Source organism: Heterodontus francisci, chromosome 5, assembly GCF_036365525.1.
Source record: "Heterodontus francisci isolate sHetFra1 chromosome 5, sHetFra1.hap1, whole genome shotgun sequence".
Classification (NCBI taxonomy): Eukaryota; Metazoa; Chordata; class Chondrichthyes; order Heterodontiformes; family Heterodontidae; genus Heterodontus; species Heterodontus francisci.
In genome coordinates this window covers 176,811,348-176,955,526 of record NC_090375.1, presented here as the reverse complement: position 1 = coordinate 176,955,526, position 144,179 = coordinate 176,811,348, and the positions used below count along the sequence as shown (strand labels likewise).

Here is a 144,179-nt window from a genome sequence, read left to right as displayed (position 1 = left end):
ACCAGTAAGCTCTGGCAAATTGAAGTCAATGGGGATCAAAGGGAAAATCCTCCAGTGGCTGCAGTCATGCCTGGCACAAAGCAAGATGGCTATGGTTCTTGAAGGTCAACCCCAGGATATCACTGCAGAAGTTCTTCAGGGCAACAGCACCTTGTGGCCTCTATCAGAGCAGAATGAAAGGAGTAATGTCATGGAAAAACCCTCACCTCTGAGCCCCCCTCCAAATTACACACCGCCCTGATTAAGACGCATAACGTCATTAGGTCAGAACCTTTAATTCCCAACTTATCACAGTTGTGGGGGTACCAGCACCACAAGAGTTGTAATAGTTCACCAAGAAAGCCTATCACTGCCTTCTCAGGGCAACTAGTGACAAGCAATATACATAGGCATATCAGTGTTCCTCACAACAGTGTTTTTAAAAAATCCCATTGTCAACATTCCCAAAGTTTTGAACTAAAGATATTCCAGCCAGCATTATTTTTTATTTCTGTCACAGTTTGTCCCATTATTTAGGATGACTAATACAGTTACAATGGTGGAAGGCATTCAAGAGAACAATTATTAAGTTAACAGGAAAGTAACAAACAGAAAATATAACACAAAGGCAACTTTTCTGTAACCAAAACTCCTAGTATTGTACATCATCACAGCTGATCCATGAAATGGTTAAGAAGGTTAATTATTAATTCTGACTCATATTCTCAAGTTCCCTGTTGCTACAAATAAAGTAAAAGCAGTTGTGTTTTCAGCAATTTTAAGGAAATCCTTGTATGTGGTTTTGCAAGTCCTGTTCCACAAATTCGCATTGCATTAAGTTTGCACACACATGGTTGTTATGTTACCCAGCAGAGATAGCTGGGTCAGCTTCAGGTGGCAGAAAAGATGCAAATACAAACAGGAGGAAATTTATCCAAATGCCCTGTAAAGGTCTCAGTGCTGGAACAGACATATCATACAAAAATGAGCAGGATGAATATTCATAAGAACACTGAAGGAAATATCGCAAGGTAACAATAGTGTGCTGATGGTGACCATGAATAAAGCTTAATCTATCAAGCTAAAAACAATAGGATGGTTCCCATGCCAGTACAGTATTTGATTCCATACAAATTTAATCAGCCCAGAATTTGCTTTAAGAATAACGCTGAGGCTAACAGTATTCACTGAAATTAAAGAATAAATTGGGCTGCAACCTCCAGAGTCCGCACGTGCAGTTAAACGTGGAAATCCAGAAGTTGCTTCGCTATACCGGTACCTCATCAAGAGACTTGGCATTGAAACTATATAAGGGTGTGAAGTTGCTATTCTTGCCCACTAGTTACCCACCAAACATGGCGGAAAAAGTTAAGGTTAGTGCATTCAGGTGTAAGTGAATTTTAATGGTATGCTAAGTCTTAATTGCAGCCAAAAAAGCTCTCTGGTACTGGAAATCTAATCTTATAAGTGTGCAGTCTTCAATCTGATTGGCCGTTGCTTGCCCTGCTCTTACATGCCGCAGATGCCCTGTAGAAGGTGCCCCACTAGATCAGATGCCTAATAACAGCAAGTTGCTGCTCAAAAGCCCGCAAAAGGTCTGTGAGCAGCTGTAAACACAATGAACGGCGAGTGCTGTCCCATTGCCATTGACCACAAAATCCAGACATAATTTGCATTAAAAAGTGACTTTTTTTATTGCTGCAGATGTCTCACAGAATGTGAAATCTTAAAACTCAATGAAAAAAATGAGTGGAAGGGTTTGCAAAAAATGTATCCAATTGACAGCTGCAGCATTCTATCTCTCAACACCATCTTTGTTAAATACATGAGAGATGTTAGACTTGGATCATTTCTCTTTCTTTTTGCACACCTGCTGCGTATGCGCTCTGGGAAATATTCCAGGAAAAAGAAACCTTGGTCCAGTTATAGAGGTTGCTTTTATCCTTCATCTGGGGATTCTTTACTGATATATAATAAATGACCTGAAAAGATTTAGGGATAACGCTTTCCTGTTTATCAAAGTATCACCATCTCCAATGGTTTTAAGCATTACGCAACCTCTTCTGAGGCTGAATGTAAGGTGTATTCTTGAAGAGTGGAGTATAGGCGTGTGATAGAAAGAATTCCTGTCCATGAGCAACACCTAGCACCAAGCTGTTTGGCAGATACATGAGAAAAGGGGAAACAGTTCCAGGGAGTGGGATTTCCAGCCTATCATCTGGTACATTACAAGTTGTTCTTTGTAAGTATGCCCCCCCCCCCCCCCACCTATCACAGTGATGCCAAATATCCACCAAGAAGCTGAGGACAACATTCTGAGGCTTGGGATCACAGCTGATGAAGTAGACTGAAGATCCAGGTGTGTGAACAGATGTGCATCCATCTAGCACTCAATGCCTACCATGTTTGGGTAACAGAGCTGCTATTGAAGTTCTGCATTTACAACTGGTGGAACCACCATACAGTGGGATATCATATATGTCCATGCTATGGTTCAAAAAGGTAGTAATAATTCATTCATATATTTTACAGTGAATTACACTGTTCAGGGGGTGTTCCTGGTACCTGTGATGTACTCACATGGGTCAGTTGTCTAATGGTCAATCTGTGACTGTCTTCTATGGCAGACATGAAGTTGGATGAATGAGTTAAACTCTTGTAGGTCCAACAGGGGACCTATTGGGATTTAGTATTCATAGAATCATAGAAAGTTTAAGGCACAGAAAGAGGCCACTTGGCCCATCATGTCTGTGTCGGCCGAAAAACAATCCATCTATTCTTATCCCACCTTCCATCATTTGGTCCGCAGCCCTGCAGATTACGGCACTTGAGGTGCATATCCAGACTCCTTTTGAATGAGTTGAGGGTCTCTGCCACAACTATCCTTTCAGCCAGTGAGTTACAGACTCCCACCACCCTCTGGGTGAAAAGGTTTTTCCCCTCTAATTTTTCTACCAATCACTTTAAATCCTCGTCACTGACCTCTCTGCTAAGGTGAATAGACCCTTCACCTCCACTCTATCCAGGCCCGTCACAATTTTGTACATTTTAATCAGATCTCCCCTCAGCCTTCTCTGTTCCAAGGAGAACAACCCCAGCATATCCAATCTTTCCTCATAGCTGCATTTTTCCAGTCCTGGCAACAGCCTCGTAAATCTCCTCTGTACCCTCTCGAATGCAATTACATCCTTTCTGTAATGAGGTGAACAGAACTGCACACAGTACTCAAGTTGTGGTCTAACCAATGAGTTATACAGTTCCAGCATAACCTCCCTGCTCTTATATTCTATACCTTGGCTAATAAAGGAAAGGATTCCATATGCCTTCTTAACCACCTTATCAACCTACCTTCAGGGATCTGTGGACATTCACTCCAAGGTCCCTTACGTCCTCTACACTTCTCAGTATTTTCCCATTTATCATGCATTCCTTTACTTAGTTTGACATCCCCAAATGCATCACCTCACACTTCCCCAGGTTAAATTCCATTTACCACTTTTCTGTCCATCTGACCAGATCATCAATATCATCCTGCAGTCTACAGCTATCCTCCTCGCTATCTACCACACGGCCAATCTTTGTGTCGTCTGCAAACTTCTTGATCATGCCCCCTACATTTACATCCAAATCATTAATATATACCACAAAAAGCAGGGGACCCAGTACTGAGACCTGCAGAACGCCACTGGAAACAGCCTTCCAGTCGCTAAAACACCCGTCAACAATCACCCTTTGTTTCCTGCCACTGAGCCAATTTTGTATCCACCTTGCTGCTTTTCTCTGGATCCCATGGAATTTTGTTTTTTTAACCAGTCTGCCATGTAGGACCTTGTCAAAAGCCTTGCTAAAATTCATGTCGATCACATCAATCTACCCTAATCTATCTTCCTTGTTATTTCTTCAAAGAATTCGATCAAGTTGGTCAAACAATCCATGCTGACTATCCTTGACTAACCTGTGCCTTTCTAAGTGACAGTTTATCCTGTCTTTCAGAATAGATTCCAATAATTTGCCCACTACTGAGGTTATACTGACTGGCCTGTAATTATTCAGCCTATCCCTTGCTCCCTTTTTAAACAGAGGTACGACGTTAGCAATTCTCCTGGATCCAGTGAGGACTGGAAAATGATGGTCAGACCTTCTGCTATTTCCTTTCTTGCTTCTTTTGACAGCCTAGGGTACATCTCATCTGGCCCTGGTGATTTATTCTTCCCAGTCACCTCTATAAAGCCTGGCAAGCCAATACCCCAACAGGTACAGTAGTCGCAGCTACACAAACAACAGAAAGTGAATTAGAGCAGTCTTCTGCAATTTTACCCAATTAAATTCACCTGTACAAAATCGGAGTTAATTAGCCTTGGCTCTTGCCAATGTGTGCCTAAATTCAGTTGCTTTAAGTAAGTGGATATATCACTGTGGAACATTTACTTGAACATCATATCAAGGCAAACAGAAATTCTGGGCTGAATTTTATCAGCCCCTTCGGGAGGAGAATGTAGGTGAGGGCCCAGAAAATTGCGTGGGAAGGAGTGCCCATCATGGAGTGCCCATCACTTTCCCCACCCCCAGAGGCCAATTGAGGCACTTAATTGGCCAATTAATGGCCTCTTAAGGGCCACTTCCCACCCCACTGGTATTTTACCATCAGCAGGGTGGGGGGTTACGTCGCCCAGTAAAACAAAGCAGCCTCCCTATAGACTACGGGGGGGGGGCGAAAGTCCTCCTTCGTGGCCAATCTGTGGCCCATGGTGGCAAAGGGCGCCCCTCCACAAACAAATTCCCTACCCTCAACGACCACCCTCTTCTCACTTACCAGGCCTGCCAAACTGGCCCCAGCAAGTCTGGAACCCTTACCTGGGGTCTTGGGCTCCAGTGATGGTCCTGGTCCCGGGCCTCCTGTATTATCGGCAGTGGCCACCACTCCCAGTGGTGCTACCGGCACTACTGAGCTGCCGGCCCTCTGATTGGCTGGCAGCTCTTGGAGGTGGGATCCCCATCCTTAAAGGGACCGGGACCAAGACAGCAGGCAGTTAATTGGCTGCCTACTGTGCAATTCGGCCAAGGGTTCAAATGCAGCACCAAAATTGGTAAATAGACTTTGTGACAAAATCATGTTGTTAATTCACTCTGACTTGTTCTATCCAACAACATTGAGACACCCAATATGGTCAATCTTTTTTGATTCTTTTGACTTTTCCTTAACAACTCATTGGTGTGGAGAGTGAACCACAGATGCTCTTAGAAACCACTCTATTATTTCTGACCCTACAGATTAACCAGGATTCAATCGTGCATGTGATAGTTGAGCATTTTTCAACTGCTTTTGAACTGGACAGGGACAGTGCACCTCAAATCTTCATCTATAGGGGGGCTCGTGTGTGATAAAAAATATCCTTGTTGACAAATATAAACTAACTAAACTACCTGATGTCCTATGCACTTGGCTTGCTGATGATGACAACGCTCTAAGACTTTTCGGACTTGTCAGCAATATAAAATTATTAAAATGTACCAACACCGATTACATTATGTTATATGGTCTTCTAAAGAACATTGCTCTCCATACAACAGTTTCATACGAACATATGAACATACAAATTAGGAGCAGGAGTAGGCCACTCGGCCCCTCGAGCCTGCTCCACCATTCAATAAGTTCATGGCTGAACTGATTACTCCACATTTCCACCTACCCCTGATAACCTTTCACCCCCTTGCTTATCAAGAATCTATCTACCTCTGCCTTAAAAATATTCAAAGACTCTGCTTCCACCGCCTTTTGAGGAAGAGAATTCCAAAGACACACGACCCTCTGAAATGTCTGCCATAAACCAATCTTTCTGAGCATTAAAACAAATTTGCCTTTTAACTTTCATTATAAATTGAAACATGATATTTTGTATTACGTGCAATGTGCTGCCAAACATTGTCAATTAGTATCAAATGCCTTTAAACATTTTTAACCTTGTTCTTGGATTGTCTGCATCAAACTTCTGCCTTCTTCAGTGTTGTGTCTCCTGAACTGCTGCTTCAAATCTCTGCCTGCCTTTGCAATTTGTTAAGCAGTTTTCTAAAAACTTTTATTTTAGTTTAGAGATACAGCACTGAAACAGGCCCTTCGGCCCACCGAGTCTGTGCCGACCTTCAACCACCCATTTATACTAATCCTACTAATTCCATATTCCTACCACATCCCCACCTGTCCCTATATTTCCCTACCACCTACCTATACTAGGGGCAATTTATAATGGCCAATTTACCTACCAACCTGCAAGTCTTTGGCATGTGGGAGGAAACCAGAGCACCCGGAGGAAACCCACGCAGACACAGGGAGAACTTGCAAACTCCACACAGGCAGTACCCAGAATTGAACCCGGGTCGCTGGAGCTGTGAGGCTACGGTGCTAACCACTGCGCCACTGTGCCACTTATTGTGATTCCTCTGGTAAAAAGTCTCGGTCACTCTTGTCTGTGTGGGAAGTAGTTTTAATCTCTTAAATTACTCTGCTGAATGCCAATTCACGTATTGCCACTTTTTCAGCTCTGTTGACATTGCTGTTCTCTGCAAGAGTATTTTTGTGATATGCAAGGAACACAATCTGTCAACATTAAAAATTCTATTGAAGATTTTTATTGATCAGTTTTAAAATTATTTGCAGTGTATTGCAATAGTAAGAATATTTTCTTTCTGGGAATGTTTTCTCTCTCTTTTCCTGAAGGCATGGCTGGAATTTTATTGGCCTAGGAGGCGGGGGGAGGGGGGTGGGGGTGGGTGTTGGGGGGGTGGGGGGGTGCTGGTAAAATGCCATGGAGCCACATGGGGATGGCACCCTGATGCAACTCCACCACTGGAATGGCAGCAGCTCGGCTGCCTGCTGACTGGAGGTGGGCAGTCAATTTAAATGATTAAAGGCCCAATTAAGGACCATTTCCCCAGGCTGCTGTCAAAATGCAAGTGGCAAAGCGGCCCCCTGCTAGCTGGGGATCCAGCAGCTGCTGCAAGGAGGCAGCCTTCCTGTTGCTCCCAGAGAGGGAGTCAGAAGATCCATGGCCCAAAGAGGGAATCACTACTGCAGCCGCAATGCTGTGCTGGAAGGGTTTCACTCTGATCACCAGATCCTGCCTGCTTGGCCCCGACAAAAAACAATTTTCTGCCTAAATGGAGGCACCCTCGTGTATCCCTTGCTGCCTCAGCAGTGGTCCACCTCTTTCGATCGTGCTGCCGAGGCTGCAGAGCTGCCAGCCCTCTGATTGAGCCAGCATTGTGAAAGGCCTGCCCGCCTTTCTTAATTGGCTGCCTCTCCCGTCTGCCGCTCATGATTGCCATCTCCTGGCAGTATCGCTGGGGGATGTCCCGCTTTCCCACCCCAGCCTGCTGGCCACCCGAGAAACACCAAATTCGGCTCGTCCCCCTTCTGAGAAGATTCCGCCCATTGACTCCTCATTGGGTTGTGGTTCTGTGAACCTTGGGTACTGTTCAGTACCTCCCCGAGTGCCCAGTATTTATCTACACTCTAGATAGGGTATCGGACAGCATAACCAAGCCCAATTCTTTACTCACCTAGCATTCATGCATGTTTAGCAGGGATTGGTGGATAGCAATCAGGAGTGGAAACTCGGGCCTATTTTTCTCTGCCCTGAGTGCTGAGGTCAAATGCAGAACTTACGCTGCTGATCTAACAGTCATCAGTTAACTCAGCACAGTAAAGGGGTCAAATCCCAGATCTTCCTGATCTGAAAGTATCAGCTGTTCAGTCTTTACAAGCTGTGCCTGAGAAGCCTGCTTGTATATCACTAATCTGTCTGCCAGTAATTCCAAAATCTTTAATACCCAACAAAATACAAAAGTATGGAGCATGGGTTAAAGAACCTCATTAATATAACTTAAAAATGCTGAAACAAGGAAAAAAAACCTGACCTGTACGCGATATAACAATGAATAAACTTTAATGATTGGCTTGATGCTACTTACTGTCTCACACATTGTTGCTCTGAACCTATCAATGAAAGAATCCCCTCGCGATTACCTTTCATAAGCAATTCTGTTTTTGCCACAGGTTTTTAGAACTTCTATGAAGCAAGAGATCCGCCATCACTTTCTGTATTCAGAGCAACTTCGGTGGCCCCAACACAGGCCTCCGATGTTGGCACTTGTCAAAATGCTTTCTGTGGATAATTTTAGTTTGGAGATTTAATTGAAAGACATTATTAGCCATGTAGCAAGTAAATAAATCAAAAGGATGTAAATTATGAGCTATATTTATAACCTAACTTCATGTCTTTCCATGTTGTTTCTGGTTCAGTATCAGTTTATGGAGCCTTCTACAAGGGGTGAAAGGGGTTAAATTTATAAGTTGAATCTATGTTGGGGTGGGATGGGGAGGGAGGGCAGGGAGCAGTAATAACAACGCTACAACATTTGTTGATATGTTCCAGATGTGTTTGCACTGCAACAGTTACCAGGGAAACTCATCACATTCACAGGGTTCTGGAGCAATGTGCATTGTTTTTGACTTAGTTACAAAATTTCAGGATTTCGTTTTCCAGGAAGCTGAACTTTCAAACTAATAAAAGTTGGCAAGATAAAATATGAATATAAACAGCGATAGCTGACATTGTCAACCAGACTCTCATTTTGAGTGCATTATTAAAATAAAACTTTACTATAAGTGTAAAATTTGGAAAGGTAATAGATGCCTCATTAAAATCCACTGCCGACAGGTTCAAAATCCTGCAACCTTAAATGTTCTTGACAAATTATGTTTTCTCCTGTATTTTTTGAACCAGTTGCACCGAATGGCATTGTGAGCTTAACTGATACATTAAGAGCAAGACTGAGATAGGTAAGGGGTTGTTCATTTAAGACTGGGGTATGAAATTACTTCACTCATAGCGTTGTGACTCTTTGGAATTCTCTACCCCAGAGGGTTGTGGATATTCCATCATTGAATACATTCAAGGCTGAGAAAGACAGATGTTTTTTGTCTCTCAAAGAATCAAGGGAAATGGGGAGTCATTGGGAAAGTGGAGTTGAGGCAGTAGAGCAGCCATGCTAGTATTGAATGACGGAGCAGGCTCAACAGGTTGTATGGTCTACTCCTGCTCCTATTTCTTATGCTCATGATTTGTGCTGCCACCTGGATAACTAATCAACTGGATCATAGGCCGGAATTTAAAGGTGAGGTGGTGTTCCACCCCATTGGCTGATGAGCCAGGGGCAGGTCTGCCCCGGCCAGGCCAGGAAACCACACCGCTATGTTACCTGGTCCAAGCTGTTAACTGGCTTCACTTGGGACTTCCGCCCCTCTGAGACAAGAGTTTCCAGCCAATCAAAGGGCTGGCAGCTCTTCAATCCCAGCAGCACCACTGGGAGCGGTGGTCACTGCTGGGACTGCACCCAGCAAGAAAAGGGCAATGGACACCGACCTCCAAAAAGATAAGTTGGGGTCGGGCCTCACTGGGGACAATTGACTAGGCCCAGGTGGGTGGTGGGGGCTGGTCGGAGTCTAGGGCAGGAGGGGTTGTTTTAGGGGGGCGGCCCATGCTGCTGGGGGGCCCCTCCATGGGATGGCACCCCCCCCCCCAGCCCACAAGGAGGCCGCCAGGTATTACCAGGCAGCCTCCTCAAGTGCTGAAGTCCCTGTCTGCCACTGGTAAAATTCCAGCGCCACCAGCAAGAAGCCCTTAAGTGACAATTAATTGGCCACTTACCCCGCCGCTGGTAAAATAGCAGTGGGGACGGGTATGCGATAGGTAGAGCACACCCCACCTCCCACACAATTTTATGTGCCACCGCCACAACCCCCGCCTCCTAGCCCACTCCCAGTGGTTAGGGGGTGGGAACTGGTGTTAAATTCTGGCCATATTTAATTATGTTAAGTCTCCTTCCCATTATTCAAATCAAAAGTTTCCAAAGAAACTTAAGTATAATTTGGAAACAGAGATATTCAAATTGGCCAGCCTGACTATCAAATAGTGCACTGTTCTTTGTACGTTCATCCAAGTTTAACACAACTGGAATGGGAAACCACAGGGTTTGCCAATTTAAAGGTACATTGATACTTCATTGTTGGAACTTGAATTAGATCGCTGCTGAATTTGTTTTAGGTTTAGAGGCTTAATTGAGGGAATTCGTTTGGTTATGATGATGTGATGTCATGATACACCTGCACCAAACCAATCGGTTCATTGTTTTTTTGTTAGGTTTCAAATGATTACATTATCCCCAGAAGTGAGGAAGAATTTGGGATTCTTTGAGCTGAATTTTACCAGCCCTATAGAGATGGGCTGGGAGGTGGAAGGACTGGTAAAATGACGGCGTAAGGTGTTGGGAGGGGAGCCCAACATCCCGCTGCCATGGCATATTACCAGCGAAGAGAACCTCAGCAGCACGGGCGCCCATTGGGTGGCCAATTCTGGAAATTAAATGCCCAATTACAGGCCACCTCCCACCTCCTCCAGCATTTTACCAGTGTTGGGAGGGGCTGCCACCACATGGGGAGACCTGTTTAAATTTAAATCCTGGCGGCCCCCAAGTGGGTTTCTGATAGGGTAATGGGGCCCTTCTTTATGGCCACTCCATGGACCACAGAGGGGCTCCCCAGTGGTAATGGCCACCCCATGGCTACACTGCTGACAATGGGCAGTCCACCATCCCCCACCCATCACTGGGGTCTGCCTGCTTGCTCCCTTGGTCTGCAGCCTCAGCAGTGGCCACCTCTAACAAGTGGCACTGCCAAGACTGCGAGCTGCCAGTCCTCTGATTAGGCCGGCAGCTCTGGGAGGCGGGCCACCAACCTCAATCAGATGGCAGTCCTGGTGGTAGCCTCTTAATTGACCACCCCGCCCCCCCCCCCCCAGTAAAATGACACCCCAGGGCCCTATCGCCTGCCAGCTTGGGGTCAGGTCCCGCTTTCGGTCCTGGCGGCAAGACCTCTTACCTTCTGACAAAATATAGCCCTATCCAGCTGTTATATTTTTGATTTGTTCCTGTAATCTTTGGCCTTTGGGATGTTAAGTGTGGGAGCATATGTTTAGACTGACATCTGCAGTTCAAGGCTGAAACTAGCAGGTGCTTGGGATAGAAAGGGTGGTCTGCAGATTGATTTTAACTGCTATTGTGAAATGCCTACTGCTTTGCAGCAATGCTAAAATTGGTGTATGAGATTAAAGAAGAACAGTAGATTAGCACGCTGTCCTTTTCACCTTGGTGAATTAGGTTTAAGTTCTTTGGTCATGATGGCTTTAACTGAGATAAGTTTGAGCAGTTTCCTATTCTTGGTTTGCCTGAGCCATGACATAATACTTCAGTACTAATTGGAACTAATTTAGCATTCTGAGTCAGTGGGGCTACAAGGATAGCTGCTGCAGTAAATGAAAATGATGCAACATTTTGCAAATGCATGATACAGGCAAGTGCTGCAAATTCTAATTTCACTTACGCAGTCACATAAGAAGTTTTTTATGCACTTGTTTTTCCATAGACCTGAATGAAGAAATTTCTCCTCATCTCAGCCATAAATAATCGATCCCTTATCTTCAGACTGTTCTAGATTTCCCAGCCAGCGGAAAAGTGGTTGGCTGTCTCTGGATTCAAGGATGATGTCTACTCAAGGTCACGGGTTTCTGCCATGAGCCTTCATGAGACTGAGCAGGCCGATTCTCAACCTGAAAATCTTTGGGCACTTGGGTAGGATGTCCCATGAGGTGGTGGGATCCAGAGTGCAGGATTTGCTTCCTTTTTTTTCCTTCTCTGCCGCCGCTCTGCCTCATCATTAAGGTGTTTGGACTCAAAGCATGATGCAGCTTGATGGACAAGTTGTCGCCATTTTGAACAATTGGTAGTTAGCTCCTCCCAGTCATCAATCTTAATGCTGCCGTGCTTCAAAGAGAGCTTCATAGTGTCTTTGAACCATTTTATTTGTCCTCCCCTGGAACGCTCGCCATTTGATAGTTGAGAAAACAGTATCCAGCAGGGGAGATGGTTTTCGGCCATCCAGACACAATATCCAGTCCATTGAAGTTGGTTTTGCAGGAGTGTTCCCTGAATGCTTGTGGAACTGGCTTCAGGAAGGACACTAGCATTTGTTCGACGGTCAACCCATTGAATCTGGAGGATGTGGCAGAGGCATTGCTGATGGAATTTCTCTAGCACTCTTATGTGTCGCTGATACACAGTCCAGGTCTCACTGCAGTACAGGAGTGTGGTGACAACAACTGCTCTGTACATGAGGACATTTGTTGACTTGTGGAGGTCTTTGTTGTCAAACACTCACTGCTGTAGTTTGTAGAAGGCTGAGTTGGCACAGCTGATCCGGTGTTGGATCTCCTTGTCAATGGTGACCTTTTGAGAGAGGCAGCTGAGAAGGAAAGCCCAGAATGACTAAAAGATTGATAAGGAGGGGAAAATTAGAGTACGAGAGAAAGCTAGCTTGAAATATAAGAAGATACTAAGAGTTTCTATAGATACTTAAAAGAGGAAAGTTAACAAAGTGAGCGTTGGTCCTATAGAAGGTGAGTCTGGGGAATTAATAATGGAAAATAAGGAGATGGCAGATGAATTGAACAGGTATTTTGCATCGGTCTTCACTATAGAAGATAGAAGTAACATCCCAGAAATAGATGTAAATCAGGAAATGGAAGGGAGGGAGAAACTCAAGAAAATTACAATCACCAGGGAAGTTGTACTGAACAAACTGTTGGAGCTGCGGGCTGACAAGTCCCGGGGTCCTGATGGACTTCATCCTAGGGTCCTAAAAGAAGTGGCTAGTGAGATAGTTTATGCAATGGTTTTAATTTTCCAAAATTCCCTAGCTTCGGGGAAGGTTCTATTAGATTGGAATATAGTGAATGTAACTCCTTTATTCAAAAAGGAAGGGAGACAGAAAGCAGGAAACTACAGGCCAGTTAGTTTAACATCTGTCTTGGGGAAAATGTTAGAAGCTATTATTGAAGACATTATAGCGGGGCATTTAGAAAATCAGGCAGAGTCAACATGGTTTTGTGAAAGGGAAATCATGTTTAACCAATTTATTGGAGTTCTTTGAAGAAGTAACATGCGCTGTGGATAAAGGGGAACCAGTGGATATACTGTATTTAGATTTTCAGAAGGCATTTGATGAGCTGCCACATCAAAGGTTATTGTGGAAAATAAAACCTCAGTGTAGGGGGTAACGTATTGGCATGGATAGAAGATTGACTAGCTAACAGAGAGTAGGCATAAATGGGTCATTTTCTGGTTGGCAAGATGTAACGAGTGGTGTGCAACAGGGATCAGTGCTGGGGCATCAACTTTTTACAATTTATATAAATGACTTAAATGAAGGGACCGAAGGTATGGTTGCTAACTTTGCTGATGACACAAAGATAGGTAGGAAAATAAGTTGTGAAGAGGACATAAGGAGGCTACAAAGGAATATAGGTAGGTTAAGTGAGTAGGCAAAGATCTGGCAAATGGAGTAAAATGTGGGAAAATGTGAAATTGTCAATTTTGGCAGGAAGAATAAAAAAGAAGCATATTATCTAAATGTTGAGAGATTGCAGAGCTCTGAGAGACAGAGGGATCTGGGTGTCCTAGTGCATGAATTGCAAAAGATTAGTATGCAGGTTCAGCAAGTAATTAGGAAAGCTAATAGAATGTTATCATTTATTGCAAGGAAAATTGAATACAAAAGTAGACAGGTTATGCTTCAGTTATACAGGGCATTGGCAAGACCACATCTGGAGTACTGTGTACAATATTGGTCTCCTTATTTAAGGAAGGATGTAAATGCACTGGAAACAGTTCAGACAAGGTTGACTAGATTAATCCCTGGAATGGGCATCTTGTCTTATGAGGAAAGGTTGAACAGGCTAGGCTTGTATCTGCTAGAGTTTAGAAGAGTAAAAGGTGATTTAATTGAACCATAAAAGATCCTGAGGGGTCTTGACAGGGTGGATGTGGAAAGGATGTTTCCCCTTGTGGGAGAATCTAGAACTAGGGGTTATTATTTAAAAATCAGGGATCACCCATTTAAGACAAAGATGAGGAGAAATGTTTTCTCTCAGAGGGCCGTGAGTCTTTGGAACTCTTCCTCAAAAGGCGGTGGAAGCAGAGTCTTTGAATATTTTTAAGGTAGAGGTAGATAGGTTCTTAATAAGCAAGGGGGTGAAAGGTTATCGGGGGTAGGCGGGAATGTGGAGTTGAGGTTCCAATCATATCAGCCATGATCTAATTGAATAGTGGAGCAGGCTCGAGGGGCTAAGTGGCCTACTTCTGTTCCTAATTCGTATGTTTGTATGGTGGTTTTTATTTGGTATAAGTGATATTTAACACATTAAAGTATTTGAGCAGCAGTTTACAAAGTTTACAGTTAAGAATTCCGGAGTTCCGAAGAAGGGTCACTGACCCGAAATGTTAACTCTGCTTCTCTTTCCACAGATGCTGCCAGACCTGCTGAGTGACTCCAGCATTTCTTGTTTTTATTACAGTTAAGAATTATATTACCCTGGGTTCCTTAGGTAAAAGTTGTGACTCCTATTCCATAGCACCACTACAGTTCATCTTCACTCACCCTCCAGGTTGTCACGCCAACGTGCTTTGTTGAATGATAATTTTCTTTAATCCATTGACTGGAAATCTGAACTTTTTTTTAAAAGAAATTTAAAAAGTAACAGATAAAAGATGACTTTGCTAGCAGCTTAAGATGGCCACCTAATTTGCAACACTGTATCCTACATTGCAAGGCCTGTGAGGTGGAGACAAAATGTCTGCTCATCCCAGCAAGAACCAAGGACCAGGAAGTTTAAGGGAACTGCCTGTTCATTTTAGCAAGAAGAAATACACTACTAACTACCATGCTTGACTGACTGGGTGACTGTCATGCGACAAACATCTTCCCCCCCACCCCATCTGTGGTTTTAAGCTGGTATTTCTCTGCAGTAGCAAGGAGAAGCATCTGGACTCTGACACGTGCAGACCCAAGTGGAGGTCCTTCCTCTCTCTCTTTCTCTCCATTCCAGCTTGCAAGCTTCAAACCCTGCCTGCTGACTGACCACCTTAGAAAATTTTGTTTCCAATCAGAAACCCCTTTGGAGGAAATCATCTGCATTGCTGTCCCCAAGAGACCCATCGAATCAGCCATCTATCTGTTCAAACTAAAAGCCTCAGGACCACTGAATTCAGCTAGAAGCCAGCCAAACCATCGATCTCCATAGACTATATACTCCTTTTTTCTATGGACTCTAACTCGATCAATCTATCCTTCCCCAATCTGTAACCTATTTTTGTGTGTGTGTGAACCTCTAGTGTGTATATTTGTGTGTGTGAAAGTTGGCACATAGTTTATTATTTTACTTAGTTCGGTTTAAGCACAATAAAGTTAACCTCTTTCTTTGTTAAACTCAAGAAAACCTGTCCAATTTGTTCATGTTATGATCATAGCAAGTAAGTAATCAAACACCTACTGAATTGGCCAGTACATCCACTTTAAAAAAGAATTAAACCTGTTGTGGTCAAATAAGAGAGGGAAAAAAGGGAAGCTCCTCGACCCCTCCTCACACGACTGTAACAGAAATTTGGGGGCTCACATCTGGGATCAAAACCCAAAGGTAAACAAGAAATTGGAAGTGGGAAACTAAAGTGATCCCTAGCAAAAATTGAAAAACTTTAGTACTTGTTTTCTTGTGGTTTTCAGTGCTAGAGTACTAAAATGTCCACATTCGAAGCCAATACCTTCCTATAACAGAATGTAATAACTTGGGACAGTTTAAAAGCCCTATCTGAAGAGTTAAGGAATGTAGTTGGGTAATTAGAGATAAATATCCATCCAAAAGCTAGGAAACCCAAAATCCCCAAACTTGTGGCCAACTATTTTAAAATTGACACTGAAGAACCAGAGACAGGCTTAGTGTCAAAAACAGACAGGGTAACATTAGCTGAGACACATCTAGAATAGAGGAGACTAGAATTCGAATTCCTGAAGGAGAAGGAGGAGAGAGAATTCCAGGAAAGGGAAAAAGAAAGAAAATTCCAGGAATGTAAAGAAGAGAAGGAATTCATGTTAAGGCAGCTCGAACTGAAAAGGGAATGACCCAATGTACCCAGTGAAGGCTCTGTTAGTGAGGGAACTACACCTATCTCAGGACTGAGTGCTGAGCTCTCAAAGTTCTCCCAATTGATACCAAAGTTCAATGAGGAGGATGTGGAAGCATGTTTAATCTCATTTGAAAAGCTTGCAAAACAGTTGAAGTGGCCAGCAGAGAGCTGGGCCCTGCTACTGCAAAGTAAATTAATGGGAAAAGCCCATGAGGTTTATTCCCTATTGTCTGACAAGAGTTCATCAGACTATGATAAAATCAAAAATGCTATCATGAGCACATGTGAGCTGGTACCAGAGGCGTACTGCCAAAAATTCTGAACTCACCAAAAGTAGCCGGAACAAACGTATATTGAGTTCGAAAGGGTTAAGCAACTCGCTTTTGACCGATGGATATGGGCACTTAAGATACAATCCACCTAGGAAAACCTCAGAGAGTGATCCTCCTTGAGGAGTTTAAAAACTCACTTCCCCTTTCCATGAAAAAGCACATGGAGGAACAAAAGATTCCAAGAGCCAGGCAGGCAGCAATCCTGGCTGACATTGTACACTTGTTCATAAGCCCTTTCCCCAAGGCAAACCCTTCCTAGTCACCTCCAAAAACTTGAAAAGGATAGAAGATGGGAGAGTGATAGGAGGATGAACAGTCATGAGTGAGAAAGGAGAACTGGAAACACAGAGGGCCCTCCTCAGGCCAAAAAGGAAGGTGCTGGGTACAGGAGTGACACCTGAAAGCCTGTATGTTTCCATTGTAACAAGGCAGGTCATCTTCAAGCTGACTGCTGTAAGTTACAGGGAAAACACATAGGTTTAATCAGGGTACACCAGACCAGTGCAGGAAAAGTAATCGAAAGCACAGTAAAGCAGGCTTTGGCTTTAACTGCAGCAGTACAACCCAGTAATCATACCGCTGTGAGTGCGGAAGAACTTCACCAAATCCCTGAGAGGTACCAGGATTTTGTGTCCAGAGGAAAAGTGACCACATTCCCCTCAAGTGAGGCGAGTATGCCCATAGTCATACTTAGGGATACAGGGGCCAACCAATCCCTTCTGCTGGGAAAAGTCATGATCTTTCCCCCAGAGAGTGCATTGAATGCTAGAGTACTAATAAAAGGTATCGGGGGAAGGTACATGCCCATATGCACAGTGGCGCAGTGGTTAGCACCGCAGCCTCACAGCTCCAGCGACCCGGGTTCAATTCTGGGTACTGCCTGTGTGGAGTTTGCAAGTTCTCCCTGTGTCTGCGTGGGTTTCCTCCGGGTGCTCCGGTTTCCTCCCACATGCCAAAGACTTGCAGGTTTATAGGTTAATTGGCCATTATAAATTGCACCTAGTATAGGTAGGTGGTAGGGAAATATAGGGACAGGTGGGGATGTGGTAGGAATATGGGATTAGTGTAGGATTAGTATAAATGGGTGGTTGATGGTCGGCACTGACTCGGTGGGCCGAAGGGCCTGTTTCAGTGCTGTATCTCTAAACTAAACTAAACTGAACATACCTTTATATTGGGTGCACTTGGAGTGCAACCTTATTTTACGACTGGTAACCATGGGTAACCATCTGTAGTTTACCTGTGGGCAGGGTCGAGCTGCTCCTTGGTAATGACCTGGTGGGAGCGAAGTGGTTTTAGAGAGACCAAACGAGATCAGGGAGACAGAGCAGTTGCAGGAAAAGGTCCCTGGTATTTTCCCTGACTTTGGTGACCCAGTCCATGGCCAAACCAGCTCCGTCAGAGGAGACTGAACTGGCACTGCAGACAGATGACCCTGCTGTCTGGTTATCCAAAACCATTTTTGGGCAGTTAGAGGACCCGGTAGATGGGTTAAACGGGTCTTCCTTGGTCAAGACTCAGCAAGCTGACCCAGGGTTAAAAAAGTTAGCACAGACTGCCCAAACTGAAGCTGAAGCAGAGGGAGTTCCAGAGTACTACCATTTAAAGGATGTGATGATGAGGAAGTGGAGACCTACTCACAGACCTGCAAAGAGTGGACAGTGGTGCTGCCGAGGTACCATAGGGAAATATTGAGAATTGCTCATGAGATTCCAATGGCTGGACATGTTGGTATCAGAAAAACCCAAGCCTGCATCAGACAGCATTTTCACCGGCCACAACTCCACAAGGATGTGGTGGAGTTCTGTAAGACTTGCTACACGTGCCAGATTGTGGGGAAGCCTCAAACTGCAATAAAACCTGCACCCCTAATTCCCATACTGGCTTTTGGGGAACCATTCAGCAGAGTACTAGTGGATCGTATGTGGCCCCTGCTGAAAACAAAAGGGGGTTACTAGTATCTGCTCACCATTATGGATGTGGCCACCCGACTTCCAGAGGCTATCCCTCTAAGAACTATCTCTGCCAAGGTAGTGGTGAAGAGGCTATCCCAATTCTTCACCTGATATGGGCTGCCTGCTGAGATCCAGTTGGATCAGGGCACGAATTATATGGCCAGTATTTTTCAAAAGATCATGCGCAATCTGGGCATAACCCAGCTAAAGTCCTCAGACTGTACAGATAGAATAGGAAACGCCACCTACATAACCAAAACAGACCTGTTAAAAGGATACTGGCAGGTTCCCTTAACCACCTGAGCTAAAGAGATCACAGCTTTTGTCACCTCAGACAGCTTATTCCAGTGCTGGGTGTTGCCCTTTGGATTAAGAAATGCCTCAGATACCTTCCAAAGGCTGATGAACCAGGTAGTGGCTGGCTTACCCAACTGTGTACTATACCTGGATGATCTGTTAGTGTAGGTGACACCTGGGGGGACCATCTGGACCAGTTAGAAGCCCTCTTCCAAAGGTTACAGGCAGCTGACCTTATGGAAAATCATGCAAAGAGTGAGTTCGCTAAAGCTCAAGTAACCTACCTAGGGCATATTGTGGATCAAGGGCAAGTGCCACCCAGAGAAACAAAGGTACAGGTATAGATTTTCTCGTCCCCACGACCAAACGGGAAATAATGCGACTTTTGGGGATGTGTGAGTTTTACTGCAAGTTCGTCCCAAACTTCAGCACTATAGCCACCCCACTGACAGACTTATTCCAGAAAAAAGCAAAGGTAGTGTTGTCAGGGAAGTACCAAACAGCATTAGAGAGGCTGAAAGTCATCTTAACCAATGTACCGGTGCTGGCAGCTCCAAACTTTAACAAACCATTTAAAGTAGTAGTGGATGCTAGTGACCTAGGGCTAGGTGCCATCCTGCTCCAAGATGATGAGTCAGGCATTGAGAGACCAGTTGGGTATTTCTCCAAAAAATTAAACAAACATCAAAGAAGATACTCTACTGTGGAGAAGGAAGCCGTGGAACTGTTGTTGGCTCTCAAACACTTTGAGGTATATGTCCAAAATGGAAAGAGAGACACCGTAGCTTATACCGAACACAATCCTTTGACCTTTGTCGAGAAATTCAAAACACAGAATGCGGGGCTTTTTTGATGGAGCCTGCTTCTGCAACCTTACCGCCTAGATTATCCACATTGCAGGGAAAAACAATGTGATAAGCTAACGCTTTATCCAGAGTCTAACTCAGCACAGAATCATCCTGGATAAAAAAAAAACGAAACCAGAGCCTGGCTATGACAGTGTGAGACTGATAGAGGTGTTCAAAATCATGAGGGGTCTAGACAGAGAAGATAGGGAGAAATTATTCCCATTGGTGGAAGGGTCAAGAAACAGAGGATATAGATTTAAGGTGATTGGCAAAAGAACCAAGGTGACGTAAGGAAACGTTTTTTTACGCAGCGAGTGGTTATGATCTGGAAACCACTACCTGAGCGAGTGATGGAGGCAGTTTCAACTTTGGCCTTTAAAAGGGAATTGGATAAGTGCCTGAAGGGAAACAATTTGCAGGGCTATGGGGAAAGGACGGGGGAGTGGGGCTCGTTGGATTGCTCTTGTAGACAGCCGGCACTGACTCAATGGGCCAGTGCTGTAACCATTCTATGATTCTAAAACATTGTTTTCTTTACTAATTTAGTTAGAGGAATGAATGTAGTTGTCTAAGCAATTGATTATAGTCTACCAAGGCCCATTGCAAGCTAATCAAATGGTTGCAGATTGGACAAAGGGATTAACAGCAATCTTGTTAGACTGGAAAAGCATATCATTATCAACTGTAGCAATTTAAGGTGAATGCACTGTTTCAGGCAAGGCCACAATTTTTAATACTTTCCAACAGGTTTCCCGAATAGATTCTAAACCTGTAATTCCTTACACCACATTTGTCAAAGCTATATTCTAGCTGCTTATCCAGAGCATTGTAGAGCTGCAGACTAGCTTCTGGGGATTTGAACAAACTAATGAGCCGCCAAACCCCGGCATCATGTTTGTTTCATTTATTGCCACCTCACACTGTTTAGATATGATGAGTGATATGTCAACTAACACCTCTATGTCTCCCAGCTTGCCCTTGGTAATTTCTACCTATTCCTGAAGTTCCTGCACCCACTTATATCTTTAACATGCAGCACCTTATATTTCTCCACGTTGAACTTTATTTGACACTGTTTGGCACAGGTGCAACCCCCATGTAGTTCCTTTTGTAAGATCTTCCTTGCCTCCTTCAACTCCAGAGACCCCATCCTCTCCCCATCTTGTTATCTTCTGCAAATAATAACCTTGCAGTGATTGCGAATCCTGCTCATTGAAATATAATAGTAACAGCACTTTTCCCTACACAGAACTCTGCAACACACCAATCAATCCCTCTCCAAATCTCTTTGCAGCTACCCTCTGCTTCTTTTCCTTTAGTCTGTTACAATTCATATCCATGATGTCCATTATATGCCTGTCACTGATATGATGGTTGACAAGCAATGGCTAGCATTTAAAGGATTAATACATAATTTGCAACAAATATACATTCCTTTAAGGCACAAAAACCCTACAGAAAAACCCAACCTTGGCTTATAATGTTGCCAAAAAGAGCAGTAAGCCTGAAGATTGGGAGGATTTTAGAATTCAAGCAAAGGAGGACCAAGAAATTGATGAGGAAAGAGAAAAGAGAATATGAGAGCTAACTAACGAGTCATAAAAACAGATTGTAAATGTTTCAATAGGTAAGTAACTAGGAAGAGATTAATGAAAGTAAATGTAAGCCCATTAGAGGCAGACAGGTGAAATTATAATGTAAGGAAATGGCAGAGATAATAAACAAATACTTTGTATCTGTCTTCATGGTAGACGACACAAAAAACATTCCAGGAATAATGGGAAACCAAGGATCTAACAAGAATGAGAAACTTAAAGAAATCAGTATAAATAAAGAAACAGTACTGGAGAAATTAACAGGACTAAGTGGTGACAGATCCCCTGGACCGGACTATCTACATGTTAACACCTGCAGTACTGAGGGAGTGTTGCACTGTCGGAGGTGCCATCTACATTAGCTATCTTGCCTATGTTACAATAATGATGACATTTCAATAGGACTTCATTGGCTGTAAAGCACTTTGAGATTCATGAAAAGTGCTATATAAATGCAAGTTTTATTTTTGTTGTTTATTTATGACATGACAGGAAACATTATATCACTTGTTACAATTAGCAGTAGACTCTTCACATCAGTCATTCCCTGAATACAAAACAGTTGTCTAATTATTTCTTATGCCTTGGAAGAATTTTGGGGTACCTGGGGCTCCTCTCTAATATGAAATGCTCTGTCTAACTAACTTCTTGCCATTGATATGCAGTTTCCCCACCGTTCTGGGTTTTATGTTGATGCGAACAAGGCCACATTTATTGCCCTGAGAAATGGTTAAGGCAGCTGCTCTCTCTTCTAGCATTCAGCTGTTGTGTTGTGTGCATGTCTGAAACAAGGCTGTGAGGTGGCCCAGGACTGAGGGTTCTAGTGGAACCCAAACTGAGTATCAGTGAGTAAGTTATTGTTCAGTAGTTGTTACTTGCTTGCACAATTGATGAATCCTTCCATCACTTTACTTATGATTAAGAGGAGGCCAATGGGCTAATTTGCCAGGGTAGTTTGATTCTGTTTGTTATGGAAAAGACATTCCTGGGCAACCTTCCACATTGTCAGGTAGTGTTGTAGCTGTACTGATACAGCTGGTGTCAGGTCTTCAGCTCTGCCTTTGAACATCTTTACTTGCAAAACAAATTACTTGTATGACAGCTGCTAGTTGAAACCACAGCAACAACTCAATTATAGGGTTCCAACCTTTATAAGGTAAAATGCAATAACATTTGCAAACTGTGGGCATGTGTCACATGATCAGAAGTCCCAGTGATCAGACTTCTAGGTACATGTCCAACCAGAGCTACCAACCCTGGGAACATAGGAGCAGGAGTAGGTCACTCAGCCACTCAAGCCTGTTCCATTATTCAATCTCAACTCCTTTTATCCACCCTTGTTCTATATCCCTTAGTGCCCTTACCTAACAAAAATCTATCAATCTCAGTGTTGACATTTTCAATGGACCCCCAGCCGCAAACACCTTTTGGGGGAAGAGAGTTCCAGATTTCCACCATCTTTTGTGTGAGGAGGTGATTCCTGACATCACCCCTGAATGACCTAACTCTAATTTTAAGGTTCTGCCCCCTTGTTCTTGGGCTCCCCCACCAGTTTCTCACTATCTACCCTATCAAATCCTTTAACCATCTTAAACACAAAATATCAGATGGGCTGTGATTTTGGAAAGCAGACTATATAAGTAATTGATCGCTACAAAGGATGATCAGTAAATCTAATAACTAATTATAAAAACAACAGTTAGTGTATGATAAAGGGTAACTGGCCTTTTCTACAAACCAAGAGCACCCTCTGGTGGTAGAGTGTAGCCTGGTAGATATGTAGGTGCAGTAATGGAAGTTTTTTGGTACCCCAGCTGGTCAAGCTGAGCCCTTCATAGGCTATAAGTTGAAAAGCTGCAAATCTAAAATAAAACTGGAAATGTTGGAAGTACACAACAGATATGTTGTATCTGAAAGAGAAAACAGTATGGATTCTTCATCAGTGCTGACTGATCTGTTAAGTATTTCCAGCATGTTGTTTCAAAAGCCAAGGATTTGAATAATTGACATTCAGAATCAAAAATAACTGGCCCTCTTGCAGCCAACCTTGTATTTGAAATACATAGCTTGCTATCGCTCTCGAGCCTGTAACCTTGGAAACAAATGGAGGAACCTCAACATTAATATATTTAAATACATAACTTGATATTTTTTCAAGCCTGTAGCCATGACAACGGACGGATAAACCTCAATAGTTGAATTGATGTATGCACGTTTTTTAAATGCTATGCATTGTGACAGATTTAAACGGACTGCTACCAGATTAAAACAAGACAGAATTGTGCATCAGCCACGGCTCCATTGGTAACACTCTTGCCTCTGGTTGTGGGGTGAAGTCCCATTCAACAAAAATCAAGGCTTACATTCTGGTGCAGTATTGAGGGACAGCTGCACTGTCAGAGGTGCCATCTTTCGGATGAGACATTAAACCAAGGCCCCATATGCCCTCTCAGGCGGACGTAAAAGATCCCATGGCATTTTCTCGAAGAACAGCAGCGCAGTTATCCCCGGTGTCCTGGCCAATATTTATCCCTCACTCAACATCACAAAAAACAGATTATCTGGTCATATTCACATTGCTGTTTGTGGGAGCTTGCTATACACAAATTGGCGGCTGCATTTCCTACAACAGTGACTACGCTTCAAAAATACTTCCCTGGCTGTAAAGCACTTTGAGATGTCTGTGGTCGTGAAAGGCACAATATAAATGCAAGTATTTCCATTTGTTTCATTTTTGTCACAGAAGTCAAGGATTTTAATGGAAACATTGGATCCAGGATCGAGGATGACCTTTTAATCACAGGATTCAAAGACTAGGTGGCACAGCTTAAAGACAAAGGTATTTAAAGAATATGGGACATGTTTTTAGTGATGGAATTGTGGAACAGATTATCAGTGGACATGGTGGTGTAGAAAGCAGTGAGAGGTTTAAGAAAGGTTTGGATAATCTCCTGTTAGGAACGGGGTTGCAAGCCCTCTGGTTACAGGACCATGGTAAAGTAACTGCTGCTACTGAATCTCCAGATGCAATGGACTGCAACTGTGGCCCACCCATCGAGGAATCCTGCTTTCCCTACTTACACTCCTACACAAGGCTCAACTTTTCCTGGGATTCCCCAACTCTGCCATCTGGAACTAGGTAGGAGAGAGGGATAAACATATACCCTGATCTCAGTGAGAATTCAAGTCGGCCATGAAATAATTTGAAAAAATGCTGAGCAATGTCATTGGCTGGTTTTACCCCACTTGCCAGATTTCACTGGTACATTCTTTGCTGCTTAGTGGTTTCACTAGGTGTGTAGTTAAATTGCACTAAATTAGCATTGCTTGGTCAGTATTCAAACAATTAGGAAACCTTTGGCCAATGGACATGTTTCATGTATGACACTTTGCTAGTCTGATACAGTCTGACAATTTAAAGTGTGACAGACACCGTTATGCAAGTATGATACTTGAATGTGATGCACATTAAAGCTAAAATATTTAATTATATAGATTACAGTTACACATTTGAGGAGTTTTGTTTAAACAATTTTATAATGATCAGTAAGATCATGGTTGATCTTTTAGTGGCCTTAACTCCACTTTCCTGCCTGCCCCACATAACCCAATATATTACCCCCAAAACCATGAGCTCTTATCTCGTGTAGTAACCTTATTTAACTAAATATTGCAAACATATGTAAAATATAATCTAACCATTTAAAATAATTTTAGTAACTGATGGACAACATATATTTGTGAAAAATGTTAACAAAACCTTCAAAGCCTTAACAAAAGCTACTTGCCATCTGTTGAGCTGCACTGTCCCAGTTTCATAGCACTTCAATTGATCTATTATATATAATGTGTTATGACATGCACTTTCCATTGTGTAACACTAACCTTTGACAGGCACACTATTTCCATCACACGTTTGTCGCATTTTTCCAACTTATTTTGCATATTCCTCAAGTCCTGTAATATCTGGTCTCCATGGTAGGTGGCAGTGTTTCTTCCTTTTGAGACATCACAATATGCACTCAGAATGTGCTGCTTCAAACCCTTCAAGCCTACCATGCAAATTTCTTGGGGGGGAAAAGTTAAAGGTAAAATAATGTTCTAAAAATATTATATCCTCCCCTCGAACCACCATCATATGCCTCCCTCTGACCTGCTCACTCTTTGGCATGCTTGCCCAGCCTGCTTGCTACTGCCATAGCCTTGGCATCTCACTGACGACCTTATGCCTGCTCTGGATTACTCTACAGCTTGTTCCCTGCCACCTGGCAGCATTCAGGCCTCACCACTGCAGTTTTCACTTCACATACTCTTCACTGGTTTGCCAGCATTAATCTGGTGTTGGGGGGTGGTGGTGCGGGAGGACAAGATTGGATATTGGAAAAGTGAGCACTACCTTCATTCCTGGTGCCAGCCTCTGCCCTGGCCAGGTCCCCACCCAGGACAAAGAGCCAACCTACGGCCAAATTCTCCCACCGCCCATAGCACAAAAACCACACCACCTCAAACAAAGCTGAAGTTTTAGTGGATTCCACCCCTCATGTTGATTAGTGCCTGTTTGGATTACTCTCGACCTCATTGCACCTCATTCACCATTTGTGGCCCTCAGCAGCTCTCTTCCCCAACATACACCAACTGCTACCCAAAGGAAAGAAGGAAATGAGCAGAGCACAGAGAGTATGGGAGTGGAAAGAGAGTAGAAGAGGGCAGTAAGGAAAAGGAGTGGAATAGAGAAGCACAAAAAATGAGAAAGCAAGACAGAGAAACAGAAGAGGACAGAAAAGCAACAGCATGAAGATAGAGTACAGTCATTTACGGCATAGGAGACTCTCCATGGAGCTATCCAGTCAGTCCCACTCTCCTGCTCAATCCCCGTAGCCCTGCAAATTTATTTCCTTCAAGTGGCCATCCAATTTCCTTTTGAAGTCATTACCACCCGCTTATAATAATAATACCAAATAAAAGGCAAAAAAAATAAATTCTACGATTTCCTTGAACATCATAGGAGATCCAGTTACAAAAGTCTTGCATGTAACACAGTTCCTGCAAATGTAACTTAATTCCTATCTTGCTTCCTCTTGGGCATTCTTTATTGATTGGCTCAAAGTAACAAATTCAAACTGAAATGATAAACTAATCAAAAACGCAGGATAACAGATAGAAAATTAAGAAAGTACAAAGGACTTATGAAACTCCAACCAGTGGACTATAAAGGGTTTTATTCATTTTAAACTTAACTTAATGCCGAATGTGCATAGGCTCAAATGTTAGCCGTGATATTCACCCTATCCTGCCATCCTTGCACCCACACCATTTTAATAGCCGAGTTTTAAGCAGCTTCAGAGGCCCTCATCCCAGACCTCTCTAAAATGCAAAAGTTGGAGTCATTGGCCGAATTTTTACGTTGGGCGGGAGGTCCCGCCCACCAGCCAGAAGGTTGGGGGCGAGCCTGCCTCTGCCAGGCCTGGGAGCCACGCCAAGATTTTACGTGCCCCAGGCCCTTAAATGGTCTTGGGTGGGACTTCCACCCCTCTGAGGCAGGAAGTCAATCAGCGGGTCAGCAGCTCTCAGTCCCAGCAGTGTCACTGAGAGCGGTGGCCACTCTGGGACTGCACCCAGCCACCACAGCAAGAGGGACGCCAGCCACAGAGCAAAGGTAAGCACCTAGGGCTTTGCCGGGGACAATCGGCTGGGCCCCAGTGAGGCAAGAGGGAAAAACATACTTGACCTCGTCCTCACCAATCTGCCTGCCGCAGATGCTTCTGTCCATGACTGTATTGGTAGGAATGACCACCGCACAGTCCTTGTGGAGACGAAGTCCCGCCTTCACATCGAGGATACCGTCCATTGTGTTGTGTGGCGCTACCACCGTGCTAAATGGGATAGATTTCGAACAGCTCTAGCAATGCAAAACTGGGCCATCAGCAGCAGCAGAATTGTACTCAACCACAATCTGTAACCTCATGGCCCAGCATACCCCCCACTCTACCATTACCATCAAACCAGGAGACCAACCCTGGTTCAATGAAGAGTGCAGGAGGGCATGTCAGGAGCAGTACCAGGCATACCTCAAAATGAGATGTCAACCTGGTGAAGCTACAACACAGGACTATCTGCGTGCCAAACTGTGTAAGCAGCATGCGATAGACAGAGCTAAGTGATCCCATAGCCAACGGATCAGATCTAAGCTCTGCAGTCCTGCCACATCCAGTTGTGAATGGTGGTGGACAATTAAACAACTAACTGGAGGAGTTGGCTCCACAAATATCCCTATTCTCAATAATGGGGGAGCCCAGCACATCAGTGCGAAAGATAAGGCTGAAGCATTTGCAACAATCTTCAGCCAGAAGTGCCGAGTTGATGATCCATCTCGGCCTCTTTCTGAAGTCCCCAGCATCACGGATGCCAGACCTCAGCCAATTCGATTCACTCCGCGTGATATCAAGAAACGACTGAAAGCACTGGAGACAGCAAAAACTATGGGCCCTGACAATATTCCAGCAATAGTACTGAAGACCTGTGCTCCAGAACGTGCCGCGCCCCTAGCCAAGCTGTTCCAGTACAGCGACAACACTGGCATCTACCCTGCAACGTGGAAAATTGCCCAGGTATGTCCTGTACACAAAAAGCAGGACAAGTCCAACCCGGCCAGTTACCGCCCCATCAGCCTACTCTCAATCATCAGTAAAGTGATGAAATGTGTCATCAACAGTGCCATCAAGCGGTACTTGCTTAGATTAGATTAGATTAGAGATACAGCACTGAAACAGGCCCTTCGGCCCACCGAGTCTGTGCCGACCATCAACCACCCATTTATACTAATCCTACACTAATCCCATATTCCTACCAAACATCCCCACCTGTCCCTATATTTCCCTACCACCTACCTATACTAGTGACAATTTATAATGGCCAATTTACCTATCAACCTGCAAGTCTTTTGGCTTGTGGGAGGAAACCGGAGCACCCGGAGAAAACCCACGCAGACACAGGGAGAACTTGCAAACTCCACACAGGCAGTACCCAGAATCGAACCCGGGTCCCTGGAGCTGTGAGGCTGCAGTGCTAACCACTGCGTCACTGAGCCGCCCAGTTTGGGTTCCGCCAGGGCCACTCAGCTCCTAACCTCATTACAGCCTTGGTTCGAACATGGACAAAAGAGCTGAACTCAAGAGGTGAGGTGAGAGTGGCTGCCCTTGACATCAAGCAGCATTTGACCGAGTATGGCATCAAGCAGCCCTAGCAAAACTGAGATCAATGGGAATCGGGGAAAACCCTCCGCTGGCTGGAGTCATACCTAGCACAAAGGAAGATGGTTGTGGTTGTTGGAGGTCAATCATCTGAGCTCCAGGACATCACTGCAGGAGTTCCTCAGGGTAGTGTCCTAGGCCCAACCATCTTCAGCTACTTCATCTATGACCTACCTTCATTCATAAGATCAGAAGTGGGGATGTTCGCTGATGATTGCACAATGTTCAGCACCATTTGTGACTCCTCAGATACTGAAGCAGTCCGTGTAGAAATGCAGCAAGACCTGGACAATATCCAGGCTTGGACTGATAAGTGGCAAGTAACATTCGCGCCACACAAGTGCCAGGCAATAACCATCTCCAACAAGAGAGAATCTAATCATCTCCCCTTGACATTCAACAGCATTACCATCACTGAATCAACATCCTAGGGGCTACCATTGACCAGAAACTGAACTGGAGTAGCCATATAAATACCGTGGCTACAAGAGCAGGTCAGAGGCTAGGAATCCTGCGGCAAGTAACTCACCTCCTGACTCCCCAAAGCCTGTCCATCATCTACAAGACACAAGTCAGGAGTGTGATGGAATACTCTCCACTTGCCTGGATGGGTGCAGCTCCAGCAACACTCAAGAAGCTCGACACCATCCAGGACTCAGCAGCCCGCTTGATTGGCACCCCATCTACAAACATTCACTCCCTCCACCACCGATGCACAGTGGCAGCAGTGTGTACCATCTACAAGATGCACTGCAGCAATGCACCACGGCTCCTTAGACAGCACCTTCCAAACCTGCGACTTCTACCAACTAGAAGGACAATGGCAGCAAATGCATGGGAACATCACCACCTGCAACTTCCTCTCCAAGTCACACACCATCCTGACTTGGAACTACACTGTTGCTGGGTCAAAATCCGAGAACTCCCTTCCTAACAGCACTGTGGGTACACCTACCCCAAATGGACTGCAGTGGTTCAAGAAGGCAGCTCACCACCACCTTCTCAAAGACAATTAGGGATGGGCAATAAATGCTGACCTAGCCAGCGATGCCCACATCTCTGAATGAATTAAAAAAATGTCTGTTGGGGTGGGGGGGTGGAAGTGTAGTGTAGTGGGGGAGGTTGGACCACGCGGGGGCCCTCCATGGGGCACAGGGTGCCTGATCAGGAGGGCCTCTCACAGCCCGCAAGGTGGTCGCCAGAGAATGGAGATACTGGAACTATTTCCATGGCAGCAGAGATTTAATAATGTTATTGTTTTAATTTTGATAGACTGAATAGGGAAAGAACATTTCCTCTGGCTGGGGAGTCAGTGACCAAGTTATCAATTTAAATTTATCAAAGTGAGGAAAGAGATTAGAGGAAATTTCTTTGCGCAGGTTGTTGGACCATGGATTGGTTTACCGTATGGATTGATTGAGGCAGAGAGCATTTCATCTTTTGAGGTAAAATTAGATACCAGCGGCAGTGGGAGGAGGCCCTTAAGTGAATGTTGTGGGGCGGGGCATTTCTTGCCACCACCGCCCCCCCCCACCCTGCCCGTAGAATTGCAGCAGGGGTGGGAAGGCATCAGGAACAGAACCCCTGCCCCACTCAATTTTACCACCCACCCTGCCAACAGCCCGCACCTGCGGCAGGGCGTAAAATTCCGGCCATTAGGTCGTTTGAACCCTAATGCAACTTTAGTGCGTAGTCTCACATTTGCTGCTGGAACCTGGCAACACTGGAGCAAGTTCAGCTAAGGGCAGATGCCAGTAAATTACATTTGCTTTTATTGTTTCCTTGAGGGTCAGGGTTCAAAAAATGCGTATAGAATTCTGAGGGCCTAGATACTATGGATAGGAAGGACCTATTTCCCCTTAGCAGAGGAGTGAATAACCGGGAGGATTAGATTTAAAGTAATTGGTAGTAGGATTAGAAGGAGTCGGAGAGAATTTTTTTCACCCAAAGGGTTGTGGGGCAGTGGGGCGGGGGTTGTTGTCTGGAACACAGTGCCATGAAAGGGCAATAGAGGCTGAATACTTAGATATGCACTTGAAGTGCTGTAACCTACAGGGCTAAGGGCCAAGAGCTTGAAAGTGGGATTAGGCTGGATAACGTTTTCAGAACAATACAAGCAGGAGTAGATCATACAGCCTGTTTCATCATTCAATACAATCATGATTGATCTTCTGCCTTAACTCCACTTGCCTGCTCATTCCCCATATTCCCAGTTCCATGAGACACCAAAAATCTGTATTTCAGCCTTAAATATACTCAATGATGGAGCATCCACAACCTTTTGGGGTAGAGAATTCCAAAGCTTCACAACCCTGAGGGAAAAAATTTCTCATCTCAATCCTCAATGATCAAGCCCTTATCCACAGATATCCCCAACTGGCACAGACACGACAGGCTGAATGGCCTCCTTCTGTGCCATAAAGTTTCTATATTTCTATAAGGAAACCTTGGGCCACCCCAGCCAGATTTCCCAGACCCCTGCCCCGACAACACTTGCCTGCCAACCATTGCACTTACTGCCGGGGATAGTTTCCGTGGCAGCTGCCCACCCCAATTGCCACTTCCTACTCCCGATCAAATGCTTCCACATCATTCCTACAAGGTGTGGGTAAGAGGCCCAGAGGTTAAAAGTCCAGGCCCTCACATTGGCAAGTCAGAGAGCCCACCACTCCTAGACCAAAGTCTTAACGGGTTAGGGTAAATGGATGCTCGAACTATTGGAAGTAGCATGCTCACAAATTCAGTGCTGGGTCCACTGGGATTGTTGCAGTGTTCCAGCGAACATCAACGCAAGCTCGAGGAACAGCATCGCATTTATCAATTAAGCACGCCACAGCCTGCTGGACTGAACATTGAATTCAATAATGTTAGATCATGAAGCCCCCAACCCCCACCCTTTTTATGTTGTTATTTTTTATTAGGTTATTTTATTTTAGCTTTTTTAGTGTTTAGTTTGTTTCTACTGTGCATACACACTTTTTAAAAAAAAAAATTTAAATGTTTGTGCTTTAGTCAATTCACACCCTCTCTGTACGAATGCTTTGTCTTTCAACACACCATTAACATACTGTTTGCCTTTGTTCCATGACCTTCTGGTCAGTTATTCTCTGTGACCTTGTCCTATCAACACCCCTTTTGTTATCTCTTGCCCCACCCCCCACTTTACTTGCTTAAAATCTTTTACATTTCTAATATTTGTCAGTTCTGAAGAAGGGTCACTGACCTGAAACATTAACTCTGCTTCTCTCTCCACAGATGCTGCCAGACCTGCTGAGTATTTCCAGCGTTTCTTGTTTTTATACCTAGGTCCACTTCTGGTCTGTTAATATATAGATGATGTGGGTATGGGCAGAGAACACAATCTCCAGGTTTGCTGACAGCACAAATATAGGAGATTTGGAAAATAGTGAGTAATATTCTAACAGTCTTCAGGAAGACAGAAAGGTTAGCAGATTGGGAAAGTAAGTGTCATTTGTAATTCATCATAGATAAGTGAGGTAAAAACAGGGTGTGGATGTGGTTGAATAGCAAGACCTAGAGGTTCAAGTACACAATTCCATGAAAGCATAAGTGCAGGGAGATAAAGCCATAAAACGGCCAACAGAATTTAGGATTTTATTATTGGGGCATAAAGTATAAATGGATAGAATTTATATCAAATAGCAGTTAAATGTGAAAATCCAGAATTTGCTATCCACGATTCCCCCGCTCTACTGCAGCCTGCACGGAAGTCCTCGCAGATGGAGATCAATTAGAAATCACTGCAATGACATGAATTTCCTTTTTTTAAAACAAAAAAAAAAATCGCTCTATTCTTGCTGTAAAAACCCTTGAAAAAGTTTAACTGTACTATGTACAGTTTACGCATTCCATTACGAAAAGGGCAGAGCACAAAGAATGCCAAGAATAGGAAACTATAGCTGTGAAGAGAATGGAGGTACTGGAACTATTTCCATGGCAGCAGAGAAGGCCAAGAGATTGAAGAAAGATTCTTTTTTTAAATTTTGATAGAATAGGAAAGACCATTTCCTCTGGCTGGGGAGTCAGTGACCAAGTTATCAATTTAAATTTATCAGTGAGTTAAGAGTTGAGGAAATTTCTTCACACAGGTCGTTGGACCATGGATTGCTTTACCACATGGATTGGTTGAGGCAGCGATTACATCTTTTAAGGGAAAATTTGATATATATTTTAAGCAAAGGAAGGTACAAAGCTGAGAATGTAACAATGAGATTGTTTCAGATTGGTCTAGGAAACAGCTATCACTTGGAGAAAACACCTATCTGAAGTGCCTCAGATTGAGCCAAGGAGGAAGTGATTAGACAGAGTAGCCTTATGTTTTGCCAGAGATTGATTTTTTTTTTTTTGTTCATCACTACAAAAGATTGTGGGCTCGTCTGCAGATATAATAGTGAAAAATACTACTTGCAACCTAGCCCTTAAACGGTACAATAATACTATTTGGCCGCTTGCACTGCTCCAAATATAGTACTTTGTGTGACAGTCTAACATATGCAATGGAACAATGGCCTATATTTTGTGGTTGTAATGACGGAAAAACTGTCAGCAATTACCATTGTTACTCTGTGAAACTGACAACTTCTGGCATCCACATGTGCACAGTTAAATACCGAAATCCAGAAATTGCTCATTGATTCCCTGCTCCTACTGCTGTTGAAGTCCTCGCAGCTGGAAATCAATTAGGAATCACTGATTGTTAAATCATTCACTTTGTATATTCTCACTGTAAAAAGCTTTGAAAAAGTTAAGCCCTGTTGAATGAGGTGTAACTGGGTTTTTAAACAGCATACGAAATCATAATTACTGACCAACTTCTTTGGCCCTGAAAAACTATTTTGTGACATTGTGAAATGTCGAAGTTCTTCACTGCATAATAAAAAATTGAGAGTTTTAAAATAAAAATTTACTTTCTTTAATTTTATGATGTCAGCTTCCAACTAATCCCATGTGCACATCCCAATCTTAACTTTTTCTGCAAAATTATAAAAGTGAATGATAAAACCTGCTCACTACTTCCTGATTTGCTGCCTGAGAGAATTCTCAATGTGATTGGCTGCTTAGCATGCTTGATGACATCACTGTTGCTGGTCCCAGAGAATCCCTATAGTTGGTGCCAGAATGAAATTAACGTTAGGAAAGGTGAAATCCACCCCACTGAGCTTGCTAGATCTTTGTGGGCAGCTTTCTTCAAGCTCAGTGGCGAGCATGGTCACTTCGTTGCTGACCACAACATTTGGACCATCTTGCAGATCTAAAATTGTGTTATGATACAGTAATCATTTAGAGCATTTTTCAAGTGCACCCAAAGCTTAAATCACGCAAATTATAATTTTAGAATTGCAGTCTACACACTAATACAAATTTAAAACACAAGACTCCATTCTCGCAAATAAATGGACTGAATTTGGGTGTGTAATATATAGGCAGCCTTCCTGCTGGCTCAGATTTAGAGCAGGGATATCTATGAAGCAACAAGTTACAAATTCCTGACTTCAAATTTATTTTTGTATCAACTGATATCTACAATTTTTTTTTAAACAAAGAAAAAGACTTGCAGTTATATAGCACCATTCACAATCTCAGGACTTCCCAAAGCACTTTACACCCAATGAAGTACTTTTGAAGTGTAGTCACTGTTGTATTGCAGGAAATGCAAAAGCTAATTTGCACACAGCAAACTCCCACAAACTGTTGTGTTAATGACCAGCTAATCTGTTTTTGCGATGTTGATTGAGGGATAAATATTGGCCAGAACACCAGGGATAACTCCCTTGCTCTTCCTCGAAATAGTGCCATGGGATCTTTTACGCCCACCTGAGGGGGCAGACGCCTTGGTTTAAACATCTCAACCAAAAGACGGCACCTCTGACAGTGCAGCACTCCCTCAGGACCACACTGTTTCAGCCTTGATTACTATGCCCAAGTCTGCAGAGTGGGACATCAACCCACAAACTTATGTCACAGAGGCAAGAGTGCCACCAACTGAGCCAAGGCCAACAAATTTGAGTGAGGAATAATTTAACATTAAGAAATTACTTCCCCTCTCACCACTCGTATTTGTGGAGGTAGGACAAGTTAACATTAGTGTATACTATGATGTGGGGGATGTGGTTATTATTAATGCAGTGTATCTAAACAACTGCAGGGATGGGGAACACTCAAAACCAGAGTCGGCAAAACTAACTCACCTACCAATACATGAATCAAGAAAAGCCGGCCTACAGAATTACAAATGGCCTACAGCTTTGCAGGTGTAGTGCAAAAATAAAATTTGACCTCTTAAAAGACATGTGTAGAAATCTCATTATGCATGGTTCTTTCCTCTACCAAAGAGTTCTAATTGTTCAGCGTAAACATATTTAACGATAAAGTAGTAATATTCAAGATGTGTTTGCACTTGAGTCCTGCCACTTAAATCAATGATCATAAATAGTACAATATGCAATGCTAAAAACTTAGCTTATTTAAAACATTTCTGTAATCAGTCTTTTTTTGAAGTTATAAAATTACTGGATTTCAAAATTTCTGACAAACGTTCACTGAAAAAAGAACTTGGTTACCATGACTTTTACATTTATTCCATATTTTGTTGGCGTGATAAATCATGAATGTATACAGTTTTTGCACACTGGAGTTATGTTTAAAACATTAGTACAGACCCTGTACATCACATACACTTTTTCAATAACACGATTGGTTACGACCAGTGACTATTTAAAATTCGATGTATCAAACACAGGTAAATAGGTGAAATGATACAAACTCTTTTGCACTATTAATATACAGTTGTAAACAAGATCTTCCAGGAATATTGACAACCAATGCAGCTTACCGCACAGCACTTCACAAATGACTTTTTTTTGTTTTTAAATAATGAATTTGTTTCATAAATATAGATCCAAATTATTGCAGCACATAATTCAATACCTGATTGGTAAAAAAAGTACGTCAACACATGTTTTCAAAGGAAACAGCAGCAGACAGATCACAGGACTGTACCTAATTGCAGGACTGAGTAAGCAAACACCAGTTAACCCAGACTTAAAAGAAAATTAAGGGACGAGCAGGCATCTGTCCATTACTACTGTAACCCATACTCTAAAAGCCAAGGCTGCTGGAGAAAATTGTATTAGCGTCTATTTGAATTCAAGCAGGTTGCAGTCAATCTTGTAATACACATATGGGTAGTACTCCTGCTGGCTCAGACTTAGACCTGGTATGTCCATGGCAGCCTGCAAAAGGAGTTGAAAACAAATTAGCATTTGATTTAAGCTATTCGAGCAAATTACTCACCAATTTTTTTTAAATGCCTTTGTTCAATTTCAGATGTCATAGCTGCCAAAATATATAAAACTTTAGAATCTACGGTTCACAGAATATAAACTAATTTAAAGAGTCACCACATATTGCATTTTAATCTTTACTGATAAAACTTTATTGTATGCCCAAATTCTATTTAGTCACCCCAACCAGTAAGTAGATGTTCCATTATTACAAAGTATGCATCCGGACAATCTGCTGAGCTAGTTGAAGATAGTCTGTTTGAGTGTTGGTAGTCTTTGTGTTTTAAGCCGTTAGTTCTCACCGCTCCAGGGACCCGGGTTCAATTCTGGGTACTGCCTGTGCGGAGTTTGCAAGTTCTCCGTGACCGCGTGGGTTTTCGCCGGGTGCTCCGGTTTCCTCCCACTGCCAAAGACTTGCAAGTGATAGGTAAATTGGCCATTGTAAATTGCCCCTTGTGTAGGTAGGTGGTAGGGAATATGGGATTACTGTAGGGCTAGTATAAATGGGTGGTTCTTGGTCGGCACAGACTCGGTGGGCCGAAGGGCCTGTTTCAGTGCTGTATCTCTAAATAAAATAAATAAAAAATAAAATAAATATTGAATATTTTATTCCCAGTTTCAATTATCTACACAAAATACTGCTCCAACACCACCTTGCAATCAAAAACAATTCCTAGGTCAATTACTTAAATCTCTATTACAAAAATAATCTTCATACTTCAAGCAGACCTCCAGGAGAACATCTCCACTTTATGAAATTTTATGCAAGAGTTACAAGGAATCGTTCTATCAGGCGACTGTTCTGATGGCTATATGTCTATACTTGAGAAAACGTATGGAGGAAATTTCTAAAATATTCTGTACGATATGATAGGTTTGTGTAAAATATTTAAGAGGCATGGCAACATGAGTATTTTCAAAGTTATATGGGCCAATTAAAAAAGAAAAGAAAACCAAATTTATGGCATGGCCACTTCCCCACATCTGCTGTAAAGAGACAGGATAGGTAAGCAGCTACACAGCATAATGAGCCTCCTGAAGCCATATTACTGAGCAACACCACAAGTCATCTGCTTACAAAAGGACCTGTTTATTTTATTTTATTTAGAGATACAGCACTGAAACAGGCCCTTCGGCCCACCGAGTCTGTGCCGACCAAGAACTACCCATTTATACTAGCCCTACAGTAATCCCGTAATCCCTACCACCTACCTACACAAGGGGCAATTTACAATGACCAATTTACCTATCACTTGCAAGTCTTTGGCAGTGGGAGGAAACCGGAGCACCCGGCGAAAACCCACGCGGTCATAGAACATAGAACATAGAAAAATACAGCACAGAACAGGCCCTTCGGCCCACGACGTTGTGCCGATCCTTTGTCCTCTGTCAAGGACAATTTAATCTATACCCCATCATTCTCCTTTATCCATATACCTATCTAAAAGCCGTTTGAAAGTCCCTAAAGTTTCTGACTCAACAACTTCCCCAGGCAAGGCATTCCATGCCCCGACCACTCTCTGGGTAAAGAACCTTCCCCTGACATCCCCCTTATATCTCCCACCCTTCACCTTAAATTTATGACCCCTTGTAACGCTTTGCTCCACCCGGGGAAAAAGTTTCTGACTGTCTACCCTATCTATTCCCCTGATCATCTTATAAACCTCTATCATGTCACCCCTCATCCTTCTCCGTTCTAATGAGAAGAGGCCTAGAATGTTCAGCCTTTCCTCGTAAGACTTATTCTCCATTCCAGGCAACATCCTGGTAAATCTCCTCTGCACCCTCTCCAAGGCTTCCACATCCTTCCTAAAATGAGGCGACCAGAACTGCACACAGTACTCCAAATGAGGCCTTACCAAGGTCCTGTACAGCTGCATCATCACCTCACGGCTCTTAAATTCAATCCCTCTGCTAATGAACGCTAACACCCCATATGCCTTCTTCACAGCCCTATCCACTTGAGTTGCAACTTTCAACGATCTATGCACATAGACCCCAAGGTCTCTCTGCTCCTCCACATGCCCAAGAACCCTACCGTTAACCCAGTATTTTGCATTCGTGTTTGTCCTTCCAAAATGGACGACCTCACACTTTTCAGGGTTAAACTCCATCTGCCACTTTTCAGCCCAGCACTGCAACCTATCCAAGTCCCTTTGCAGACGACAATAGCCCTCCTCGGTATCCACAACTCCACCAACCTTTGTATCATCTGCAAATTTACTGACCCACCCTTCGACTTCCTCATCCAAGTCGTTAATAAAAATCACAAACAGGAGAGGACCCAGAACTGATCCCTGCGGCACGCCACTGGTAACTGGGCTCCAGGCTGAGTATTTACCATCTAAGACCACTCTCTGCCTTCTATCAGTTAGCCAATTCTTAATCCAACTGGCCACATTCCCCACTATCCCATGCCTCCTGACTTTCTCCATAAGTCTACCATGGGGGACCTTATCAAATGCCTTACTAAAATCCATGTACACCACATCCACTGGTTTACCCTCATCCACTTGCTTGGTCACCTGCTCAAAGAATTCAATCAGGCTTGTGAGGCAAGACCTACCCCTCACAAAACCGTGCTGACTGTCCCGAATCAAGCAGTGTCTTTCCAGATGCTCAGAAATCCTATCCCTCAGCACCTTTTCCATCAACTTGCCTACCACCGAAGTAAGACTAACTGGCCTGTAATTCCCAGGGTTGTTCCTATTCCCTTTCTTGAACAGGGGCACAACATTTGCCACCCTCCAATCACCTGGTACCACCCCCGTCAGCAGAGAAGATGAAAAGATCATTGCCAGCGGCTCTGCAATTTCATCCCTTGCTTCCCATAACATCCTTGGATATACCCCGTCAGGCCCGGGAGACTTGTCTATCTTCAAGTTGCAAACTCCGCACAGGCAGTACCCAGAATTGAACCCGGGTCGCTGGAGCGTGAGAACTAACGGCTTAAAACACAAAGACTACCAACACTCAAACAGACTATCTTCAACTAGCTCAGCAGGTTGTCCGGATGCATACTTTGTAATAATGGAACATCCCACTTACTGGTTGGGGTGACTAAATAAAACTTTATTGCATGCCCAAATTCTATCAGTAAAGATTAAAATGCATTCAACCAACACCATTCTCCCATGAAAGATAATGTGTATTTGTGGTGGTGGGGGGGGCGGGTGCCATGAGGTGCAGAAATAGAGACAGACAGAGAGAGAGATTAAAAGGAAACATATCTGCGTCTTTGAAAGGAACTTCCACAGAAATTTCTAAAACTTACATTACAATTGCATCTGCTCCTCATGCTGTTTTTCAGCTCAGTATTAGAGTCTAAACTTGGGGGATGGGGGTGTAGTACAAAGGGGTGGGGGAGGAGAAAAATCACACCATCACATTGAGATTTTTACCTATTTGGTCTATTAAGGTTTTTAAGATTGATTTATAGGGTGCTGTTCATTTCTTTGTGGTCTAAAACTAATCTACCTCATATTAAATACCGGGCTTAACTAGTAAACTAGTCAATAAAATTCCAATTGGGCTAAGTATAACAGTAAGGGAATTAGTATTAACACAGAGCACGTCTAGAGGCATTAATTAAAATTAATAGTTTATACAAGGTATTAACTAGACTCTAAAAGAGGGAAGAGAAATCTTTTCTTAGATCACGGATGGGCAGCTGAGACCTGTTGCTTGCAATACCAGCACTACGTGGGAATTTCAGGTCACTTCGTGTCTCTTGGGGGACCCCACGTGCAAGAAGTGTCTCCTGCTGCTCGAGCTCAGGATTTGAGAATTTGAGGGGCAGCTGGAGTCACTGCAGAGCATCAGGGAGGATCACAGTTTCCTGGATCATATGTTCCAGATGGTGGTCACGCGACACGCAGTGAGAGAGTTCAGGATAGTAGATGGGTGGCCATCAAGAGTAGGAAGAGGTAGGAGGTGCAGGAGTCTTTTAGGGTGCATGTCACTCTCAAACCAGGACTCAGTGTAGTCCTGAGGGAGAATTCTGGGAGTGATGACACCATGAAGGCGTGCAGTCCAAACCATGGCACTAATGGGCACAGGAGGGAACAGCAACGAGTAGAAATGCATTTGTTGTAACAGATTACATAGTTAGGAGGACAGACAGGCATTTCTGTAATCGTTATACTGAATTCAGCATGGTGTGTTGCCTCCTTGGTGCCAGGGTAAAGGACAGCACAGACAGGGTGCAGAATACTCTGCAGGAGGGAGTGAGCCAGAAGTTGTGGTTCACGTCGGTACCAATGACAGAGAATATAGGTATTGAGGTCCGACAGATTTTCAGGAGCTAGAAAGGAAGTTATAAAGTAGTATCTCGAAGGTAGTAATCTCTGGATTACTCCCAGTGCCACATGCTCGTAAGAGTAGAAATAGGAAGATAGGAAGGATCCTAAGCATGGTGCAGGAGGGAGGACTTCAGATTTTTGGGATATTGGGAGAGTTCTGGGGCAGGAGGCACCTATTCAAAAGGGTTGGGGACCAACATCCTCGTGGGGTGGTTCACTAGTGTGGTTGGGAGAGGAATAAGGTACATGAAGGAGTGAGGGTGTTGAATAGTACTAGAGAAGGAAGGAGCATCATATTACATAGGAGCAGACCAATAAAGACTACAAGAAACACAAAGACAGGTTTATAATGCATGTAAGTAAACACACAGTGTAGGGAATAAGGTTGGTGAGCTGCAAACACAAATAGCTTTGTGGTAATATGATGTAGTGGCAATAACAGGAAGTGGTTTAAAAATGTTAAGGACTTGGTGCTTAACATACAAGAATACAAAGTGTTCAGAAAAGATAGGAGAAAAGGTGGGGGGGGGGAAAGAGAATGTCCTGAGGGGGGCAAAGACAGAATTAATTTGGTTGGAGTTGAGAAGCAAAAAGGGGATGATCATGCCTCTGGGGGTATTCTATAGACCTCCAAATAGTGAATGTGAGAGAGGGGGAGAGGGAGAGGAAGATCTGCAGGGAAATCACATGCAAGAACTATAGAATGGTGATATTTGAGGTTATTCAAATATCAATTGGGATAATTTTAGAGTGAAGGGTAAAGAGGGGGAGGAATTTCTGAAATGCATTCAGGAGAACTTCCTTGACCACTATATTCTCAGTCCAACTTGGAGGGAGGCATTGCTGGATCTGGTGCTTGGGAATAAGGCGGGCCAAGTGTTTGTGGGGGAACACTTGAGTAAGAGCGATCACTGCATCATAAAGTTTAGATTAGTAATGGAGGAGAGCAGGAACATTCTAAAATATAACTTTTAAATTGGAAGGGGGCTAACTTCAATGTGATGAGATTGGATCTAGCCAGGATAAAATGGAACCAAAGACTAACAGAACAATGGTGATCTTTAAGGAGGAGATGTTTCACGTACAGGCTAAGTACATTCCAACAAGGATGAAAGGTAAGGGAACCAAAGCCAGGGCTCCTGGGATGATGAGGGAGATACAGAATATAATGAAACAAAGAGAAAGGGCATATGATGCATGTCAGGCGAATTCTTCAAATGAGAACCAGGCCAAATACAATAAATTGCAAGGAGAAGCGAAGAGGAAAATAAGACTGGCAAAGAGAATACGGCAGTTAACAAAAAACAAAAAAATCTTCTATCGGCATGTAAATAGTAAGCAGGTAGTAAGATGCGTGGTGAGGCCCATTAGGGACAAAAAAGGTGACATATGCTTAGAGGCACAGGGCAAGGTTCGAATACTTAATGAGTACTTCGTATCAGTGTTTATGAAGGATGAGGTTTCTGACAAAATATCAGTAGAAGGTAATGGGAAAGGTAATGGATGGGGTGAAAACTGACGGGATGTACTGAAAAGACTGGCTAGGCTTAGAGTGGATGAGTCGCTACGTCCGGATGGCTTGCATCCCAGGTTGCTAAAGGAAGTGGGACTGCTTGCCATAATCTTCCAATCTTCCCCAAGTATGGGACAAATGCCAGAAGATTCATGTGTGGCAAATGTGACATCCTTCTTCAAGAAAGGGTGTAAGAGAATTCCTAGCAACTACAGGCCAGTCAGTTTAACATCAGTGGTGAGTAGGGTTTTAAAAACAATAGTCAAGGAAAGAAAAAAATGTATCAACAGGCAAGTGTAGAGGTTTGAGTTAATTAGGGAGAGCCAGCACGGATTTGTAAAAGGCAGATTGTGCTTGACTAATCAAATTGAATTTTTTGAAGAAGTATCAGAGAAGGTTGATAAAGGAAAAGCAATGGATGTTGTCTATATGGATTTTAAGAAAGTATTTGATAAAGTACCACATAAAAGGCTTGTTATTTCCCGGCGGAGCAGCAGGAGAAGGTAGCGACTCTTCGTTGGGTGAGTGAAGGCATCAGGAGCTGTGTTTTAAAAGTAAGTACTTACTGTTTTACTTACTGTTTTCCTTGTCTTTGAGTTTCTTTTGGCGCCGGAGGAACCGGAAGCTGGTCGGCAGCGAGGACTCCTGGGTAGGTATTTTCCTTAAAGGTGCGGAGCTGAGTAAACCCGAGCCACTACACATGTAGTGTCTCCCACCCATCCTCCTCCTCCTCTAACCTAATAATAAGACCCTTTTTACCCTCCTCCTCTAACCAAAAAGGACTGAGCAGGTAAGCTATTTACTGTTTTTGTTAATATCTATAGTTGTACTTAACTAAGGGGTAATTGAATAAAAGAAATGGCAGCCAGTGTAGTGTATTGCTCCTCCTGCAGAATGTTCGAGGTGAGGGGAACCTCCGGTGACCCTGCCGACTTCACCTGCTGGAAGTGCATCCGTCTCCAGCTCCTATCAGACCGTGTTAGGGAATTGGAGCTGGAGCTGGATGAACTGAGGATCATTCGGGAAGCTGAGGGGTTGATAGATAGAAGCTACACGGAGGTCGTTACTCCACAAATCAAAGGCAGCTGGGTAACAGTTAGAGGTGGGAAGAGGTCAGTGCAGGGATCTCCTGTGGTCGTTCCCCTCAACAACAAGTATACAGTTTTAGATACTGTTGGGGGGGACGGCCTATCGGGGGCAGGCTGCAGTGACCGGGCCTCTGGCACGGGGTCCTGCACTGTGGCTCAGAAGGGAAGGAGGGAGAATGGGAGAGCACTAGTCATCGGGGACTCGATGGTGAGGAGTACGGACAGGCGGTTCTGTGGGCGCAGGCGAGACGCACGGATGGTTTGTTGCCTCCCTGGTGCCAGGGTCCGTGATGTTTGTGATCGCGTCTTCAGGATCCTTAAAGGGGAGGGGGAGCAGCCAGAGGTCGTGGTGCACATTGGCACCAACGACGTAGGAAGGAAGGGTGGCACAGATGTTAGAAGTGAGTTTAGGGAGTTAGGCTGGAAGCTGAAAGCTCGGACGGACAGAGTTGTTATCTCTGGTTTGTTGCCGGCGCCACGTGATAGTGAGGCTAGGAATAGGGAGAGAGCACAGCTGAACACGTGGCTGCAGGAATGGTGTAGGAGGGAGGGCTTCCAGTTCTTGGATAATTGGACTGCATTCTGGGGAAGATGGGACCTGTTCAAACAGGACGGGCTGCATCTGAACCAGAGGGGCACCAATATCCTGGGAGGGAGGTTTGCTAGTACTGTTCGGGAGGGTTTAAACTAGTTTGGGAGGGGGATGGGAACCGGACTTGTAATCCAGGGACCAGTGGGTCCACTCAGAAAGACAAAGAGTGTAGTGAGGTATTGGGGAAGGTAGCACTGTCACAGAGGACAGATGGGCACGGAGAAGGGTTAAAGTGCGTATACTTCAACGCAAGAAGCATCAGGAATAAGGTGAGTGAATTGAAGGCGTGGATGGGCACTTGGGACTACGATGTTGTGGCCATCACTGAAACGTGGATAGGTGAGGGGGAGGAATGGTTTTTGGAGGTACCTGGTTATAGATGTTTTCATAAGATTAGGAATGGTGGTAAAAGAGGTGGGGGGGTGGCATTGTTAGTTAGAAATAGTGTAACAACTGCTGAAAGAATTTTCGAGGAGGATCTGCCGACTGAGGCACTGTGGGTTGAGGTCAGGAACAGGAAAGGAGCAGTCACCTTGATGGGAGTTTTCTATAGGCCCCCCAATAGCAGCAGGGAGGTGGAAGAGCAGATTGGGAAACAGATTTTGGAAAGGAGCAGAAGTCACAGGGTAGTAATTATGGGGGATTTCAACTTCCCAAATATTGATTGGCAACTCTTTAGATCGAATAGTTTGGATGGGGTAGTGTTTGTGCAGCATGTCCAGGAAGCTTTTCTGACTCAGTATGTAGACTGCCCGACCAGAGGGGAGGCAATATTGGATTTGGTACTAGGTAATGAACCAGGGCAAGTGATAGAGCTGTTGGTGGGCGAGCACTTTGGAGATAGTGATCACAATTCTGTAGCATTCACTGTGGTAATGGACAGGGATAGGTATGTGCAACAGGGCAAGGTTTACAATTGGGGGAAGGGTAGATATGATGCTGTCAGGCAGGAACTGAGGAGCATAAGTTGGGAGCATATGCTGGCAGGGAAGGGCACGGTCGAAATGTGGAACTTTTTCAAGGAGCAGATAGTAGGGGCCATTGATAAGCATGTCCCTGTCAGACAGGGAAGGGATGGTCATGTGAGGGAACCGTGGTTGACAAGAGAGGTTGAGAGTCTTGTTAGGAAGAAGAAGGATGCGTATATAAAGTTGAGGAAAAAGGGCACAGGCATAGCTCTGGAGGGATACAAGAATGCCAGGAAGGATCTGAAGAAAGGGATTAGGAGAGCTAAGAGAGGGCATGAAAAATGCTTGGCGGGTAGGATAAAAGAAAACCCCAAGGCCTTTTACGCGTATGTCAGAAATATGAGGATGACCAGGGGGACCATAGGTCCGGTCAAGGACAATAGCGGGAGACTGTGTGTTGAGCCGGAAGAGATAAGTGAGGTTTTGAATGAGTACTTCTCTTCGGTATTTACGAATGAGAAGGGGTGTATTACTGAAGAGGACGGTGTGAAACAGACTGGTAAGCTCGAGGAAGTGCTCGTTAGGAGGGAAGATGTGTTGGGGTTTTTGAATAACTTGAAGATAGACAAGTCTCCCGGGCCTGACGGGGTATATCCAAGGATGTTATGGGAAGCAAGGGATGAAATTGCAGAGCCGCTGGCAATGATCTTTTCATCTTCTCTGCTGACGGGGGTGGTACCAGGTGATTGGAGGGTGGCAAATGTTGTGCCCCTGTTCAAGAAAGGGAATAGGAACAACCCTGGGAATTACAGGCCAGTTAGTCTTACTTCGGTGGTAGGCAAGTTGATGGAAAAGGTGCTGAGGGATAGGATTTCTGAGCATCTGGAAAGACACTGCTTGATTCGGGACAGTCAGCACGGTTTTGTGAGGGGTAGGTCTTGCCTCACAAGCCTGATTGAATTCTTTGAGCAGGTGACCAAGCAAGTGGATGAGGGTAAACCAGTGGATGTGGTGTACATGGATTTTAGTAAGGCATTTGATAAGGTCCCCCATGGTAGACTTATGGAGAAAGTCAGGAGGCATGGGATAGTGGGGAATGTGGCCAGTTGGATTAAGAATTGGCTAACTGATAGAAGGCAGAGAGTGGTCTTAGATGGTAAATACTCAGCCTGGAGCCCAGTTACCAGTGGCGTGCCGCAGGGATCAGTTCTGGGTCCTCTCCTGTTTGTGATTTTTATTAACGACTTGGATGAGGAAGTCGAAGGGTGGGTCAGTAAATTTGCAGATGATACAAAGGTTGGTGGAGTTGTGGATACCGAGGAGGGCTATTGTCGTCTGCAAAGGGACTTGGATAGGTTGCAGTGCTGGGCTGAAAAGTGGCAGATGGAGTTTAACCCTGAAAAGTGTGAGGTCGTCCATTTTGGAAGGACAAACATGAATGCAAAATACTGGGTTAACGGTAGGGTTCTTGGGCATGTGGAGGAGCAGAGAGACCTTGGGGTCTATGTGCATAGATCATTGAAAGTTGCAACTCAAGTGGATAGGGCTGTGAAGAAGGCATATGGGGTGTTAGCGTTCATTAGCAGAGGGATTGAATTTAAGAGCCGTGAGGTGATGATGCAGCTGTACAGGACCTTGGTAAGGCCTCATTTGGAGTACTGTGTGCAGTTCTGGTCGCCTCATTTTAGGAAGGATGTGGAAGCCTTGGAGAGGGTGCAGAGGAGATTTACCAGGATGTTGCCTGGAATGGAGAATAAGTCTTACGAGGAAAGGCTGAACATTCTAGGCCTCTTCTCATTAGAAAGGAGAAGGATGAGGGGTGACATGATAGAGGTTTATAAGATGATCAGGGGAATAGATAGGGTAGACAGTCAGAAACTTTTTCCCCGGGTGGAGCAAAGCGTTACAAGGGGTCATAAATTTAAGGTGAAGGGTGGGAGATATAAGGGGGATGTCAGGGGAAGGTTCTTTACCCAGAGAGTGGTCGGGGCATGGAATGCCTTGCCCGGGGAAGTTGTTGAGTCAGAAACTTTAGGGACTTTCAAAAGGCTTTTGGATAGGTATATGGATAAAGGAGAATGATGGGGTATAGATTAAATTGTCCTTGACAGAGGACAAAGGATCGGCACAACATTGTGGGCCGAAGGGCCTGTTCTGTGCTGTATGTTCTATGTTCTATGTTCTTAACAAAATTGAGGCTCATTGAATAGGGGAGTCAGTGTCAGCTTGGATTAAAAAAAATTGACAAGCACAGAAAACAGCAAGTTGTAATAAATGGTTGTTTTTCAAACTGGAAGATGACAGACAGTAATGTTCCTCAAGTCCCAGGACCACTGCTTTTTTGATGCATATAAATGACTTGGATATTGGAATAGAGTAATTTCAAAATTTGCCAATGATGCCAAACTTGCGCATGTGGCAGAAGTGAGGATGATACCAATTTACTGCAACAGGCTTGCAGAATGGGCAGACAAATGGCAGATGGAATTTAATACTGTGAAATGTGAGGTGATGCATTTTGGCAGAAGGGGAAGGAGAGGCAATATCGACTAAATGGTACAGTTCTAAAGAATGCACAGTGACAGAGGGACCTGGGGGTTCCTGTGCATAAATCTTTGCAGGTGGCATGACATAGTGAGAGAGTAGTCAACAAAGCAAATGGAATCACATGTTTCAGAAATAGAGGTATTGAGTACAAAATCAGGGAAATTATGCTGAATCTTCTCAAGGGCAATTAGGGATGGTCAACAAATGCTGGCCTTAACCACGACACCCACATCCCATGGAAGAATTTTTAAAAATAAAGCTCTAATTAGGCCACAGGCAGAGCATTGCATCCTGTCCAGTTCTGGTCACCCCACTTCAGGAAGGATGCGAGGATCCTCGACAGGGTGCAGAGATGATTTACCAGAATGATTCCAGGGACGAGGGATTCTAGCTACAAGGTTAGATTGGAGAACAAAAACAAAATACAGCAGATGCTGGAACTCAAATAGAAACAGAAAATGCTGGGAATACTCAGCAAGTTTAGCAGCATCTGTGGAGAGAAAAACAGAGCTCACATTTCAGGTCGATGACCTTTCATTAGAAATGTTGTTTATGTTAGGTTGGAGAAGCTGGGTTGTTCTCCTTACAGCAAAGGAAAGTGAGGGGAGATCTGATGGAGATGACAGGTTTAGATAAGGTAGACAAAGAAAAGCTATTCCAAAAGCTGATGGTACAAGGACTAGGGGACAAAGATTTAAGGTTTTGGGCAAGAGAAGCAGGGGAATGTGAGGAAGAACTGTTTTACACAATGACTTGTAACTCTCTGCCTGAGGGTGGTGGAAGCAGAGACGAATGATTTCAAAAGGAAACTGGATGGGCATTTGAGGGAAATAAACTTGTGGGATATGGGGATAGAGCAGGGGAACAGGACTGATCGGATTGCTCTGCATAGAGCCAGCATGGACTTGATGGGCCGAATGGCCTCCCTCTGTGCTGTAATGACTATGACTTCAGTCTATAGATCATTTTTCATTAGGTTGGACCAACAAAGTAGTTAACAGAAATGTATTTCTCATATCAGTTTGAGACAATGAGATTGGTTAGAAAATTCCAGAGAGGAACAGGATATAATGTTCAAATGGCTTTCATTTATTGAACGCAGCAAGAATCTTAGCTGGCCAATGTGTTGCCATGATCCCCACACCAAGCAAGGAGGGAACAGTGGAGCAAGATGATCGTACAATTGTTGGCTCAGTGAGCAAACCCTTGACAAGTTCCGGAAAGGCTGTGAGATGAAGCCATTGGTTTCTTCTCCCTCTGGAAAAAATACATTTCTCTTAAGACTGAATTTCAAAACCAGAGGGTCAGAGAACCTAGTTAATGCCAGACAGTTCAGCAAATACTGACTTGTAAAGTGAGGTACAGCCCATTATTATTTTTGACATTACAAGGAGAAAAACTGCATTCTGTTTGTCAAATATTTTGATTCTAAAATAAACCTGGTTTTACAAGTGACCTTGGCTCAATAGCATAATCAATGGCCCACGATCTAGGAGAAACACAAATATGAAATCGCAATCTAGCTCAGGAAAAAAACTGCATTTATATCGCGTTTTTCATGGCTCCCAGACGTCTCAAAATACTTTACAGCCAATGAAGTACTTTTTGAAGTGCAGTCACTGTTGTAATGTAGGAAATGCAGCAGCCAATTTTCACAAAGCAAGCTTTCATAGCCAATGGGATAATAACCATATAATCTATTTTTGCGATGTTAATTGAGGGATAAATATTTGCCAGCACACCAGGGACAATGCCTCTGCTCTTATTTTAAATAATGCCATGGGATCCTTTACGTCCACCTAAGGGATGCACCTGCCCTCGCTTTAATGTCCCATGTGAAAGACATCATCTCTGACTGTGTAGCAGTCCCTCAGTACTGAGTGTCAGCCTTGATTTTTGCGCTCAAATCCTGGAGTGGGAATTGAACCCAGAAGCTTGTGATGCAGAGATAAGAGAGCTGTCAACTGACTAACAGCTGACACATGGTCATAGTTGGGGCCTCCAGGTCATAACAGCACATGAACACTGTACGAGATCTTGGTTAGGCCTCATTGGGGGTGAACTACAGGCCTTTATGAAGGTTCAGAGGAGGGCCATTAAATTGAAACAGTTTAAAAGCCCTTGATTATCTTAATAGGCTTAGAGATGGGTTCTTTTACTCCAGAAAAGGATAGACTTAGATTGATTTTTTTTTAAACTAGTTTTTTTAAAATGACGATGTAGTGTCACTGGCCAGCCAGCATTTATTGCCCATCCCTAATTGCCATTGAGAAGGTGGTGGTGAGATGCCTTCTTGAAGTGCTGCAGTTCGTGCGGGGTAGGTACACCCACAGTGCTGTGAGGAAGAGAGTTCCAGGATTTTGACCCAATCACAGTGAAGTAACGGCGATATAGTTCCAGGTCAGGATGGTGTGTGGCTTGGAGGGGGACATGTAGGTGGTGGTTCCCTTGCATTTGCTGCCCTTGTCCTTCTAGGTGGTACAGGTCGCAGATTTGGAAGGTGCTGTCTAAGGAGCCGTGGTGCATTGCTGCAGTGTATCTTGTAGATGGTACACACTGCTGCCACTGTGCGTCGGTGGTGGAGGGAGTGAATGTTTGTTTATGGAGTGCTAATCAAGCGGGCTGCTTTGTCGTGGATGTTATTGATCTTCTTGAGCGTTGTTGGAGCTGCACTCATCCAGGCAAGCGGAGAGTATTCCATCACACTCCTGACTTGTGTCTTGCAGATGAACAGGCTTTGGGGAGTCAGGAGGTAAGTTACTCGCCGCAGGATTCTAGCCTCTGACCTGCTCTTGTAGCCACGGTATTTCTATGGCTACTCCAGTTCAGTTGCTGGTGAATGGTAACCCCCAGGATGTTGATAGTGGTGGAATTCAGCGATTGGAACGCCATTGAATGTCATGGGGAGATGGTTAGATCCCGGCTTGTTGGAGATGGTCATTGCTTGGCAGTTGTGTGGCATGAATGTTACTTGCCACTTATCAGCCCAAGTCTTGATAGGCATTAAAAATGGTGTAAGGACTAAAACACACCCATGTGGATAACCTATTTGAATTAGGCAGGTTATATAGAGCTGGGGCATATTCTTCTCAACATAGAACTAGGTTAAATATTGGGAAATTTTTCTTTTCACAGAGTGTCATCAACCTGGAGAAAAATTTGCCAGCTTGCGCAGTGAGTGCGAATTAACTTGAAGCACTCAAAAGGCGACATCACTGCATAAAATAAAGAGGAATAGTGGATGACAAGTCTCGTGGTCACTATAGTCTTCTGGAAATCTGATCGCCTTCAAGAGGAAGAAAGAAATCTCCCAGAATTCTTTCCCCCTTTTTGCATCTCTCCCTGGTGATTCGACGGATGCTTGCTGGATTTGGGGTGGGGGTGGTGGGCATGATGCTTAGTTACAATAAGGAACAGGCTCAATAGACCAGCTGATCTTTTTCTGTCCAGTGTTGCATGTTCGTATGATATTGGGCAGTAAAGGTAAACGCCTGATCACTAACAATTTGGGGCCCACTTACTTGAGGAAGTGGTGATGCTGAATCCAAAAGAACATCTAGAGCAGTCTTGAAATTTGCAGCATACATAAATCATGTCATGAGTAGCAGTTTGGCACGTGGACAATTGTGAATTTATCAAAATGTTCATCAAATTAAACAGTTCTGATAGCTTTAAAAACAGATTTGTATAACCATTTTAAATCAAACACAGGATTGGGACTTGAAACAAAACTATTGGAAGAGTTAATATTTGGATCAGTTGTTACACTGGGGAAATCCTCACTGTTCAATGATTACCAAAAGTACAGTTATTAGATTTGTGAATAGATGGAATTGCGGACAAATGTGGCATTCTGAAAAATTCTCCTTTACTTCTTCACCCAACCAAAATGTTAACATCTAGTATACAATCCTATTGGCAAGGTCGGATCTTGATATCACCGATATCCATACATATCCAATCTAACATGGGATCCTTGGATACTAGGCAGGCACTGGAAGCCTGGCCAACTCTTCACTCCTTAGCAAAGGGTACCTGAAGCTAACTGTGATATCCAACTGACGGCCTGGATTGATATCAGTTAAGTCAGTTAAGCCCAAGGATCAATCCAAAGACCTTCCCAATCAGTCTATCTCATTACTCACCTTTATAACCAGGCGAGCAACTGGAAAAGATAATTTTAATGTTTTATTGGTAGTAGCTGCTACAACAACAAGGAGATAATCAAATTTTGCTATGCAGATACCTACATCAATGATGGCAGCCGCGCTACTGTCCAGGTGTTTGTATAGATCATTAAGAATTTCTCTGAGCTTCTTCATCATCTTTTTGTTAGGTTGTAAAAGCATTGCCTGGAAGTTTACTGGCAAACCATATCTGGATAGAAGAGGCATGACAAAATTACAAAGTGACAAAGGTTGGAACAAAGATATTAGCAGCATTTCCATAGCATTTCATGGGCAAAGCACTATGCCACACACACATATAGAGATGCTGAATAACTTTTACATTAAACTAAATTTCAACCAATTTTTTTGAAGTTTCAAATACAATTCTTTTCAAAAATTTTAAATCAGTTGAAAAAATGAAGAAAGCTTAATTGAAGATGTGCATTTCAACAAAAGATTAGTTTCTCCCCAAAGAATTACTAAATTTTCCACGTAAAGCATAGCAGTCCACTCCGTATTTTAAAAAATCCTATGTAACACAGGAATTCTATATGTACAACCCATATAAAACTTCTACAACTGCATGCACTCACACTTTTAACTGCCAGTGTCATGATTTTGTCATAGCTTGGCATGTAGTAATAGCGATTTACATTTTATTTTTTACTGGGTATGATGCAGCACCCCCTCTACTATACTTACTTTCAGTCCTGCTATACTAGGTGACGCTGCTACCTTTCTTTCACACTATCTGTGTGCATTGCCCTGTGCCTGCCTGACCTTCATGCCTCACTCTAACAAAGTTAATGGTATATCACAACTAATAGCCTGTAAATAGTTCATGTTCATAAACATTGCGTTGCTCAAAATTAATTTTGTGTGTCTCATATTTAAGATTTTCCTGATATTGTTTGAATTCTATTGATAAATAAATGGCAACCTTTCAACTGCAATGGCCGGCTGTGTATAAAAATAGCAAGGAAGGACTCGAGCTTCAGATGAGACCATAGAGATTTTATCCTGTTTGCACTGCTGACATTTCCCTAAATTTTTCACATTACGAATAAACTGGCAGTTGCCACTGCAGCTGCTGGCCGCTTACAGTGCGCATCAAATGATATTGCGCAATAATTAAAATTCTGCCATTTGTTCAATTGTTCTGTGTGCACATCCTTTTAGAAGCAGGATCAGTTATCCACTGGGTTAAGGAGTGATTTCCTCATGTTCTTTTGTAATGGTGAAATCTGACTTATTCTAGAGGATGCAGCTGGCAGCAGATTTTCCTAAATGAGAAGCTTCAGATCAGGTATTCAGACCAATCTGAATTAACAGCCTCCATCACAAATCAATCAACCCATCACAAGCCACTGAGAGGTGCAGAGTTGATCCCAGACAGGGAAGCCATCAGGACAGCAGAGATGCAAGAAGACCTGGTGTACTAAGTCTCCATTAAGTTAATTAACATTTATAATAAATGTCAATTCATATTTTAAATGTGTACATGTTTTCAAATAGACAGTGGGAGGGAACATTTTAAACGAAAAATTTTCTGACTTAAGAACATACGATAACTGAGGTTTGATGGCTTTTCTACCTCTCCTGTACTTCTGCAGTATTTCAGTACATTGCTTTCACAAGCTCAATTGCGAATGAATGGTTGGAAATTGCTTGTATGGGAAGGCTAAGATTCAGAGCTAGCTTTTGTATTAATCACTTCTCACATATACTGTTGTTCACTACTTTGGATAAAAGTACATCCAATTTTGTAAAGTCAATTACACACTTAAAACTATTAGATAAATATACAGGATTATTCTGGCAAAGGATGCGTCTCTTTGTGGGTAGAAATGCTATAATTTGAGTCTGATGACCCTCTAAAACACTAAGCGGCTGTACCAACCTTATAACAGTATACACGTATAGTTTTTCCAAATTGAGGGTGTTGCTGAAGTAGATGTGTAGCTTTTTTCATGTTCATTAAATATAGTATAATCAAGCTGAAGAGACTTGAAGTCCCTTAAACTACAATTCCATACTTACTAATGTGTCAAATTAAATCAATATTGCTTTTTCCATACAGCTATTTCCATCACCTGCACTCCAAACCAGTAGAATATACCAGCAGTACTGTAGCATTACCATGCCAGCCTGAATCAAACTTAAATGTCTTTTGACTGATGGATACCCATCATTTTCAACTGAAGATAAAGGCTTTTTTTCCACCAAAAGTATATTATGCATCAATTGCTCATTTTGGGGAACAAACTGTAAAGATGCTTGTCTGTTTGACAGTTTTATACTTAAGTGCCCTTTTATGGAACTTTAAATGCTGCAGCTCTTTGCAACCACTGTAGTCGTTAATAGATTTCAGTAACTCAATGAAACCCTAAACATTTCATGGGACAGAAACAAATAGGTACTTTAAACAAAGATAAAAAGTTGGACTACCTAATCAATCACTCCAAGATGGGCCAAACACAGGTCTAGAAAAAGAAAGGGGAGGACATCTGATATGCAATCGTTTTTTTAAAAAAACAAAGTTATAATAAACATTCACCCCAAAATCATTTATTTGCTCATGGTCATCATCTGATTTTTGGGCCCAAATAATGCAAATTACTGCCAACTTGTAATTACATGTCAAGGTGACCCATATAGTTGCATTGCTTTAATGGATCAAACTTCAGTAAGTTGACCAAAAACCCCTGAATGTTGATAGCCTGATACAGGAGTGCTCCCAATTGTGTGGACTGGGTGATGTAACTTGGAAAAATTTTATTACTCAGGAAGTGCTGTGAATAGACATTACATAGGAGGGCCAATTCTTGGATCTGGGGACCAAAGTCCATATATATTTAATAAAAGCAAAATACTGCAGATGCTGGAAATCTGAAATAAAAACAAGAAATTATGGAAATATTCAGCAGGTCTGGCAGCATCTGTGGATAGAGAAGCAGAGTTAATGTTTCAGGTCAGTGACCCTTCTTCAGAATTTATTTAGCTGTGTCTGAACAGATTGGTCTACTGGGCCTCCAAATAACATAAGATGTGCAAAATGCCAAGGCAAGAAGTATCAAAAGTTGTGGAGCCTGCTTCAGTTGAGATACCTTGAAGAACTGAAATGACATAAAAGCAACAGAAAAATTCTTCTGTGCTATGAATATGGAGAACTTCCTTGACTAACTATCCTTGATTCTGCTCCTAACACTGGTGCAGAGTTTTGGTTAAAGATGACAGAATTTGGTGTAAGCTTAGCAGCTCAATGTACTCAACAAGATTTCTACTCAGATGAACGGCAATAATAATTGAAGCTCCTTGCCTAATACCTTCTTCTAAAAGGACTGCACAACTTTCATGTGAAATGGCACTGCAATTGAGGAGAGAAACCTACCCTGCATGGCTATCAAGAGTACACATAGATATTCCACTCAATGCAGGATTTAAACTCCACCATAAACAATCATAAATTTTAAAAATTGTGAAGGCACCAGGGGTGATGACTACCTTGTGAATTAGATATGGCTGGACAATGATGTACCTTATGTTCATATTTCTTTCATTCTTTAAAATCGTAACTCAAGTTATTGGAAAATTTTAGAATTGACATTTTGGTTAAACACATTTCCCACAATCTCTACAAGAAGGATGAACCATCTGTGGCTAACATACAATGCTGCAAAAATTAGTGGCAAGCCAGAACATTGGGAAAATTTTAGAAACCAGCAAAAAAATGACAAAGGGAGAAATTAGAATGTGAGTAAACTAGCAAAAAATATTTTAAAAGACAGCAAGAGCTTCTACAAGTATATAAAAAGGATGAGAGTAGCTAAGTAAACATTGGTCCCTTAGAGGATGAGACTGGGGAATTAATAATGGGAAATAAGGAAATTGCAGAGACTTTGAACAAGTATTTTGTATCGATCTTCACAGTAGAAGACACTAAAAGCATCCCAATAGAAAATCAAGGGGCAAAAGGGAAGAACTTGAAATAATCACCATCACTAGAGAAAACACACTAGGAAAACTAATGGGACTAAAGGCCGACAAGTTGCTGGACCTGCATCTTATGATCTTCAAAATAAGTAGCTGCAGAGATAGTGGATGCATTACTTGTAATCAAAATTCCCTAGATTCTGCAAAGGTACCAGTGGTTTGGAAAACTACAAATATAACGACTCTATTCAAGAAAGGAGGGAGACAGAACACAGGAAACTATAGGTCAGTTAGCCTAACATCTGTCTTTGGGGAAAATGCTGGAATCCATAATTAAGAAAGCAGAAGCAGGACATTTAGAGAATCATAATGCAATCAAGCAAAGTGAACATGATTTTATGAAAGGGAAATGATGTTTGACAAATTTATTGAGTTTTTTGAGGATATAACAAGCAAGGTGGAAAAGGGGGAATCAGATGTTGTGTATTTGGATTTCCAAAGGTGCCACGCAAAAGGTTACTGCACATAACAGATCATGGTGTTGGGGGGTAGCAGCATGGATAGAAACTTGGCTAACTAGCAGGAAACAGAAAGTCGGGATAAATGGGTCATTTTCAGGTTGGCAAATTGTAACTAATGGGGTGCAACAGGGATCAGTGCTGGGGTCTCAACTACTTACTGTATATATTAATGACTTGGATGAAGGGACAGAGTGTATTGTAGCCAAATTTGATGATAGAGATAAGTGGGAAAGCAAGTTGTGAGGAGACGACAAAGCGATATAGTGAGTGGACAAAAATTTGGCAGATGGAGTATAATGTGGAAAAATGAGATTACCCACTTTTGTAGGAAGAATAGAAAACTAGATTATTTAAATGGAGACACACTACAGAATCCTGCAGTATCGAGGGATCTGGGTGTCCTCGTACATGAATCACAAAGTTAGCACGCAGGTGCAGCACGTAATTAAGGAGGCAAATGGAATGCTGGTCTTTATTGCAAGGAGAATGGAGTATAAAAGTAGAGAAGTCTTGCTACAATTGTACAGGGCTATGGCGAGACCACAACTAGAGTACTGCATACAGTTTTGGTCTCATTTAAAGGAGGGATGTATTTGCATTGGAGGCAGTTCGGAGCAGGTTCGCTAGGTTAATTCCTGGTTGAACGGGTTGTCTTATGAGGAAAGGTCGAGCAGGTTGGGTTTATACACATTAGAAGAATGAGAGGTGATTTTATTGAAACAAAAGATTCTGAGGGACTTGACAGGGTAAATGCTGAGATGATGATTCCCCTCACGAGGGAAATAGTTTCAAAATAAGGGGTCTACCATGTAAGACAGAAATAAGGAGGAATTTCTTCTCTTAGAGGGTCATTAATCTTTGGAATTCTCTATCCGAGAGAGCAGTGGAGGCTGGGTCATTGGATATATTCAAGGCTGAGTTAGATTTTTGATCTACAAGGGTTATAGGGGGCAGACAAGAAAGTTCAGTTGAGGCCACCATCGATCAGCCATGAGCTTACTGAATGTCAGGGCAGGCTTGAGGGACCGAATGCCTACTTCTGCTCCTACATCTTATGCTCTTATGATTGCTTGAATCCTCAGTGTTTAGATTTGGGTGGAACTACACCATCGAACAAAAAGCGAAATAGCAGAATGCTGGAAAGTTAAAAAATGCTGGAGACACTTAGCAGGTCAGGCACTGTTAGTCAGAAAACATGAGTCATCTGATGTTTCACATTTGAGCCCTTCCTCAGAACTGAGTGAATTTTGCATATAGATCAATGTCCAATTACATTTTTATTCAGTACAGGATAATTTGTGGTTAAGTCCATCGTTACCTGTATTTCTGAATTACCAGCTTCAAACATTATTTATAAAAGGTACTAACTCTCCTTTTTCCATACTTAATTTTTTATTATAGAAGTGATTCATCGGTGTGACTGAGATAGTTAAAGAAATATAACTCAAGCCTAAGTGAAAAATCACAGTACATATTTTCAGCTATGAAGCAGCAAAAATAATCTAACTCAAATTTGAAGTGAAAAAAATAGAAAAACAAAAGCTGATCACTACCCAGAAATGACAAATAGTGCAAAACATAGATGATCAAAATTCCATCTGCGAAGTTGAATTTCAGACTGGAGAGGTGATTTGCCTCAAATGACATGACAAGTATGAGTGAAGAGGCTTCTGATCAATAGCAAAATAACCAACTTCAAACATTACACACTCATTTAGAAGGAAACTATTATACTTTATTTAATTTGTAATCATTTTAAGAGTTGAAATTATAAGAAAACTTATAAAGGAAATTGCGCGATAGCATCTGCATCTTGAAATTTCAAATTAATGAAGTTACTAATATACCATACCTTAGAACAGACTCTACAAAAACCCGTAAGGCTTTCACATGAATCCATGCAATGAAAGCTTCGCTGAAGTTAACTTTCAACCATCGCACCAAGGGACCCTGTAAACAAACAGTTTAGCACTTTCAGCAAAGACTAATTTATTGCAATGTTGTTTGCCTTCTGTCCCTTCTTCCACAACATCACTTGTTTAGCCTCAAGCTTTATGATCATTTACAAAACCGATCAGGTATTTATTTTTCAACTGGGATGTATAAAACAAAATCTGTGCACTTCGTTACCTGTACTTACTGTTCTTTTTATAAAAGTAATATTGCAAAATATGAAGGCACACTATTTTAACATTTATTCCAGTACTGCATTAATAGATTTACCATCCAAATTAGATCATTTGCTTTCATTTCATGTTAATTACTTGTACACTTTATAACCTTCTAGAGTACTAAGTGCTAATTGCAAGCAAACATTTTCCAGTCAAAAGCAAAATACAGATGCTGGAAATCTGAAATAAAAACAGAAAATGCTGGAAATACTCAACAGTCCAGCAGTATCTATGGAGAGAGAAAGAGTTAAGTTTCAGACCGATGACCTTTCATCAGAACTGGGTTCTGATGAAAGGCCACAGAACTGAAACATTGGCTGTTTTTTGCTCTCCTGACGCTGCTGGACCTGAATATTTCCAGCATTTTAAATTTTTTTGTCAAATGTCATCTGTGACAGCAGCTTTCGTATAAATATTTAAAATTGTAAGAAAGGAACTGCATCACAGCACATGGTGTAACAATACATAGTGCTAATGACAGCCAGGTTTCTTTTTATCACTTTCCCTCATCCAAAATTTAAGCACCCATTTAACTCAACATATCTATATTAAATTCTGTACATACACCATATACCCATTGTTTGTCAAAATTTCTGTCATACCTCTAGATGGCACCTCAATATTTGAATGTTAAATGTAATATTTTCTTCTAAAAAAAAATCTTGCCACTTTTCAGCTTCCTGCCTCCCTCAAATTTTAAATTTAATTGGATGCCTGCTTCTATTGGCTTCCTCGTCACCTGTATCTGGTGCCTCTAGGCTAACCTTTGTAAATGTGTTTTACTTCATATTTTTATATAAACATATACATTGAGTTCCAGAAACTCATTCGACTCTAAATGTGTATGTTCCCTAGCTCCAAAAATATAAATACTAGCAAGGCTCCCTTGTGTGGCCTTCATTTGCTTTCCAGTCTTCAGCTGATGAGATTATCACTGTCCATCTTTCCCATCCTCCAATGTCTGTCTGCCACAACTACTAACAGTCTGCACCAATCAGCAGCTCCTCACGTTGTGACTGTTTTCTCATGGATTTCCAAGCCAAAACACCCTCGTGGACCTGTTCGAACTTTTGCCCTTTTGATGGATTTCACATTTGCCTCACCACAGCCTGCCACCATCTGTTAATCTTTGCTGCCAGACTGCTGTCTGCAGCTCGACAGGTATGCTCCTGCCCCAGCTTGCACCTCAACTCTTCAAAAATTGTTAGGTTTGAGAGCACCATTTATAATTAATTATATCCAGACTGTGACAAGTTGCACTTCTTTAAGGAATCACTGCAAGGAATCAGCAAAAATGGCATGGTAGACAGTGCTCCTCTCCCTCCATGGATGTTGAAGTCAGAAAAGATAGAACCTCAATCTGGTCACTTAAATGTCCTCCCCTTTCCGGGTCTTATAGTGGCAGCATCACTGGTCTCAAAAGTGCAGCAAACTCCTGTGCGCTTCAGTATTACATTTTCTCCCCTGCACTTAACACAATTTTACCTTCTAAACATACTTTTTCTTCTTTCTTTCACAGCCCCACTTTGCCATTCAATTCAGCCTCTTTTAATTTGCAGCAAAGTCCTGTGGCCAGGTCCAATTATCATCCTGCCCTCTAATCCCACACAACCTGAACATTACACTTGCTCTTAACTCAATGGTGCAATATTACAGCAAATCAACAAGAACCCAAAATAAAATCAAACTGCTTTGATACTTTGATATCACTACTGTTTAAAGTTTAAAATCATAGTTATTTCAAGTATCTTCTCTAGATCCACTGTCTGACCAGAATTCAAATCCAGAGAAATGTTACATTTGTCAAAACAAATGAGCCCAGATTTCGCAGGCAGCAGCAGAGACGGTGCTCACTGGTGACCACACAGAACATTGCCCACAAAGATTTAGCAGGCTCTGTGGCATCACCCTGGCACCATCTATACAGGTTCTCTAGCGTCCAGAAACAGTAAAGTCATCAAGCAGGCAATACTAAAAATGTTATTTTATTAATTTCACTCAAATCCTTTTAAAATTCAAGCATTTATCAGTGAACCCATTGCATCAAGTCACATATTAGACCGGTCTGCAGTGCACATTGCTTATACTGCACCAGGCACCAAACTATTGCTGTATTACTTTGCACCTATTCAAGTATGAAAATTAAGTAATTTAAATATCCAATTAATCCAAGCATCTTACATCAACCAACCACTTAAAGTACAAAAGAAAAACACTGCAGATGCTGCTGACAATCTGAAAAACAGAAAATGCTAGAAATACTCAAACAGGTCTGGCAGTATCTCTGGACAGAGAAACAGTTAACGCTCAGGTCTGCGACCATTCATCAGAACCTAAGGAATTAAACTGACCACTGATGAAGGAATGGAGATACATATTCAAAAAAGGATGGTGTAAAATTGGGAGAACAACAAAATGATGGTGTTCTAATAATCTTGCTGCTCTTGCCCTTTTTGGTTTAGAGTGGAATCGAGTGAGGACATTTCACGGAGTTGGACAATAAAAGTAAGGCATTGGAGGATGCAGAGTGGTCCAGGAAGACTAGGAGGGATAACACACCAAGGTCACAAACACAAACATCCATTACAACAATTGAGTTGCAAGAATTATGAGCACAGATTTGGGTGGCAACACATTCAAGGACTTTGGAAAGTAAGGTGAGTGATGGGATAGTAATTTGAAAAGGCAGAGGGAGAGGGGGTAATTTTTTTTTTTAAAATGGAGGGGCGATGATGGTGACTCTGAATCACAGAATAATACAGTGCAGAAGAGGCCCTTCGGCCCATCGAGTCTGCACCGATGCATTAAAGACACCTGACCTGTCTACCTAATCCCATTTGCCACCACTTGGCCCATAGCCTTGAATGTTATGATGTGCCAAGTGCTCATCCAGGTACTTTTTAAAGGATGTGAGGCAATCCACCTCTACCACCCTCCCAGGCAGTGCATTCCAGACTGCCACCACCCTCAGGGTAAAAAAGCTTTTCCTCAAATCCCCCTTAAACCTCCTGCCACTCACCTTAAACTTGTTTCCCCTCGTAACTGACCCTTCAACTAAGGGGAACAGCTGCTCCCTATCCACCCTGTCCATGCCCCTCATAATCTTGTACACCTCGATCAGGTCACCCCTCAGTCTTCTCTGCTCCAGCGAAAACAACCCAAGCCTATCCAACCTCTCTTCATAGCTTAAATGTTATATCCCAGGCAACATCCTGGTGAATCGCCTCTGCACCCCTCCAGTGCAATCACATCCTTCCCATTATGTGGCGAACAGAACTGCACACAGTACTCAAGCTATGGCCTTACCAAAATTCTGTACAACTCCAACATGACCTTCCTCCTTTTGTAATCTATGCCTCGATTGATAAAGGCAAGTGTCCCATATGTCTTTTTCACCACCCTATTAACCTGCCCTTCCGCCTTCAGAGATCTATGGACAGACACGCCAAGGTCCCTTTGTTCCTCGGAACTTCCCAGTGTCAGGCCATTCACTGAATACTTCCGTGTCACATTACTCCTTCCAAAGTGTATCACCTCACACTTTTCAGGGTTAAATTCCATCTGCCACTTTCTGCCCATTTGCCCATCCCGTCTATATCTTCCTGTAACCTAAGGCACTCAACCTCATTGTTAACCACTCGGCCAATCTTTGTGTCATCCGCAAACTTACTGATCCTACCCCCCCCACATCGTCATCTAAGTCGTTTATATAAATGACAAACAATAGGGGACCCAGCACAGATTCCTGTGGTACGCCTCTGGACACTGGCTTCCAGTCACTAAAACAGCTGTCTGTCATCACTCTCGGTCTCCTACAGCTAAGCCAATTTTGAATCCAACTTATCAAGTTACCCTGTATCCCATGTGCATTTGCTTTCTTGATAAGTTTCCCATGTGGGACCTTGTCAAAGGCTTTGCTGAAATCCATGTAAACTACATCAACTACACTACCCTCATCTACACACCTTGTCACATGCTCAAAAAATTCAATCATATTTGTTCGGCATGACCTCCCTCTGACAAAGCCATGCTGACTATTCCTAATCAAATTTTGCCTCTCCAAGTGGAGATAGATTCTCTCCTTCAGAATTTTCTCCAAGTTTCCCTACCACTGACATGAGACTCACTGGTCTGTAGTTCCCTGGCTTATATCTACAACCTTTCTTAAATAGTGGGATCACATTAGCTGTTCTCCAGTCCTCTGGCACCTCCCCCGTGGCCAGAGAGGAATTAAAAATTTGGGTCAGAGTCCCTGCTATCTCCACCCTCGCCTCCCACAGCATCCTTGGACACAAATCGTCCGGACCTGGAGATTTGTCCACTTTTAAGCCTTCCAAAATCTCCAATACCTTGTCACTCCCTATGACAATTTGCTCAAGAACCTCAGAGTCTCTCTGTCTGAATTCCATATCTACATCCTCATTCTCTTGGGTGAAGACAGATGTGAAGTATTCGTTCAACACCTGACCAATGTCCTCTGGCTCCACCCACAGATTTCCCCCTTGGTCCCTAATGGGTCCTACTCTTTCCCTGGTTATCCGCTTCCCATTGATATACTTATAGAATATCTTGGGATGTTCCCTAATCTTACCAGCCAGAGCTTTCTCATATCCGCTCTTTGCTCTCCTAATTGCTTTAAGCTCCATCCTACACTTTCTGTACTCCACTAATGCTTCCATTGATTTGCTCTCCTTGTATTTGCTAAAAGCCTCTCTTTTCCTTCTCATCGTACCCTGAATGTTTCTGGTCATTCATGGTTCTCTGGGCTTGTTGCTCCTACCTATTACTCTAGAGGGAACATGTTGGGCCTGTACCCTCCCCATTTCCTTTTTGAATGCCCCCCACTGCTCTTCTGTAGATTTCCCGACAAGTAACTCTTTCCAATCTACCTTGGCCAGATCCTGCCTTATTTTACTAAAATTTGCTCTCCCCCAATCCAAAACCTTTTTTTGCAACTTGTCTATTTCTTTCTCCATAACAAGCATAAATTGTACCACATTGTGGTCGCTATCACCAAAATGCTCCCCCCACCAACACATCAACCACCTGTCCAGCTTCATTCCCCACAATTAGATCCAGCACTGTACCCTCCCTTGTTGGATCCTCTACATATTGAGCTAAAAAGTTCTCCTGTATACATTTTAAGAACTCCACTCCATCTAAGCCCTTAACACGATGACTATCCCAATTAATGTTGGGAAAGTTGAAATCACCTAATATAATTAGCCTATTATTTTTACACACCTCTGAGAATTGCGCACATATTTGCTCCTCAATTTCCCGCTGACTATCTGGGGGTCTAGAATAAACATCTAGCAATGTGGCTGTCCCTTTTTTATTCCTAAATTCTACCCATAAAGCTTCATTTGATGCCCCCTCCAAGATATCATCTCTCCTTACTACAGTAACTGACTCCTTAACTAATATTGCAATGCCCCCTCCTCTTTTACCCCTTCCTCTGTCTCGCCTGAAGATTCTATATCCCGGGATATTGAGCTGCCAATCCTGCCCCTCCCTCAATCATGTCTCCGTGATGGCTACTATATCACAATTCCACTTGTCAATCCTTGCCCTTAACTCATCCGTTTTACCTGTAATACTCCTGGCATTAAAGTAGAGGCCATCCATCCTGGTCTTACTCCCTTGAAACTTACTTCCGCTGTATTCCCTCTGACTTGTTTGCTTTCCTGTGTTTAGCTGTGTCCCTATTATGCTCGGAGTCTGCGTCCCCATCCCCTGCCAAATTAGTTTAAACTCCTCCCAACAGCACGAGCAAATCCGCCAGCAAGGAGGTTAGTTCCCCGCTGGTTCAGATGTAGACTGTCCCGCTTGTACAGGTCCCACCTTCCCCAGAAACGATCCCAGTGGTCCAGGAATCTAAAACCCTCCCTCCTGCACCAACTCTTAAGCCACGCATTCATCTGTGCTATTCTCCTATTTCCATATTCGCTAGCACGTGGCACTGGGAGTAATCCAGAGATTACAACCAGAGAAGTCCTGCTTTTTAGTCTACAGCCTAACTCCCTGAATTCTTGATGCAAGACCTCATCCCCCTTTCTACCCATGTCATTGGTACCAACATATACCATGACCTCTGCCTTATCACCCTCCCCTTCACGATGCCCTGCAGCCGTTCAGTGACATCCCGGACCCTGGCACCAGGGAGGCAGCACACCATCCTGGAGTCACGTTGACGGCCACAGTAGCGCCTATCTGTTCCCCTGACTATAGAATCCCCTATAATTATTGCTCTTCCTCTCTTTCCCCCTTCCTGTGCGGACAGGCTGCTTGTGGTGCCAGAAGCTTGGCTCTGTCTGCACTCCCTGGAGGAACCAGCCTCATCAGCCTCCAAAATGGAATACCGATTTGCAAGCGGGGCCCCAGGGGACTCCTGAACTACCTGCCTGTTTCTCTTGGACTGCCTGGTGGTCACCCATTCCCTTCCTTCAAGTCCCTTCAGCTGCGGTGTGACCACCTCTCTAAACGTGCTATCCACGATGCTCTCAGACTCGTGGATGCTCCACAGTGTTTCCAGCCGCCGTTCCAACTCTGAAACCCGAGCTTCCAGGAGCTGCAGCTGGACACACTTCCAGCACACATGCTGGTCCCGGGGACTGGAAATGTTCCCCGATTCCCACATGCAGCAAGAGGAGCAAACCACGGCTTTAAGCTCTCCTGCCTTGACTAAACCCTTTAAATTTAAAACTTTAGAAGACTGTTACAATAAAAATAAATCAACTAAGTCGTGCTAAAACAATGACTTACAATTCAATCCAGTTTGAAAAATACCCACCAGGACTTAATCACCAGTCAGCTGTGCTCTTTGGAAACTCTCGACTCCCCTCAAGCTCTTTGAGGACAGGTAGGAAATGAAAGGAGCTCCTCGTTCCCTCCTCACTGAACTCCCTCAGTCACAAAACTCCCACTTTAGCACTCTAATGCAGTCCCAAGTCAGCACTCCAGTGCAAACGAAGTCAGCACTGTAAGATGGCCCACTTTTATACTGTCTGACTCTAGTCCCTGAAAACTGGTTTGAAATGGAAGAGAACTTCCAAGGAGAGGGAATCATTTACACTATCAGTTAGCATAATGGTCAGGAAGAAAGGTTAAACAGTTTAATGGGAATGGGGTCAAGGGAACAAGATTACCTCAGATGGAATGAAGGGAGATAGGAGAATAACTGGAGCATGACGACTGTTCAAGGCTACCGTTGAGCAAACATGAGTGGTGATTTGGCTGCATGGACAAGAGGAAATAGTAGGTTTTGTATGCACATGAAGATAGCATATGATGTAGCTGCAGTGTTCGTTTACTTCTCTCCAGTAATTCAACGTGCTCAAATCGAATTTAAAAGGCTATTTGCTTAGAATCACATTGAACAAATGAATATGAATCAATTTTTTTTATTCCTAAATACAGGACTGTCATGCTGACAAGGTGTCAACACAATGGTGCAGCAAGAACCTACTGATGAGATCATATTAAGAAGCAGTTATAGACTGCAAGGAGTTAGACTCAAACAGCTATCGGGGAAGTAAAAATTCAAGGAAATTAAGTGAAACATTAAGTTATTAGAGTTTTAAAAAAAGTTATTTTATTCATTTATCCATATATTTAAGTGCTGCAAGTCACAGATCAACCTCATGGCAACAAGCCAGAAAAAGTATGCCTGGCGCACAAAACGAATACTTGGTCAATTAACCATATTGGTTGCCTCAAATATCCCTCTGACTAAATGTGAACCAATCAAAAACAAGTTCATTCACTAGAAAGGTAGAAAAGGCAACAACCGGCAATTACCACTATGCAAACCTAAAATTAACGATTAAGCAATTCGGCAAAATATAATTAGATACCCATAAACTTAGAAATGGGCTGTCCTTTCAGCTGGACTTTCAAATATATGTTTGAAATTTGTAAAAAAAAACTAAGAGGTGTGACTGGAGTTAAGCTATTATGCAAGTGTATGATTATTTTCTCAGTACTGAAATGATTACTTTCCTGTCAGCACAATGTTTCAGTGGTTTACAGTCAATGAACTACTCTTGCATTGTAGTCGCTGTTGCTTTGTAGGCAAACATGGCAACAACTTGTGCACAGCAAGGTCCCACAAACATCAATGGGATTAATGTCAGTAAATCTATTTTTGATAGTGTTGGGTGAGATAATGCTAGCCAGTATTAAGTCTTTCCACCTAAACTCCGAGAACTCAATGCACCCTTCAATCAGTTGGAATGTTTAAGAAAAACACACTCAATCCACTAAAAAGTAAAACAGCATCCATGGCAAACTTGTTAACTATACAGATATCAATAATATTTTTGATATTTCACCATCAAACTCCAGTTCTGATAATCACCTCCCAGTTCCAGTGAATCTCCCTTCTACAGGCAACACTATTCCCTATTTGACAAGCTTGTAACTGTGGTGATGTGGTTGGGTTCCATAATTTGACTTTTGCGGACTTATTCTCACTATTGCTTCCTCTTTACTTAGACTATTGTCTGCAGGAGGAAAATCACCAGGTCTGAGGGGCCATTGTTGAATGTGGACTTTCAGTAGGCCAGAGTTTGGTACAGTGTGGTCCTCCTACTTTGTGACCCCCTAAAACATTATTTGATTTAGAAGGGTGTAAGGATAAACCCAGCAAACACAGGCCACTCAGTTTAACCTCAGTGGTGGGAAAACTTTTAGAATCCAAGACAAAATTGTCATTTGGACAAGTGTGGATTAATTAAGGAAAGCCAGTACTGATTTGTTAAAGGCAAATCTTGTTTAACTAAGTTGATTGAGTTTTGTGATGAGATAACAGAAATGGTTGATGAGGATATGCAGCTGATGTGGTGTACATGGACTTCCAAAAGGCACTTGATAAAGTATCACATAATAGACTTGCCAGCAAAGCTGAAGCACATGGAGTAAGAGAAGTGATAGCACAGATATGAAGTTGGCCGAGTGACAGGAAACAAAGTAACAGTTAACAGTTATAAAAACAAGAAATGCTGGAAATACACAGCAGGTCTGGCAGCGTGAAGCACAGTTAACATTTCAGGTCAGTGACCCTTCTTCAGAACTGGAAAATATTAGAAATGTGAAAGGTTATAAGCAAGTAAAGCGGGGGTGGGGCAAGAGATAACAAAGGAGAAGGTGTAGATAAGACAAGGTCACAGAATAGTTGACCAGAAGGTCATGGAGCAAAGGCAAACAATATGTTAATGGGGTGTTGAAAGCATTAGTACAGATAGGGTGTTAACAGACTGAAAATTGAACAGCCGCAAGTACATACATGAAAAAAAACAGTGGGTAAGCAAACTGAACAAACCAAGATAAAACAAAATAAACACAAAAAAAAAATAACTAAAAATAAAAGTAAAATGAGGGGCCTGTCATGCTCTGAAATTATTGAGCTCAATGTTTAGTCTGGCAGGCTGTAGTGTGCCTAATCGGTAAATGAGATGCTGTTCCTCGAGCTTGTGTTGATGTTCACTGGAACACTGCAGCAAGCCCAGGACAGAGACGTGAGCATGAGAGCAGGGGGGAGTGTTGAACAGTGAACAGTTGCTTTTCAGACTGCAGGAAAACATAGTGGAGTTCCGCAGAGGTATGCGATAGGACCACAGCTTTTCTTGATATATGTTAAAAACCAAGACTTTGGTGCACAGGGCACAATTTCAGAATGTGTGGATGACACAAAACTTGGAAGTATTGTGAGCTGTGAGGAGGATAGCGATAGACTTCAAGAGGACAGACAGGCTGGTGGAATGGGCAGAGACGTGGCAGATGAAATTTAATGCAGAGAAGTGTGAAGACACACATTTTGGTAGGAAGAATGAGGAGATGCAATATAAACCAAAGGGTACAATTATAAAAGGGGTGCAGGAACTGAGACACCTGGGGACATATGTGCACAAATCGTTGATAGGTGGCAAGACAGGTTGAGAAAGTGATTAAAAAAGGCATAATAAATAGGGGCATCATAAAAGCACAGACGTTATGATGAATCTTAATAAAACACTGGTTCAGTGACAACTAAACTATTGTATCCAATTCTGGGCACCAAACTTTGGGAAGGATGTGAATGCTTTAGAGAGGGTGCAGAAAAGATTTACAACAATGGTTCCAGGAATAAGAGACTTCAGTTACGTGGCTAGGTTGGAGATGCTGGGCTTCTCCTGAGAAAGTTGAGAGGAGATTTGATAGAGATGTTCAAAATCATGAGTCTAGAGAGAGTAGAAGGATCAAGAACCAGAGGACTCTGATTTAATGAACGGCAAGAGAACCTAAGATGGCATGAGGAAAAGTTTTATGCAGTATGTTTAGGATCTGGAATACACTGCTTGAGAATGTGGTGGAGGCAGATTAAATTGTGGCTTTCAAAAGGGAATTAGATAAGCACCTGAAGAAAAAAAATTGCAGGGCTACAAGGAAAGGGTGTGGGAGTGGGACGAGCCGAGTTGCTCTTGCAGACATGGACATGATGGACCAAATGGCGCCTTCTGTACTGTAACCATTCCATGAATAGGACAAGGTTCTACTGTAAATGTTTATTAGCAAATAGCTACGCACTAGATCAGCAACATCCCCTGGCAATTTTAATAAAGATACATCGATTCTCAAATTTCTTCACCTAGTACAAGTAAAAATGCCATGCCATAACTTTTTTGGCAAGTTTCTAAATGGTCAACCTACAGCACAGATTGTGCACTTAGTTGTACTGAATGACAACAATAAGCACATTCCACGAGTATATGGCACATGCGAACATGACTTTTAGAGCTGCATAGGCTGAGGTTTGCATTTTGCAGTTTAGATTTGAATACATACAAACTGTTTCTTTTTGTCAGTTGAAAGTCGAGTCATCTCTTCTTTATCCGCTTTCAGCTCCTCCTCGTTATACTGGAAATCCCGAACAATAAACCTGAAACGAAGGGAAGAAAACTGAGTGCATCCATTTCTGAAACAGAGCTCTAATGGGTATGATCGGGAAAGAAATTCTTACTTGTTCTCCCTGGCCTTTAGTCGGAAGTCATCAACTGCTTTCCTGAACAATGTTACAGTGAACAAGCCACTATCGATGTCATCACATATCAACCTTTTAAGAGAGGGGAAAAAAATTCTCTTTTAAAAAAAGGTATGTCTAAAATAGTTATACATCATTGCTTAAATTCCTGGGGCCTGATTTTGATGCAGTAAAAAGTACAGGATTGTTATCCTGTTCACAAGTGAACTCACTCTGACTGCAGGTAGAACACCGCACTTGCAATGTTGTGGCTAGGATGGACTCCATGTTCACTCACAGCATATTAAGCGTATGTAATATAGCACAAATGACATTTTGAATCTAAATCAGTTTAATAAATGCTAAAAAGCATGGCAATTCACTCCATATTACATGCCTGAACAATGTACAAGATGTTTATTATAAAACTTGTCAAGACAGATTCATAGAATACAGACCAGACCTGCTGAGTGGTTCCAGCATTTCTTGTTTTTATTTCATAGAATACAATACTTGGCTGGGAGTGTAGTACAGGCCTCCAAACAATCGGAGAGATACAGGAGCAGATATGCAGGCAAATCTCAGAGGTGTAAAAATAATAGGATAATAATAGTAGGGGATTTCAACTTCCCAAATATTAACTGGGATAGTCTTAGTGCAAAAGGCTTAAAGGGGGCAGAATTCTTAAAATGCATCCATGAGAGTTTTTTAAAGCAGGCACGTAGAAAGTCCTACAAGAGAAGGGGCGGTACTGGATCTAATATGAGGGAATGAAGCAGGACAAGTGGTAGTGTCAGTGGGGCAGCATTTCAGGGATAGTGACCATAAATCTGCAAGATTTAAGGTAGTTATGGAAAAGGGCAAAGATGGACCGAAATAAAGGTACTCAATTGGGGGAAGGCCGATTTCAATATGATAAAACAGGATCTGGCCAAAGTGGACAGGGAGCAGCTACTTTTCGGAAAGTTTACATCAGACCAGTGGGAGTCATTCAAAAAAGAAATAGTGAGGGTTCAGGGGCAACATGTTCCCATAAAGGTGAAGGGTAGGACCAATAAATCCAGGGAACCCTGGATGTCAAGGGATATAGAGGATTGGATCAGGAAAAAAAAAAGGCTTATGGCAAATTCAGGAGGCTGAAAACAGTGGCGGCCCTAGAGGAGTACAGAAGGTATGGGGGGGTACTTAAAAAAGTAATTAGGAGAGCCAAGGGGGCATGAAAAAACACTGGTGGACAAGATAAAGAAAAATCCCAAGATGGGTTTTTATAAGTATATTAAGGGCAAGAGGATAACCAGGGCAAGAGTAGGGCCCATGAAGGATCAAAATGGAAATGTGTGTGGAGCCGGAGGACACAGGTGAGGTTTTAAAAGATTACTTTTCATCTGCGTTCACTGTAGAGAAGGACAACGTAGGTATAGAGATCAGGGAGGGGGAATTGTGATATACTTAAACAAATTAGCATTGAAAGGGAGGAGGTATTAGCAGTTTTAGCGGGCTTAAAAGTGGATAAATCCCCAGGCCAAAATGAGATGTATCCCAGGCTACTATGTGAGGCAAGGGAGGAGATTGCAGGGGCTCTGACACAAATTTTCAAATCCTCTCTGGCCACAGGAGAAGTGCCAGAGGACTGGAGGACAGCAAATGTGGTACAGCGAATTAAAGAAGGATAGTAGGGATAAACCAGGTAATTACAGGCCAATGAGTCTAACATCAGTGGTAGGGAAACTATTGCAAAAAATTCTGAGGGACAGGATTAATCTCCACTTGGAGAGGCAGGGATTGATCAAGGATAGTCAGCATGGCTTTGTCAGGAGGAGATCGTGTCTAACAAATTTGACTAAATTTTTCGAGGAGGTGACTCGATGTGTAGATGAGGATAAAGCAGTTGATGTAGTCTACATGGACTTTAGAAAGGCTTTTGATAAGTTCCCGCATGGGAGATTGGTTAAGAAGGTAAGCACCCATGGGATCCAGGGCAATTCGGATCCAAAATTGGCTTAGTGGCAGCAGACAGAGGGTGATGGTCGAGGGTTGTTGTTGCAAGTGGAAGCCTGTGACCAGTGGTGTACCGCAGGGATCGGTGCTGAGACCCTTGCTGTGTTTGTAGTGTACATTAATAATTTTGACATGAATATAGGAGGCATGATCAGTAAGTTCGCAGATGACACAAAAATTGGTGGTGTAAATAGTGAGGAGGAAAGCCTTAGATTACAGGATGATATAGATGGGCTGGTAAGATGGGCGGAGCTGTGGTAAATGGAATTTAATCCTGAGAAGTGTGAAGTGATGCATTTTGAAGAAGTAAGAAGGCAAGGGAATATACAATGGATGGTAGGACCCTAGGACGTACAGAGGGTCAGAGGGACCTTGATGTACTTGTCCATAGATCACTGAAGGCAGCAGCACAGGTAGATAAGGTGGTTAGGAAGGCTTATGGGATACTTGCCTTTATTAGCTGAGGCATAGAATATAAGAGCAAGGAGGTTATGATGGAGCTGTATAAAACGTTAGTTAGGCCACAACTGGAGTACTGTGTACAGTTCTGGTCACCGCACTATAGGATGGATGTGATTGCACTGGAGAGGGTGCAGAGGAGATTCACCAGGATGTTGCCTGGGCTGGAGCATTTCGACTATGAAGAGAGACTGGATAGGCTAGGGCTGTTTTCCTTACAATAGACAAGGCTGATGGGGGACCTGATTGAGGTATACAAAATTAAGGGGCACAGGTCGGGTAGATAGGTAGAAACTTTTTCCCTTAGCAGAGGTGTCAATAACCAGGGAGCATAGATTTAAGGTAAGGAGCAGGAGGTTTAGAGGGGATTTGAGGACAAACATTTTCACCCAGAGGGTGGCTGGAATCTGGAACACACTGCCTGAAGGGGTGGTAGAGGCAGGAGCCCTCAACATTTAAGAAGTATTTAGATGAACACTTGAAATGCCATAACTTACAAAGATACGGGCCAAGTGCTGGAATATTGGATGAGAATAGATAGGTTTGATGGCCGGCAGGAACACGGTGGGCAGAAGGGCCTGTTTCTGTGCTGTATAACTCTATGACTCTAATACTCCCACTCCCCTGCTTTTCCCTGTATCCCTGCAATTTTTTCTCCTTCAAATATTTATCCAATTCCCTTTTGAATGCTACTAATGAACCTGTTTCCACCACCCTGACAATATCCCAGACACTGCCATCACCATCCCCGGGTATGTCCTATCCCGCCAGCAGGACAGACCCAGCAGAGGTGGTGGCACAATGGTATACAGTCAAAAGGGAGTTGCCCTTAGACTCAACATCGACTCTGGACTCCATGAAGTCTCATGGCATCAGGTCAAACATGGGCAAGGAAACCTCCTGATTACCACCTACTGCCCTCCCTCAGCTAATGAGTCAGTACTCCTCCATGGTGAACACCAGTTGGAGGAAGTATTGAGGGTGGCAAGGGCGCAGGTGGGGGACTTCAATGTCCATCACCAAAAGTGGCTTGACAGCACCACTATTGACCGAGCCGGCCGAGTCCTAAAGGACATTGCTGCTAGACTGGGTATGCAGCAGGTGATGAGAGAAAAACATACTCGACCTCGCCCTCACCAACCTGCATGCCACAGATGCATCTGTACAAGACCGTATTGGTAGGAGTGGCCACTGCACAGTCTTTGTGGAGACGAAGTCCTGCTTTCACATTGAGGATACCCTCCATCGTGTTGTGTGGCACTACCACTGTGTTAAATGGGATAGATTTCAAACAGATCTAGCAATGCAAAACTGGCCATCCATGAGGCGCTATGGGCCATCAGCAGGAGCAGAATTGTACTCAACCACAATCTGCAACCTCATGGCCCAGCATATGCCCCACTCCACCATTACCATCAAGCCAGGAGACCAACCCTAGTTCAATGAGGAGTGCAGAAGGGCATGCCAGGAGCAGCAACAGGCATACCACAAAATGAGGCGTCAACCTGGTGAAGCTACAACCCAGGATTACATGCATGCCAATCTGCGTAAGCAGCATGTGATAGACAGAGCTAAGCAATCCCATAATCAACGGATCAGATCGAAGCTCTGCAGTCCTGCCACATCTAGCCATGAATGGGGGTGGACAATTAAACAACTAACTGGAGGAGGTGGCTCCACAAATATCCCCAGCCTCAATGATGGGGGAGCCCAACACATCAGTACAAAAGATAAGGCTGAAGCATTTGCAACAATCTTCAGGCAGAAGTGCTGAGTTGATGATCCATCTCGGCCTCCTCCTGAAGTCCCCAGCATCACAGATGCCAGACTTCAGCCAATTCAATTCACTCCGCGTGATATCAAGAAACGACTGAAGGCACTGGATACTGCAAAGGCTATGGGCCCTGACAATATTCCGGCAATAGTACTAAAGACCTGTGCTCCAGAATTTGTCACGTGCCGAGCCAAGCTGTTCCAGTACAGCTACAAAACTGGCATCTACCCGGCAATGGGTACAATTGCCCAGGTATGTCATGTCCACAAAAAGCAGGATAAGTCCAACCCCGCCAATTACCACCCCATCAGTCTACTCTCAATCATCAGTAAAGTGATGGAAGGTGTCATCAACAGTGCCATCAAGCGGCACCTGCTTAGCTTAGCAACAACCTGCTCAATGATGCTCAGTTGGGTTCCACCAGGGCCACTCAGCTCCTGACCTCATTACAGCCTTGGTTCAAACATGGAAGAAAGAGGTGAGGTGAGAGTGACTTCCCTTGACATCAAGCAGCATTTGACAGAGTGTGGCATCAAGGAGCCCTAGCAAAACTGAAGTCAATGGGAATCAGGGGGAAAACTGGTTCGAGTCATACCTAGCACAAAGCAAGATGGTCGTGGTTGTTGGAGGTCAATCATCTCAGCTCCAGGACATCACTGCAGGAGTTCCTCGGGGTAGTGTCCTAGGCCCAACCATCTTCAGCTGCTTCATCAATGATCCTCCCTCAATCATAAGGTCAGAAGTGGGGATGTTCTGAGCACAATGCTCAGCACCATTTGCGACTCCTCAGATACTGAAGCAGTCCACGTAGAAATGCAACAAGATCTGGACAACATCCAGGCTTGGGCTGATAAGTAGCAAGTAACATCCATGCCACACATGTGCCAGGCAATGACCATCCAACAAGAGAGAATCTAACCATCTCCCCTTGACATTCAACGGCATTACCATCGCTGAATCCCCAACATCAACGTCTTAGGCGCTACCATTGGCCAGAAACTGAACTGGAGTAGCCATATAAATACCGTGGCTACAAGAGCAGTTCAGAGGCTAGGAATCCTGCAGTGAATAACTCACCTCCTGACTCCCCAAAGCCTGTCCACCATCTACAAGGCATAGGTCAGGAATCTGATGGAATACTCCCCACTTGCCTGGATGGGTGCAGCTGCAACACACAAGAAGCTCAACACCATCCAGGACAAAGCAGCCCGCTTGATTGGCACCCCATCCACAAACATTTACTTCCTCCACCACCGACACACAGTGGCAGCAGCGTGTACCATCTACAAGATGCACTGCAGCTACGCACCAAGGCTCCTTAGACAGCACCTTCCAAACCTGCGACCTCTACCAACTGGAAGGACAAGGGCAGCAAATGCATGGGAACATCACCACCTTTAAGTTCCCCTCCAAGTCACACACCATCCTGACTTGGAACTATATCACCGTTCCTTCACTGTGGCTGGGTCAAAATCCTGGAACTCCCTCCCTCGCAGCACTGTGGGTGTACCTACTCCATATGGGCTGCAGCGGTTCAAGAAGGCAGCTCACCACCACCTTCTCAAGGGCAATTAGGGATGGACAATAAATGCTGGCCTAGACAGCGCCGCCCACATCAAATGAATGAATTAAAAACCTTATGTGTCAATGCATTCCAAATTCTAACCACTCACCACATAAAAAAGGTTTTCCTCCTATCGCCTCTGGTTCTTTTGCCAATCACTTTAAATCTGTGCCCTCCGGTTCGTGACCCATCAGCCTTTGGAAACCGTTTCTCTTCATTCACTCTATCTAAATTCTTCACGATTTAAAGGCCTCTATTCAATCTTCTTAGCTCTTTGCTCCAAGGGGAACATTCTCAGCTTTTCCAGCCTATCCAAGTAACTGTAATCCCTCATCTCTGGCACATTCTAGTAAATCTTTTCTGCATCCGCTCCAAAGCCTTCACGTCCTCTGAAATGTGGTGCCCAGAACTGGGCACAATACTTCAGTTGGGCTGAACTAGTCTTTTATATTGGTTTAGCATAACTTCCTGGCTTTTGTACTCCATGCTTGTATTTATAAAGCCCAGAATCCCATATGCTTTATTTGTTTTGTTAACCTGTTCTGCCATCTTCAAAGATTTGTGAACAAACACCACCCACTTCTCTATCCTTGCACTGCCTTTAATGCTGTACCATTTAACTTGTTATTGTCTCTCCTCATTCTCCCTACCAAAATGCATCACCTCACAAGATGTACACGTGAGCAGAGGACCTCACTTTTAAGAGTAAAAAAGATGCAAGAATAACACCGGTAACTCCTGCCCCAATTCACCAAGACAGTAAAATCCATCCAATACTCTCCCTGTAAGCAAAGGCTCAGCCTTTACCAAGCTTCAACCCTCACCCCAGATAGACCAGCTGCATTTTCAATCTCACGTGAGGAATTATAAGCATATACGCCAACTTAGAAAATTAGCAAAAGGTGACTAAAAAAACTAGTATCACAAGAACAGCCCTGATTACAAGCCTACATGTAAAAACAAGTCATTACACAAAACTTGTGTCTTGATATAGGTAAACCCAACATTCCTTTACTTGTATTGGAGGAAATAAAACCCAAGCACATGAAAACTTGAAAAAGGAAATGTAAATCTTAGAGATACAAAATTGGTGATACATTGCTAATGGGTCTGGGAACATGCTGTTCTGGAAAGGTTTTCATTAGAAGTATACATTCTAGTTAATTCCAAGTACTTTTACTCTTCACAATAAGATTTTTTAAAATCTAAATCATTAAAAAAAGTGATTTACATACCACCCTTCCTAAAAAAATTCACTCATGACTGTAACTATCCAACTCTTCACCCTTTCAAAGAGGCACTTCTCCTCCAATCCTTCCAATTCATACTAGTGGTCTTCTCCCTTTATCTCCCTTCAATTCAAACTGACACTCTTTTCTCCTTCCAACCCAGTATTAATCCACCACGCCCCTCTCACTGAAATTGGCATGCTTGCTCCCCCCTCCACTAACATCCATTTCCATCCCTCCTGCATTTTCAGCATCACACCTCTCCAACTTTTGCATACAATGGATAAGAATTTCTGCCTACAATATGCACTGGCTAGGATCCCTTCAGTTAGCAGGAGTCTCAAAGGGACAGTAAGGAAGACAGTCTAGTCCAATTTGTGCAGTTAAATTAGTGCCCTGCCAGGTCACGGCTTGGCATGTTCATATATTAAAATACTGCACTATTCGACTGCTAAATAGAAGTACAACAGGAATCTCCATCACCACAAACCAGAAATTATACAAGCTAGTTCATAATTAAATTAAGCTTTAGACCCAAAAGCTACACTGCTGCTAAATAGTTTGGTTAAGCTGCTCCACATGAAAATCAAAGTCAAAGGTTAGAATGACATGGCACAGGTCTTCCGCGAATACTGGGTAGAAAGATCACAGAAAATAGATCGAAGACCTCCCTTACTTGGTTGACCGTGGAACCACCATCTCCGCCAGAGTTTCATAAGTCTTTTCCCATTCAAGATAACTTGTTCTAAATAAGAAAACAGTGGTGAATAATTATACAATGGCTCAGAGGCCAGGATGATATTTTCAGGTCCAACTCGTCACTGAACTGGTATCAATTTTAGTTAAATGAAGTTATGTATGCCATAAAATTATTCAGATTGCTAAGGATTACTTAGACTTCACAATGTACCTCTTTATAGCTGTTTTGTCTGTCAATTACTACTTGCTGATACCAGCTTGCTAATTGATAGGTTAAAGCTTTGAATCCAAAAAAAAACTAGCTGCTCTGCACGACTACTTTAACCTGCAATCTAATGGCTGCTTTTACTATTTTCTAAATTGTACTAAAATACAAAAGCATCTGGCTCATTAGGCCATTCTGTAGCCAATTCAAAACTGCTGGACGTAAAAACTAAATGGCCTTAATGAGGAGAAAATGACACCAAAACACAATTATACGAGTACAGCACAAGTCTCTATTTTTACGTTGATGAATTCATCAGTGAGAAAAGACCAACAAATTAGCAAATACTAGTTTTCATAAAAGCTGGCAGTAACAAATGTAGTTTTACCATAGCACTGTATCGTGCCTGAAAGAACAAATTGGCATGGACTTTTTGTTGTGAATAATGGTGACACCAACACTCACCATTATTGTGGATGGTGTAAGTGGGACAGCAACTTCAGAGTCCACACATTCATAGTTAAATGGAGAAACCCAGAAGATGTCTGCGTTTTCCTGCTCCTCCACAGGCTGCTATATAACAGTACTTTGCCAATAACACTTGGCATTGAAATCCACGCAAGGGCATGAATTTGCTGTACATGGCAGAAAAAGTTAGAGCTGGTGCAGTTAGGTATAACTGAATTTTTAACTGTGTTCTAAGTGTTAAATACTGCCAAATCACCTCTCTGGCACTGAAAATGTAACTTTACAAGTGTGGAGTCTCATTGCTTCTGAATTTAATTATTTAAGAATCAACACTAAAAATTATTTTTTTTAAATAACTTTTTCTTGGTCTTATCTGTTTCCTTTATTTCACTTTTTGTACATGATTTTACAAAGGATTGAATATTCTAATTTATACTTCCTGGTTTAGACTCAAAGTCTCAATGAGGATTCTTCAATCTGATTGGTTGAACAGCCATGCTGTTGCTTGCACGGCTTTCACCACAAATCCCTGTAGAGGGCGCCGCACTCTAAAGAGTGTCTAGGAGTTGCAAGTTGCTGCTCAAAACCCCGAGAAAAGTCCGTCAACATGCTGAACTACGCATGCAATTGTTTCACTGCTGACCACAAAATCTGGGCCATTAAAATCTTAACGTTTCAAATATGCCACATAATACTACTTAAAACTTCTAACAAAGGTAGGACCATTTTGCCTTAGACTTTGAGAAGCTGGAAATGCACAATATCCCATTTTCAGGGATGGGCATTGTGCAAGATTAGATGAAATATGCTCGCTATTGCAGCCTTCATTGTGATTGACCCTGAAAGAAACTTCCAGTAAAACTGGTTTAACGGAGAATCAACCCAATCTGAAAAGATGAATAAAGATATAGGACATTAATCTTTTGAATGTTCAATTTAAACAAAACCCAAAATGAAAAGCCTGACCGTATATGCAGGCTCAACCAAGTGCCTGAAAATTCTATCCCGATTACACAGTAAAAGAGGCAAGTAGAGACAGCAGTATATATTCTTGGATGCAGAGCTGACATTTTTAAAGATTAGATGGGTGCAGGAAAAAAGCTAAATGATAATTGGGAAAGAACAGACCTTGTTGTAAGGCCCAAGAATAAATTTGCTCCCTTAAGTATATTTGGAGCTTGACATTATAGTAAAGCTCAGGTTAGTAAATGTGGGATCGTATACGGTACACATTAGTTTTTGGATTTGCACTGAATTATAACATTGCACCATTCAAATAAATCCCTCCAGTTGAATGGCAAGTCTAATGTTATTTTTGCAATTCAAGTTGCAAACATTTCATGGAACCAGAAACAACACAATCTGATCTTCAACGATAAAACTCCAGTAAAAGCACTTGAAAATATTCAGGAGGCTTATACTGTTACAAGGTTTCAATTTCAGAACTCACGAGTTCAACAAAACTACACTAATAGTTATAATAGTGACAATAATGGAAAAGTGAATAGACATAAAATTCTCTACCCTAGAGGGCTCTAGATGTTCAGCCATTGAGTATATTCAAGACTGAAATAGTTAAGATTTTTGGACACTAAAGCAATCAAGGGATATGGGGATAGGGTGGAAGAGTGGAGCTGCAGACGTTCAGCCATAATTTTAATGGATGGGGGAGCAGGCGCGAGGTGCCACGTGGCCTATTCCTGCTCCCTACTTCTTAGGTTCTAATCATACAACACAAAAGGCAGCCCTTCAACCCAGTGCCTCGGTCAGCTCTGAAAAAGCTACCAATTAGACCCACTCCAGTGTTCTTCCCCTGTAACCCCACAAATTTTTCCTTTAAGTATATGTCCAATTCCCGTTAACGCTGAATCTGCTTCCACCACCCTTTCCGGCAATGCATTCCGGATCATAACTTGTTCATCTCTTCCACCTGGCTTTTTTGCCAATTATCTTAAATCTGCACCCTCTGATTACCAACTATCCTGCCAGTAGAAAAAGTCTCGCCCTGTCTCCCTTATTAAAACCCTTCAATTTTGAACAGCTCTACTAAATTTTGCCTTAACCTTCTTTGCTCCAAGGAGAACAATCCTCGGTATTTTCTTTAGATAACATAATCCCCTCATCCCTGGTAGCATTCTAGTAAATCTCTTCTACACCCTCTCAAAGGCCATGACACGCTTATAATAGAGTAAAATTAAACAAAATAACACATTTATTAACAGCCTTATTGACTTGTCCCACCACCCTCAAAGATTAGTGTATATGAACCCCAACGTCTCTGTACCTGCACCCACTTTGAAAACGTCGCTATTTAGTTATTTTCTCATTTTCCCTTGCAAAATGTATCACTTCACATTTCATCTGATTTTCCCAGAAATTTGCAGCTTTGACTAATTTTTTTTTCTTATCAGCCAGCAATGTTGAATTAGCACACAATTTAAAATTTTTGCTCACTATTTAAAAAAAAGTGAACATTTAAAAAAGATTCTTACTTCGGCACAACTACCAATAAGGTAGTAAGATATTCAGAATCCATTACAAAGTCCTCCTTCTTCACAATATCAGCTAGACTTCTAGTCATCAAACTTCCCCTACAAATGCGATACAGAACAATTATCAGCACAAGTTAAATACTGCAGTTCTCCTAGCGAAAATACACTAATGGTTATAACCGCTTCTAAATAATAATAATTCATCCTCAGAACATCTCAAAGGTTAAATTACATTCCTAATTCAAATGGGCAAAGACAGGCAACAAATGGAAATAGCCACTTAATCCCAAAGTGGTCCCACCATAACTTCCAACATTCATTTTGCTGAAGGAACTCTCAACCCGTGACTGTAAAATGACTATTTGAGATATCCAAGTTCTCAGTCTGGAGTGAAAGAGGGAGAACAAAAGAGCAACAGGAAAAAATACTTAGAATTCTAACTTTATAGCAAGTGAAAATTAAATGCAAGGCAATTCAATTTTAATTACAATATGCCATTAAAAAAACTTACACATTCTTCCTCTCTAGATTCTGCAAGTTTCCTTTCAGATTGTTGTATGCAGATGCTCTTGCTTTTAGATCATTGTCAATCTGTGATACTTGCTGCAAATTTGCAAAGTTGTACAATAGTTAATGGACGCTTCTGTTCAAATTACCCAGTAACGGTCAACAAGTAAAACTAAGTGAAAATGTTCTGCAGGACCTCAAAATCAATTATGCTAAAATTCACTGTAAATTTATGCTACTTCCTTTTCACAGACACAACCAGATTACCATTATATTACTTTATTAAAACCTCTGCAAAAATCATAAAGGAACTCAGGCCTATTTGGGAAATTAGCAAATGAATGAAATTCTAAATTAGCAACTATTGTGGCAGTTGTGGCAAGAGAGATTTTGAAATTGCATACATAAAAAGGACTGGAAAAGCCATTCAGCCCATCAGCACCAACTCCTCTAGTGTCAGCTTGCATATTAACATCCAACTGCTTTTTGAATGCCTGTTTGTCTCTACCATAAGCTTACAACTTCTGCTACGTGCATCCCATCCTACTTTCAACATCTCATTCACCAACTTTCAGTTCCCAATGCAATTTCAAAATCTCTTATCTCCAAGTCCCTCCATCAACACTGTTGTCACATATCCTCCATTTCAGCGACTCTCCACTCTGACTCGTGCCTGCTTTGCAATCCAAGCCCTCCCCCATTTGGCCACAGGGTCTCAAGTTACCTCACCCCTAAAACTCTCTGGCTCACGACCTCCCTTCCTTCCTTCCTTCAAAAACTCGAAGCCCACCTCGGTTACCACCCCAAATCAGCTTTCTGTGACCAGTTATTTTAACTTGTGTAAAACTTTGGAACATTTTGTTAAAAGGTGCTATGCAAGTTGAGGTTACAATCTGTTGAGTTTCTATGGATGATAGTGGAGTGGGAATAAAAGTATTAATAAAAATATGTATCTTTGCTCCCAGACAAATAAAGTTTAAGATTAATAGTTAAATATAGATACAACTTCAACCATCTAGACGGAGGGTAGAAAATTTACATTGTTCTAATAACCTAAGTATATGATTTCCCCACAAACAGAAACTCTATTCTGCACTTGGTGAGGAATATGAAAGTTGCGCGTAATAAATTGAAGATTCCACCAAAAACTTTGAGGTTTTCTGAGGGGTTGCTTTTTGCTAAGAAAAATACAGAACTTATTTTTCAAAAAATGGAACTCACTATTAAAATTGAATTTCGAAGTGACACCTTAAAGGTACACATAACTAATAAATAAAGATTATTCACACAACAGAAAAATACTGGCATTTTAAAAAGCAAACCTACCAAAATGCTAAGCTGGGTTTCAGAGGATTCAAAAACCAAAATAGAAGACATTACCAAAAGGAACCCAAAGGTAATTTCAAAATTCCTAATCACTTTCCTTTTCATTATAAATTTATTATTTTGAGAGTCAGACTACCCCAATCTAATGGCAAATTTGATTGTAAATCTTGGTCGAATTTTAAAAGTGGCAACAAGCAGGCGATTAAATAGATGTTCACTGGCATATTCTCAGAGACATTTTTACTGATCCACTGATACATCAGGCTCTCGCTAGCAGATTTTTTTTAAAAAAAGGAATCTTGCTTACTATCTTGGGTTTTAGGCAAGTTCCTAATTCTCATTTAACAGAACTTGCCGAAACATGCACTGCGGCCAAATTGTGCATTTTATACATTTCCTAAAACATCTCACGTGTAAAGAATTCTGTGTTTAATAACGAAACAATTTATAGCTTGGTTAAAATTCAGTTATATACTTTAAAAGTAAAACTCAATTGTCAATTAACAGGTAAATGGGCACACAGCTCTGTCTCTAGGGCTGGCATTTAAACTGCACAATCCTCAGTGGGAGAACAGAGCTTATTTCTATGTAAGATGCTATCTGGAGGGCTTTATGCTGACAGCCAGAAGGGAAGGAGGAGAGTGCATCTTGCCTCAAAAACTGGTTTTATCAACCAATATGAACCAATCCAAATGGATGCAAATCAGAAGTATTCAGTCAACAGCTTTCCATTCCTCCAGGTAAGTTGGTGAGAATTTTTTTGAACAACTTAATCCTGATATTTTGACAGAATGCATTAAGTAACATTTAGAGCTTTTCAATAGTAAAGTTGAAAGAGGAATGAAGAAGTAACTTTTATTAAAACCCTCCCCCAATGCTGGCAAAACAGGAAAGAGATACCAAGTATTCCTGGAAAATGTATGTGCCCAACATTATTGGTTACAGTACATGCTATGAAATGCAACCTTGTCTGAACACTTCTGATTATTGATCTAATAGTTTATTTACAATTAGGGATGACTTGAACTTGGTGCTGTGCAAATACTGGGGTTTGGGCACACTAATGTTTAGAACTCCCTAAACATTTAATGACATATTGGATTGAAGAAAAGTTAGCAATTGATTTAATTAACTACAATAGTAATTAGGCAAATTCAAATGCAATCTAAATTGAATAGGGAACAAGTTGATGAATATAAAACCATTACAGAACTCAGTCAATGCATTTGATGCATAAAATCTGTTTGTGAAATGACATCAATGCCCTTTTAACTTGATAACTTTAAGAACAAAATGAAAGCATTAACTGTGCAAGATCAAAAGAGGGGAAACATTTTTCAGTATATATAATGAAGCAACAGCAGTTTTAAACAAATCCTTTCCACAATGAATACAGCGGCACCTGCAAAACATGACAGGTTCTCAAAGTGCTTTACAGAAATGGCCAGTTATACCAAGCTATTCATAACATAACTGTTGAGCAATAAAATCTTATTGTATAGCAGAGCACAATAAAAATTTGATTTAGTAGTCTTGTCTTGTGGCAGAAAGTAGGTTTCACAACTATTCTAATAGCCTTCTACAGGTTTACACTTCACTCTACCCTAAACATAATGAAAAGAATGCAACATTCCAAAATTCAATACCAAGCAGAATACAGTGGTATCGATTCAGTACTGGACATTTGTATCTCAGTATTCGAAAAGATAAAACTTAAAAACAATCCTTGTGAAAATCAGCCAGAATAGATAGCTGATCAGGTCAGAGAAGACATAACCACCTTCACCTCAATCTTATTCCTTTAACAAAACAGAATAAGTGAAGCAAATAAATACCATCAATTGGGAGATCATTGCAGGGAGCTCAGAAATGTTACTAACCCTTCCACACCTTCTGCAGTAGCTCAGAAACTATTACTGCTGCTAAGATTAACCAGCAACTGTTCCTGAAGTTTCAGATAAAGAATCCATACACCTATTACTGCTTGGAAAGGGTATAGACAGTTGATGAAGTTTCATGTTATAGAATAGCATATGTGCCCAACTGTTGTGACCAGTGGTTCTCAAACTTTTTTGGTTGAAGGACGGCCTTTTCAAATAGATTAGTAATCATGAATTTCCAGCTAAGGTTACACTGTAGATTACTCATCATATAAAAGTGCTCCATGCAAATAGGGGCGACCTGGGCTACCTTGTCATTTGGCAACCTTTGAGTTTCAGTATGTAAATAGTTTTTAAACAAGGCTGAAGTCACCTGGCACGCACCACCAGCTTTGGTAACCATAGGTCTATCTGGTGATCTTTATACCGCTCTCAACTCTCCCCTCCAAGCTGAAACAGCCAGTCCACTTTGCGCTGCACATGTGGCAACCAAACTCTACGCCCACCACCACTCATTCGCTTACTTGCCCTGGGCAGGCACTCGGTAAGCACTTCCACATTATTTCATGGACCCCTTGGAAAGTCTCTACAGACAGGGGTCTGTGGACCCCACTTTGAGAACCACTGGGTATCACCATGCCACTGACTGGTGCTGCTAATGTGTAACCCATTCAGTGCTTTTAAAATCTGCATCAACATCAGCCACTGCTATCCAAAGTTCTTTGAAAAGTTTACAGAATAAAAGCTCTATTCATACCCGACTAAACTTCAATTCTACAATAGTAGGGAGTGTGTGCATGCTAAGAAAAAAATGTAGCAAGCTCTAAACAGTAGCTATCTGGTTCTGTGTGCCATTTGTAAATCACCATTAAAATTTAAAGAAACCAACAAGCAAAAGGTACATAAAACACAAACATGTGCAGCCAATTTTTCTATTTCCATATGCATTACTGTTATCCTGCATTTATCCTCCGTCATGCCAGGCCCCCACCTGCCAAGAATGAGGCACATTAATTTTTTCATGAACATTGATTTTAAACTGTTACGGGAGTGAAGAATGGATTTGAAGAACAGATCAGCCGTGGCTGGAAAAGACATTTACATATTAACAGACAGTGGAAGGACAAAGCAGCCATTCCCTAACAGTCAACCCACAATGGACTTTTGATCACTAGACATTGATGGTGGGAGGAACTCGTATTCCAGGTTGACTGCTAAGATGGCCGAATACACAAACGGACATGGTCAAACCAGCTAGTCACATGACTAACCTGCTGGGCAACCTGAGTTTTTTTGAATTTATACACAAACAGAGTTTGGGCAGAAAGTCTGTTTGCTCCTGGACTGAGAAGATCTCTCTCCTGTCTGCTCCCATCTCTTTCTCACAAGCCTCTGAATCCAATGAAGACACATGAACGCCAAGAGAGTAAAGTCTCCTACAGCGAATAAGGTTTAAGAATAATACTGGACCCCAATAAAAAGCAAGATCTACCTACAATCAAGGACTCTACAATGAGCTCGAAGAACCATAACAACTCTTCAGATATTGCCTCAAACACTTCTTTATTTTTTCTGTTCTGACGAAAGGGCACTGACCTGACATGTTAACTCTGCTTCTCTCTCCACAGATGCTTCCAGACCTGCTGAGTATTTCCAGCATTTTTTGTTTTTATTTCTTCTGTTCTCTGTCTCTATCTGCATGCGTGTATTGCATGTGCGCATCGAGTATCCATAGGTGTTAACTGAATTAGAGTTTTAAGTTTAAATAAATTTCAACTTTTCTTCTTTAAACCTAAGAAAGCCCGTTTGCGCTGGTTTCTTTGCCTTATAATTGCAAAGCTATGAACAAGGATTCATCAAGGGGGAGCTAAAAACACTGTTTAAAATTAAACCCTGCTACAGTAAGACCAGGTGAAGGCTGAAAGGGAACCTGAGACCTCTTTCTCAGTTGGTCATAACACCTCAGTAAAGCAAATTATTAGTCAAGTATCTCAGTTATGGGCATTACAGTTGTGCATGTTATTTAGTCAAACCATGGAACACTATCTCTCTGCAACTAGATAACACAAAGTAAAATCTAAAACATTACTGTTAATTTCTGCCCACAAGTTTCCAAAGTGATGCTAAAAATTACAAAATTAGAAGGAAAAAACTTAAAACCAAACCATTTGAATTTTCAGCGAGTCTGAAACATTTACACATAATATTGCTAGGATTCTTGGCTGACTGTAGAGTTTATGCTAAAGCTATTAAGTTCCAAAAATGAAATTAAACACCACCAACCTTAGTAATGATTTCAGAAATGTTTTTCAGAGACTGTTTGATTGGGTATTTCGCCATGTCCCACTGAAACCTTGTGATATAGGTGACCAAGTCAACTAAAAAACAGAACTTTTGTTTTAAAAATGTAATAAAACAAAGATTCTCAGTTTTGAGAGGGGAAAATAAATGGGCCAAGTTTAACATTAGTAAGGAATTTAATGTGTGCAATTCCAACTTTGCAATAATTCAGAAGAGTCAACACAAGAGAACAAAAACAGTTCAATAAATTCTACACAACCATTTGAAATATTTTGAATGCACACAGATTATAAATGTTAAGACACACATGAAGCAGTCAAGAGTTCAGATTTTTAACATATTTGGCTTTATACTTTTAAAGTCAAGATAAGTTTAAATTTAAAAAATTATACCATGAGCAGATTGCTAGTGCTTGGACATGAATTCTTTGCCACCCAGTGGTTTCACAAATTTTAATTTACAAATAACATGATTGACTTAATATTGTAAAAGCTTTCAAGCATACAACTCAAAGACTTGCAGCGATATAGCGCCTTTCACAACCACACGACATCGCAAAGTGCTTTACACCTAATTAAGTAGTATCATAATTCATGAAATGTGGTAGCTAACTGCCATACAAGATTCCACAAGCAGCAACGTGATAATGAGCAGTAACCTGTTTCTGCAGTGATGCTAGTTAAGAGTTGAATATTGGCCAGGACACAGAGGGGAGCTCCCCTGCTCTTCTTCAAAATACTGCCATCGAATCTTTTACACCCAACTTTGCTACATTACAATAGTAACTATACTTCAAAAGTACTTTGCTGGCTGTAAAGCACTTGGGATGTCCTGAGGTCATGTAAGGTGCTATATAAACGCAGGTCTTATTTAACTGAAGTGACAGACAGGACCTCTTTTCAACATCGCATCTGAAAGACAGCACATCTAACAGCTAAGCACTGCCCTGGCGTGTCAACCTAGATAATGTGCTCAAATCTCTGGAATGGGACTAGAATCTGAACCTTCTAATTCAGATGCTACACTGCTACCACTGAGCCACAGCTAACACAATCAAAGTCATTACAACAATGAAAAAAAGGCTTGCATTTATATAGTGGTTTGCACGATCACCTAACTTCTCAAAGCATTTTACAGCCAGTGAGATACTTTTGAAGAGTAATCACTGTAGTAATGTAGGAAGTACAGTAGCCAATTTGCACACAGCAAGCCCCCACAAACAGCAATGTGGTAAGAACACAAGAAATAGCAGCAGTTGACCATATAGCCCCTTGAGCCTGCTCTGCCGTTCAGTATCATGGCTGATCTTCGTTCTCAACTCCACTTTCCCGCCCACTCTCCATGGGACCCCAAAAATCCATCTATTTCAGCCCCCAATATGTTCAATGATCAACCATCCACAACCTCCTGGGGTAGAGAATTCCAATGATTTACAACCCTTTGAAGAAATTTCGCATCTTAGTCCTAAATGATCAGCCCCTTGTCTTGAGACAAGAGTTCTAGATTCCCCAGCCAGGGGAAAGAATCTCTGGTGTCTACCCTGTCAAGCCCCTTCAGGATCTTAGATGGTTCAACAAGATCATTTCTTATTCTTCTGAACTCCAGACAGTATAGACCCAATTTATTCAGCCCCTTATCACAGGAACTAATCTCATGAACCTTTGCTGTAGCACCTCCAATGCAAGTGTACCCTTCCTTAAATATGGAGACCAAAACTGCGGACAGTACTCCAGGTGTGGACTCACCAAAGCCCTATACAACTGTAGCAAGACTTCCTTATTCCTGTATTCCAATCCTCTTGAAATAAAGGCCAATATGTTATTTGCGTTCCTAATTGCTTGCTGTACCTGCATGCTAACTTTGTGTTCCTTGTACGAGTACACCCAAATCCCTCTGAACATTTAAAAGCTTCATGCCTTATGAAAAATATTCTGCATTACGACTTGCTTAATAATAGATTCCAGCATTTTCCCAGCCTCACTGGCCTGTAGTTCCCTGTTTTCTCTCTCTCTCTCTATTTTCTTGAATAGCAGTGTAACATTTGCTGACTTCCAATCCACTGGGAGCATTCTAGAATCCATGGAATTTTGGAAAATCATCACCAGCTCTTTCACTATCTCTGCAGCTACCTCTTTTTGAACCCAAGGACATGGACCATCAGGTCCTGGGGATTTGTTAGAGAAACTTAAGGAACTAAAATCTAATACTTTTCTCTGCTGTTAACACCTTAAGTTCCTCACTCTTATTAGCCCTTTGGTTACCCTTTATTTCTGGTGTGTAACATGTGTTTTCTACTGTGAAGATGGACAATATTTGTTCAAGGTCTCTGCCGTTTCCTCATTCCGCATGATAATTTCTCCTATCTCTGCCTCGAAGGGACCAACCACTACTTTAGCTACTCTCCTTTTTATCTATTTGCAAATGCTCTTACAATCTATGTTTATACTGCTGGCTACTTTACTCTGTCTATTTTCTCCCCCTCATCAATTTTTTAGCGGACATTTGCTAGTTTCTAAAGCACTCCCAATCCTCAGGCTTGCTACTATTTGCCACATTTAAAAGCTCTTCTTTTAATCTATTACTATCCTTAACTTCCTTCCTAAGCTACGGATAGATCGTCTTTGCTAGTTTTTGTGATATTGAGTGAGGTATAAATATTGGCCAGGACACTGGGTATAATTCCCCTGCTCTTCTTCAAAATAGTGCCATGGGATCTTTTACGTGCACCTGAGAGGGCAGATGTGATTTCGGTTTAACATCTCATCCAAAAGATAGCACCTTCAACAGTGCAGCATGCCCTCAGTACCGAACTAGAATGTCAGCCTTGATTTTTGTGCTAAGGTCCTGGAGCGGGACTTAAACCCAGAACCTTCTAACTCAGAGGCAAGAATGCTACCAAATGACCCACAGAAGACAAGAGGTTAACCAACATGTAACCCTGGAATCAACTAGGATTAATGACTACTACATAAATGAGGTGCAAGGTCCTAGGCAGGCTAATGGTGTTAAAAATACAAAGGTTAATTCCCAAAAATAGGTGGTATTTATCCTTGGGATAAAGTGGATATGGGTGATATTAACTAAAGGATTATCTATAAGACAGTCATCTAGTAAATGGCAGTTATTTAGAAGGGGAAAGTCCTGCCTGAAAAGCTTAACAAAACAACCTAAATGGATAATAAAGAGCTAGACTGTATGGTCAACTTGGCCTCTCAAAAAGCCTTTGCTACAGCTCGACACAAAAAGGTTGCTACTTAAGCATAAGGAATTGAATTTAAAACCTAGGAAGTACTACAAAATTTACTGAAAGATAGGAAGCAGTTGATATTTGTTAGGACCATAACATTCATTTTATTTTTGGGGGGGGGGGGGGGGGGAGGGGAGAAAGAAAGAGAAAAAAAGCTAACAGTGCTGCCGTCAGCCCTACTTTCAAACTTGGATTCAAGAAATCAATACACAAAACCAAATTAGAGGAAGCAAGTGAATCCAGAGTGACTATAGACTCACAGATGAAGTTAGGTAAATATTAGCTGGGATTCTGAGGTGGTAATGACGGCAAAACCATTTGCGCTCGCAGTCATTACTCCACTGAAACTGACAGCTTTTGCAGTCAGAACATGCACGGAAGAACACAGAAATCCAAAAGTTGCTGTCAGCAATTCTACTCTTCTCCAGAGGATGGGCTGCTGAGATACCCCCAGACTGCAACCAATAGGAACTATGAGTTGACAAGAACTTTCACTCTTATGCTGTTAGTCTCACTGCAAAAACACTTGTAAAAAGTTACGTGTAACTTGGTTTTTGAACAGTGTTAACTTCACAATTACCACTAAACACTCTCACTGGCTCTTAAAGCTTATTTTGTATTTGTGGAATGTCGAACTCCTCTATACAGATAAAAAAAAATCCGTATTTTAATTTTCTTTTTTAAAAAGATCGTATAACTTTATTTCAGCTTCCATCTTAATCCAACTATTTATTTTGCTAACTGAAAATTTAAAAGTGGAAGATAGTAAATGCTTTTAACTTCCTGGTTTGCTGTGTCTGAATACTTTAATGTGATTGGTTGCAATGCCTGTTTGCTGAAATCATTGCTGCTGCACACCAAGTGATAACCCTGACATAGTACCAGACTTAAACTGCCATGGGGATAGGGAAAAGCATGCCACAGAGCTTACTGGATCTTTGTGGGCAGCTTTTGAGGTCAGCAACAAATGCTATTGCTTTGCTGCTGACTGTAAAAATCTAGCCCATTAAGTGGCAGATAAAATGCACATGTCCAAAGTATTGCACAAGAGAAGAAACTAAACAAGGGCATCATTAGTTCTCTCATGAATGGTGTTCAAACAACTGAGCGTGAAACTGAAACAGGTTTAGGGGAATTAGATTTTGTACTTAACATATATAAATCACAATGTAACAACAATCAAAAAAGCAAAAATAACTGAACTATACAGTCAAAACAGCACAATAAAATTTAGAGGAAGTTATTCATGTTCTAGCCAGACTACAGTAAACCCAGATGACTGTTACAAATTAAATCATAACAGTATAACAAGGGAGTACAATGTCAAGGTGGTGAAAGAGAAATTTAGAACTGATGTCAGGAAGTTCTTCCACACAAAGTGATCAACAGTTGAAATGGACTTCCAGGTAAAGTAGTGGAGGCAATAACGCGAATCATTTAACAGCTGAATATTGCAGCATCTCTTTCTGGGTGTGGAAGAGTTAGGATGGATCAAATGGCTTTCCTTATCCATCTCTACCTTGCATAAAAGCTTGACCCAGAACCATGAAGACTTTTTGCATCTAATAAATAAAAGCTGTGCATATAGGAATATAGTTACACAATTTTAAGTATACAGAATCTTAGAGTTGACCTTGAAAACCGAACTTCACAAAAATGGAAAAATATTTGTACACAGGAGCACACACAAAAACTATTGTAAGTGATATGTAGCCAAGTCATATCACAAGAAATCAACCATATGAAAAATATATTTAATTTCATGCAATGAGAAAATTTAACAATTCTACATTTGAAATTAAAGTTTAAGTTCAGCCTGAAACTGTTTACAGTGATCTCTTAATATTAGGATGGCAAAGAACACCATCAATTGTTTAAAACATAGAACTGAAGTCCAAATAACCAACAATTGCTTCACCAATGAGTGAGCTATTTAAAACAAGAAGCTGAGTCATATAGACAGTGGGATCCAGGTTCAATCCCCAGTCTTGGCTGAGTTAGCTGATCTCAACTGGTCAGGGTTGCCACAGGTGGCAACAGTGCCCCAGGTTAGGAAGGGAAAAATAAATTAGGGTTTCCACTCCCGATTGCTGTCCAGCTGCACCATGCTGGCTGCCTACATAAGGACACTGAGCGAAAATGTGAACTGATCCAACTATGATGTCCTCGCAACAATAGCGCAGAAACGCAATATTGAGGTTCGCGTTATTTAGGGTACCCATGGGAACCATGCCACAAGGCATCAATGCCTTCAGAAAAGGAATAAAATTGGTTTAAAAAAAAAGCAAAAGAATCCAAAAATAATGAATGAGGTGTAAAGAAATATTACATAATACCATTAAACTAGCATAAAGATAGTACATGCACCGGAACATGTTACAGCACATTAGCTTATAAAAGGAATCAAATAATATCAAAAGCCTCAAGAGTAAGCCTCAGTATCACCTGAATAGATATGGTACAATCTTGAAGCAAGTCCATTTGTGCGCTGTTCCTAATGCCAGTTTTAACTGATTTTCAAAAGTTTTGTTCAGTAGGCAGCAAACTGAATAAACAGAGCATCACAGCAAAATTGGCCATGTAATTGATGGTGAGGAAGAAAGCTCTCGGCTGCAGGAAATCATCAATAGACTGGTCAGGTGGGCAGAAAAATGGTAAATGGAAATCCATTCAGAGAAGTGTCAGGTAATGCATTTAGGGAGGGCAAACAAGCAATGGAATACACAATAAATGGGAGGACTCTAAAAAGTAGAGGAACAAAGGCATCTTGGAGTATTTGTCTACAGATCCCCAAAAGGTAGCAGGATAGGTAGATAAGGTGATCACTGGCCAAGGGCTAGAGTACAAGAGCCAGGAGGTAATGTTGGAACTGTATAAAAACTGCAGCTGGAGTACTACGTAAAGTTCTCATCACAGTATTACAGGAAGGATGCAATCACACGAGAGAGGGTACAGAAGAGATTTACACGGATGTTGCCAGGAAAGGAGAACTTTAAGTATGAGGAAGATTGGATAGGCTGGGTTTGTTTTCTTTGGAACAGAGGAGGCTGAGGGGAGATTTAATTGAGGAGTATATAACTATGAAGGAATGAAACAAAATGGCTAGGAAGGACCGATTTCCATTAGCAGAGAGGTCAATAACCAGACGGCATAGATTTAAAGTAACTGCTGGAAGGATTAGAGGAGAATTGAGAAATAACTTTTTCACCCAGGAGGTTGGTGGGGACCTGGAACTCACTGCCTGAAAGTGTGTTAGAGCATAAACCCTCATTATACTAAAAAAAACACATGGATATGCACATGAGGTGCCGTGGCCTAAAAGTTAAGAACCAAGAGCTGGAAGGTGGAATTAGACTGCATATTTCTTTCAGTTGGCACAGACACAATGGACCGAATGGTTTCTTTCTGTGCATAAATCTTTCTATGTTTCTTGTGCTCAATCACATTACTTGAAATTAAATTTTAAGGTGCAGGACGATTTATGGGAGGGAATTTGAGCGTGTTGGGCCTAGCTGGCTGAAAGCACAGATGCCAATGCTGGGCAAAGGGAGTGGGAAGTACACACAAGGCCAGTCAGAGGAAGACTTTAGGGGAGGGGTTTGTAGGGCTGGAAGAGGGTACAGTTGGGCAATCCCATGAAGGGATTTAAACACGAGAATGAGAATTTTAAATTAGAGGCATCAGGAGGCTAGAGAGCCAATGTAGATTAGCAAGGACATGGGTAATAGGTGAGTGGGGACCTAGTACAGTTCAGGATACGAGGAGTGTTTTAATGAGATGAAATTTAGAGAGTGGAGAATGGCAGGTCAGCCAGGAGAATGTTGGAATAGTTGACAAGTAGGTTTTCAGCAGCAGATGGACTGATGCAGAGGTCAATTTTACAAAGATTGAACTAGGTAGTCTTTGTGATTTAGAGGGCGGCACAGTGGCGCAGTGGTTAGCACCGCAGCCTCACAGCTCCAGCGACCCGGGTTCAATTCTGGGTACTGCCTGTGTGGAGTTTGCAAGTTCTCCCTGTGTCTGCGTGGGTTTCCTCCAGGTGCTCCGGTTTCCTCCCACATGCCAAAGACTTGCAGGTTGATAGGTGAATTGGCCATTATAAATTTCCCCTAGTATAGGTAGGTGGTAGGGAAATATAGGGACAGGTGGGGATGTGGTAGGAATATGGAATTAGTGTAGGATTAGTATAAATGGGTGGTTGATGGTCGGCACAGACTCGGTGGGCCGAAGGGCCTGTTTCAGTGCTGTATCTCTAAATAAATAAATAGAGCATATGAAGTTAGCTCAGCTCGTGGTCAAATAGAACATAGACACTGGAAACAATCTGGTTCAGTCTGAGACTGCAACCAGAGAGGGCAATGGAGATTGCTGTGGGACCAAAGACAGTAGAGATGCTAAGATTGTTTAATACAAGTTGGCAGCAGAAAAAGCAAAGGCTGGTTTATCATAAAATGACGTGCCTTCAGTAACAAGTAACAGAGTTATCAGGTATGTGGCTGCGTAAGTAGTTGAAAATTGGATCATTTCTCTGCCATTGAAACATAGAAAATAGGAGTTGTAGGCCATTTGGCCCTTCGGGCCTGCTCCACCATTCAAAAAAGATCATGGCTGATCATCTAATTCTGTACCCTGTTCCCGCTTTCTCCCCATAACCCTTGATCCCTTTGCCATTAATATATCTACCTCCTTCTTGAACATATTTAATGACTTGGCCTCCACTGCCTTCTGCGGTTGAGGATTCCACAGGTTCACCGCCCTCTGAGTGAAGAAATTTCTCATCTCGGTTCTAAATGGCATACCCCGTATCCTGAGACTGTGACGCCTGGTTCTGGACTCACCAGCCATCGGCAACATCCTCTCTGCATCTAGCCTGTCTAGTCCTGTTAGAATTTTACAGGTTTCTATGAGATTTTTTAGATTTAGATTTAGAGATACAGCACTGAAACAGGCCCTTCGGCCCACCGAGTCTGTGCCGACCATTAACCACCCATTTATACTAATCCAACACTAATCACATATTCCTACCACATCCTCACCTGTCCCTATATTCCCCTACCACCTACCTATACTAGTGGCAATTTATAATGGCCAATTCACCTATCAACCTGCAAGTCTTTTGGCTGTGGGAGGAAACCGGAGCACCCGGAAGAAACCCACGCAGACACAGGGAGAACTTGCAAACTCCACACAGGCAGTACCCAGAATTGAACCCGGGTCGCTGGAGCTGTGAGGCTGCGGTGCTAACCACTGCGCCACTGTGCCGCCCACTCATTCTGCTAAACTCTAGTGAATATAGGCCTAGTCGACCCAATCTCTCCTCATACATCAATCCTGCCATCCCAGGAATCAGCCTAGTAAATCTTCTTTGCACTCACTCCATGGCAAGAACATCCTTCCTCAGATAAAGAAGCCAAAACTGCGCACACTATTCCAGATGTAGTCTCACCAAGGCAATGGTTTACCTTGTAGTCATATTTCAGCATTACTCCAACACTACAACTACATAGCAAAGCCTGGTTACCCAGACACGGTTAGACCCGACTATGTATCGAGTTCGAATCGCATCGGGTCTATATTCCAAGCCCAGCATTCGAGCTCGGGTCGAGTCGGGTTGGGCTAGACAGTGCTGCCTCTGAGAACTCACGGAATCAGGCTCATCCATGATTCCCCACAGCTCCATCTGAAGAAATAGCCAAATGCCAGAACGGAAGAACAGGATCACAAGTATCACCATTTGGACAAGGCAAGAGCATAATAACATGTTTGATATCATTAAATTTATTGTGCTATTTGTGTCGGGTCAAGTGCGAAAAAAATTAAAGGACTCTGGCCCAGATCGGGTTTCAGTTTTATACCCGAGCAAGCCTTTACTACATAGAACATTTCACATTGGTTATTAGTAATACAAATAAGCTCAAGATTACAGAAGCTTTGTTACCTAATCATCTTGAGCTCTTCTGGTGAGATCTAGTCTCATCATCAGGGGACAGCATTCAAATCGCTGTGGTCAGATTGACCCACTTACACAGCTGGCTCTAAGCAGGCACTTCACAACCTTATTTCTAAACATTCAGCATGAGTGCATCAATTTGCACATGCAAACACAAATAGATTTTTTCTTAAAAAGGAGGCCCACGCTGGATGAATGCACAAGTCTATTAATCTGTTGACACTGAGACAGATCTGGGTTAAGCAAGCAGTGATTCAGCAAATGCAAGTTAAAAAACTTATGGCAGCAAGGTTGAACGCTGGTTTCTGGGCCTTCACTTCCTATTATGAAACAAATTAGCAAGGTCAAAATAACCAAACTAAGCTTTAAACCAGAGTCAAATTCTCAAAAGTGCACAATAATTCCATCAATGAGCATGCTGCTCCTACAAAAAAAAAATTCCTGACCAACCACAATAACTAAACACACCTGTAGCTTATTTTTCTGCCACAAGGGCAATAAGCTAGAAACATAGGTTATTACATGCATGAAAGTCAAACAAAAAACAGGCAATAGTAAAATGGATCTGTCTACCTTAAGACTTCAGCTTTGAAACAAACATTAAGGTAATCATTTATGAATAGCACAGAAAAAAGTGGATCAAGGACAGAAAGACACCAAGAAACACTGTAGATCAGATTCCAACAACCAGGATTATAATCGTCTAAAATCAAACCAGAAAAAAGTGGAGGTCATAAGAGGACATAGACACATTTGAAACAAATTCAAGGTTAAAAGTTAAGAAAAGACAAAACGTTAAGAAAATCGTTGTAGTTTTAAATGGAATTGATAAATTTGCTCTCTAATAGAAAAGGATGCAATGATCTATTCTGTAGCAAGTTGAGAAGTTTATGTGCATTACAATCAGGTGAGGAGGGGGTCGAATGGCTCCCCTCTTGTCCCTCCCCTTGTTTGACCGCAACAGGGATTATTTCTTTTTTTGTTAAAGTGAATGTACTTGACAATCCAGTGAGTGAGTGATTATTTATGTGCTATGATCATAAAAAGAACCCAATCGGACAGATTTTCTTGCATTTAACAAAGAAACAAGTTAGCTTTATTATACTTAAACCGATCTAAGTAAAATAATAAACTACGCTCCAACTTTTTCTCACACAAATACACACATACACAAATAGGTTACAGAGTGAGGGTGGGTCGATTGATCGAGTTAGCCCATAGAACAAAAAAGAATAGTCGATGGAGTTTATTAATTCGGCTGGCTTCCAATTGAATCAGGTGGTCCTGAGGCTTCTGGTTTGAAGAGATAGATGGTCAATTCGGTGGGTATCTTGGAAACAGCGATGCAGATGATTTCCTTCAAGGGGTCTCTGTTTGCAGCTGGGGTATGTAGAGGTGGTCACAGTCTGCAGGCAGGGTTCGAAGATTGCAAGTTGGAATGTGTGGGGAGAGAGAATGGAGGGACCACCACTTGGGTTTGCCCTTGTCAGAGACTAGATGCTTATCAGTCTGCTGCAGAGAAACACCAGCTTAAAACACAGATTTGGGGGGGCTTGTCACATGACAGTCACCCACTAATTCAAGCATGGTAGTTAGCAGTGTATTTCTTCTTGCAACTAAAACAGCCCAAGTTTGGCGATTCCCTTCTCACAACCAGGGTCCAATTGTTCAAGTGATAGTCTTGACGCTTTACTAATGGGAACAGGCAATTCCCTTAACTATCCTAGGTCTTGGTTCTTGCTAGGACAGGGCAGACACTTCGTCTCCACCTCGCAGGTCTTGGAATGTAGGATACTGTGTTGCAAATTAGGTGGCCATCTTAAGCTGCTAGCAAAATCACCTTTTATCTGTTCCTTTTTAAATTTCTTCAAAAATAAATTCAAGTCTCCAGCCGGTGGGTTAAAAAAAAAATTCAACATAGCACATCGGCATGACATTTGTCATTAACTTTGGATTTAAACAAATTGCGGTCATTTTCTAGTTCATTTTGCAGAAATAACAAAATCAATGCTGGGACTATTAAAAGCAAGGGATCCATAAAATTCATAACTACAAGCTTCAATCCTAAAGAAGGGCATTGACTTTTTCAACAAAAATTAAAGCTGCAATATGAAAACGAATTATTCCTGTAGGCTGTGTTTGAGATACAGGGAAATGACTTGTTTTTTCTTCGAACTGAAGGATTAATTGCAATTGTACAACTCAAGTTGCAACAATTTGAGCTATTCAATAACAGCGTGTATTCATATAACACCTCTAACGTAATAAAACGTCCCAAGATGCTTCACAGAGGCATCAATATATGAAATATGACACCAAGCCATATAAGGAGATAATAAGGCAGATGACCAAAGGCTTAGTCAAAGTGGTAGGTTTTAAGGAACTTCTTAAAAGGAGGAAAGTGAGGTGGAAAGGTTTAGGGAATGAATCCTAGAGGTTAGGGTCTATGCAGCTGAAGGCATGGCATAATGGTGCAGCAATTAAAACTAGGAATGGTCAAGAGGCTAGAATTAAAGGAGTGCAAATATCCGAAGGTTGTGGGGTTGAAGGAGACTACAGAAATAGCGTGAGACAAAGTCATGGAGGGGTTTGAAAACAAGGATGAGAATTTTAAAATTGAGACACTGCTTGGCGTGGAGCCACTGTAGGTTAGGGAGCACATGGGTGATAAGTGAATGGGACTTGGTGCAAGTTAGGACATAGGCAAAGTTTTGGATGACTTCAAGTTTACAGAGGTTCGAACATGGGTGGGTGGCTGGGAGCACATTGGAATCGTCAAGTCTGAAGGGAATAAAAGCATGGGTCAGGGTTTCAGTAGCAGATGAGCTGGGGCTGAATCGAGCAATATTACAGGGGAGGAGATAAACGGCCTCAGTGATGGCACAGATATGTGGTTGAAAACTCATCTCAGAACCAAATATGACACTGATGTTGCAAACAGTCTGGTTCAGCCTCTTGATAGTTTCCAGGGAGAGGGATGGAGTCAGTGGCGAGTGAGCAGAGTTTGTGGTGGGGACCAAACACAATGGCTACAGTCTTCACAATATCTGCTCATCCAGTACTGGATGTCGGACAAGCAGTCTGACAATTTGGAGACAGTGGTGAGGTAAAGCTGGGTGTCATCAGCATATGTGTGGAAACTGACCTCATATTTGAAGAGATCTAACAAGATTTCAGGACAATAACCACTGCAGAATATGGGATTGCAGCATTGGACTCTCCTGAAAATTATGAAATGTGTTAAATGCTGGTGAAACCTGGATATGAGAATTAAAAATACCAGAGATATATGATAGAAAAAATACTGGAAATGCACAGGTCAAATAGCACCCAAAAGAGTTTGCTCTCCAATTCAGGTTTATTATTTTTTTTTAAAAAGAGCTGCACTTCATCTTACTGAAATAGATATATACATGCAACGGTCAAAAAGGCCTAAAATCTTGACAATTATAACTTAAATTGATGTTAAAATGTGTCACGCATTTCAACAAATATTACACAATGTTTTTGGTTTCAAGATTCCCATAACTACTTCCCAAGTCCAGTTTCATACCAAGTAGATTATATAGAGAGCATTATATTAAATATTAATCTCATCTACAAATCTGAAATGTAACTAAAATCAAACCTATCGATTAAAGTTTGCCTACTGAAAGTACATAAGATAGAGAATGATAGTCACTAGTTTTCAGTCTGGCAGAGAAAATTGATCAAAATGGACAGAAACTAGTTAAATGGAAAAATATCAAAATTGCTGTCCCTAGGAAATTCATACACATTACATCATACACTAACAAAACAAAACTCACTAAAAACCCCTCCACAGTTGATGGAAGCAAGGTGGCAAGGGCACTGCAACTGACATCTACATATATAAACTTGGTTCACAGCAACTCAGCTACTTCTCTGCCCAATTCATGCAGGCCAATAACTGTCGCCATACATGAAAACGCAGCTGGAATCGGGAACTTAACAGGTGCCCATTGCACTCTGGTGCCCCAAAACACTGCCCCGCCAAAAGAATCAGACACTTAAAACTTCATACAATTAAATTTAATTTAGAAAAAAGGATTGTGAATGAGTCAATAATAACCTCACAATCAACATCATACCTTAAGGAAATTGTGCATCTCAGCTTTTTATTATTCATTCTTAGTATATGAGCGTCGCTGATGAGGCCAGCATTTATTGCCTATCCAGAACTGCACTTGAGGAGGTGGTGGTGAGCTGCTTTCTTGAATTGCTGCAGTCCATGTGCTGTACGTGCACCCACAGTGCTGTCGGAGAGCAAGTTCCAGGTTTCTGACCCAGCGTCAGTGAAGGAATGGACATATAGTTCAAGTCAGGATGGTGCTGACTTGTGAAAGGAACTTGCAGGTCTTCTACAGTCAGGAGCACAGATAGGCGCTTCTGTGGACGTGAAAGAGACTCCAGGATGGTATGTTGCCTCCCTGGTGCCAGGGTCAAGGATGTCTATGAACAGACAGGGGGCATTCTGAAGGGGGAGGGTGAACAGCCAGAGATTGTGGTACACATCGGTACCAACGACACAGGCAGGAAGAATGACGAGGTCCTGCAGGGAGAGTTTAGGGAGTTAGGTAAAAGTTAAAAGACAGGAACTCTAGGGTTGCAATCTCCGGATTACTCCCTGTGCCACGTGCCAGTGAGGCTAGAAATAGGAAGATAGTGCAGCTAAACATGTGGCTGAACAGCTGGTGTAGGAGGGAGGGTTTCAGATATCTGAATCATTGGGATTTCTTCAGGGACATGTGGGACCTGTACAAGGATGGGTTGCATCTAAACTGGAGAGGCATAAATATCCTGGCAGCGAGGTTTGCTAGCATCACTCGGGGTGGTTTAAACTAGTGTGGCAGGGGGGTGGGAACCAGAGCAGTCGGGCAACAGGTGAAATAACTGAGGGGGAACTAGTAAATAAGGCCAGTAAGACTAAGCGGAAGAGCAGGCAGGGAGATGTTGCTGAGCACAACAGGACTGGTGGTCTGAAGTGCATTTGTTTCATTGCGCGAAGTATAACAGGTAAGGTAGATGAACTTAGAGCTTGGATTAGTACTTGGAACTATGATGTTGTTGCTATTACAGAGACTTGGTTGAGGGAAGGACAGGATTGGCAGCTAAATGTTCCGGGATTTAGAAGCTTCAGGCGGGATAGAGGGGATGTAAAAGGGGTGGGGGAGTTGCATTACTGGTTAAGTAGAATATCACAGCTGTACTGCGGGAGGACACCTCGGAGGGGTCATGCAGCGATGCAATATGGGTGGAGCTCAGGAATAGGAAGGGTGCAGTCACGATGTTGGGGCTTTACTACAGGCCTCCTAACAGCCAGCGGGAGGCAGAGGAGCAGATACGTAGACAGATTTTGGAAAGATGTAAAGGTAACAGGGTGGTAGTGGTGGGTGATTTTAACTTCCCCTATGTTGACTGGGACTCACTTAGTGCTAGGGGCTTGGATGGGGCAGAATTTGTAAGGAGCATCCAGGAGAGCTTCTTGAAACAATATGTAGATAGTCCAACTAGGGAAGGGGCCGTAATGGACCTGGTATTGGGGAATGAGCCCGGCCAGGTGGTCGAAGTCTCAGTAGGGGAGCATTTCGGGAACAGTGACCATAATTCCGTAAGTTTTAAGGTACTTGTGGATAAGGGTAGTCCTCGGGTGAAGCTGCTAATTTGGGGGAAGGCTAATTATAACAATATTAGGCAGGAACTGAAGAATTTAGATTGGGGGCGGCTGTTTGAGGGTAAATCAACACCTGACATTTGGGAGTCTTTCAAACGCCAGTTGATTGGAATCCAGGACCTGCATGTTCCTGTGAGGAAGTAGGATAACTTTGGTAAGTTTCGGGAACCTTGGATAACAAGGAATATTGTGTGCCTAGTCAAAAAGAAAAGGAAGCATTCGTAAGGGCTAGAAGGCTGGGAACAGACTAAGCCCTTGAGGAATATAAAGAAAGTAGGAAGGAACTTAAGCAAGGAGTCAGGAGGGTTAAAAGGGGTCATGAAAAGTTATTGACAAACAGGATTAAGGAGAATCCTCAAGGCTTTTTATACGTATATAAAGAGCAAGAGGGTAACCAGGGAAAGGGTTGGCCCTCTCAAGGACAGAGGAGGGAATCTATGTGTGGAGCCAGAGGAAATTGGCGAGGTACTAAATGAGTACTTTGCATCAGTATTCACCAAAGAGAAGGACTTTGTGGATGATGAGCCTCGGGAAGGGAGTGTAGATAGTCCGGATCATGTCATTATCAAAAAGGAGCAGGTGTTGGGCATCTTGCAAAGCATTAAGGTAGATAAGTCCCCAGGGCCTGATGGGATCTACCCCAGAATACTGAGGGAAGCAAGGGACGAAATTGCTGGGGCCCTTGACAGAAATCTTTGCATCCTCATTGGCTACAGGTGAGGTTCCAGAGGACTGGAGAATAGCCAATGTTGTTCCTTTGTTTAAGAAGGGTAGCAAAGATAATCCAGGAAATTATAGGCCAGTGAACCTTACGTCAGTGGTAGGGAAATTATTAGAGAGGATTCTTCGGGACAGGATTTACTCCCATTTGGAAACAAATGAACTTATTAGCGAGAGGCAGCATGGTTTTGTGAAGGGGAGGTCGTGTCTCACTAACTTGATTGAGTTTTTTGAGAAAGTGACGAAGATGATTGATGAAGGAAGGGCCGTGGATGTTGTCTATATGGACTTCAGTAAAGCCTTTGACAAGGTCCCTCATGGCAGACTGGTACAAAAGACGAAGTCACACGGGATCAGAGATGGGCGAGCAAGATGGATACAGAACTGGCTCGGTCATAGAAGACAGAAGGTAGCAGTGGAAGGGTGCTTTTCTGAATGGACGGCTGTGACTAGTGGTGTTCCGCAGGGATCAGTGCTGGGACCTTTGCTGTTTGTAGTATTTATAAATGATTTGGAGGAAAATGTAGCTGGTCTGATTAGTAAGTTTGCGGACAACACAAAGGTTGGTGGAATTGCGGACAGTGATGAGGATTATCAGAGGATACAGCAAGATATAGATCGGTTGGAGACTTGGGCGGAGAAATGGCAGATGGAGTTTAATCCGGACAAATGTGAGGTAATGCATTTTGGAAGATCTAATACAGGTGGGAAGTATACAGTAAATGGCAGAACCCTTAGCAGTATTGACAGGCAGAGAGATCTGGGCGTACAGGTCCACAGGTCACTGAAAGTGGCAACGCAGGTGGATAAGATAATCAAGAAGGCATACGGCATGCTTGCCTTCATCAGTCGGGGCATAGAGTATAAAAATTGGCAAGTCATGCTGCAGCTGTACAGAACCTTTGTTAGGCCACACTTAGAATAGTGCGTGCAATTCTGGTCGCCACACTACCAGAAGGACGTGGAGGCTTTGGAGAGGGTACAGAAGAGGTTTACCAGGATGTTGCCTGGTCTGGAGGGCAATAGCTATGAGGAGAGGTTGGATAAACTCGGATTGTTTTCACTGGAAGGATGCAGGTGGAAGGGGCAACTTGATCGAGGTTTACAAAGTTATGAGTGGCATGGACAGAGTGGATAGTCAGAAGCTTTTTCCGAGGGTGCAAGAGTCAGTTCCTAGGGGACATAGGTTTAAGGTGCGAGGGGCAAAGTTTAGAGGGGATGTGCGAGGTAAGTTCTTTACACAGAGGGTGGTGAGTGCCTGGAACTTGCTGCCGGGGGAGGTGGGGAAGCAGGTACGATAGCGACGTTTAACAGGCGTCTTGACAAATACATGAATAGGATGGGAATAGAAGGATACAGTCCCCGGAAGTGCAGAAGGCTTTAGTTTAGACAGGCATCAAGATTGGCGCAGGCTTGGAGGGCCGAATGGCCTGTTCCTGTGCTGTTCTTTGTTCTGTGTTGATGCTTCCATGCAACTGCTGCCCTTGTCCTTCTAGGTGGCAGAGGTTGAGAGTTTGGAAGGTGTTGTCAAAGGAGCTTTGGCAATTTGCTGCAATGCATCTTGGAATGCACTGCAGTCACTTTGTGACAGTGGTGGCGGGGTGGGAATATTTAACATAGTGGATAGGGTGCTGATCAAGCAGGTAGCTTTCATTTAGATGGTGTTGAGCCCCGAGTGTTGTTGGAGTTGCATTCATCCAGGCAAGTGGAAAATATTCCATCAAATATTCCATCACATTCCTGACTTGTACCTTGTCGATGGTGGACAGGCTTTGGGAGTCAGGAGGTAAGCTACTAGCTGCAGAATTCCCTAACTCTAACCTACTCATGTAGCCGTAGTATTTATATGGCTGGTCCAGTTAAGTTTCTGGTTAATGCTAACACCTGGCCTGTGGATGGTGGGGGATTCAGTGATGGTAATGCCATTGAATGTCAAGGATAGATAGGGTTAGATTCTCTCCTTTTGGAGATAGTCATTGCCTGGCACTAATATTTCTTGCCACTTACCAGCCCAAGGCTGAATGTTGCCCAGGTCTTGCTGCATGCAGGCATGGACCACTTCAGTATCTGAGGAGTTGCAAATGGTACTGAGCACGGTGCCAGCCACAGCAAACATTCCCACCTCTGACCTCATGTTGCAGGAAAAGGTCACTGATGAAGTAGCTAAAGATGGTTGGGCCTAGACACTATCCTGAGGAACTCCTGCAGCAATGCCGAGGCTGAGAATGACTAGCCTCCAACAACTACACCCATTTTCCTTTGTGCTAGGTATGACTCTCACCAGTGCTTAAGGTAATGTTTTGCTACAAAGTGGTAGAAGTATCTTTTCATTGCATAGAGTCATAGAGTTATACAGCACAGAAATAGGCCCTTCGGCTCATCGTGTCTGTTCTGTGCCGGCCATCAAGCACCTATCTATTCCAATCCCATTTTCCAGCACTTGGCCCGTAGCCTTGTATGCTATGGTGTTTCAAGTCCTCATCTAAATACTTAAATGTTGTGAGGGTTCCTGCCTCTACCACCTCTTCAGGCAGTGCGTTCCAGATTACAACCACCCTCTGGGTGAAAACATTTTCCTCAAATCCCCTCTCAACCTTCTGCCCCTTACCTTAAACCTATGCCTCTTAGTTATAACTCCGCTAAGGGAAAAAGTTTCTTCCTATCTATCCTATCAATGCCCCTCATAATTTTGTATACCTCATTCAGGTCCCTCCTCGAAGGAAAACAACCCTAGCCTATCCAGTCTCTCTTCATAGCTGAAATGCTGCAGCCTGGGCAACATCCTGGTGAATCTCCTCTGCACCCTCTCCAGTGCAATCACATCCGTCCTATAGTGTGGCGACCAGAACTGTACACAGTACTCCAGCTGTGGCCTAACTAGCATTTTATACAGCTCCACCATAACCTCCCTGCTCTTATATTCTATGCCTCGGCTAATAAAGACAAGTATCCCATATGCCTTCCTGTCCACCTTATCTACCTGTGCTGCTGCCTTCAGTGATCTTTGGACAGGTACACCAAGGTCCCTCTGACCCTCTGTGCTTCCTGGGGTCCTACCATCCATTGTATATTCCTTGCCTTGTTAGACCTCCCAAAATGCATCACCTCACACTTCTCAGGATTAAATTCCATTTGCCACTGCTCTGCCCATCTTACCAGCCCACCTACAGCATTCTATAATCTAAGGCTTCCCTCCTCATTATTTATGACACCAATTTTCACGTCATCTGCGAACTTACCGATCATACCTCCTATATTCACGTCTAAATCATTGATGTATGCTACAAACAGCAAGGGTCCCAGCACCGATCCCTGCGGTACACCACTGGTCACAGGCTTCCACTCGCAAAAACAACCCTCGACCATTACCCTCTGCCTCCTGCCACTAAGCCAATTTTGGATCCAATTTGCCAAATTGCCCTGGATTCCAGGGCTCTTACCTTCTTAACCAATCTCCCATGCGAGAGATTATCAAAAACCTTACTGAAGTCCATGTAGACTACATCAACTGCCTTACCCTCATCTACACACCGAGTCACCTCCTCAAAAAATTCAATCAAGTTAGTGAGACACGATCTCCCCCTGACAAAGCCATGCTGACTATCCCTGATTAATCCCTGCCTCTCCAAGTGGAGATTAATCCTGTCCCTCAGAATTTTTTCCACTGATGTTAGGACTCACTGGCCTGTAATTACCTGGTTTATCCCCGCTACCCTTCTTGAATAATGGTACCACATTCACTGTCCTCCAGTCCTCTGGTACCTCTCCTATGGTCAGAGCCCCTGCGATCTCCTCCCTTGCCTCACATAACAGCCTGGGATACATCTCATCTGGGCCTGGGGAATTATCCATTTTTAAGCCCTCTAAAACCGCTAATACCTCCTCCCTTTCAATGCTAATTTGTTCAAGTATATCACAATCCCACTCCATGATCTTAACACCTACATCGTCCTTCTCCATAGTGAACACAGATGAAAAGTAATCATTTAAAACCTCACCTATGTCCTCCAGCTCCACACACAGACTGCCACTCTGGTGGGCACTGCTCTTTCCCTGGTTATCCTCTTGCCTTAATATATTTATAAAAAGCCTTGGAATTTTCCTTTATCTTGCCCGCCAGTGTTTTTTCATGTCCCCTCTTCTAACTACTTTAAGTACCCCCTCCCCCCAACATTTTCTATACTCCTCTAAGGCCTCCACTGTTTGCAGCACTCTGAATCTGCCATAAGCCTCCTTTTTTTTCCCCCTAATCCAATCCTCTATATCCCTTGACATCCAGGGTTCCCTGGACTTGTTGGTCTTACCCTTCAACTTTATGGGAACATGTTGGCCCTGAACACACACTATTTCCTTTTTGAATGACTCCCACTGGTCTGATGTAGACTTTCCTACAAGCAGCTGCTCCCAGTCCACTTTGGCCAGATCCTGTTGTATCATATTGAAATCGGCCTTCCCCCAATTCAGTACCTTTATTTGCAGTCCTTCTTTGCCCTTTTCCATAAATACCTTAAATCTTAGAGTTATGGTCACTATCCCCGAAACTCTCCCCCACTGACACTTCCACCACTTGTCCTGTTTCATTCCCAAAGATTAGGTCCAGTACCGCCCCATCTCTTGTAGGACTTTCTACGTGCTAGCTCAAAAAGTTCTCCTGTAAGCAACTTTAAGAATTCCGCCCCCTTTCAGCCTTTTGCACTAAGACTATCCCAGTTGATATTGGGGAAGTTGAATTAACACTGCTCGAGGTACATATCTGATAGCATTGTCTGAACGGAAATGCAATGAGGTTAGAGTTCTTTAATCTTTGAAACACATATCAAACTTTATAGGATTTCTGGAGGGAAAGAACATTAGAGGCGGAAACCAATGAATGAAGCCAATCTTCTTTCTCAGGTTCCAAATTAATTTCACAGCCTTAATTCTAAACAGCAACAGCAAGACCAACAAGCTAGTGTTACAACCGAGTCGGGAGGAGTGCACTGTTCTTCCAGTTCCACTTCTCCACAGGTCACAACATATATTTAAATATTTTCCCGGTTACCGATACAGTCAAGCATAGACTCCATTTTTATCCCAGAATAAAATGCACCAACCAGGTTTCTTTAGTAAACAACAAAATTATCTGTTTATTATAAAACAAGTCTTAACCAGTCACAAAGCAAAGCATTAACAGATTGAAATATGAAAGTTCCCGTTTTACCTTAGCCCCACACACACAGACATATATCAGTTAACCAAAAAATAAAGAGATATTCTTTTAGAGCTCTATTACCAAAAAAAAGAATACATTGGCCAAATATTTGCTCATTCTTGAAGAAAAAAGCGAAGATATGGAAAGATGTCAACGGTCCTTTTTTTGGGTTTGTCGTCCCAAATATGCGTAGACAGCTGTCGCTGGGATCTTCCTAGAAGCGTTCTTTTCAAGCGATGTTGAAGATTAGTTTGGGCAGTCTTTCCAGGAGAAATGCAGCAACAGGAGTTTCAGGCAGGCCTTGCAGAAGGAATGCAGCATCAATTTCTCTATTTCTTACACTTGCTTCTAAGAGCTTCTCAAAGAGATGGAAAAACTGGCAGGGTTTTCAAAGAGTTGGAAAAGGTTGAGTTGGGGTTTGTCCTTGGCAGGTTGATTCTTTAACTCCTTTTCAAAACTCTATCCATACCCCAACTGCCTGTCCAAAGCGAAACCAAAAACATTTCAGGAGTCAAGCCTCCTGACCCTTATAAATCTTGACTTGTCACTTCTCATTTAAACATTTTCCCCAAGTCAAAAAAAGCCCCCTGCTGGGTAATTATCTGAAAACAGGTGCCTTCCAGTAACTATTCTTTACGAGCCCAGTCGAAAAGACCTTCTGATGACCTGTTTTTAAAAAATTCCAGCGTCTATGGAATCTTTTTTTCAGTTTTAAAACACAAATCCTCATAATTTAACAAAAAAAAGGAGCACTCATAAAACTAGTCCTTTAAAAAAGGCAACTTGTCGCTGAACAGCCATCAGATTCCAAAGGAGTGCTTCAGAGTAGGATTACATAACTTTTTCAAAGACCTAATACATAGGACAGACATGCTCAAAAGGTGAAAATCATATCTGTTGCTCAGCTATCTTTGTTCTGTCGGCAGAGGAAGTACTCTGTCATGCACAAGGCTGGCATGAATAATATGTCAGTTTTGGTTACATGGAAATACACAACAGAACACCCAGTGGTGTTCAAACTAGCATAAAGATACAGGCCAAACTATTATCTAACTTTTCAAGTTGTCATGATCCCGTCTTTTTTTCCTCTCTGGGAAATATGTGGTGTGACTTTAAGATAGCAAAGAATCTGTATTGCTTTAAGAACAAACTGGCCTCAGGAGTTAGAGAAAGTGCATTCTCGTTGCCTTGGATACTGCCATTCGGAGACCTGAAAGAAGAGTTCTCAGACCATTTCAACTCAAGGAAGATAATTTAGTCTACTTATTATTCTCTCTCAAAATTCTAAAAAAAGTCAAGCCAAAACAGAGATGTCTGACAATTTAAACTGAAGGAAGGGAAGTTAAACTGTGACAATATTTTATCCCTCAAAAAAATTTTAAAGCCACATTGATTCCATTGAAAGTGGTTGCGAGTTGTTGATCTACTGCAGTCATCTTCGCTGGAGAAGGAAAGCATCAATTACTGCTGGAATGAGACTACGGACTGTTCTACTGTTAAAGAACCTTTTGTCGCCCCGGATGGCTGAGGACTTCAAGCACCCTTGGGTTTTTTCACCTCCGGCAGGAGCATAAATTTGCAAGGGCTCTAATCTTTTATATTTTATATGCTGTTTATATCTTAGTGTTCAAGAATTTCATTTTTCTAATTAAATAGTTAATTTGTTGATTTAAAGACACTTGGTTTCGTAAGCCTCATTCGGAGGTTAATAAATGGTACTATTTGGCTAGGTCTTTCTTTAATTTGGAAAGTTTAAAATGATATGTTAGGCGATCTGTGCAGAGACAGGAATGAATTAACTGTGGTGGGAGAAACGCACTATCATATTTTGATTGGGGGCTTTGACTGGAGCGGTCAGTCGTAACAATGTGCTTTCACATGGCTGCAAATGTAACTTTTAATCCAGTTTTATTAGTATGTACTTAATGCAATATTTGGAGAGCCGACAATTGTACTTTGAAATCCAACAGAATGAGTAATAAAAGCAAGCTTTAAATAATAATTTTAACATTCCCATTGTTGGAATTTAGGTCATGATTGACCAAGTTAACTTTCATGGGTTTCAAAATATTGTAGAAGACAGATTCAACAACAATGAATTGAGTATTGCTGAAAAAAGGAGATATGCTGTCGAAGCTTTTTAGCTTGCATTCATCAGAACAGATGCAAGAATTCCAAATTTCAAAGGAAGCGACAATTTATACTGCATGACAAAGTTGTGCTGATTGGTCGAGTCATTGCCATGGAGACTGCACCACAGAATTATTGACCCCACGCTTTTAATTATAAAAAAAGCGCAATGCCTGGACATGTTCCTTTTACCCGCAGAGGACAGGTCCCTGTGTATGAATATATGTAGCATCCAGCAAGTGTAAGTGAGCCACATTGGGAGCCCGACTGATAATCTTAAATTGGTTATCAGTGTAATTCTTAGCACATTCTGAATTGTACAGCAAGTGCTGCCCAATCACGGAATCACATCTGATGTCAGACATCGTGTTCTGCGTTTTGCAAGTATGGACTGGTTGAGTACGGTCAATACCCTGCCTATTGCGAACAGCCAAAGGGACATGCTGTCTGATACGATCCGCCATTCGTCAGGACATACGGCACTGCACCTGATATACCACATTACTCATTTGAGTTGCCACTTTTGTATTGTACTCACATTATGGAACAGCAATACAGTATAACATTTTCAGCTGATCTACACCAATGGAGATTAAGACCAGAGAGTTACCAAGAACAGACTAGGCTGATGCAAGAATTGAAAATTGCGACAATCCTTCCAAAGCCAGGAAAATACTAGAGTTTCAGATGGATTCACCAACGCTTGCCTCTAGAGCATCCCTGATTTTAAAACCACTACGGGGAAGGAAGCTTGCAGGGGATGAGGAGGAGGAAGGGGGGGGGTGAGGAGAAGCCAGGAATGGTTGGGGGAGGGGGGGGTGGGAAAGCAGATCATCCGCATAAAAGGCAGCAGACAGGTTGACAAGGATGGGAAAGACTAGTTTACCACGGTCACATAGGGTGCAACTTTGATAAGGGACATTTCAGTAATCTGACAGGGGTGGAAACCTAGTTGGCTAGCTCACTATGTCTCAAGATAACCCCTTCAGATACTGGGCAAACACACTCAATACTTTTCTTTTTCAGTGAGAGTCTTCATTTCTTCAGGGTGAATAGTCTACAGAGAGGCGAGTCTGCTACAGACACTCACTTTTACAGCTTTACTGTGAATCAGAAATTATGAAACCCACTATCTGATTGCTGAGTTACAAACAAGATTCCATAATCCAATCATAAAGGTACCAAGCACAGAGGGTCTCAAATTGCATAGGTTTCAATCAAAGTTAATATAAGCAAGGAAATAGTACAGCAAAAATATAACGGCACTAAAGACTGACAAATCCCCAGGAGAGGATGCTATTCATTTCAGGATTTTAAAGAAAGCTGGTGAGGAAATTGGAAGATTATGGCTAAAGCATGTGCAAAGTTCTCTCATACGAACAGAGAATGGTTACAGCACAAAAGGAGACCATTCAGCCAGTCATGTCCATGCTTGCTCTCTGCAACCGCGCCACAGCTGGTCCCACAACCCCTGCCCTTCCACCCCACCCACCCCAAAGCCCTGCAAATTATTTATCTTCAGGTGCTTATCCAATTCCCATTTGAACACCACAATTAAATCTGCCCCCACCACACGCTCAGGCAGTACATTCCAGATCCTAACCACTTGCTGCACGAGAAAGCTTATACTGGCATGGATTACGGATTGGTTAACAGGCAGAAAGCAGAGGGTAGGAATAAATGGGACATTTTCGTGTTGGCAGGCTGTGACTAGTGGGGTACCGCAGGGATCAGTGCTTGGGCCCCAGTTGCTCACAATATATGTCAATGATTTGGACATGGGGACCAAATGTAGTATTTCCAAGTTCGCAGATGACACAAAACTAGGTGGGAATTGTGTTGTGAGGAAGATGCAAAGCAGCTTCAATGGGATTTGGACAGACTTAGTGAGTGGGCAAGAACATGGCAGATGGAATATAAAGTGGAAACATGTGCGGTTATCCACTCTGGTCAGAGGAACAGATGTGCTGAATATTTCTTAAATGGTAAGAGATTAGAAAGTGTAGATGTACAAAGGGACCTGGTGTCCTTGTCAATAAGTCACTGAAAGCTAACATGCATGTGCAGCAAGCAACTGGGAAGGCTCAGTGTATGTTATCCTTTATGGCAAGAGGATTTGAGTACATGAGTAGCAAAGTCTTGCTTCAATTGTATAGAACATTGGTTAGACTGCACCTGGAGTACTGTGTGCAGTTTTGGTCCCCTTACCCTAGAAAGGATATTATTGCCATAGAGAGAATGCAACAAAGGTTTAGCAGACATGTTCCCAGGATGGTGGGGCTGTCCTATCAAGAAAAATTGGGGAAACTGGGCCTGTACTCTCTAGAGTTTCGAAGAATGAGAGGTGATCTCAATGAAGCCTACAAAATACTTAAAGGGATAGATAGGGATGCAGCCAAGATGTTTCCCCTAGTTGGGGAGTCTAGAAACAGGGGACACAATTTCAAAATAAGAGGGAAGCCGCTGAGGACAGAGATGAGGAAAAATTTCTTTACTCAGAGGGTTGTGAATCTTTGGAGTTCTCTACCCCAGAGGGTTGTGGAAGCTCAGTCATTGAGTATGTTTAAAGCAGAGATTGACAGATTTCTAAATATAAATGACAAAGGGATATGAGGATAATGTGGGAAAAAGGCATTGAAATCGATCAACCATGATCATATTGAATGGCGGGGCAGGTTAGATGGGCTGAATGACCTACTCCTGCTCCTTTGTTCCTATCCAGCCATTGGTTCTTTTGCCATTCACCTTAAAGCGGTGCTGTCCGGTTCTCAACACTTCCATCAATGTGAACAATTTCTCTCTATCTACTCTATCTGGACCCCTCAGAATTTTGAACACATAATTTCTGCCCTCAACCTCTCTTCTTTAAGGAGAAGAACCCCAGCTTCTCCAGTCTATCAACGTAACTGAAGTCCCTCATCCCTGGAAACACTGGCATGAAGCTTTTCCGTACCTTCTCTAAAGTGTTCACATCATTCCTGAAGTGCAGTGCCCGAAATTGGACACAATACTCCAGTTGAGGCTGAACCCGTGTTTTATAAAAGGTTCATTATAACTTCCTTGCTTTTCTACTCTATGCCTCTATTTATAAAGCCCAGGATCCCATATTCCCTTTTAGCCACATTTTCAACCTGCCCTGCCACCTTCAATGGCTTGTGCAAATATACCAAGTCTCTATGCTCCTGCACCTTTACAATTGTTTTATTTTATATTGCCTCTCCTCATTCTTCCAACCAGAAATCTATCACTTCACACTTCTCTGCATTAAATTTCATCTGCCACATGTCCACCCATTTCATCAGCCTGTCTATGTCCTCTTGAAGTCCATCACTATCCACCTCACAGTTCACAATACTTCCAAGTCATCTGCAAATTTCACAATTGCGTACTACACACCCAAGTCTAAGTCATTAATATACATCAAGAAAAGCAACGGTCCTAGTAGCAACCCCTGGGGAAACTCTAGTCTGGAAAACAACAGTTCATCACTACTCTGTTTCCTGTCACTCAGCAATCCATGCGCTGACTGTTTATTCCAGGGGCTTCAACTTTATTGGCAAGCCTATTATATGGCACTTTATCAAAAGCCTTTTAGAAGTCTATATATGCCACACCAACTGCATTACCTTTATCAACCCTGTTACCTCATCAAAAGACTCAAACAAAGACTCGAACACAATTTGTCTTTAACAAATCCATGCTGGCTTTTCTTAATTAATCCACACCTGTCCAAGTGACTTAATTTTGTCCTGGATTATCATTTCTAAAATCTTTCCCACTACTGAAAAACTGACTGGCCTATAATTGCTGGGCTTATCCTGACACCCTTTTTTGAGCAAGGGCAATAACATTTGAAATTCTCCAGTCCACTGGCACCATCCCTGTATCCAAGGAGGATTGGAAGAATTTGGCCAGTAGCTCCACAATTTCCATTCTTACTTCGCTCAGCATCCTGGGATGCATCCCATCTGTTCTTCGTGACCTGCCAGCGTAAAGTACAGCAAGCCTTTCTAATACCTTCTTTAACAATTGTTAGCCCATCCAGTATCTCAACGACTTCCTCTCAACTACCTTCTTTTTGACTATGACTTGGGTAGCATCATCTTCCTTGGTAAAGACAGATGCAAAGTACTCATTTCGTACCTCAGCCATGCCTTCTGCTTCCGTGCATAGATCCCCTTTTTGATCCCTAATCAGCCCCACCCCTCCTCTTACTACTCTTTTACTATTTATATGCCTATAGAAGACAAATGTAAACTGTAAACCTTTTATGTAAACTGCCAGTCTCTTTTCATACTCTGTTTTTATTATGTTTTCACTTCCTCGCTGAACTTTCTATATTCAACCTGGTTCTCACTTATATCATCAACCTGACATCCATCATACACACCCTTTGTTTTGCTTCATCTTACTCTCCAACTTTTTTGTTTATTTTGATTCAGATATCATCCCTTTAGATTGGATAATTGCAAATGTAACAGCATTTTTAAAGAAATTATAAGCAAGAGAAACCAAGAAATTATAGACCCGTTAATCTATAATCTGCTATGGGGAAGTTATTGGAATCTATAGTCAAGAACAGAGTTACTGAATGCTTGGAGAAATTTGATTTGATTAGAGAGAGCCAACATGGATTTGTAAAGGGTAGGTCATGCCCATAATTGAATTTTTTTTGCTTAAGTAATGAACAGGAGTCGATGGATGTATTTCATCTGGACTTCCAAAAGGCATTCAATAACCTTCCATTGATGAGCGTTAGCTGAAAGTAAAGCTCATGAAATTGAAGGCAAATCTGGGATTTGTACCTTAGAAAGGATATATTAACCATGGAAGGAATGCAGTACAGATTCACCAGTATGTTTCCAAAGCTCCAGAAATTAAATTATGAGCAGCAATTAGATAAGCTAGGCTTGTATCCTTGGAACATAGAGGAATAAGGCCTAATTTCATTGAGTTTTTTTTAGGATTTTGAAAGGAACCGATAGGGTAGTTAGAGACAGAAACCGTTGGTGGGAGAGTCTAGGACAAGGGGACACAACCTAAAATCAGATCCAGGCCTTTTATACATTAGCAAACACATCACGCAAAGGGTGGTAGAAGTGTGGAATTCTGTCTCAAAAAAAAACAGTAGATGCTAGTTTAATTATCATTTTAAATCTGGGATCAATAGATTATTGTTAGCTAAGAGCATTAAGAGATATAGGCAAATGGATGGAGTTAAGGTACATTCAGCCATGATCTCAAATTAATGGCGGAACAGGGTCAAGGGGCTCAATGGCCTACCTAGGTCCCTAAGTGCACAAAAAGATTAACAGCATTTCCTGATCTAGTTGTTATGGTCTGCTCCATGCTGTTAATGGCTATTTTAGAATAAATAAGCAGGATTCCGCCTACAAATAACTAAAGCTAATGTCTTTGTTCCCAGATTTCTGAATCTGAAACCAGAGTACTAATCACCTAATTCCATTACGACAAGTAAACTGATTCACCAGACTCATTTATGAAAACATGCACTCATGCATGAAGCACAGGACAAAATTCAGTTCCCACAACTTTTACAAAAGCACCACAGCAAATACCAAGTACAACCAGCTGCAATTCAATTATTTTCCCCATTTACCTCCACTGGCCAAAAGGTTCTCTTGCACTTTGTCCCTGCTGTCTTCCAACACATCAGCCATGTACTGGGCTACCTTCTTCACAACACTGAAATATAAGACCAGAACAAAGGTTACACATTTAGCCAATACATCTAAACAGAATAAAAACAGCATAAGGTGCCCTTTACTTTTTCCAGTGAGCCACATACTGAAATATAATAGCATTTTGGGTACAGTAATGTAGTAGCTATCACACTAGACTAGCAACTGAGAGGTTGAGTACAAATTCCACCAGAATTGAATTCAATCAATCTGGTAATTAATGAGGTAGCACCAAAAAAGTGATATGAAATGGGCAGGATTGTTACAAAAATCTAACCAGCTTACTAATGTCCTTCAGAGACATAACTGGTCTGACCTACATGTGACTAGAGTCCACACTACATAGTTGACTCAATGCCCACTTAGAAGGTCATGCATTTCTACTAATACTAAGGCTTGCTAACTTCCCTGGACAACTAGTGATGGGTTAAAAAATATTGGCAGTATCAATGTGATCCACATCCATAGACAAAAAAAAATTACATCTGGCAAATCTTTAGGTTTGTAAAATTACTGCGAAATTAAATGCATTTTTGCACTGTGGACTGAAGTAGGAGTACCTAGGCTGAGATTGTCCAAAGCCACTCAACATGAGAGAATTCAATTCCATCAGTTTTAGGGGTTTGAACCTGAACCTAGAAAACAAAGAATAGCGCACGAAGCAAATTTTCAAACTGGCAAGCTTACATTCCTATACCAAAAAGGATGTCCAAACAACCCAACTGTACAATATTCACAAAACAATGCTACATTGTCTGAAATTTAATGTTGATTGTTTGTAATCATGGGTCAACGTACAGCTTAATTCAAAAACATTTTCATCTGTCAAAGCATTTTATATTCTGAATTTTGGATCATCCCAATCTGTTCACTCTAAGACTGCCCAAATTAAAATGTAGTTTTTAACTTTCTCAATATATAAGATGTTCCAAATGCCAAAGTTAGAAAACCACAATTAGAATCAGTAATAACTTACTTGGATCACAGAATTTTTTTTTTTAAATCACCTGCCAGGTTCCAAAACCATCTCTTCAAAAAAAAATTATTTGGCTTCACAGCTAAATGCTGAGATTCAACAAACCTGATGACACTGCTCTGAACAAAAGGACATATTCAACTATTATGATTAGCAAACATTAAATCTTCCAAATCCATTCGATTACTTCAGTAACAAAAACACCAATGGATTACAAATTAGATCTGACAAACAACAAAGCCATATCGCAGCAAAATATGAATTGGCACTCCAAGACCTGCCCACAAGGTCACTAGTTCCTGCAGAAAATCAGACATACAGGTTAACTCAAAGTTCACCAGCTATTGAACTTACAAATCTGGCCCAAATGGTTTTCATACATTCCTGTCTAAAATCAACAGTTCTTAATAGGAAGGAGCATCACTGTCATATGACCTGGGGAGAAAGTTTTTTTTAAAACTGCAAACTGTCTGTTTCTATCTATTCTGGCATATCATTTATAACGTTAAATGCATCAATCGTATTACCTCATAATTTCCATTGTTTCAACAAAATTGACTTGCGTTTATATAACACCTTTCATAACCACAAGATCGTCCCAAAGCGCTTTCCAATCAATGAAGTACTTTTGAAATGCAGTCACTGTTGTAATGTAGGAAACACAGCAGCCAAGTTGTGCACAGCAAGCTCTCACAAGCAGCAAAGTGATGATGATTAGATAATCTGTTTTTGTGATGTTAACTGAGGGATAAATTTGTCAGGATACCAAGGATAAGAAGTCCCCTACTCTTCATCAAAAAAAATGCTACGAGATCTTTTATGTCCACCTGAGAGGGCAGACAGGGTCTCTGTTTAATGTCTCACCCGAAAAACGGCATCTCCAGCGGTGCAATACTCCCTCAGTACCACACTGGAGTGTCAACCTTGATTTTTATGCTCAAGTTCCGAAACAGGTCTTGAACTCTCAACATTGACTCAGAGTTGATTGTGCTACCAATTATTCAAATCTTCCTTCATAACAGGCATCAACCGAATGAATCAACACTGTACCCTCTCTAATGCCTCAATATTCTTTCTCTTGTGGAGCCTAATATTGTACACAGGGTTCTAACTGAGGTCTTGATATCGAAGCTCTACAGAAGCAGGTGCAAATCACAATTTATATGATTTATTTTTAAGCACAGGAGTTGTAAACCACCAACACACAAAGCCTTGGTAAGCCTTGCAACTCAAGCTCACGTCTGGACAGAAGAGCAGACTTTTTCAAGAAATCTCATGGCACGCTCCATTAGCTGAACTTGTTTCAGCACCCTTCGGCTCAAAAGAAGTTACTAGAAGCACAAGCTGATAATGCCATGTGGGCAACGGGGCAATTTACTGGTGATGAACTGGACAATTTGCACATTCTTAAATTGGATTGAAGGATTGAGAAATAAACAGAGGAAGAATGGAGAAGGAGGGTGAATTAGATTGGGTGAAGTCAATATCAAATCAGGTACAGAAAGAGAAAGAGGAAAAGACTGGATTAAGCTAGAAACAAGAGACATGAAAAAAATTAGTTTAAAATACGGCATTTTAAAAATCTTCAACAATTCACTCAAAGGATTGAGACTCCACACTCAATTGTTTTCTGTGCAAGAGGTTGATTGCCAGTCAGTAACAATTATCACATCATTGAAAGGGTACTTGCGCTATCAAGAGATTTAACCTTTTGTGGCAAATAATGTGAACATGCATCCACTTAACTTCAGTGTGATTTTCATAAGTGAAGAATGAGATGCTGTTAGTGCAAAGTTAACGGTGGAGCAATGTAAATTGGCTTTAATCTACGGCGATTTGCAGGGGATCATTTCCTTGCCAAAAGTTACTGGTCCATTTGCACATTAATAAAGGCATGCATTATTTACATGCTATTATCAGCGAATTCTAGGCTAATATCAAAAAAGTGGTGCATTTAGTTTTAGGCTTGAGCTGTCGAGTGTCACTATGAAACAGCCTGAGTTGGTATCAGCCAGCAACCACATTGGTTCAGGTAAAAAAAAACAGCTAAGTTTTAAATTTTACAAGTAAAACAAAGCTTTTTTTGTGGCCCGACAGATTCCCTGCTTTGCCTTCCAGCTGTCTCCCTTGTTTACTACACTCCTTCCTCTGCCCATGTTCCTTTGGCCTGTGACAGTCCCTAAGCATTTGGCAGTCCATCCCTTGGCCTAGAATCTTGCACTATAACTACCAACTGAAACTCCCAATCTTCCCCAGATATTGTTCATCTGTGACACAGACTAGCCAACCACACAAAAAACCAGAGCCCACCCACTAAGGCCATCGTCCTAGCCTCCCATCATGTACTATCACCCCCTCCGACAAATAGCAAAGCCTACTCCACCTCTGCACCACACTTTTCCTTCCACACCCAAAACTGAACAGCATCTCAGGAAATCTTAACCCTCAGCCTGACAAAGTAGCATCTGGGCATCCATTTCCCTCCCCCAGTGAGCGGAAATGCAAGAAACCACTCCTTTCACCTCCACCACAAGCATTTCCAACATCGCTCATCACTGAAAATCATTTTTCTACCTCCAGTTCTAAATAAAGCCCTCTTACTCCTTCACAGCCACTTTTGGAAACTTGCCTGGGCCCTGCACTGATCAACTTTCCAGACACTGCCTACTCCTCTCTGTCCATCTCTCTAGCCCTGCTTGAATACATGGGGGTTTTGACTCCCCCATGTGCAATACAAAAGATGATCGACCATTTTTGCAAAAATAATTATAAGTGAAGTACTAATTTTCAAACCTAACCTTGATTTCTGCAAAGACTGTGGCAATAGAAAATATAATCCTGCCACCAACTGCATGAATCAATAAACTTTGATATTTCACTGCGAGTTTCTCCCATTCACATTCCACTTCAAACAGGGTAAATTCAAAACTAATCAAAACATTTCACTGAGCGAGTGGTAAATCTATGGAACAGGTCCCTAGGGAGACAGTGGAAGCAGAGAATGTTGATTCATTCAAATGCAAATTAGATAGATCTGCCAAAGTTAACGTTTTTGGATATGTTATATGGGCAATTATGACACATGGTAAGTGCAACATCCTTAGGAGAACCAGGTGACTCTGGTTCCCAAAGCTTTCCACCACTGGGAGCTTCCTCACTTCATGTCTGGTCTGTTATAGACGAATTGACAGAGATTAATTGCCATGATTAGTCAACAACTCCATTATTGTTGTATAATGCAACTACCAATGTGGTAGATGGTTAACTAGATGGACCAAGGTCTTTTCTTATGTAGCAATTTTTATTTATTTGTTTTAGAGATACAGCACTGAAACAGGCCCTTCGGCCCACCGAGTCTGTGCCGACCATCAGCCACCCATTTATACTAATCCTACATTAATCCCATATTCCTACTATATTCCCACAATTCCCCTACCACCTACCTATACTAGGGGCAATTTTTATAATGGCCAATTTACTTATCAACCTGCAAGTCTTTGGCTGTGGGAGGAAACCGGAGCACCCGGCAAAAACCCACGCAGTCACAGGGAGAACTTGCAAACGCCACACAGGCAGTACACAGAATTGAACCCGGGTCGCTGGAGCTGTGAGGCTGCGGTGCTAACCACTGTGCTGCGCTTTATGTTTGCTTTCTTCTACTTTGGAACAATTTTACTTAACTTTTGCTTAAAATCTTTGAGGCATTTGTCCATTACCATTTTTCACTTTTTTCTGGTTTATTTTAATTCATTAAAATGCTATTACTTCAATGTGCAGTCTCTCTATGCGTTCATAATTAGCACATTTGACACTCAACCTCAATCAGTTCTACAAAAAGGGATTTACCTACTTTTTCCCTCCAATTCTGAAAAAGCATTTTTCCCCTTTCTTATGCAAATAGGAATACTTGCATTTTCAACATTATCTGTTATCTTGTCGCAATTACTATTTCTTTATTTCACCATGTGACAAAAGCATTCCCTAAAACTAGAATAAGGTGATTGGAACTGAACTCTGTTTGGTCCAAATACAAGGTTCAAGTATTAATTCAATGAGTTTAAATAAAAAGATCAAAAAATTTCAAACTTTTAAATGTCTTGGGCTGATCTGAAGGAGATTATTTTGGGTAATAAGCTAACAATGCAGCATTATCAGAAAGTAAAATGAAACATCACAGACCCGAAACGTTAACTCTGCTTCTCTCTCCGTAGATGCTGCCAGACCTGCTGAGTATTTCCAGCAGTTTTTGCTTTTATTATCAGAAGGTAGCCTGAAATATAGTTGTTTGGTAGTACAGAACTTGAGAACTGCTGAAGATAGAGACATGTTGTTGAAGCTTTTCGGCTTGCACTCATCAGGACAATATGCAAGAATAACCAATGTAAGGGAAAATAACTCCATGCAGTGTAAGTTGTTGTTTTCCCTTACATTGGTTCTCTTTCTTTCTTTCTTTTGGGCCTCCTTATCTCGAGAGACAATGGATACGCGCCTGGAGGTGGTCAGTGGTTTGTGAAGCAGCGCCTGGAGTGGCTATAAAGGCCAATTCTGGAGTGACAGGATCTTCCACAGGTGCTGCAGAGAAATTTGTTTGTTGGGGCTGTTGCACAGTTGGCTCTCCCCTTGCGCCTCTGTCTTTTTTCCTGCCACAAGACGAAAAGCTTCGACAACATGTCTCTATTTTCAACAAACCGGAAATATATTAAGTGTTTATATACTCGCTTTGACGCGTTGCACTCCCAATAAGAGCCAAAGTCTGAAGCATCCTATCCACGCCACAATAAATGTGCCAAAGGGAAGTAATTCTTAGCACAGTGGCAGATCCCGACAAAGCATCATTTTCTCAGATTCCAGCCTCAAAATAACATTTAAGAAATTAGTTTGCCCTCATTGGGAAAAAAAGATTTCCCAAGCTAGCTAAAGAACAGATTTCAGGTCCTTATTTCTGTTCTCCTATAAAAAAAACAAAGAAAAGGACTTGTATTTATATAGTGCCTTTGATGACTTCAGGACATCAAACATACTCAAGTAGCGACAAGGTAGGAAATAAAGCAGCCAGGTTGTACATAGCAAGCTCCCACAAAACAGCAATAAGATAATCTCTTTTTAAGTGATACTGACTAAGGGGTAAATATTGGCCTGGAAACTAGGGAAAAATCCCTCGCTCTTCTTCAAAATAGTGCCAGTGTACCTTTCATGTCCACCTGTGCTCACAGAAGGGGCCATTGTTTAATGTCTCATCCAAGAAATGACACTCCAACAGTACTCCCTCAGCACTACACAGAAGTGTCAGACTAAATTTTCATCCATAAATCTCTGGAGGAGGATTTGAACGCTCAGCCTTCTGACACAAGAGAGAGCACAACTGACTGAGCCACAGCTGACACTGTGGGCTGAATTTTACTGGCCACTTGATGCTGCCTTATCAACAGACATCAAGATCGAATGTGGTCAGGAGAAGTAAGTGAAGAGGACATTGGTTTTGAGAAGGACAGGGAGATCCAACCCATTGCAGATGGGAGGAGTTTTGCACTTTTAACTGCAAAGATCTCAATTCGATGAGAACACTACCGTATAAATGTGGTGTGCAGTTTTCAACTGCATTAATAAGTTAACGATGGGGGCATGAGTAGTAAGTTTGCAGATGACACCAAAATTGGTGGTATAGTGGACAGTGAAGAAGGTTGTCTAAGGTTACAACAGGATATAGATCAACTGGGATTGGCAAATGGAATTTAACACAGACATTGTGAAGTGATGCATTTTGGGAAGTTAAACCAGGGCGGGACATATACAGTGAATGGCAGGGCCCTGGGGAGTGTTCTTGAGCAGAGACACCTTGGGGTGCAAGCACATAGTTCCCTGAAAGTTGCAACACAGGTAGACAGGGTGGTGAAGAAGGCATGTGGCATGCTTGCCTTCATCGGCCGAGGCATTGAGTACAAGAGTTGGGACGTCATGTTACAGTTGTACATAATGTTGGTTAGGCCGCATTTGGAGTACTGTGTGCAGTTCTGGTCGCGCACTACAGGAAAGATGTGATTAAGCTAGAGAGGGTGCAGAAAAGATTCACAAGGATGTTGCCTGGTGTGGAAGACTTGAGTTATAAAGAAAGATTGGATAGGCTGGGTCTATTTTCCCTGGAGCGAAGGAGGCTGAGAGGGGACATGATAGAGATATATAAAATTATGAGAGGCATAGATAGGGTAGATAGCCAGAGTCTGTTCCCCATGGTAGGGGTGACTAAAACTAGAGGGCATAGATTTAAGGTGAGAGGGAGGAGGTTTAAAGGGGATAAAAGGGGTAAATTTTTCACACAAACAATAGTGGGTATCTGGAATGAGCTGCCTGAGGTGGTGGTGGAGGCAGGAACAGTAGCAACATTTAAGAGGCATCTGGACAGGTACTAGAATGAGCAAGGCATAGAGGGATATGGAATTAATGCAGGCAGGTGGGATTAGTATAGATAGGCATTATGGTCGGCATGGACGCGGTGAGCCAAAGGGTCTGTTTCTATGCTGTACAACTCTATGACTCTAATGGGAAATATCTTTCTCTGTAATTTAGTGTGTTAGCTACCTATTAAGTACTGTGTAGTTAAAGTTGATGTTTAGTTTAGTTATAGCAAAAGTCTTAACCTGTGAAATCTTGTGCAATCCTTCATTGGTCTGGCGAGTTCACATCTCTGGTTTTTAAGTTAACGATCTCAACTGAGGTCCTAACAGTGCCACTGAACTCTAACTACATAATATTAACAAATAAGATTAACCCACGAGGCAAGGTGAATGTGACTGTCCTTGATATCAAGAAAGCATCTGACTAAGTGTGGCATCAAGCAGCCCTAGCAAAATTGAAGTCAATGGAAATCGGGGGGGAAAACTCTCGACTGGCTGGAGTTATACCTAACACAAAAGGTGATGGTTGTGGTTGTTGGAAGCCAATCATCTCAGTCCCAGGTCATCACAGCAGAAGCTCCTCAGGGTAGTGCCCCAGACCCAATCATCTTCAGCAATGATCCTCCTAAGGTCAGAAGTGGGGACGTTTACTGATGATTGCACATTGTTCAGTTCCATTCGCAACTCTTCAGATAGTGAAGCAGTCCATACCCGCACGTATGAAGGTCCGGACAACACTCAGCCTTGGGATGATAACAAGTAATATTTGCACCACACAAGTGGCAGTCAATGACCACCTCCAACAAGAGAGAATCTAACCATCTCTGCTTAACATTCAATGGTATTACCATTAGTGAAACCCCCGCTATCAACATCTTGGAGGGGTTACCGAACCAGCTAGATCAATAATATAACAAGAGGAGGTGAGAGGTTCACAATTTTACAGCAAGTAACTCACCTCCTGACTCCTCAAAGCCTGTCCACCATCTACAAGGCACAAGTCAGCAATGTGATGGAATACTTTCCACTGCCTGGATGAGTATAGATCCAGCAACACTCAAGAAGCTCGACACCATCCAGGACAAAAGCAGCCCGCCTGATCAGCACTCCCTCCACCACTGGCGCACAGATGCAACAGTGTGTACCAGTTATAAATACGATGCAGTGCAGCAACCCACCAAGGCTCCTTCGACAGCACCTTCTAAACCTGCAACCTCTACCACCTAGAAGGACAAGGGCAGCAGACGCGTGGGAATACCACCATCTGCAAGGTTGCTTCCAAGCCACAAACCATCCAACTTGTCACTGAGTTGGAAACCTGGAACTCCCTAACAGCAATGAGTGTACATACTGCACATGGACTGCAGTGGTTCAAGAAGGCAGCTCACCAGCACCTTCTCAAGGGCAATTTGGGGCGGGTAACAAATGCTGGCCTTCCTAATGATGCTCACATCCCAGGAACAAATAAAAGGAAAATCACTAAACATTTCATAAGCTTAAAATTTCTTTAAGAATGGCAACAGTGTTGGGGAAAAAGCCACCCTCCACACCTCATTGTCTACCACAGAATTGTACTTTGAGTCATAATCACAAATGTAATATTTTGGAACTCTGCAACCATATTTATTGGTTTGTATTGTGTTCCATATCCAATCACCTTAAAGTAAAAACTTCAGTATAAAGGTATACCAAATAGTTTTTAAAGTAAAACTATTAGAGAAATCTCATCTCCATGACTGTTTGAGAAGTTTCCTCCATATTTTTGTTGCTATATTTCTATGCTAGCTGCATCTCAACAAACCTGATGCATGGCTCTTCTGCTTTCCAACCCAAAATGGCACTTGAGGACAACACTTCTAAGGTTAGATTGAATAGTTTGGATGGGGTAGTGTTTGTGCAGTATGTCCAGGAAGCTTTTCTGACTCAGTATGTAGACTGCCCGACCAGAGGGGAGGCGATATTGGATTTGGTACTAGGTAATGAACCAGGGCAAGTGATAGAGCTGTTGGTGGGCGAGCACTTTGGAGATAGTGATCACAATTCTGTAGCATTCACTGTGGTAATGGAGAGGGATAGGTATGTGCAACAGGGCAAGGTTTACAATTGGGGGAAGGGTAGATATGATGCTGTCAGGCAGGAACTGAGGAGCATAAGTTGGGAGCATATGCTGGCAGGGAAGGGCACGGTCGAAATGTGGAACTTTTTCAAGGAGCAGATAGTAGGGGCCATTGATAAGCATGTCCCTGTCAGACAGGGAAGGGATGGTCATGTGAGGGAACCGTGGTTGACAAGAGAGGTTGAGAGTCTTGTTAGGAAGAAGAAGGATGTGTATATAAAGTTGAGGAAAAAGGGCACAGGCATAGCTCTGGAGGGATACAAGATGGCCAGGAAGGATCTGAAGAAAGGGATTAGGAGAGCTAAGAGAGGGCATGAAAAATGCTTGGCGGGTAGGATAAAAGAAAACCCCAAGGCCTTTTACGCGTATGTCAGAAATATGAGGATGACCAGGGGGACCATAGGTCCGGTCAAGGACAATAGCGGGAGACTGTGTGTTGAGCCGGAAGAGATAAGTGAGGTTTTGAATGAGTACTTCTCTTCGGTATTTACGAATGAGAAGGGGTGTATTACTGAAGAGGACGGTGTGAAACAGATTGGTAAGCTCGAGGAAGTGCTCGTTAGGAGGGAAGATGTGTTGGGGTTTTTGAATAACTTGAAGATAGACAAGTCTCCCGGGCCTGACGGGGTATATCCAAGGATGTTATGGGAAGCAAGGGATGAAATTGCAGAGCCGCTGGCAATGATCTTTTCATCTTCTCTGCTGACGGGGGTGGTACCAGGTGATTGGAGGGTGGCAAATGTTGTGCCCCTGTTCAAGAAAGGGAATAGGAACAACCCTGGGAATTACAGGCCAGTTAGTCTTACTTCGGTGGTAGGCAAGTTGATGGAAAAGGTGCTGAGGGATAGGATTTCTGAGCATCTGGAAAGACACTGCTTGATTCGGGACAGTCAGCACGGTTTTGTGAGGGGTAGGTCTTGCCTCACAAGCCTGATTGAATTCTTTGAGCAGGTGACCAAGCAAGTGGATGAGGGTAAACCAGTGGATGTGGTGTACATGGATTTTAGTAAGGCATTTGATAAGGTCCCCCATGGTAGACTTATGGAGAAAGTCAGGAGGCATGGGATAGTGGGGAATGTGGCCAGTTGGATTAAGAATTGGCTAACTGATAGAAGGCAGAGAGTGGTCTTAGATGGTAAATACTCAGCCTGGAGCCCAGTTACCAGTGGCGTGCCGCAGGGATCAGTTCTGGGTCCTCTCCTGTTTGTGATTTTTATTAACGACTTGGATGAGGAAGTCGAAGGGTGGGTCAGTAAATTTGCAGATGATACAAAGGTTGGTGGAGTCGTGGATACCGAGGAGGGCTATTGTCGTCTGCAAAGGGACTTGGATAGGTTGCAGTGCTGGGCTGAAAAGTGGCAGATGGAGTTTAACCCTGAAAAGTGTGAGGTCGTCCATTTTGGAAGGACAAACATGAATGCAAAATACTGGGTTAACGGTAGGGTTCTTGGGCATGTGGAGGAGCAGAGAGACCTTGGGGTCTATGTGCATAGATCATTGAAAGTTGCAACTCAAGTGGATAGGGCTGTGAAGAAGGCATATGGGGTGTTAGCGTTCATTAGCAGAGGGATTGAATTTAAGAGCCGTGAGGTGATGATGCAGCTGTACAGGACCTTGGTAAGGCCTCATTTGGAGTACTGTGTGCAGTTCTGGTCGCCTCATTTTAGGAAGGATGTGGAAGCCTTGGAGAGGGTGCAGAGGAGATTTACCAGGATGTTGCCTGGAATGGAGAATAAGTCTTACGAGGAAAGGCTGAACATTCTAGGCCTCTTCTCATTAGAAAGGAGAAGGATGAGGGGTGACATGATAGAGGTTTATAAGATGATCAGGGGAATAGATAGGGTAGACAGTCAGAAACTTTTTCCCCGGGTGGAGCAAAGCGTTACAAGGGGTCATAAATTTAAGGTGAAGGGTGGGAGATATAAGGGGGATGTCAGGGGAAGGTTCTTTACCCAGAGAGTGGTCGAGGCATGGAATGCCTTGCCCGGGGAAGTTGTTGAGTCAGAAACTTTAGGGACTTTCAAAAGGCTTTTGGATAGGTATATGGATAAAGGAGAATGATGGGGTATAGATTAAATTGTCCTTGACAGAGGACAAAGGATCGGCACAACATTGTGGGCCGAAGGGCCTGTTCTGTGCTGTATGTTCTATGTTCTATGTTCTATGTAACTTGTTTACATAAACTATATGCAAACTAAATGCTCCTAAAGATTGGCTAACCAGTTATCCCACATGACTTGTATGATAGCATTCATTCATAAAATGGACAGCATTAATTATTTAGCTGAGAAACATACAGCTCAGTGCAATGTTAACTCAGAGCATCCATTTACCAACATCCAAAATTTAATTCTTGTATTGGTCTTTTACGGAAAGCTTCAGAATGGACACATAGAAATATTGTAAATCTGCTACCAGAAAATGCTAAAAATATTCAACAAACTTACCCCTCCACAAATGAGTCCAATTTCGCCAGTTCATCTGATAACCCCACTAAGACATCTAAAGTTCCAACCTAAGGAGAAAAAAATCCAAAGTTAAATGCAATACCAAAATAAGTGAAAACATCTTCATCCAAAAACAGGTTGCCCTTTTTATAAATCGTAACTTTGAACGAACAATTCTATATTTCCCACACCAAAAGAGAAATGTTCAAGCGTAGCAATATTTAACAGTTTAGGGCGGCGCAGTGGTTAGCACCGCAGCCTCACAGCTCCAGGGACCCGGGTTCGATTCCAGGTACTGCCTGTGTGGAGTTTGCAAGTTCTCCCTGTGTCTGCGTGGGTTTTCTCCGGGTGCTCCGGTTTCCTCCCACAAGCCAAAAGACTTGCAGGTTGATAGGTAAATTGGCCATTATAAATTGTCACTAGTATAGGTAGGTGGTAGGGAAATATAGGGACAGGTGGGGATGTTTGGTAGGAATATGGGATTGTGGATTAGTATAAATGGGTGGTTGATGTTCGGCACAGACTCGGTGGGCCGAAGGGCCTGTTTCAGTGCTGTATCTCTAATCTAATCTAAATCTAAATGGATGACATGACCAAAACCATTGTAAGCAACGAAGGGGGAATGATAAAATGCAGAATCTTCACAACCAATGTTCTCTCTAAAATACACATGCACGGTGCCACACAATCTGGAATGTATCGCGCATTGCAAAAAAAGATGCTCACAACTATGTCAGTTCGTCAGGAGAGATTTCCAGCATATTGCTAATTATGATTTTTAAAATGCAAACCATCCACAGACAAAAAAAAAGTAGTGTTCGGACGTTTGCAGCCTGACAGTACAAAGAAAATTGAGGACAAACTATTCACGTGAAATTTACATTATAAAATACAGGGCATAAAAATTACCTTTTTTTTTTAAATCTCGTGTTTCAATGGCAACAGAACTACTGGGGGGGGGGGGGGGGGGGGGGGGGTGTCCTTCATGCCTGAAGGATTTTACCATTTCAACATTGTATTTTATGACAATAAACCCAAATTACACTCTCTCAACACTTCATCCTAATTTCCAAACTGATTAAAAATATTCTTTTGTGGAGCTTAAACACAGAGAATTGGGTCAACAGGTGAGTAAACTCCTCAAAGTACACTACCATACACCATAATAATTTGCATAACAAAGCAACCCCTTTTCAACATGCAGTGACCTAAACTTCCCATCTTAAATTAGGCAAAATAATTAAAATGTGTAGAATACCAGCACACTAAGAGATCTCATTTTACCATAACTTGAATTTTCAGCTGCTGATTCAAAAAGACATGTTATACAGAGCCATATTAAGACAATGTAGTATTTAAAAAGTTGGGTGTAGGCCCTCTTTTAGCCACTGATTGCCCTGTTGAGTCCATGACTTCCAGCAATCTGATGCAATACTGATCCAATTAAAGGAACTATACTCCCATTTCTGCTCTATTGATCCAAGTGGTACATGACAACCACGTGACTGGTAAGGCACGGAAATTGTTGGATTTCATTTCTTCCAAGATTGCTTTTCAGGTATGCCTCCTCCAATGCATGCTTCTATCTTCATCATCAATTGAAACCACGTGACTCTTCAGGGACTTACAGCTCCCTGCACCATATTTTTTTTATTGAAAATTTGGAATATAACTTGCAGATCCAATCATTCAATGTAAGCAACAAGGAGGATGGGAATTACATAAGCTTTTATTCTCCACTGTGCATCTGGCCACCCAGCAACCTCCCTCCCATTCCAACCTCCCACCTGACCTTGCTCAACAGAAACTTCAAGCATCATTCTCCTCTCGTCAGGCAGGCCACCCTCAAGTAATCTGTCTGCTCTCTGCCCAGCCAGCTTACTCCCTGTCCCACACCCCACCAACTACTTGGGGGTTTGCAACAAAGAAGTGGTGGGAGAGAGACTCAAGTCTAAGTAGTTCATGAGGGACCCAGAAGTCTAACAGGAGTCATTCATCTATTAGAAATCTTATACACAACCCCAAAAGTTACTGTTTACATACAACCTTGCCAGAGGAACTTAAGCAGGATGAACAGTGGATAAAACACCGGGGCCAGATGAGGTGCATCCAAGGATACAGAGGGAAGTGAGGATGAAAATTGCAGAGCAACTGGCCATAATTTTTCAGTCTTCCTTAAACTCGGGGGTGGTGCCAGAGGACTGGAAAATTGCAAACGTTACACCCTTGTTTAAAAAAGGGTGTAAAGATAAGCCCAGCAACTACAGGTCAGCCAGTTTAACTTCGGTAATGGGAAAACTTCTAGAAAAAATAATTAGGGACAAATTCAAGTCATAAGGACAAATGTGAGTTAATTAAGAAAAGCTAGCATGGATATAAGGGAAAATCATGTTTAACTAACGGAGTTTTTTGAGGAGGTAACAGAGGGTTGATGAGGGCAATGCTATTGATGCGGTGTACATGGGACTTTCAAAAGGCGTTTGATACAGTGCCACATAACAGACTTGTAAGCAAACTTGTAGCCCATGGAATAAAAGGGATGGTAGCAACATGGGTACAAAATTGGCTAAGTGACAAGAAACAAAATGTAGTGGTTAATGGATGTTTTTTAGGCTGGAAGAAGGTTTGTAGTGGAGCTCCCAGGGATCAGTATTGGGACCCTTGCTTTTCCTGATATATATTAATAGCCTAGACCTTGGTGTACAGGGCACAATTTCAAAGTTTGCAGATGACACAAAATTTGGAAGCATTGTGAACTGTACGGAGGATAGTGTAGAACTTCAAAAGGACACAGACAAGTTGGTGGAATGAGCAGACAGGTGACAGATGAAGTTCAATGCAGAGAAATATGAAGTGATTCATTTTGGTAAGAAAAACATGGAGAGACAATATAGAATATAAAGGGTACAATTCTAAAGGGGGTGCAGGAGCAGAGGGATTTAGGTGTATGTGTAAAGTCATTGAACGCAGCAGGACAGGTTGAGACAGTGGTTAATAAAGCATACAGTATCCTGGGCTTTATTAATAGGGGCATAAAGTACAAGAGCAAAGAAGTTATGTTGAACTTGTATAAGACACTAGTTAGCCCTCAGCTGGAGTACTGCGTCCCATTCTGGGCACCACAGTGGAGGAAAGATGTGAGGGCATTGGAGAGAGTACAGAAAAGATTCAACAGAAAGGTTCCAGGGATGAAGAATTTCAGTTATGAAGATAGATTGGAGAAGTTAGGACTGTTTTCCTTGGAGAAGAAAAGGCTGAGAGGTGATTTGATAGGGGTATTCAAAATCATGACGTGTCTGGACAGAATAGATGGAGAGAAACTGTTCCCACTTGTGAAAGGATCGAGAACGAGAGGGCACAGATTTAAACTATTTGGCAAGAGAAGCAAAAGTGACAGGAGGAAAAACTTTTTCACACAGCGAGTGGTTAAGGTTTGGAATGTGCTGCCTGAAAACGTGGTGGAGGCAGGTTCAATTGAAGCATTCAAAATAGAATTATACAGTTATATGAAAAGGAAGAATGTGCAGGGTTATGGGGAGAAGGCAGGGGAATGGAACTGAGGGAGTTGCTCTTTCAGAAAGCCAGTGCAGACACAATGGGCCGAATGGCCTCCTTCTGCACTGTAATGATTCGGTCAACAAAATACATAGGTAAGTATTAGTGTTGAACTGTTAGAAGGGTACTCCGAGTATAACACTTCACAATACTAGCTGAATCCCTTTCTAATCTATGTAAATATCAGCTAAGTAGTGGTAAATTAATAGTGCTCCAAATTACTACATGCATCCCATGATCAAAAATTTCTATATACCTTGCCCCACACTGTCAGAAGAGTGGGCTAGAATTTTGTACCTTACCACTCAATAATCTCACTGGAGCTAAAGATTAGGGCACAGTTTAGCCAACTGACAACCACACTGAAAGCTTCCTCCATACCAATATTTGCAGAATCTTTTCATATATGCCAGTATAGTAGAAATGTCACCAAAGTTCTAAGTGCTAAAGCCTCTGCTCAGGATACATCTTGGGCTTAATCTAAACACATCACACAAGTTGTTTTCTATCAGGTATTCCAGACAAACAGTAATAGTTGAAATGGAGCTGAAATAATAAATTTATGTAGTTCATTTATCAATAAACATGCAAGTTATTGTGTTGAAATTGTTTGCTCGGCCATAAAAATAAAAAACAACCATTCTGCATATTCTTTCCATTCATTCTTTGCAGGCAAGAATGTGATAAATGAAGGACAGCAATGCAAAATACCATGCATGTGGACTGATTAGTGAAAAGCTTCACCACTTCTTTCTCCATGTTCACATTCTTTTTTTTTTAGAATATTACAGCGCAGTACAGGCCCTTCGGCCCTCGATGTTGCGCCGATCATCTGACCTACACTATTCCATTTACATCCATATGTCTATCCAATGACCACTTAAATGCCCTTAAAGTTGGCGAGTCTACTACTGTTGCAGGCAGGGCGTTCCACGCCCCTACTACTCTCTGCATAAAGAAACTACCTCTGACATCTGTCCTATATCTTTCACCCCTCAACTTAAAGCTATGTCCCCTCGTGTTCACTCTGAATCATGTAATAAAATAAATTTCCTCTTTAAACACCATGTGAAAATTAGGAAATGTTATCTACCTGATTGGATTTTTACCTTTCCAGTATCTATGTATATTGCTACACTTCAGCTACCATTCTAGAATTTACAACAAATGCTGGCTTAGACCGAAAAATATGTTCATCTTGCACCAAGCAGGAAATGGACTGTGAACACATACAATTCTTTTGGGGGGTAATATAATTGGCTTCATTGCCATAGAACTGTAGTTCAGGGAGCAGGTTGTGAGGTTATACAATTTTATATCATGACATTTCAAGCCAGAATCATTTGAAAATGCAAACATTCAGTAAAAGGTACCCATTTTGTTACTTACCTTCAAATCTGGAATTGCAAACTTGAAGTTGGTAGAGAGATGGTTGTTCCTCGTAGTTGCAGCATTTAATTTGTCCCATGTCTGTTGACATGTTTTTTCCCCAGGGGCAGATATTAGCCAAAACTCTGTCATCCTCACTAAGTAAATCCCTTGAAGCAAACTGATATACTGAAATAAGACAATAACAGAGTTAAAGCAATAGTACCTCAATGTTTTACCTTGCATGTCAGTTCTTAGAATTAGCCTTACTTTGCTTGACCATTTCTGATCACGAGTCCAAAAAATACAATTCATAAGGCAAGGATTATATTGTATTGATTATGCATTCACATATGTAGGAATCCAGGTTGAACATGACCCATGCTCCCTCAAATTAAGGACCCTAAACAAAATATGTTTAACGCTATACACTGAACTTTAAATGAGAAATCTCTAGTGTGAACAGTTCACGAAACATACTATACTGTTCACTGCAAGCTTAAATTTTTTTTTAATTCATTCATAGGATGTGGGCGTCACTGGCCAGGCCAGCATTTATTGCCCATCCCTAATTGCCCTAACTGAGTGGCTTGCTCGGCCATTTCAGAGGGCATGTAAGAGTCAACCACATTGCTGTGGGTCTGGAGTCACGTGTAGGCCAGACCAGATAAGGACAGCAGATTTCCTTCCCTAAAGGACATTAGTGAACCAGATGGGTTTTTACAACAATCAACAATGGTTTCATGGCCATCATTATACTAGCTTTAATTCCAGATTTATTAATTGAATTCAAATTCCACCTTCTGCTGTGGTGGGATTTGAACCCATGTCCCCAGAGCAATACCCTGGGTCTCTGGGTTACTAGTTCAGTGATAATACCACTACACCACCGCTTCCCCTAAATGGACATGGCATATCACTGGTATGGGGTGCATTGCTCTGCAGTTGTGGTTAAAGCACACTGCAGAAAACAATATAGGCATTTAATACTAAAACCAGGGGCTTAATGCTAATACGAACAAACCAGCACTTACAGAGTGCCTTTCAAGGCCTCAGGATGTCCCAAAGACTTCCAACCAATGAATTAACACTTTTGTAACTTTGGGAAATGCAGCAGCCAATTTGTGCACAGCAAGGTCCCACAAACAGCAATGAGATAAATAACTAGATAATTTGTTTTAATGATAATGGTTGAGGGGTAAATGTTAGCCACAAAATTAAGAACTCCCCTGCTGCTGTTTGAATAGTGCCATAAGATCTTTTATATCCACAAGAGGTCAGACATGGCTGCTGTTTAATGTCTCACCCAAAACAGAATACCTCCAATAACTCAGCATTCCCTCAATTACTGAACTCCTTGCGAGTTGCAACACAGAAAGTCTAATTTGGCGCCTCATTGTTTTTAACAATTGCTTCCATAAAACAGAGCTTTATGATACAATGTTCAAAGGGAACAGAAGCTGCTCGTATAGTCAAAGGGTATCAGGGGTAGGCGGGAAAGTGGAGTGGAGGCCACAATCAGATCGACAATGATCTTATTAAATGGCACAGGAGGCTCAAAGGGGTCGAATGGCCTACTCCCGCTTCTAATTTGTATGTTTGTGTGCTACTCTTAAGTGCTCTAACGAACTTCCTATTGGATACTACCTCTTTTAAAAACCTATTTTCGTGTTATTCGTTATTTAACCTCAGGGATCGAATAATTGTTACATTTGAACTACCACACTGAAATGTGTGGTGTACTGAGAAATGTGTGGTGACGGGATGGTCAAATGGGCAGAAAAGTGGCAGATGGAATTTAATGCTGAAAAGTGTGAGGTGATACACTTTGGAAGGAGTAATGTGACACGGAAGTATTCAATGAATGGCCTGACACTGGGAGGTTCCGAGGAACAAAGGGACCTTGGCGTGTTTGTCCATAGATCTCTGAAGGCAGAAGGGCAGGTTAATAGGGTGGTGAAAAAGACATATGGGACACTTGCCTTTATCAATCGAGGCATAGATTACAAAAGCAGGGAGGTCATGTTGGACTTGTACAGAACTTTGGTAAGGCCACAGCTGGAGTACTATGTGCAATTCTGGTCGTCACATTATAGGAAGGATGTGATTGCATTGGAGGGGGTGCAGAGGCGATTCACCAGGATGTTGCCTGGGATGGAACATTTAAGCTACGAAGAGAGGTTGGATAGGCTTGGGTTGTTTTTGCTGGAGCAGAGAAGACTGAGGGGTGACCTGATCGAGGTGTACAAGATTATGAGGGGCATGGACAAGGTGGATAGGGAGCAGCTGTTCCCCTTAGTTGAAGGGTCAGTTTGAGGGGTCACAAGTTTAAGGTGAGGGGCGGGAAGTTTAACGGGGATTTGAAGAAAAACTTTTTTTACCCAGAGGGTGGTGACGGTCTGGAATGCTCTGCCTGGGAGGGTGGTAGAGGCGGATTGCCTCACATCCTTTAAAAAGTAACTGGACGAGCACTTGGCACGTCGTAACATTCAAGGCTATGGGCCAATTGCTGGCAAATGGGATTAGGTAGACAGGTCAGGTGTTTTAATGCATCGGTGCAAACTCGATGGGCCGAAGGGCCTCTTCTGCACTGTATTATTCTGTGATATTGACAGGGTATCTTGTTTAAAATTTTGATTTAAAAATAGTTACTGTGTAGCTTCTGTGTAGTAGTGCACTTGAGCACATAATCTAAACTGACATTTAAATCTCTGGCGTGGAGTTTAAACTTAATCTCCTAACTCGAGACCAGAGTGCTGCACAGAGCCACGGTTGACACCTGATGAAGGTTTAAATCTTCCATTCATCAGATACAATAACTAAAAAAAAAAATCATGGATCACAATCTTTTAACTGCAGAAGTAGTTTATCCCCCCAATTTATATTATACTTCTCACCCAACCAAACCATGATCCAATGAGCAAAGAAACAGAATAATACGGATGAAGACAGGTGTAAGCAATAAAGGCTGAGGTCTTGATAAATGCCCAATACTTCAGCCTCTAGTTTGAAGAACAAAAATCACAGGACATGTGTTTAAATATGGTATTTAATGGCTGTGGAACAATCTACAAATTTACTGCTGATACCAAATATTATATTTACTTCTGTAATAAAATGTTGATATAGTTTTAATTTTAGAAGATATATTCATGAACCCCTCCTTCCAAATTAGAAAATAAGTGAACAGAAAACTGCTTCAAACAAAAATCCATTACAAGAGCTGGTTTTCACATGGGTTTTATATCCTAACTTGGAGATGCGATCTGAGCAGTTTTCATTGCACTTTAATTACACAATTTGGCCTTTTGAGATTTACATTCAAAACTGCCATTTTTGTTCAAAATTATAATTCTACTATATTACCATGAGATTAAGAAAATTACACCGGTCCATAACTAATTGCAGGGAAAATCAGACAGTCACAGATCGGTGTCTTAATCTATATTAAGCTACATGCTGATCCCTGATGGCACAGCTGGTAAAGCCAGCATGTAACAAAGCAATACAGGACAAAAGGTCTGGGGTTCAATTACCAATTATGAGTTAGCTGCTATCAGTTATACTGGCAATATGAGTCTTAGAATTAGCCTAAACATTCAGGCACGAATGGGGGAAAGATAATCCTGTTTCCAAACCTGCTATGGAGTATGCACGTGTAGATGCTGGGTGAAGCTAAGACTTAGGTCATTCACGTGCAAACAGGCAAGATATTAGGTTGCCAGCATGTTTTGAATCGTGGCACAGATAGAATCAATTCCTTCAAAAAGAATGCAAAGAAAAGCATGGTATTATTCCCAATTGTGACTAGGTCACCCGGAGACAACAGCTAATTAGTCCCTGGTGACAACACACCTCTCTCTTTCCTCTAAGGGGAAAGGATATCACATATAGTCTATATGTCACGAATGCTGGGTAGAAAACTGCGCACATAATTCTAGGAATGAATCACAGTAAAATATTAGCAGTTCAAAATAAGTCAGAGACAACTTCAAATGAGGATTAACAAATCACGTTTATGTTACAGAATAAGACCAGACTAAGAAATCTCAATTTTCATTTCTTCAACAATACCTAAGCCTTCCAGCAACTTCCTGACCATCAGTCTACCAAAGTCTTGTATTAGTTTGTTTTCTTTTCCCCTCTTCTGCACAGGGCAAGAGAAGAATCTTTTTTTATAAATTTATCTTCTCCCTCTCATGCTTACAAGTGTTAGTCCAGTTTTCTTAATCTGAAATTGTTCAATTTGAATTAACTTCAAGCAAATTCAAAATGAAGAACCAACTCCCATTAAAAATATTTAAAACATTTTAATTCTAATTTCCATCTCAAATGGCATTGATCAGTGAAATCTGCCACTTAATTTGAATTCCACCTGGTTCAAAGGGACCAGAGCAGACAAATTGCCTGATGTATTCCACCTAGTCTTGCTGAAAAGGGCAAGTTAATTCATCAAAGCATTTTGAACCGACCCTGCTTTTGTATCATGGGTTGGCACTTCGAAATTCATTGTCCAATTGTTCAAGTCTCAGTCCACACATTTAGGAAGATTCCCACAGAAATTGCTGACAAGCACGTACATTAAAGGTCTGCTCGGGTCTGCAAACGAAACCTGACCTGAGCCTGACAACCACATCTGACCCGAGCTCGACCCGGCCTGAGTCCTTTCATTGTTTCCCACGCCTATCCTGACCACCGGAATATAATCAACTTTAATTGAAAAGGTTGTGCTCTACCTTGGATGGAATCGCTCACTGCAGACTAGTGCAGAGAGTTTCCCACCTTGACATACTGGCTGTCACTGTGTCCAACCCAGCCCAACCCGACCCGAGCCCGAATGCTGGACCCGGAAGAGCGACCCGACCCGAACCAGACACGTTGTCAGGTCCGGGTTGGGTAGCCATGCTGTAACGTACATTAAAATGACTGGTTTTGTCCCATTATAAGCCCAAAGACATTTTAAATGCTGATAAAATTGACCTTAATAAGCTGCACCCAAGCAGAGTGCAAGTATTTTTAAATGCGCAGGGGCAGATGAGAGGGAAGAAAGCTAAACAGCAAATTTCCATCATGGTTTACACCAGCAAGCCTGTTAAGAAAACACAGCTGCCGACTAGGAATCAGCATCAATGTTTTCCAGGTGCTGTTACTGCCTATAATCTACAAAATTAAAAAGGTGTGGATTACCTTTGAGGAGTTGCTTCATCACCGCGGCCAAAGCAAGGCACGGCGAAGCAGAAATGTTACCTTAATCGGTGAGCCTCATAGTTGTCAACAAGTACCTGCATCTAAAAGTAAAATGCATTGCCAACTGCTTTCTGCACTGAAAAATCATCCCACCAGAGGAACCTGCATCATCTCAAAGATCCCAGATATGCATCAATATCCTGAGCTCTTAAGGACATAAGATGTTTCTAACGACTGCCAGCAAACATGGGCTTTGGATCCATTGTTGGTGCATATAAAGACGTCCTGACATCTGGATTGCTAGCCAACACAAAAACTGGAAAGAAGCTGTTCCAATGGAAGCGAGGTGAAGAAGCAGCCTAAATAATTGGATCCACCACAAAAATGGATAGTGGAATGAGTCCCCACTTCAACGTGGCAAGTCCACTTTGGTGCAATTCAATTACAGAATCATAGAATGGTTACAGCGCAGAAGGAAGCTCATCGTGTCCATGCCGGCTCCCTGCAAGAGCAACTCAGCTAGTCCCACTCTGCCGATCTTTCCCCATAGCCCTGCAAATGTTTCTCATCAGTTAATTATCCAATTCCCTTATGAAAGCCAGGATTGAAACCACCTCCACCATACTCTCTCAGGCTGTACAGTGGCGCAGTGGTTAGCACTGCAGCCTCACAGCTCCAGGGACCCGGGTTCGATTCCGGGTACTGCCTGTGTGGAGTTTGCAAGTTCTCCCTGTGTCTGCGTGGGTTTTCTCCGGGTGCTCCGGTTTCCTCCCACAAGCCAAAAGACTTGCAGGTTGACAGGTAAATTGGCCATTATAAATTGTCACTAGTATAGGTAGGTGGTAGGGAAATATAGGGACAGGTGGGGATGTTTGGTAGGAATATAGGATTAGTATAAATGGGTGGTTGATGTTCGGCACAGACTCGGTGGGCCGAAGGGCCTGTTTCAGTGCTGTATCTCTAATCATAATCTAATCATTCCAGATCCTAACCACATGCTGCATAAAAACAGTTTCTCATTTTGCCTTTGGTTCTCTTGCCATTCACCATATCAGTGTCCTCTGGTTGTCGACCCTGCTGCCATTGGGAACAGTTTCTGCCTATTCACACACCATCCTGACTTGGAACTATATCGCCGTTCCTTCACTGTCGCTGGGTCAAAATCCTGGAGCTCCCTTCCTAACAGCACTGTGGGTATACCTACCCCACATGGACTGCAGCGGTTCAAGAAGGCAGCTCACCACCACCTTCTCAAGGGCAATTAGAGATGGGCAATAAATGCTGGCCTGGCCAGCGTCGCCCACATCCCGTGAATGAATTTAAAAAAAACTCTGTCCAGGCCCCTCATGATTTTGAATACCCCTATCAAATCTCTCTCAACTTTCTCCAAGGAGAACAGCCCCAGCTTCTCCAATCTACCCACGGACGTAATTGAAGTCCCTCATGCCTGAAACCATTCTTGTAAATCTTCTCTGCACCCTCTCTAATGCTTTCAAATGCATCCCAAAGTGTGTTCCCCAGTATTGGACACAATACTCCCGTTGAGGATGACTCAATGTTTTTTTTTTAAAAAGGTTCACCATAACTTCCTTGCTTTTGTAATGTATGCCTCTATTTATAAAGCCCAGGAGCCTATCTGCCTTATTAACTGACTTCTCAACCTGCCAAGCCACCTTCAACGATTTGTGCACATACACCCCCAGGTCCCTTTGCTCCTACATGCTTTAGAATTGTATCCTTTATTTTGTATTGCCTCGTCTCATTCTTCCTACCAAAATGTCACTTCACACTTCTCTGCATTAAATTTCATCTGCCACATGTCCACCCATTCTACCAGCCTGTCCTCAAGGTCTATCGCTGTCATCCTCAAATTTCACAATACTTCCAAATTTTGTATCATCTGCAAATATTTAAATTGTACCCTACACACCCAATCTAGGTCATTAATATAAATCAAGAAAAGCAGTGATCCAAGTACTGACTAGGAACAGCACTATATAACTTCTTCCAGTCAGTAAAACAACCACTCACTGCTACTCTGTTTCTGGTCACAGACAACTTTGTATCCATGCTGCCACTGTCCCTTTTATTCCATGGGCCTCAACTTTTCTGACAAGCCTGTTGTGTGGCACTTTAATCAAAAACCTTTTGGAAGTTCAGGTACGCCACATCTTGCCTTTACCCAAATCCGTGCAGGCTTTCCTTAATTAATACATTTGTTAACTTTGTCCCAGATTATCACTTCTGAAAGCTTTCCCATCACTGACGTTAAATTGACTGGCCTGTAGTCACTGGGCTTATCCTTAAACAAGGGAGTAACATTTGCAATTCTCCAGTCCTCTGGCACCACCCTGTATTCAAGGAGCACTGGAAGAATCTAGCCAATGCCTCCACAATTTCCACCTTTGCTTTCCTCAGTATCCTCGGATGCTTCTCGTCCGGTCCTAGTGACTTAACAACCTTGAGTACAGCCAGTCTTTCTACTACCTCCTGTCAATGTTTAGCCTATCCAGTTTCTCAACTCCCACCTCTTTCATTATGACTTTGGTAGCATCTTCTTCCTTGATGAAGACAGATACAAAGTACTAATTTCATACCTCAGCCATGCCCTCTGCCTCTATTAGTAAATCCCCTTTTTTGTCAATTGCTGACAAAATGGCTGACAGCTCAGCCAGATGTTCCAATTGAAGTTTGCTTGTAGATGAACATGCTGTTAGCTGGAAGCCAACAACAATCACTGTTTTGTGAAATGACTGAAGTTTGCATGGCAAAGCTCTCAAAGGTCAATCACCCACATTTCAAGCATTTTTTTGCCATATTTGCGTTCCTTCTTGTTCAGAATTGCTCAATTTAAATTATTTTGAGCAAAAACATGGCAGTATAGTCAAGACTGCCAATTCAAACATACGGGGCAAGTGACCTGCTCCCAGGCCTCTGCTGATGCCTCCTGGTGTAAATGACTTACCAACCACTCCACCCATAAGTACAACTGGGATTTGTCAAAGTAACAGTTTTTTGAAAAGATGTCCAACTGTATAAAAGGAATGCAGTAGATGGAGTGTACATGGATTTTCAGAAGTCATTTAATTAGGTGGTTCACAAGGGGGTTGTCAAAACATTTAGCATATGGTAGAAGAGGAAATGCAGTATTACTTCGTATTACATAGGAGATACAGCACAGGAAAAGGCCACTTGGCTCAACTAGTCCATGCCTGCATTTATGCTCCACTCAAACTTCCTGTCTTTCCTCAAATAACTCCATCAGCATAACCCTCTCTTCCCTTCTCCCTCATATGCTTATCTACCCTTCCCTTAAATGCATCTGCACTCTTCGATTCATCACTGTGTGGCAGCAAGTTCCGCACTCACCACTCTGAGTGAAGAAGTGTCTTCTGAATTCCCAATTTGATGACTATCTTATATTGATGATCTCTAGGTTTGTTCTTCCCCACAACTGGAAGCATTCCCTCTGACTATCAAAACCTTACATAATTCTAAAGACCTCTATTAGGTCACCCCTCAGCCTTCTCTATTCAGAGAAAAAAAAGAGACCCAGCCTGTTCTTCCTCTCCTGATGGGCATACCCCTACATTTCTGGTATCTGGTACCGCGTAAATCTTTTTTGCACCCTCTCCAGTGCCTCCACATTCATTTTATAATACGACTATCAGAATTGTGTGCAGTACTCCAGGCGTGGTCTAACCAAGGTTCGATACAAGTTTAGCATAATTTCTACTATTAATTCTATCCCACTAGAAGCCACCTTAACTGGTGTCGCTACTTATAATGATTTGTGTATTTGTACTCCTAAGTGATATGCACCCTCTTTATTTTGCTTGCCAAAATGTAAAACCTCACAGTTATCTATTCATTTGCCAATTATATGGCCATTCTGCAAGTTTAATCTTTTCTTGCACTTAATTGCAGTCCTCCTTAGTATTGACTATCCTCCAAATTTGGTACCATCTGAAAATTTAGAAACTGTGTTTGTGATTCCAAAGTCTTAACCACTCATATCAACTGTGAACATTGGCCCCAGCACTGGTCCTTGTGGACCACCACTTTCCACCTTCTGCAACTATGAATTACTACCCTTTATTCCTATTCTCTGCTTTATCGTGAAGCCAGCTAGCTATCCATGCTGTTAATTGTCTCCACAAGTAGAGGATCTGACTAACAGCAGAAAAAATCTCAGTAAATTGGACAGGTTGGCAGAATGGCCATGTAGGTGGTAGATGCACATGAATATGGAAGAAAAACAAGGAATGGGAGTATACACTCAATTGAAAGGTGAAAATGTGGGCGAGTAGAGACATTGAGGGACTCAAATACATTAATTGCCTAAAAGTGCAAGCGTAGGTAAATGAATCCATAAAAGGCCATCAGTGTTTTTAGTTTTATAAATAGGGGTGTAGAATATATAGTAACAATAAATCTGAACAAAGCATTGCTAAGGCCATAAGTCAAGAGCACCGAGAGCAATTTTGGGCACTCCATTACAGAAAGGACATTAAAGCAATAAAAAAATATATAGTATAGACTAAAGGATGATGCCAGGGATGGGAAACAATAGTTATTAAAAGAGTTTGAGATACTGGGCCTATTCTATAGAAGGCCAAGGGGAAATTTTAAACAGATGAAGGATCTTAAAAATCCTGAGGGGTCATGACAAGGTGAATGTGGAAAGGATGTTTCCCCTTGTGGGAAAATCTAGAACTAGGGGTCACTGTTTAGAAATAAGGGGTCGCCCATTTAAGACAGAGATGAGGAGAAATTTTTTCTCTCAGAGGGTCGTTAATCTTTGGAATTCTCTTCCTCAAAAGGCGGTGGAAGCAGAGTCTTTGAATATTTTTAAGGCAGAGGTAGATAGATTCTTGATAAGCAAGGGGTGGAAGGTTATTGGGGGTAGGTGGAATTGTGGAGTCATCAGGTCAGCCATTAACTTATTGAATGGTGGAGGAGGCTCGAAGGGCCAAGTGGCCTACTCCTGCTCCTAACTTGTATGTTAATAATCTTTTCCTACTCAGCCCATTTCCTCTGCTTGGGAGGTCAGGCAGGGGTCAATTTTAAATGGTCACGAAGAGATGCAAAAGGGGTAGGGAAAATTCCTTTACAAAGCAATTTGTTGAGGATGGAGTACATGGTCTCAGGAATAGTAAAAGAGCATTTTTTTTTGAAAAGGGGAAAATGGATGCACCTTTTAAGCATAAGTGGTTACGGGGATACGGGAAATTGCAGTATGACATTAATCAGTCGTAACCATCGCAAAAGCCTTAATGTATAAAATAATGCACTAATAACCTGACAATGAATCTAATAATAAATGCAGCACCTTATCGCCAACCTTCCTGCATACTTCAATAATACCAAATAGTCAGTGTCAGAATCTGCAATGGGTAGGAAACAATTCTTATTGAAACTGAAGTTAAGTTTACCGAACAGTTAGCTTAGATGTTGAGAAAATGTTGAAAATTGTTCCAAAAGCTTCGGCCAAGATATTTAAACAAGAGTACCACAGTTTGGTGATTTGACTTACCTTACTGGCATCCAGTTTTGGCCACACACTTGCTACACAGACCTCTGCTTTACAACATAAGCTCTCTCTCATTCTGATAAAAAGCAACAAAAAAGAATCTTTTCTGAACTAGTCAAGGTTAAAGATTTCACTGACAATTTTGCAATTGAAAAGTAATACGAATACCAGTGTAACACTAAATAGTAAATCGGAAGTATGTTCACATATACATGAACAATACAAAGTCCCTAATAAGGTCAACTAATTTCCTGGTAAAATTCGCTTTATATATCACTTGGCCACATTTCTAAGTAACAGCAGCACTTAAGATCACCGATCATCTGACAACCACCAGAATCCTTACAACAGCTCCCAAGAAATTTGTTAGCACCTCATTGCAAGCTCAGTGTGTACATGCACACGCGCACTGCACCTGCCACAACAAAGCATAACAGACATGTACAATCCTGGAGGCAGGATTTTTTTTAAAACATCAGCCAATACTCAACGATAGCAGCTGAATATTTCCCCAGCTGAGGAAACTGGACAATTTCAGCGATTGCTCAACTGATCCTCACACTTCCCCAAAACTTGCACACTTGGCAAACACAGGGGATGAAGAGGAGGGAAAAACCAAGCGGGGACATTGTGCATAGCGACACCCTGAACTGGCCACCCAGCTCCTGGGCGCTTCAATGCCAGTGAAGCACCAAAGAACACCTGCCCAACACGGTGGAAAAGGATCGGTGACTCTCTAGCGGGGGCCGGGGCCTTACTCCTCCATCATTCCTCAATCGCCCCGCCGGCCCCGTTTAACTTACAACCCCCGACCCACAACCATGACAACATGAGGCAGCCATCACCTTTCAAATGTCCCACATCCGTAATTAAAGCTGGGGCGGGAGGGAGTAGAGGAACGTACCGACTGAAGGGGTGTGGATAGGGGGAGACGACGTTGCGCAGCTCCTGGTTGCCGGTGGTCCTGTAACCGCTCCGCTCCTCTTCACATCGCTCGAGCTGCCCAGCCCCCGGTCAGTCAGTCAGTCAGTCAGCTGAGCGGCACGCGCCTGCGCACTCCCGGCTTCCGCTTCACGCGCGCGGACGCGTACATACGTCGCAGTGTTCCTGGGAGTCTCGTGATGCAGCGCGGAATGCAAGGAGGGTGGCGGCTGCGGGCACTGTTTGGTCACACTTGTTGCTGCTGAAAACTTCTGTCTGTTATTCTGAGGGGGTGGGGGAGGGAAATTGCATACTTTTAGAAAGGGTTTCCGTAATTTGCGTTGCTCTTGCTGAATGAGAATGCCCCAAATCCTGAAGTTGCCCCACTGTTGGGAACAGCTTTCAAACATTTGGGGCCGTGCTTTGACATTTTCCTCAAATGGTCAGCAACAGACATGTGTATGTGGACAGCCGGTGTACGGAACCGTTTCATCTTTGCGGATGAAAATGAGCACATGCAGTGGAGCTTCCCCATTCAAATTTTCACATCTTCTGCAGGATCACTCACGGAATTATTACAGCGGCAGAAGAGGCCATTCGGTCCATCGGGTCTGCACCGGTTCTCCGAAACAGCTGTTCACGTAATACCATTGCCCTGCTTCTGCCCAGAACCTTGCACAGTCTTCCTTTTCATATAACAGTCTAATTCCCTTTTGAATGCTCCAATTGAACCTGCCTCTGCCACACTCTCAGGCAGTGCATTCCAGATCTTAACCGCTTGCTGTGTTAAAAAGTTTTTCCTCATATAGCTTTTGCTTCTCATACCCATTACTTTAAATCTGTGCCCTCTTGTTCTCACTCCTCTCATGGGCGGAAACAGTTTCTCCTTATCTACCCTGTCCAGACCCCTCATGATTTTGAATACCTCCATCAAATCACCTCTCAGCCTTCTCTTCAAGGAAAATAGTCCTAACTTCTCCAATTTATCTTCATAACTGAAGTTCCCCATCCCGGGGGAACCATTCTCGTGACTCTTTTCTGTACTCTCTCCAATGCCCTCATGTCCTTCCTAACGTGCGGTGCCCAGAACTGGACGTAATACTCCACCTGAGGCCGAACTAGTGTCTTCTCCGCTCAGTCCGCAAGTAGGACCCTGAGCTTCCGATTGCTTGCCATTTCAACACTCCCCCCTGCTCTCATGCTCACATCTCTATCCTGGGATTGCTGCAGTGTTCCAGTGAACATCAGCGCAAGCTCGAGGAACAGCATCTCATCTACCGATTAGGCACACTACAGCCTGCTGGACTGAACATTGAGTTCAATAATTTCAAAGCATGACAGCCCCCCATTTTACTTTCATTTTTAGTTATTTTTTCTTTTTTACATTCATTTTTACATTTTTTACAATTTTTTTTTGCATTGATTTCATTTCATCTTAGTTTGTTCAGTTTGCTTACCCACTTTTTTTCATGTTTGCACTTGCTGCTGTTCAATATTCAGTGCATTAACACCTAATCTGTACTAATGCTTTGTCTTTCAACACACCATTAACATATTGTTTGCCTTTGCTCCATGACCTTTTGGTCAGCTATGTGGCCTGGTCCAATCTACACCTCCTTTGTTATCTCTTGCCCAACCCCCACCTTACTTGCTTATAACCTGTGACTTTTCTAATATTTGTCAGTTCCGAAGAAGGGTCACTGACCCGAAACGTTAACTCTGCTTCTCTTTTCACAGATGCTGCCAGACCTGCTGAGTGGTTCCAGCATTTCTT

At 42.3% G+C, this 144,179-nt stretch overlaps 1 protein-coding gene across 4 annotated transcripts; it reads right to left on the bottom strand.

The window, feature by feature from the left end:
• Nucleotides 1–34,900: 34,900 nt before the first annotated feature.
• Nucleotides 34,901–142,533, bottom strand: atp6v1c1a (ATPase H+ transporting V1 subunit C1a). Of its 4 annotated transcripts, none has more exons than XM_068032401.1 (14): nucleotides 142,330–142,533; nucleotides 134,403–134,524; nucleotides 130,786–130,953; nucleotides 125,842–125,909; nucleotides 113,829–113,914; nucleotides 85,258–85,352; nucleotides 79,773–79,864; nucleotides 79,262–79,360; nucleotides 76,074–76,142; nucleotides 68,374–68,466; nucleotides 68,199–68,292; nucleotides 57,056–57,153; nucleotides 50,831–50,957; nucleotides 34,901–35,580 (listed from the first exon to the last, which is right to left on the bottom strand). In XM_068032401.1, the coding sequence occupies exons 3-14, from the start codon at nucleotides 130,915–130,917 to the stop codon at nucleotides 35,485–35,487; spliced, it is 1,149 nt and encodes a 382-aa protein (XP_067888502.1). In that variant the 5' UTR covers nucleotides 130,918–130,953; nucleotides 134,403–134,524; nucleotides 142,330–142,533; the 3' UTR covers nucleotides 34,901–35,484. The 4 variants fall into 4 exon arrangements, with proteins under 4 accessions (XP_067888502.1, XP_067888503.1, XP_067888499.1 ...); XM_068032402.1 differs by having other exon boundaries at nucleotides 142,389–142,533; XM_068032398.1 differs by lacking the exon at nucleotides 134,403–134,524.
• Nucleotides 142,534–144,179: the final 1,646 nt, after the last annotated feature.

What these genes read in the sequence shown, in the direction of transcription:
- atp6v1c1a (XM_068032401.1), bottom strand. Translation starts at nt 130,917, where the DNA reads ATGACAGAGTTTTGGCTAATATCTGCCCCTGGGGAAAAAACATGTCAA. An exon ending in GAACCTTTTGGCCAGTGGAG is followed by an intron (nt 85,353 to 113,828) that starts GTAAATGGGGAA and finishes TCTGTTTTTTAG; the next exon opens with TTGACTTGGTCACCTATATC. An exon ending in TTATTGGTAGTTGTGCCGAA is followed by an intron (nt 76,143 to 79,261) that starts GTAAGAATCTTT and finishes TTTCTTATTTAG; the next exon opens with AACAAGTTATCTTGAATGGG.